Source organism: Elgaria multicarinata, chromosome 1 (assembly GCF_023053635.1).
Source record: "Elgaria multicarinata webbii isolate HBS135686 ecotype San Diego chromosome 1, rElgMul1.1.pri, whole genome shotgun sequence".
Taxonomy (NCBI): domain Eukaryota; kingdom Metazoa; phylum Chordata; class Lepidosauria; order Squamata; family Anguidae; genus Elgaria; species Elgaria multicarinata.
This window is the reverse complement of record NC_086171.1, coordinates 115,823,810-115,945,705: the sequence shown is the minus strand read 5'-3', so window position 1 is coordinate 115,945,705 and position 121,896 is coordinate 115,823,810. Positions and strand designations below refer to the sequence as shown.

At 41.9% G+C, this 121,896-nt stretch overlaps 1 protein-coding gene across 2 annotated transcripts; it reads right to left on the bottom strand.

The window, feature by feature from the left end:
* Nucleotides 1-281: 281 nt before the first annotated feature.
* On the bottom strand, nucleotides 282-113,263 carry PTPRC (protein tyrosine phosphatase receptor type C). Of its 2 annotated transcripts, XM_063135206.1 has the most exons (32): nucleotides 113,194-113,263; nucleotides 112,989-113,110; nucleotides 54,682-54,723; nucleotides 51,019-51,210; nucleotides 49,394-49,522; nucleotides 47,120-47,200; nucleotides 45,353-45,376; nucleotides 42,885-43,118; nucleotides 38,593-38,706; nucleotides 38,147-38,299; nucleotides 35,813-35,965; nucleotides 33,508-33,669; nucleotides 30,948-31,147; nucleotides 26,892-26,952; nucleotides 26,658-26,766; nucleotides 25,397-25,431; nucleotides 21,470-21,579; nucleotides 18,526-18,616; nucleotides 18,306-18,382; nucleotides 18,136-18,172; nucleotides 17,613-17,710; nucleotides 15,437-15,562; nucleotides 14,791-14,948; nucleotides 13,865-14,000; nucleotides 12,172-12,321; nucleotides 11,810-11,900; nucleotides 10,111-10,247; nucleotides 8,467-8,601; nucleotides 7,951-8,073; nucleotides 6,097-6,272; nucleotides 3,391-3,526; nucleotides 282-2,169 (listed from the first exon to the last, which is right to left on the bottom strand). In XM_063135206.1, exons 2-32 carry the CDS (start codon nucleotides 113,053-113,055, stop codon nucleotides 1,891-1,893), a joined length of 3,816 nt encoding a protein of 1,271 aa, XP_062991276.1. In that variant the 5' UTR covers nucleotides 113,056-113,110; nucleotides 113,194-113,263; the 3' UTR covers nucleotides 282-1,890. The 2 variants fall into 2 exon arrangements, with proteins under 2 accessions (XP_062991276.1, XP_062991285.1); XM_063135215.1 differs by lacking the exons at nucleotides 49,394-49,522; nucleotides 51,019-51,210.
* Between the last annotated feature and the right edge of the window lie 8,633 nt (nucleotides 113,264-121,896).

Below are 121,896 nucleotides of genomic sequence, written 5' to 3'. Positions count from 1 at the left end.
TTCAAAGTGCTTTAAAGTGCTTTAAAAGCAGTAGTGTAGATCCCTCCCTGGACACCTCCAACAGTTTTGTTTTTAAAATACCATTGAGTATTTCTTTCACCCAGTGCAACAGCCCAAAATAAATGGCACATCCTACATTGCATCTGCCTATCATGTCTAGACTGGCCCTGACATATTTTGTGTTATAAAAAGTATCCATTTATGCTAGCTGATAAAAAAAGAGGGGGACCTATTTTCAGCTGACCTCACACTTCTTATGTAAGGAAGAATGTTTGTTTGTTTTTAAGCTGATACATTGTTTTATTTCAAAGTAGAAGTAATCAGAAATATAATATATATAAAACTGTTTTTCATATAAAATGACTGAAACCTGCAGCAAACCTTCAGAAAGAATAGCATATACAAGAATCAAAAGACGAGAGGGAGACATCTTGTAAAAATAATAACACCATGCAAGCCAGAGTATTAAAAAAAGGGGGGGGAAGCCCAGCTGTGCTAACGTGTAGAATCCAAATGTTAACTTAACAATGTTTCTCCAGCATTTCGCAAAACATTCAATGTTCATAATTTATCAAGCTTTTTGGAGATTCAGAGCTGAACAGTCAGGTGAATTTCTGGGGAAACAGTGGCATCCTGAGGCCAGTTTTAGAACTGCAAGCCTATAGTTGATGAGCATTTTGCTATTTGTTAATGCCCATTCTGCAGTTTCAGTTCCTTGGTTTATGCCAATCTGGTTCATACAATGGATCTGTCATATGGATCTGTCATCTGCATCTTTGCTTAATAAACTTTTGCCCATAATACTATGGTCTTTTGTCAGAATGGCCATAGGATAATAGACCATGATATTATCCTATGTTCCACGTGGGCTTCAATATACTGATGACACTCTGTAATTTATTCAGTTCAATATCAAGGCATGCCTCATTATCTGCAACAGGCATTGTGCTTTTTGTGCTCCATATATTCATTTTGCTTCTTTGTTTAACAGAACTTTCTGTCCTATCAGGAACTCATTTTAAACCTGTGCTTAGATTAAAACTGTGACATGGTATAAAGTTACTTGAGAAATACGTCTTCCCAAGCTGTCCCGGACATGCAGAACTCATTATACTGAGCGGTGGAGTGGTTAATTTTGAAGTGCAGCCTTTCTTCATGACAGTCCCATATCCATTCTGGGGGAAAAGGACCCCAAAATCAGGCTGCTTTGTTGCTTCAGATCAACAAACCAGTTCTAGCAGTTTTCGTCTCCACCAGGCACAGGGCTTTTGGAAAGCTTATGGTCTTAAGTGCCCATTGAAAAATACTTTGCATTATGAAGGGAACACTATACAGTTGCTGAGAAAATTCATTTTTCCCCCCAGCTAGAATTACAATTAAATTCATAGGAAAGAGGAAAACCTGAGGGGGTAGCAGTTGATGTCAGTGTCCCTGCTAATGAAAAAAGTGTCGGTGCTGCAGCCCTGATTCCACTACATCACTGGTTGTGTTATACTTTCGATACTTATCTGGGTATTTACACTAATATCTGAATATAATTGGTGACAGGTATATCTGATCTCTGCACTGGCTATTTTCTTTCTTATTAACAGAAATGCAAAATAGTAGATTGCCTTCCCTCCTTTGCTGCTATGTAAAAGCCCATTAAAAAAATATTAAAGTGTACAACTTGTACCATACAATTAAAAATTGCAAACCTACACACACAAACAAACAAACACACAAAATTCACAGTGCCTTGGGAGAAAACAATAGTTTCAAGATTTTACAAAAAACTTTTCTCTAACGCAGTAAGAAGTTGGGATTATGGAGGAAATATCCAATTCTCCTTTTGGTTTAAATTTGCTGCACATGTACAGAGACCATTAACTGGAAGGGTTCAAAAAGATTCTAGACTGTTTCAGTTAAAACTGGATTTGTGGGTCCATTAGAAGAACTTTCTGCTTGCCTAGTGCCATCCTTGGCTTTGGAATCGTCAGACATTTCCAGATCATTCCCAATTTCTTGAACTGGAAGGAAGAGATCAATTGTAACTGAGTTAGCTTCCTCTTCTTTCTTTACATCCTTCTGAATATCAACTTTGTGTTCTGGGCATTGGGTCTTTTGCAGTTGTCCATTCTGGGCAGGATACATGCTAGCAATAGCATCATACAGAAACTGATAATCTTCCTAAATAGGATTAAAACAAAACAAAATAAACAAACAAAAAGGAGTTAGTGTATACATCGAAGTGTCATATGCTCTCTTTCCTTCCCTAAGTGGTTTTACTGAGGGGGAGGAAGATGAGGCACACAGAAGAAAGGCAAGACGTAGAGTCTGGGCTTACTAACCCACCACCATCCATCATTCTTAAAACAGTCATTTTCAAACTGGGTTAGAGGGAACACAAGGTTACTCAGAAGCTTATTATGGGTCCCTCAAAGACAAGATCAGTAATGCAAGCAAGCCACTCTGAAAGACAGCTCGACCATTACTACTCATCTTCCTCCTGAAGGGCACGGCAATAGCACAGTGTGGGTGTGTTCAAGAAGCAGGCAACAGTGAGGAGCTTGGCATATTCACAACACAACAGGCCCAGAAAGTGCTCACTACATGCTTAGGTATGTGCCCTGCAACACATCTGAGAATCCTCTGTGGTGGGAAGGGGTTCTTCGGCCAAAGAGACGAAGACAACCATCGGAGCCAAACAACCATTGGAGCAAAATTAACTGCCAGTCAAACACCGGAGCCTCATAGGTACAGAACTCAATGGAAATACTAAGGTCAGAGCTACACCTTGTGTCAAATCATTACGAACCCATCATGGTAACGCTATATCCCTCTTGCGCCTTTATACCCTTTAAGACACATAATGAGACTTGTTGAGTATTTTGGATAATGTGGAATAAAAAGCAGGATATAACACTACATAAGGCATATAAGGAATGTGTCCTGTACCCCAACAGTTCTCAGTGCACTTCAATATCGCTAACAAGCAGTAGTGTAGATCTAGCCTAAGTTACCATTTAGCAAATAGGTTTTATTTTCCAGTTATAGAAAACATAACTACAACTTATCCCAGCCATTGACCTTGTTCAGACATAATGTTGAATGACTGCTCTTTTTAGCATACAGTTGGGGGGGGGGGGAATCTATATAGGAGCATTTGAAGGGGAAGGAGTATAATACCCTTATGTTACTGCTTTCCTGTTGTTTTATTGTAACTATATTATTTGATACTTTAATTGCTTGATTATTGCATTTTATTGTATTACGTTGTTTCTGCTAGCCACCTTAGATCCTGTGATAGAAAATAAGGGTAGCAGTGCAATCCTGTGCATGTTTACTCAGAAGTAAGCCCTATTAAGAAGAAGAATCCCATACAAGTAACTTGTATTACAAATTACTTACAAAAGAGGAAATCATTCCTGGCCTGGCTCTGCGAAGAGATTTCACGAGTTGGAAAACATCTATGATGCCTTCAGTCTCAGCACTTTCCAAGAGGTTCATCAAGGCACAAAATACTCCTGTTTGCTGGGACCCATCACTACAAAATGACATGCCAGGAAATCGACAGTGTTAATTCATAGCAGAAACAGAACAAAATGTGCAGCAATGCCTCGGAACAGGATGGTTGGATGTTGTATAGGTTCAGCATTCTATACTGCAGGAGTAGTGGGTACACAGCACATTCCCAAGGCTTGCCCCATTGCACCTCACGAGAAGCCAGAGTGCAATGTCAGTAGAGTAACTCAGATGGGCCTAGCATGGGTTGACATGGGGCACCTACCTTTGTGTACAGCCTGGACTGGATCACAAAACAGCCTGGACAGGATCAAAGGGTACATACTATATTGACACTTATTTAAATCATGTAAAATTATGTAATTTATGTATGCAACAGTACCACTCTGCCCTGATTAAGCCTCTGAGACGGTTGTCATGTGGATGTTCATTGATCATCTTGAAAATTTGCTTGAATAATTATGCAAGTATTCAAGATGATACATGAAAATCCAATATCAACTGTCTCAGAGGCTTAATCAGGGCAGAAGGCCAGGCAGAGTTGTGCAGTGGCATTTTCTCACTGACTGGATCTCCAGCCTAACGTAGTACAGCACATTCAGCTACTGGATACACCTTGTAGGCAAAGAAAAATCCGAGACGTTACCAAGTCCCTAACCAAAAACTTTCGAGTAAGCTTAGCAGTAATGTGATCAGAGAACAGCTCCCCTCATCAATTAGCAACTGGCTGAAAAATAGGAAACAGAGGTCTGGAGTAAACAGACTCTTCTTACAATAAAAGAAAGTAAGTATTGGGGTCGCCCAAGAAACTATGCTGGAACTGGCATTTTTTTATTTGTTCATAAATGACTTGGAGTCAAGAGTGACTAGTGAGCTAAATAACTTACATGGGAGAAAGGCACTAATAATACCCAAAAATAGAAGACAAAATGTTCCCAAGTGTCATAAAAATGAGCCCAATGCATTTCAGAAAGAAGTTACCTTCCTCAGGGGCCACTCATATCTCTTAAAAAGCATTGCTAACTCTTCCTCTGTATCAAACTGCTCTGAAAGACTTCTTAATATATTCAAGTGGCCCCTGAGGAAGGAAATCTCTTTCTGAAATATGCCAGGCTCATTAAAGCTTTTTTCTGGCACTCGAGAATATTTTCTTTTCTGTTTTTTGAGTAGAGAACTACTGCTGGTCGAGGACACCAGATTATTCAGGATGGTGAAAATCCAAGAAGACTGTGAAGTGCTCTAAAAGGTTCTCTCCAACCTGGCAAATGAGGGTCAGTGTAAGAAACCATACAATGATGCACTTCATAGAAAAACAACCTAACTTCAGGACCCATTGTTGCATATATGAGCTGGTGGTGAATAATTAGGAAAGAGATCTTGGGGTTGTGGCAGATAGCTCAGTGAAAACATCAAATCAGTGCATGACAGTGATGAATATAGTAAACTCCATGCTAAGGGTTATGTGGAAATGGATAGAATACATGACAGCCAATGTCATAAAGCCTTTATATATAACAACGATGTAGAGTACTGCACACAGTTCTACAGGTGAAAAAAGAGCAGAAAAGGACAGCCAAATGATAAGAAGTTGGAGCACCTTCCTTACTATGAAAGGCTAATGTTTTCATTTGAGAAAAAAAGATGGGGGCAGCATGGAGTGGAGAAATGGATAGAGAGAACCTTCCTCCCCATGCCCCATAATACTAGATTACTCAGGGTAGTAAATGAAATTGATTAGCAAAAGAGTCAGGTCAGACAAAAGAAAGAACTTCTTCACAGGGCACATAATTGTGTTGTAAGATGTAGTGACATCCACCAACTTAGATGGCTTTGAAGAGGGATTAGACAAATGAAGGGGCGATAGGTCTATCAATAGCTATTAATCATGATGGTGGAATCTCCATTTTCAGAGGTATTAAACACCAGTTGCTTGGGGGACAATGGTGAGGGAAGGCTATAGCCTTCAAACCTTCCTATTTGACTTCCCAGGGGCCTTGGTGTTGACATTGTGGAGAAACAGGACACTGGACTAGATCAGATTTCCCCAAGCTAGTGCCTTTCATCACTTTTGGACCAGAACTCTCATCTGCTCTAGCCAACTTAGCTAGTCCAAAACTTCCAGAGGGCACCAGGTGGGGGAAGACTGGTCTATATCAAGGGTAGGCAGAAGATAGATCATGAGATGTTTTGGATTTCAACTTCCATAAGCCCCTGCCAGTATGGCCAATGGTCAGGAATGTTGAGAGTTGAAGTCCAAAACAATTAGAGATCTACTTTCTGCCTACCTCTGGGCTAGAGGGACCCTTGATCTGAGTGAGAAAAGACCAGTATTCTCAGGTGTTCTTCACAGCAGTCTCTGAACAGGATCTGTTTATCTGACCAGGGATAATTTCATTAGCAGACTTAAAGTCCCATAATCATTCTTACCACACCATGGATGCACGTTTAGGGGGTGGGCAGATGTAACAAAAACAAGATATGAAAACTGAAAATGTGACAAAGCCCAAAGCCAAAAGAACATGTGACCCCCCAAAAAATCAAACCACAACTAGCCTCAAAACTTGTTACAATATCTCCAAAGTCTGGACTTACCGGCAGTGAATGACAATTGAAACATTCTTGCTGGACATATCAGCTGTAACATCTGGTGATGGAAGCTTCTGTTTGAGATTCTGGATCATGGTGATTATTTCTTTGGGGCTTTCTGGGAGAGAAAAGCCTCTCCATTTATGGTACTGATACTGAAAGACCTTTCGGGTTTCTTTCCTCTGCAACAAACAGATATGTAGAGAGGCTCTTCAAAAGATGACCAAGCAGCCCAGAGAAAATAAAGATCATATAACTGAGAACCATTTAGAGCAGTGGTTCTCAACCTTCCTAATGCCGCAACCCTTTAATACAGTTCCTCATGTTGTGGTGACCCCCAACCATAAAATTATTTTCATTCTTCTCTACACAATCCATTGTCATGGGATGATTTGCTAATGAAAATAATACATAACAATAGCTTTAATAATACAAAAGATGATACATGACATAGTTCAGTCAATACAGTTTCCTAAGACCATCGGAAATATGTGTTTTCCGATGGTCTTAGGTGACCCCTGTGAAAGGGTCATTTGACCCCCAAAGGGGTCCCGACCCATAGGTTGAGAACCGCAGATTTAGAGAATGAAATTAATTGCACCTACACAAAACAAAGTATATATCTGGGAATCTGTTATGAAGAAGTTGAGCTAATCCATTACTCATCCTCTAAGAAGACAGACAAGCAAAAGACCTAAACGATGATCCTCATCAGACGAGGGAAATCGTATTTCCCTACCATTCCTTTGCTTCCTGTTTCTGTCCCTCAATGGGGATGAACAACTTCCTCTTTCTTCACACAGGGAAGAAAGAAGACACAAGCAATGGCCATGTGGCCCATTCAGTGGGTGTTTTTATTACACTGCTTCTTCTGAACACAGCAGGAAATGGCGGCAGGAATTGTTATAGTAAAAAAAAAAGGATTTTCCATACCTTATTGTTTTATGGAAAAAGAACAGAAGGAGCGGGAGACACTCATCAAAAGGACCCATGAACATCTGTGAAATGCTCATCTGATGACACTCCATGTCTCATTAAAAGCTTCCAAAGTTTAGCTAAAACTAATTCCTGGAAACTGCTTCTAAAAGGATAGCTTTTCCTTAAGTAGCCGCACACTCTACTTTACCACGTAAAAACATAAGCTGCCATTTTTTAAAATTTTAAAGTAGTTATTGAGGTGACCGGAGGCAACAGTGGCAACAAAATAAACACCCTCAGTTTTCAAAAGTTGGGTCAGAACAGTGGCGCCATTGCTATTTTTTAAATTCAGATTATTATATTTAGAAGGAGATAGATGGAGAGGCGAGGAAAAGGAGGAGAAAGGGAAGAGAGAAAACAGTGATAGAAAAGCAGAAAGATAGACATAAGCAACATAGTTAAGAGTGGTCCTATCTTGCAGAGAGGAACATGGTGAGTAAAGCCTCTTTCTTACGACTTTCAAATCTCTTTAGCAAAACTATTCTTTGCCCTCTAGCCCAGGTGGGACATGTCCTTTGTGCATCCCCCATGGGTTCCGGATATGAAAATTACCCTTGTGGTGTAACAGCTCTATGTCACAAGAAAAATGCCTAGCAGTGTAGTGCGCAAGAATACGGTTCTGTTTTCTCATTTACAAATCTAAAATAAAGCTCAGATTTGTCTAACATATTATGAAATCATAGCAACCAATAAACACACATAAGAAATCAAAGACCTCTGTTTAGGTTGTAATCCTATACTCACCTAAGAGTAAGTCCCATTGAATTCAATGGGGATTGTTTCAGAGTAGAAATGTATAGGAATTCAATGTCAGTCTCAGCTTTGGAAAATGCAACAAAAATGCAGGGGAGGGGGGCGTGTTGGAGTCAAGTCTTATTTTACCTTCATGTGAGTTAGATCAAAGGCACGGATGGTGTAACTGGAACAACTGTTGACATCTATCAGTTCAACTGTGAGGCCATCATATGTCTTTTGTCCTTCTCCCCAGTACTGTGCACAGAATTCCTAGAAGTGAAGAAAAGCTAAATCAGCATTTCCCAAATGCAATATGGGTAAATTTGAGCTATAAGATGCAAGTAGAAAGGTTCAGGCAAAGAAAAGGCCAGCTGGCCTGGAGCTAGCTCTTCAAGCGTGTCAACTCAGTATCCCATTGCTGTTTTGGTCAGGTAAGACAAGGAAAAGCCTTTGAGCCTTTGAGACTGATTGTTGTTGTTGTTGTTGTTGTTGTTGTTGTTGTTTGAATGCCTTAGTTAGGGATGTTGGAGTTACCCGGTTTGGGGGTGGAGCTCAGTGGGGGGGGGTTTTGGAAATCAGAATTTCAATTTGGGCCATCTGAATTGCAGGATTTCTCTGTAGGAAACACTTGGTCATCTTAAAGATGTATGGAAATTGACTCACTTGAGTGTCATCTTTCAACTCAGTCAGCATAACAATAACTTTTACTTTTCTCTGATAAACCATATTCCAGAAGTCACTGATGGTTTCTGGGAGTGGCCCTTGTGTTGCTATCATTGTATTTTGAAGCCAATAACCCTGTAAAAAAACAAGTTTGTGGTTGAGTCAGAGGAGAGACACAGGTCATTAAACAGATATGAATTTCATAGCAAGTTAAAGGAGGAGGAAGAACTGTCTGGATTTTCCTCTGAGTAATAAAGACCAAATTCAAGACAATGGCTTGGCATAATTCATCTATTGTTCAGTTGGGAGTGATCAGAGGAAAACAGAGAAGGTAAATCGATATAGGCTTACTTGGCTCTTAAGAGATGAAATCCAAGAAAGCAAAAATCTCATCAAGAAATGTGGGTTGACCTATCAATACCATTGCTTTAAGGAGGATTCCTGCATTAAGCAGGGGGTTGGATTCAATAGTCTTATAGGCCCCTTCCAACTCTACTATTCTATGATTGTAACAAAATGGGTAGGCCTTGGGTCTACACAAGGAGTGTTGAGCCCCTTTTATTCCATGGACTGAATTCCATTTTGAAAAAGCTCTCAGAGGCTGCATTCCAAGGGAAGACAGGGCCAACATACCAAAACCCCAGCATATTTTAGCTTAAAACTCTTACTGACAGTAACTAAGCCTCAGAAGAGGCATTTCAACCATTCAGAATGGGTGAAAAGTGCACAGATGCCAGAAAACCACCAAATGATTGTTGGGTTGGGGGAAGTGCCTGGGCCTGGGAGGGTGGGCTGTTTGGGACCCCAGGAGGGCAGGATTTGACCCCCAGGTCTGAGGTTTTGCACTCCTGGTCTGCACAATACTTTTTAGTGCACTGGACATATTTGTTGCATTGTCCATATCAAATTCATACAAACACAGTTAAGCACTTTTAATTACCACTGGTTTCAATGGAAAGTTAAGCATGCACATAAAACTCACTCTTTCTCTCTCTCTCTGAATCAATTTGACCTAATAGTGTTTAACTGGTTGGATCCAGCACCCCTCGTATGTGAAATAGATCCATTTCAGCAGATGCAGCATGTCATGGAAGGTGAAATCCCCTCTCCTGCACAACTATTAAAGATGCAGGAGTCCTGTCCTCTTTTAAGAATGTAAGAAGAGCCATGCTGGATCAGATCAAAAGCCTTTCTAGTCCAGTATTGTATTCCCACAATGGCCAACCAGCCCACAAACAGTACATGAGTACGGTTGTACCTTCCCACTCATGTTCCCTAGCAACTGGTATAGAGAGGTATAGTGCCTCTGATCCTGCAGGTGGCATAGAGCCATCATCATGAGCGGTAGCCACTGATAGCCTCCATGGATTTGTCTAAACCCCGTTTAAAGTCACCCAAATTGGCAGCAATCTTTTGACTCCAGCCACACTAGTTTGGTCTGATGCAGCAGGTTTCTTACATAACTGTAAGGGGACAGAATAGAACCCAAGTTTTCACCTTCCTGATAGTTAATATAATAAGCTCAATTTAGGGTTCTACGGCATATAAAACAATCCTGCATTAAATGGTTTTGAATGTGACCTAAACACATAAATGTGACTTAAGCACCCATGAAAGGTAGATAAGTTATCCAAACACACATACAGTTATGAAAGAAGCATTGATATATTTGTTAGGTTCCATGTCGCAGTCACTTTCTTCATCTGAAGAGTCATTGGGATCATGTTCACTCTCTCTGCTCCCCTCCTCTTCATGTTTGAATAACACTCTGTTATATTCATCTGCACAGCAAGGAAGTCAGAACAGTTAGATACTTTCACAGGGGTTGACCCACCCCCCCAAATCATCACTATATCACAACTTTGCAAAAAGTGCCACTATTCCTAGTATGGTCAAGAGCAGCATCTGTTCATGAAGCCATTACACAAATCAATTTTAAGAATGAAAGTAGGACCTGCATCAAAATGTTGCAGAAGGAAATGCTCCTGTTCACTGTTCTAGTCAAGTCAACCATGATATTCCATTCCATTTCTCCCCCAATCCAGTTTTCTATCCCCACCCCCTCTTCCCCAAAATTTATTCAGTATTCCTTTGCCATTAAATGCTAAGTCTTCACAGGCTGTTTTGGAGGGTCCCTTCTTAGGGTTTTCTTCTAAAGATTTTTTTTTAATTCCGCAAACCTAGGCTAGATCTACACTAGTGCTTTACAGAAGTATTGAAGTGCACTGATAACTGTTGGGACACATGACACATTCCATATCTCACTTTCATAGTGTTATTCCTGGCTTTTTATTCCATTTTATCCCACATACCGCAACAATTGTCACTGTGTGTCCTGCAAGGTATAAATACCATGATGGGCACATAAAGATTTGACACAAGGTGTAGATGTGGGCCTTGGTATTTTTCTTAAGCCTGCTGATAGCTTCCTTTTGAGCATGGGTTGTGCTATTTTGGCTATCTAAGCATCAGCACTCACAGCCTGCGTACTGGAACTAAAGGGCCTGGTTTTCTATTCAAGCATGAACTAAATTACTTCGGTTTGTCCATTCTGCTTGTATTTCCCAAGATGCTCCTCCCTTAACAGTCTCTTCTCTAGTGCCAGTGCCCTCTTAAAAACTCTGCTGTCCCTTATGCCTGACTTTTCTTCCCAGAATATCTACAGGTTGAGACTTCTCTCTCTTTCCCTTCATTCAAGTCCCCCCTTTCCCCCTCCCCTTTTAAAATCCTTAGTCTTCATCCCACCCACAATGAAGGCTATGCCACTGCATTTGCACACAATTCAACCTTGCTCCCTCTGACTCTCCCTACAGTCAAATTCTGATCTCAGTCTCTTTCACCTTCTGTGCCAGGTTCCCAATAAAAATCATTCCGCAAAGCTACTATTTGTTCAGATCTGGGGTGGGGGAGGACACCATTCCAATCAAGGTAAAATTGCAGATTCAGGGGCAATTTTCACTGGGAATGTGGTACAAAAAGAAAAGGTTAAATACACACATCCCTCTATGTGCTACACTCGTGATCCAGATTTTGGGGTGTGGGGTTGTGACTTTTATTCGTACAATTTTGAAGACAATAGCAGTGCATTCAGTCATCATATCTAGCTTGGCCCTAATAAATGAAAACATCATGTTAATGTGAGAGAGACAAAACGGATCGACTTTGTTGATGAAGGTTTGAAAATTACATAGGCCTGGCTTTGATATAGCAGCAGAAGATGCTGTAGGAGTACTTTGTAAAAAAAATCTAAGTAGGATTTGAAGTGTATTTTTCTCTTCAGTTCATACTTTTTTTTAAAAAAAAAGGCACTTGCTGCTTGGAAGTTAACTTCTGAAATACTCACATGGAATAACTGTTGAACTCCGGTTTTTACTTTTATTTTCATCTTTCTTGCCCGTTCTCTGTGACTGCCAGTTCTTATATGCAGGCAGCCTCTAACAAAAGAGACGTTAGGAATTACAGAACACACTCCAAATAAAAGTACTTTATTAAGAGATAGTGAAATAGAAATACAAAATCATCGCACAGTATTATGCTCCATTTACTTTTACTCTGCTATCAGCCTCATGTCTTGCCAATTCACTCTTAGGAAGAATGCAAAAGTGAAAGAAAATTGCTGAGAGCATATACCCAGCTTTAAACTAAATAATGAAAAGTAATGATCTTTTCCAATAAGCCTGGAGAGCCAAGAGAGATGCAATTTACCTGGAACTCAGCTTCCAACAGAGATGGATCACTGGGAGGATCTCTTTTCTTCAGGTGATTAAGGTAGTTGTGCAGTTCTGAGATAGTGACCTCTGTTTCACCAAACTGCATGTATTCAACCAAAGCTTGATGGATCAAGATATACTGTGCCTAAGATCGGGTAGATTGCAAAAAGCAAACATAGTTAAAAGAAATACATGTAACATTCCATAAATATAAAATTGTACAGAGTTAAATTGTTCTGACAGAAAGCTTGCTCTCTAACAGACCAAGGTAGGGCTTACTTCTAATCAAACATACAACTTTTTCAGAGTTATCAGACAATAAGTCCCCTTGAATTCAGTGGGGTTTATTTATGAGTAAACACACAAAGAATTATGCAATGCATCAAGTAAAACCTCATTTGAACCTCTTCAAATATAACCAAGGTAGGAAACATTCCACATATTATGCAGAGGTAAACTGAAACACCTGAGTGTTGTTGTTGTTGTTTATTACATTTCTATACCACCCATAGCCGAATGCCACAGGAAGTACAGTTCAGAGTTTAGGACCAACACAGGAGAAAGCCCTTTCCCATGTGCCTGACAAATGGGCTTCTACAAGCGAAGTTGTCTTCACAAGGCCCTCTCCTGTTGATCTTAATAACTGATCTTCACACCGAGACAGGCAGCCAACGGTTACAGTCACCTACCACCTGAATGAATGGACCACTCACAGTACACATCAGTGGCTGTTGATAATGTATGAATTATCCACACACCAGTAAAAATTGGAGTGCTACTCTAAAACACAACACAGGGAGCAGTCAGATGCTCCTGCTGCAATGAATGAGGAGACCCCTTCGGCTGTACTAGGGTGACCAGCTGTCAGGATTTTCCCGGATTTGTCCTGGTTTTTGTTCTTTCCATAGTGTCAGGGGGGATTTTCTATAATTTTCAATAATGTCCTGGAATGACACATCTTCCCCTTTAAGGCTGCCATTAGCATGGCAGGAGGGAATGACATGCTTTCTTGAGGCACATCATTCCCCCACCCCGAGCTCCAATTGAGGTCTTAAAGGGGAAAGTGGGTCATTCGTGGACATTATAGAAAAGGCCCCAATTGGAGTGGACGGTGGTGGTGCAGAATGAAATCCTTTCCCCTCCTCCACTCCAATCGGGTTCTTTAAGGTGGCGGGGGAATAACGTACTTTTTGCAGGACTCAGAAAGCTGCTTCCCCCCGCCACACACTAGGTGTCCTCTTTTTTGGTTTCCCAAATATGGTCACCCTAGGCTGTACTTGTTCACTTGGCTCAATCAAGACACACACACAATACATGGGATGGGAGACAACCTAGAAGTGCCAGCTCCTGTCCCAGTGACTAGCTGTTCCTCTGCAGGAAATAATACTTCTAACCTTACCAACTGAATTACCTGATTCGCTTACCTTCCTGGTTATGCAATCCCCCTACCTGATGGAGCATTGGCAAGGCTCTAGCAAATGTATCTGAAGAAAAGTGGATCCTCTGCATTGACATCTACCGTAATGCATTCCAAGGTATTAATAATCTGACAGTAATTTATTTTTGATCAATATTTTATTTTTATATATATTGTATGATTTTATTGTACGCCACCCTGAGATCCTAGTGATATAGGGCGGGATACAAATGTCTTAAATAAATTAATAAATAAAGCTCTGGAAACATACCTCCACTTGCACCATGAGGCATCGCTGACGCCGTAACTTCACAATGTAGCCATAGACATCTACTCTTCCTTCACTGTCCAGTCCCTCTAGCATTGCATCAATTCCAATATAGGTTCCAGTACGCCCGACACCAGCACTGACAAGGGAGCAAGGAAGAGAAGAAGAAAATATCAGTCAAGTTGCTGATGATTAAGAGATGCAACTTGAGTGGAACACCTTGACATTAACTTTTAAGCCTGTTCAAGGAACACAAGCGGACACTTAAGTCTGACTCTCCTTTCAGGGGCATATTCCTTCATAATATTCCTAATGTTTGTGCACCCTTGGCACATTTGAAAAAAAAACCCACTAGCCTCTTTGTGGATGTGTGCATTAATTTAGGCTGCAATACGCCCACAAAAAAATTGCATAAATTATAACATCCTCTGGTTTAGGTTTCTTTGTAGATTCGCACCTGGTCTACCCAGGCAAGAGAATGAGATGAGAATGAGGTGACAGAAACTATTACAGCACTTCGAAGGAATCACATTTTGGAATGCTCCCTAATATTAGAAAGCTTGCTGCATATAAACTAGCACAGAAAGGAGAATGTTTTAACATACTGTTATAGAGTTAAGGGGTTGGTCTGAATTCTTTCCTAGACCCTGCACCTGTCATTTATAATGCTAAATAGTGATGCACTAAATTAAAACGATTATATATTGCAGATATGCCCTCCCCTAATCCAGATGAGGACCCCAAAAAGGGAGGAAGAGTGAACAACCCCATCCTAAGGTCCCAATCTTGATCAGTACCCCATAGTTTACGCTAGAGTAATTTTAAAAAGATGTAGCTGTGTGCTATATCATTGAAATAATACATGCTTTGGCCCTAAGGCTCGCTTAGCAGAAATTATAAGAAAAGCTTGGTTTACGTTTACATCTTACCTGCAGTGGACCACGATGGGGCCACTAAAGAAATTGCTTAAAGCGTTGACTCTGCGGCGTAACTTGAGAAGCAGATGGGCATCATCAGGTACTCCATGGTCTGGCCAGCTTGTGAACTGAATGTGGGTCACATCTCTTCCCGTTGTCTTTTCCCTTCTCTGGATAAAGAGGTTATGTATAAATATTATTGTTGCCATTTCAATATGAAAGACGAAAAGCCAAGAAATTATGAAAAGGCCACATACGTAGCAAGAGGGGATCAATGTTGTCTGGGTTGATAGTGTTGGCCAGAAAGAAGAATGCCAAAGGCTCTCCACACCTGCCCACCCTAACCACTAGAATTATGATGACACTCCATTAGAAGACGCGCTCAATGTAATCTTTATACTACACCACCCACCTTGTTCCTCCACAGCAAATATCTACTTAGTGGAAGAGCAGGCATAGCGCAATGGCTAAAGGAGTGAGATGTGAGCCAAGAAACCTCTGGTTTCCCTCTCATCTCAGCCATGAAGTCACTAGGTGGCCCTAGGCAAGCCAACCCTTCTGCAATATGGCGATAATACTAATTACATATCTTACACTCTTGAAAAGCTTACTGAGCTGATGTGTACAAACCTCTCCAAGCATTATTATTCTTACTTACATTTGTGATGTGCAATTTCTGAATGATGTAGTCAGGACACACTTTGCATTCATTTATCTTTACAACAATGTCTCCGTAAGACGCGGTCTCCTCTTCCATAGATGGCCAGTATTTGGCACATTTGATCTGTAGGAATACAAGGATCATTGACTGAGAAGAGCCTCTGTAGTAATATAACCTTCACATTCTTTATTACTTTTTGTTGAAATATTCATTCATTCATTCATTCTTTTGGTTATTTATTACAGTTCTATACCATGCAAAGCCAAAGTTCTCTGGATGCTCACAAACACTTCAATTATATTTTCGGGGGAAAACAAATAGCTGGGTACAATTTCAGATTGAAATTATGCTTGTTTGAATGAATAGGACAGAACTGGTGTTATTTTCCTTTCACTGTGAGAACAATTTGTTATAAAGTGACTAAAGATGTGCTCACACATCCGCGTGCGCACGCACACACACACAAACACACACACACGTTGTGTTTGTTTCATTTAAGAGAACTGCAGGATGCAGCCATGCCTGCTCCTGTCTCTCAGTAATCTCTTGCCCACTCTTTTCTTCTGCCTGCTGTGAGGCAATACAAGAATTATTTTTGCCCCTGCAGGTGGGAGGGTGAACAATGAAGTCAAACAAGGGAGATGCTTTGAAGGCATAGGTCAGTTCAAGCGTAATGCAAAGTTTATGACACAATCCTATGCATATTTGGACAGAAAACATCCTTCAGCTCCCAGAATTCCCCAGCAAGCATAGCTGGCTGGCTGGCCAGCAGCTGAGAGCATTATGTGGCTAATCTAAACATGAAAACGACAAGGTGACAATGTTAGAGGGCTCCACCCCAAACATACAGCCACAGCTCCTTCTTTGAACAAGCGTCCAACTGATGAAGACGCCACGAAACGGGAATTGTACCGGACACCTGTTTTATTTAGACGCCTAGAATTATTTAGATGCCTAGAATTGTGAATGTGTGTGGGGATACAATTCTGTACTTCTACTACAAAAGTATTTTTCCCATACGCTGTTTGGTAACATGTTATGGAGACTTTAGTGCTGACACATTGTACTCTATTATTGTAATTGTTTTTTTTTTATTTTCTATATGATGGGGGCTTCTGCACCGTTGGATTTTTTTGGAGGGGTTTAAGGCAGTGTATCAGCAAGAAGAAAGTGTTTTGTATACTTATTTACGAACTGTATATGTAAGAATACTGTATATATCATCCACATTTGTAATATATTGCACCTATCTTATATTTCACGTGTGAGTCTTTGTGGTTGAGTGCTCAGCACCCCAATTGTGTTTTGGCTGGCAATGCTGGCAGTTGTAGGACTTCTTTCTGTCTGAACATGCATAGGGTTGCACCCTTAGTAATAAGGACCATAGAACCTAGGGAATAAAGGAGTGAAGCTTATGTAGAAATGGAGCATAAGGCAGAGGCCAGGGCAGGGGCTTCTTCTAGAGAGCTCCAATATGAAAGTATCACCTCTTTCATTTCACATATTAATGCTCCTGCCTCCACGGTCATGTCTACACCTAAGGGTGTAGTGGGAGGGACGGGGGAGGATTGCGGATTTACCTGCTACTGCGATCCACCTCCAGCTTATATATGGCCACACAACATCCCAGAAGAGAACAGGGCCGTCGTGGGCGCCTCTTCTTTTGAAGAGGAGCCGCACAAAAAAGTAAGTAAAAAACCACATACCTCCCCCACCAAACTCCACACCCAACCCCCTGCCATCCCAGGGATGGTGAAATTTCTGCCACCCCACCCCCATGGGCACAGAGCCACCCCACGCAGCACCATGCCTGTTTGAGGACCCGGGAGGCTGTGCCACACCAGCCACCATCCTCATGGTTGTCCTGGGACTGCAGAAAAACCAGGAAATCCTCAGTTTCAATTATCCCGGAGAAAGTCTGTGGTCATCCCCGGTTGACCCTGGGATACCTTGCCCATCATTTGCTAACCATTTGCTGCAAAAGGGTTAGCGGCCTAACCATGGTTTAGTATGTTGTCTGAACAGGCCCAAAGCCTTTGTACCTCACCTTAAGTACTTCATGACAAAGATGTTTCCCCATAAGTAAATATATGAATTAATAAATGAACTATACAAAGTTACCAATACACATTTTATATTTGATGCAACAATGTAGCGAGTACGTTTCTCTCACCCTGTTTCCTTCCTCGCAGCGAGTCACCATGACAACAATTGTTGCCTTTTGCTCCCAGATCATTCTCCAGAAATCATCAGTTGTCTCATCCTTGGGACCTGGCAGAAAGATTACTTTAATCACTTGAAACATTTTAATGTGATGATTTGAATGGACATGGGTCATCCAAAGATAAGCACTTTTAACTGCCATCAATTTCTTAACTTTTCCCGTAGAAATTAAAAGTGATGAATTTAGCTTAGATCAGGTCTTTATTGTTTAATACAGTAATTTGGATGAAGCAGAAGAATATATAAACAGAAGACGATCCTGTGTTCTTGTTGTACATAAGAAATATATTGCCAAATGCATCTGTATTATTCTACCAGTTTGATATCATCATTAATTTGTTCCCTCCATATAGTCAAAACCATACAAGGTGCAGACAAAATATATTTATTTTATTTTCCTGTAAGATTTAAGGTAGAAAAGAAAAGAAACGAACTGAATAGGTATTAAACAAAGGAGAAAAGGTAATACAAACCTTGGGCAGCGATGTATTTTCTTGGTTCTTTGAAACCCTATAATAGAAAGTCATATAATATTATCCCACAATTAAATGTTCAGGAATATTTGCATATCCATAGGAATTACAAGATTATGAAGAATGTTTTCATATTGGTATTAGGAAAGCTGCTACTGAAATTCACTCACGTCAATATGACTTGCATTGATGTAGTCTGAACCAGGGTCACCGGGTATCGCAGAAAGCTCCACACGGTTGTAGTCATCTTTTCATACAGGGTATCAGAAGCAGAATGGCAGGACGAAAGATATTGCATTGAATCTTTAGTTTTGTATAATTTCATGGAGTGGGGAAGGTGGCATTAAGGATTGACATAAAAAAAATCCTCAATTCACAATATATACTTACATGGGAGGATGTCAACGTAACGGTTTTTGTTCTGGTTGTAAGATTTGCGGGCATCTTTTATAGTGAATTTACTGAAAACTCTGGGAATGCTCTGCAAAAGACAACATCCTCCTGAGCAAAAAGTATTACGGCAAAGAATTTAAATCCTAGGCAGTGGTGTACGCGATATTTAGCTCTTTCATTATTATTAATTTTCATGATAATAATTTCAGCAGCTATCCTGAATCCCATTTTGTACATTTAAGGCCATAGGCCTATTCAAACTTGTTTCAGAGTAAAACCAAAAGACTTCAGTGGCTCTTACTTCTAAATAAGCATGCACGGGATTGGACTGTAAATTCCACAGGAATGATTATGATCAATGATCATATTCAAGTCCCAGACTCTATTGCTGAGAAGTTTAATCTGCATGCATGGCACTACAAAGCAAATGGTCCCAGCCTCAAGGGACTTTCAGGCCTTAGTTAGACCTACCTGTTAGCCCACGATGGAGGAGAGAAGATCTTGCTTTGTTTTTAATGTGAGATCCCTCCTCTGTTTACACGTGATGCATGAGGACCTCAGGAGGAGAGGCGTCACGTCCGCCATTTTTAAATTATCATTAAAGGGCCAGCAGCGCATGAACACTCGTGCGCATAAGGTAAGTGGTTTTTTTTAATTTAAATTACTTTCCCCGCTCCCCCCACCCTACCCCTGATGAGCGCAGCACTCCTGAGGAGCGCTGCACCCCTTGCGCGGCTCCCGGCTCCTCATGAGGAATCGCGCGGAGCCGGGTCAACCCACAGCACCCAGCCACACGTTCTGTGGTCTCGGGCTCAGCTCGGGACCACGGAAAAAACAGGGCCAAAGGGGAGGGCGAGGTCCTGGGGCAAGGGAGGAAGATAAGGTTATCAACAGCTTCTACTCATGATAGCTATAAACTACCTCCAGTATCATAGGCAGTGTGTACACCAGTTGCTGGGGATTACAAGCGGAACGGTCATGTTCTGCTTGTGGCATTTGGTTGGCCCCTGTGTGAACAGAATGCTTGGTTTGATCCCACATGGCTCTTCTCATGTTCTTAACGGAACTTATGTAGACCAGTACTAAGTTGCCTATTGATTTCAGTACAGGCTCCATCACAGGTGGGAAACACACGCTCCCTACCATCACTTCTCTGCTCCTGGATTCGTTGCTCAGTTACTTCCTGTTTCAAAACAGGAAGTAAACAATTAGCACGAGGCCCATTCAGTCAGGCACACAGCAGGAGAGAGCAGCAACTTCCGGTTTTAAAAATATTTCGGACTTTCTGTGGTGGTTTTTCTTGTGGCACAAGGACGGCCAGAAGGGGCGGAAGGCATGTGGGAGGCAGACGATGTCATGTGAGGGACCTGCAAAAAATCCGTGAGTGCCCAGTAATGAGCATGCAATAAAACACTTGTCAGATGGAGCCCATAGTCTATTCTAAGCATAACTAAAAGTGCTTTCAGACAGGGGGAAATTGCGTTTCCTTACTGTTGCTCTGCTTCCTGCTTCTCTTCTGCATTTGAAACAAGCTGAATTACACAGGAAGACAGTGCCCTCTAGAAAGCATTTAATAGTGCAACTTTGACTGCACACAGCAGGAAATCCTGACATATTTCAGAAGAACTGGGTTTTTCTATGTTTATTTTTAAACGGATTAACTGGGAAAAGGTGTGGGAGATGTGCAGGAGGCTCATGACATCATCAAAATGACCTGCAAACTTTAAAGAAGTTTAAAGAAGCCCTAAGTCTGAACCAATTCATTGTGAGGGGCATTTTTACTTTTCTTCCAGTGTGTCATTGTAACCCAGGAATGATTACTGTCTGAATGGGTCTTTGACCTCTCTCAACTGACATGTTAATTTAGCTAATATCATCATCATCTCATGCCTTCCTCCCTGCCTCCACTTACAGGCCCAGGAAATCTTTGCAACTAGCAAAAGGCTAAGAAGAAAATCCGTGTCAGGATACAATGAGCAATCTGTTTTCTATGGGCTCATCTACACCAAGCAGGATATTTAGGGTGACTATATTTGGGAAACCAAAAAAGAGGACACCTAGTGTGTGTGTGGGGAAGCAGCTTTCTGAGTCCTGCAGAAAGTACGTTATTCCCCCGCCACCTTAAAGAACCCGATTGGAGTGGAGGAGGGGAAAGGATTTCATTCTGCACCACCACCGTCCACTCCAATTGGGGCCTTTTCTATAATGTCCACGAAAGACCCACTTTCCCCTTTAAGACCTCAATTGGAGCTCGGGGTGGGGGAATGATGTGCCTCAAGAAAGCATGTCATTCCCTCCTGCCATGCTAATGGCAGCCTTAAAGGGGAAGGTGTGTCATTCCAGGACATTATTGAAAATTATAGAAAATCCCCCCTGACACTATGGAAAGAACAAAAATCCAGGACAAATCCGGGGAAATCCTGACAGTTGGTCACCCTAGGATATTCCACTATGAAAGCAGTATGTAAAAGGCAGGAGCCACATTACTGCTTTATAGTGGTATTGAAGTGCACTGACCACTGTTGTGTTCCACTGACACATGCCATATACCACTTCCATACCGCTATATCCTGCTTGGTGTGGCTCCTGCTTTTTATATACCACCTTCATAGTGCAATATCCTGCTTGGTGTAGATGAGCCCTATGTACTAACAAAGCACAAGTATATGATCCTTTATAACAGGGCATCTTAAAATTCTCCTACTGATTTTATATCTTTCAATTAACGGAGAACATCACTCTCCTAATAAAACACTTACCCTTATGGCCAGGTTCCTGTGCTCCTTGCCTGGAATCTCTCTGCCCTCTCCCATTTCCCTGAAATATGAGTCCTCACAGGGCTGGGTTGAGAGCTTCTTTCTCCACATCCCAAAGGAAAACCAGCCACCAATACTCATATTTCTCTAACATACACTTCGCTTTTTTTGACTAGGGCACGAACCTGAAATTCATCCAGGAAAAGTCTTCCTTCATCTGCTATCTTTCTTTTATAGGTTTCCAACAGCAGCTCTGCAGGAATTGGTTCTATACTCCTCAGCTGCTTTTCATCATCTTTAATACAAGAAGGGGAAGAATCAGTGTAGATATATGTGTTGCCTTGAATATGCATAACATCAATGTAATACACATTTAAAAGCATGCTTAAGCGTGTATGGCATAGTTATATAACACATTGGCACTAAGCTTCACTGTCCTGTGTGTTAGAACACCTAGGGCCAAGTGAACTCACCTGGGCCCATTTCGTCGGACTCTCGCCCTGCCACTTGTGGTGCTCGCCACCACTCCCAGCACCCCCTCTGAAGCACACAATGGAGACTCTGGGAATTGCGCATTTCCCCAGTTGTGTAAATGGAAGTCATGAAGGCCCCATTTACGCAAGAGTAAAGGCATGAATGCTCCATTTGTACGTTTATTCTTGTGTAAACAGGGCCTTTATGCCTTCCATTTATACAGTGGGGGGAAATGATGTAATTTCCGGAGCCTCCATTGTTGCGCACGATGGAGGATCTGGACGAAGGAGGATGGCTGTCAGGTGCGCATCAGGCTGCACAGGCACTCAACCCTCGGATCTGTGAATATACTGTGGGCACCTGACTGGGGGATGAATGCAGGGGAGTCCATCAGACTCCCAGACCCAGTCGGGCGCCTGCAACATCCCTATGGGTCATTCCTAAATTTGTATAAATGGTGCAATGTTAATCTAAAGTAGAAAAGCACCAGGAAGAGAGTGCTTAATTCTTCCCCTGCCTGCTGTTTTTTGTTTTGTTTTGTTTTTGCTTTTACTCACAACTCCCATCTTTGCAACCACTTTCCTCCCACGTGGGGTTCTGAGAGCAGAATTCAGACTGGCTGGTTTAGAATTGCTCACTTCATGCTGACTTGAACACCACTATTGATGCAGTGTCTGTTGAGGTGTCCAGTGTATCATCTTATCCTGTTTTGTGGGATCAATTTCAGTTTTTGGAGCCTGAGGATGTGGACAAGACACTTGCATCTGTCTGATCCACCACATACTCTCTCGACCCTTGTCCAACATGGCTTATTCGAGCTAGCCTCGAGGGGGGGAGGGGGGCTGACTGGATGGATCAAAGGAGTAGTGAACACATCATTGCATGATGGTGTAATCCCTACTGATCTAAAGGAAGCAGTGGTACAACCATTCCTGGAGGAAAACCTCCCTTGACCAAAAGATTTATGCTATCGTCCTGTCGCAAACACCTTGTTCCTGTGAAAGGTGCTCAAGACAGTGGTGGCATCTCAGCTGCAGGCACTCTTGAATGAAACTGATTGTCTGGATCCATTCCAGTCTGGGTTCAGGACTGGTTTTGGGATGAAATCAGCCTTGGTTGCCCTGATGGATGGCCTTCTTCGAGAGAGGGCTTGGGGAGTGCGACCCTGTTACTTCTTCTTGTTCCCTCAGAGGATTTTGATACTGTTGACAACAGTATCCTCATGGACACTGTCCTACAGTGGCTCAGCTCATACTTGTGGGGTCGGTTGCAGAGAATAGCATTGGGCAACTGTACCTCAGCCCCATGGTAGTTGAACTGTGAGGTGCCCTAGGGCACCATCCTGTCTCCAATGTTATTTAATACACATATGAAGCAAAGGGACAAGGTGTGACCAGTATGCTGATGATGCCCTGCTTTATTTCTGTGTGACATTTGAATTGGGAGAGGCCATGCATGTTCTGAACTGGTGCCTGGATGCAGGTATGGCTTGGATGAGGGGCAATAAACTGAAGCTGAATCCTGATAAGAAAGAGAGCCTATGGGTTGGCATTTCCCAGGTCCAGGAATTGGGGTGTTTGTTCTGGATGGGGTTGCCTCCCACTGAAGAAGCAGGTCTGTAGCAGGTGCTCCTGGATCCAACTTTGTCACTGGAGGCTCAGGTGGCTTTGGTGGCTCAGAACACCCATTACCAACTTCAGCTGGTACACCAACTATACCCTTTCCTAGATAAGGATAGCCTAACCACAGTGATCCATGTACTGGAAACCTCACTATTAGACTATGTGGGGCAGCCCTCATGCATTGTTTAGAAGCTGCAACTAGTGCAGAATGCAGCAGCTAAGGTGCTCACTGGGACACCTAGCTATGCTAACATAATAAGAATGTGTTAAAAGAAACTGCACCATTAGCTACTGAGTCAAAGCCCTAAATGAATTGGGATGAGGATACCTAGCAGACCATCTTCCCTTATATACCAAGGTGACCTCTAAGATCAGAAGAGAAGGCCTTGCTGGTCATTCCAAAATGAACAGAATGTGCCATGGAGTATCCAGATGGCGGGTGCCTCTGTAGTAGCACCCACAATCTGGAAAACTCTCCCTCATGCAGTTCGGGAGGCAGAAAATGTTACATAATATTGTATTTTAATATTGTAAACTACTGAGATATTCAGTGGTTTACAAATGCCACAATTAAATAAATAAATAGTGAAAGGGGTCGTGCATAAAAACTGGCAGGCAGAAGAAATTATTCAGCACCCACTTCCTGCCCATTATGTCACCATTTTTTCTCCCTAACCTCCTGTTCTAACACATGCATTGTGCACCCACCACATCTGGTTAGCTTCTCAAGTCCAAAATGAATGAGCAAGTATATGGGCACATCTGGCCAAGGCTGCACACAGGCTAGATCAAGGATTAAAAGGTAAGAAAAAATGCAGGGACAGGGGAGCTTCCTATGGCCAAACTAGCAGTGACATTAATTTGGGGAAATGCTGCAGCTCATTGGTGGAGCCCAGGCTTTTCGTATAAAAGATCCCAGGCTGCAAAAAGCTTCAAAAAGCCCTGGACACCTGCGGTAGGGATGGATGAGAATTTTGTTTCAGTTTGCAAATCACTCAAAAATGGCCTGCTGGCAATCCTGAACGTAAATATGAATGGGAGCATATTTTCTCTGAAAATGTCTGCAGATTCCTAAACTTGCATTTGTATTTGCAAAATCTGTATTTGAAAAATGTCCAACTTACTAAAAATTGCACAACTTTTTTTTTTAAAAAACCATGCTTTAGTCCGTGGGGAAAATTTGTGCAAATCTGAAAATCTATAGAAATTTGGGGTGGGGTGGGGTTGCACAACTTTCACATTGGACAGCGGTTCGTTTTGCACAATTTCCCCTTTTGTGCAAAGTGAATGGTGATTGCAAACGTATGTGCAAATTGAGAAGAGTTGAGCAGTGAGCTCATGTTTGGAGAATCTTGGTGACCTCAAACATTGCCTATTTGCCCATCCCTAAGCTGCTGTTCTTCAGTGTAGACCATTTTGGTTTGATTCGTTGTAAGGCAATGTCCTATGTTCCTAAGCATGAATGCTAATTAATGTGCATGATGCTTGTAATAGATACAGCAGCCATGTGAGAGGAAAGAGCAGCACTGGATCACCAGGACTTCCCCCCACCCTGCTATTTACATTGCAAAAATGTGCAGGTTTTTATAAATGTAAATGCCCTTATACCAGCGATGGGCAACCCCTAGACATTTTGGCCTACAACAAACATTAGGTTTAGCCAGCAAAGCAAATGATGATGGATTATGTGAGTTCTAGACCAAAACATCTGGAGGGCCACATGTTGCCCACCCGTGCTTTATACTCACAATGGCAAAAAGGAAGATGATAGGGTCAATGGTGGTATAAGCTACTCTGAAACCCTGCGGTGGCTCTAGAAAGCTCATCAGGTCCAGAGAATTCCCTGGCATTGCAATACCTATATGGGTCCCTGGGGAAAGTTTCTACCCTACACAATTCCAATTCCAAAAATGTTGGTTCAATGCTAGATATCACTGTATTGCCTTTACAATAAGCTGGACAAAAGCATCCCCTTGATGGCTGCACTTGCCAAAAGTACAGCAAGATAATATTTACCTCTTGGAACAAGCATTACAGCTTCATCTGCATTACTGTAAGAAACACAAACAGTTATGAATGCTAAGAAACATTCTGGGTCCTCAAAGCCTCCAGCAACCAAATTTTAGGCTACTGCACTTGCGTCCGAAATCATAGATACTAATAGTAGGCTCAGGTGCTGAGTTATGACAGCCCTGTAAAAGGGGCTATTGAGAAACACAAGACAAGTATCAGCATGCTCTGGGGAACCCCAAGGTTTGCAGATATAGAAATACAAATATTTAGGGGGCGGGGACTAAGAGGGACTCTTCCCCACCCCCAGCAAAAAACAACAACAATCCAACGAGAACAGCACATAGTGTCTATGTGTGGGGAAAACTGGAAAATGGTGGGTGAAGAAATGGAGTATCTTGAAAAAGGGCATATTTCAACTTTTTGCTGCAAGTCCTCCTTATGAATTCCTAATAAACTCCTGGCTGCTTTTCTGCAATTTGGTCCTACGTGATTCCAGAAATGAGACTGGTAGTGCACAGAACAGTGTAGCTCTTTCTCATGTCAACATCACTTATATCCCAGGGAGGGTACTGCTGAACTATCTCATTCTTCCTGCCCGTATGGTTTCCCTGGACATGTCTAGATGGGGTGATATCCTGGGGATTGCCCCGGGATCATCCCTGTACGTCCACATGGCACACAGGGGATCCCAGGAGTAGGGAGGGATGATCACTCCCTTTCCCCGGGCTATCGCCCCACCCTTCTATCCTGACTTTTCCCGTGGTCCCAGGATGATCCCAAGCCCGTGGGACGTGTGGATAGGCGTCATGGTTTGTCCTGGCTCTTCGCGAGTAAACAGGAGGAGACAGGAACTGGGCACGGAGCTCTGCAAGTGCTCTGTGCCCATCCGGGGGGAGGGGGGGCTTTTTTTTTTTAAAGACTTACCTCTGAGCTGGAGTGCTGGTGTGCTCTAGCTCCTGTTTCTTTTTTAAAAATGGTGGGCGCCATTTCCTCCTGGGATGTCGCGCACCATGTGTAGATGAGGGGGACGATCTCGTGATCATCATATCATGAGATCATCCCCCTCCACCCCCCTCGTCTAGCCATGTCCCTGTCTAGATGGTGCTGGAATGATGTGGGGACAGTGCCATGGAAAAAGAAGTGCTATGGCATCTCATCATAGGTGGATTCAAATGAATCACATCTCAGCCTGCATCTGAATGAAAACATTGCAGCCTTCTCATCTTATCATACTTACTAGAGAGAGAAAAAGAAATAATTTCACCTTGATTTATCTCTGTTGAGGGTGTAGATTTTATACAGAACAATGAATAAAGCCAAAGATGTCACAGTAATGAGGAATGCCAAAAATCCAATCAGGGCTTTAGAATTATCTGTTAAAAAAAAAAAAAGGAGAGAGAGAGAAAGTTGGGAAGTTCATAAGAATTATCAAAATTATGTTACTACGTTGTGTCTAACAGATAAATTAAACTAAACAGGAAATTAAACTTGAACTTACATCTGGTGTCCACTGTTACCCATTTTACATCTGAAGAATAATTTCCATTGAAAAAAACAATCTAAGGAATAGAAGGAACAAGAAAATTCAAGTTTTTTTTCTTACTCGAAACAAGTACATCACAAAAGACAAACCATTTCATAACTTTCCGAAACGTATATTGCATCAAATCCAAAGAAGTAAATTTTATTATGAGGTCTTGAAGTTCATTTCTTGTTTTATGAAAGCTTCAGTAAGGGGAGACTAGGGGGAGATATTAAAAAGAGCTATTCAAGCTAAGCATCGAAAATATTTTTTGGGGAAAGCTTAGTAAGAATTTGTAGTCTTCTGATTATACTTTGCTAATCTCTTATAAAGGAACATATGGTGAAACGAGGCTGAAGATCTGAGAAGATGGACATTCAGATGGTGGAAATGGTGGAACTACAACTTTTACTTTTGAACCACGTTCTGGGTTCTGGCATGTTGTGAACAAGAAGAAGGCCCATTAAGCATGAAATTCCGGTGACCTAAAACATGGACTCACAAATGGCATAGTGGTTTTCCTCTGTTTTTCTGGAACCAAGGAGAGACCAAAACGAAAGCTGACAATATATCCTTGAGGATGGTATGTGGGAAAAACCATGGCAAGACACCCAGTGCCATAAAACATTTAAGTATGAACAATGCCATATAGCACAACCTTTTGGAGCCCAAGGGGCCCATCATGTGTGTGTGCGTGCCAGGAGTGTGCACATATGCATACAATACACATAATCATGCACAAACTCACACACACCTGCAAACACACATACAAGTCTTATGTTAGAAGAAACCCCTTTCTCATCTCCAATTGCTCACCAGAAATCTAAGATAAGGGAATCTGCACTAGGAAGGGAAACCTGAGACAGGGCACCACCATTTTTTCAGCAGCTGCAGTTGCAGGGGGGTCGGGTGGGTTGCCAAAAATAGCTTCATGAGATGAATGAGGTTCTACAGGACACAGCTCTCTCTCTCTCTCTCTCTCTCTCTCTCTCTCTCTCTCTCTCTCTCTCTCTCTCTCTCTCTCTCTCTCTTGTACCCCTGCAATATAGTGTGGTTACTCCTTTCAGCTATGTGCCATGAAGGCTAGTGATGCTTCCCAATGATAACACAGCACCAGGAAGGTCCCCCAATTAAATTAAAAATGAGAGCTTAACTCTGAACTGTCCTTCCCTACTTATACAAATCTAAAGAACTAATTAGGATGATGCTTAGCAAAGGAGCAAGAAGAGTCAAGACAAGATCTTAAAATGCTTTAGGTTAAATGAGGATTTAACTTTGCATCTTCCTGTTTCTCTCTGTCGTTTAGGGTGGGTGGTGCTGTCTCTCCTCACACACAACTGGGCTGAATTTTAACATTTTCCACGTAAGAGTTTCCTTTGGGAGGCACAGATGGGTGATTTGATTTCAAAATACCTCTTACTTATGAACCTTTGAATGTTAACATTTATTTGTGTGTGTTTCTGATAATGATCATCAATATTATTTTTCTTCTTTGTTTTAATAGCAAGGGCAGGTTTTTCCTTCTGCTTCTATGGCCTTGTTCTTTTATACAGTTTTTGCTTTAAGAACCTAAGAATGTAAGAAGTGCCATGCTGGATCAGACCGAGGATTCATCTAGTCCAGTGGCCAACCAGTTGTCAGCCAGGGACCAACAAAGCAGGACATGGTGCAACAGCACCCTCCCACCCATGTTCCCCAGAAACTGGTGTATATAGGCTTAGGGCCTCAGATACTGGAAGTAGCACAAAGCCATCAGGGTTAGCAGCCATTCATAGCCTGTTTTCTCAGAGCCCTGCCAGAAATCAAAGGTTTTGAAACAGATGTTTGATTCACATTCTATTTTTGAATTCCAGGGGACCAACATTGATCATAACATTTGTTTCATTGATACACTGTTACACTAGAGTCCCCAACATAGTGCCACAGATACCTTCAGTGATGACTGCACAGCTCTTCACTCCCTGCCATCATCATCATCATCATCATCATCATCATCATCATCATCATCATCATCGTCATTATTATTTTAAAAAAATTAGGGCATCTTCTTATCCCTCCTGTTCCTCAACTTGCTGCTGATTAGCTGATCAGTGGGCAGAAAGAGAAAGCAAAGCGAAGGAGTAGATGGGAGAGAAAGTGTGAGACTAGAAGAGGGGAGGGTGAAACAGTGAGTTAAAGAAGTGGAGGGGGAAACTGACGAGGCTGGAGATTGGAAGTGGAGAGAAACATCAAGGTAAAGGAGTGAGTGGGAGAGAAAAAGCAGGTCTAGCAAGGGAGAGAAAGAAGGCTAGGGATGGGAAAGGGAGAGAAATAGCAAGGAAAGTGGTTGGGGGAGAAATAACAAGGCAAGAGGGTGGGAGTGGAGAGAGAGAAAGGTCTGTGTGGAGGGAAGAAGATTGGGCAGGCCAGAAAGCAACTCTCCTCCCTCCCAGGGCATAGCTAGACGGGGCTTTATCCCAAGGGTGATCCACGGGATCATCCCTGTGCATCCACATGATGCACAGGGGATCCTGGGATCAGGGAAGGATGATCCCTCCTTTGCCCCGGGATCTCGACCTCTACTTTGGCCCCGGTTTTTCCGCTGTCCCGGGCTGAACCCGAGACTGTGGAACGTGTGGCCGGGTGCCACGGGTTGACCCAGCTCCATGCAATTCCTCACGAGGAGCCGGGAGCGCTGCGCTCATTGGGGTAGAGTGGGGGGGAGTGGGGCAAGTAATTTAAATTTTTAAAAAACCACTTACCTTATGCACATGAGTGTTCATGCGCTGCTGGCCCTTTAAGATTTTTTTTAAAATGGCGAGCGCAACGCCTCTCCTTCTGAGGTCGTCGCACGATACATGTAATCAGAGGAGGGATCTCGCATTAAACACAACGCGAGATTTTCCCTCCTCTGTCATGGGCTGACAGGTAGGTCTAGCTAAGGTCCCAGTTCCTAGCTCCACCATTTGTCTCCCCGCCCCCTGCCACTACTCTTGACTAGCCAGGCCCCCACAGCAGCCATGATGTGAGTAACCACAACCTCTGTGGGAGTCTTTTCTGGTTCATAAAAATAGAGATCTGCTGGGGTCCTCAGGGACTGGGCTCCTTCCCCGCTTGCTCTGGCTTTGTTGTCTAGTGATTTACTGATTTTACTCCGTCCTTGCGGGCAATGAGGGTGAGGTTGGAGTAGTAAAAAGTCCATTCAACCAACTAAGCACAGGAGGAAGAGAAGTGCCCCGCCTTCCCCTTTCATCAGCAAGACTCCATTCAAAGCACACACACCCAACAAAGGAAACAGTGAGCGGACAGCACTACATGGAGGCGTAAGGGTGCGTTAAATCCGCTTGGGGAAAATAATCCAGACTTTTCCCGCACCAAAGTAATACACAAAATGGAGGAAAAGAGACAAGATGGGTGCTCCAATACTAGATACCAGATGTGGTGAGAGGGCGTTAAACCACTGGTGTGATGGAGCTCTAAGACAGGGTAAACAAATAGGTGCTTTTCAGGTGTTTTCGACTACAGCTTCCGTTAAGACCCAGCCAGCTTGGCCAATTGTCTGGGATTATGGGAGTTGTAGTCTGAAACATCTGGAAGTCACCAGGTTGCTTAGCCCTGATCTAAACACTCCTCAACCTAGTACTCATTCAGAGACCTTTTCCTTCTGTAAGGCAAGGAATCATAACCCATTTCTTTTGACAAAGATTCTAACCAAACTGGTTTGGCTTTTCGCAGGCCTTATTTATATGACTAAACCTTTCTGAACCTCAAAGCATATTAAACCTTAAAGCTTTCTTCCTTATTCATTTACAAGTCTTAAAAGGCACTATAAAACACACACGTGTGTACCCACACGTGCACACACACACACACAGGAGCAACTTCTAATTTAACTATGTGCTATTTTAACCTTTAACACCAATTTATTTGGCCCGTTGTTTTATTTATTTTTATTAATATAAGGAATTCGCTTTTTCTTCAAAAGGAAGTCAACAGGGCTAACAATAAGAACAGGCAGCATCTCTATGTCAAAATTAGAATGACACAACTTACCGTAAAATTGTAAGTTTTCAAGTGATAAAGGTCTGTCACATTAAAGAGACATTTGCTTCCATTCTTACTGCCACCGTCCCATTCCAATGTAAAGATTTCCCTGGGCCCATTAATTTCTTCTGGTTTTGTGCAGGTAATGTCTACAGCATTGTTTGCTTGTTCTGACAAGTGTCCTTTGATGTTTCTCACAGGTTTCGGTTCTGTTAAAGATTAAGATGGCATATATCAACAGAAAATAAAAGCTTGCATTATAGCTCTTTGGAATCTGAACACCTTGAATTTTACTTCAAATTTTGTTTATTTATTTATTTATTACATTTCTGTACCTTCCAATAGCTGGAGCTCTCTGGCCGGTTAACAACAATTATGTCCTACATCTACTTACATGAATGACAGATTCTAAGGGGTTTATGGAACTTTATGGAAGCTGTGGAGCTATTTTTAGCAGAGGCCTCACATCTCCTCCTTGCCACTCCCCTAGTTATGTCGTATATTTTGTATTGGTGATCATGATATAATTGCACTCACAGCTTCCTCACCTCCATATGAGGCAGCCAATGAAGTGAAGAGATGCCAGTGAAACTCACAGCATGGTCTCATCGTGTCACACCTTGGATGTTGTTTGTTTATTTATTTGCAGGGCTGGCATCAGCCCTGCCAGGGCCCCAGCACACTGGCAGGGCTGATGCGTACCCAGGGATCCCTCCCTTAATATTGTTTTCTGGACCAACACTCCAAGCAGCACCAGGCAGCTGGATCTAGCCATCTTATTAATTTCCCACATTGCACCAATTTAGCCTCACTTTGGGGAATTGTGTACAACTAAAAGGGTAGCCAGAGCGAGCTGACCACTGCAGTTTGGAGAACTGCCAACAGGGCCTGCTGACAGACAAGAGGGATTCCCAGAGGACACTTTGCCTATGGGCCTCTGAGATTTAAAGTTGTCCTTTGTAACTTGTTTTAAATCTTTACATCCTGCCTGTGTGGTGTAGTGGCTAAAATGTCGGACTGGGAGTCAGGAGATCTGAGTTCTAGTCCCCACTCGCCCAGTCACAAACTCTCAGCCCAACCCACCTAACAGGGTTGTTGTTGTGAGGATAAAATGGAAAGGAGGAGGATTATGTATGCTGCCTTGGGCCATAGCTAGACCTAAGGTTTATCCCTGGATCGTCCAGGGGTCAAACCTGTTCATCTAGGTGACACACAGGGGATCCAGTGCTCAGGCAGGAGTGAACCCTGGATGATCCCAGGATAAACCTTAGGTCTAGCTGTGGCCCTGGGTTCCTTGGAGGAAAAAAGGCAGTATATAAATGCAATAATAATAATAATAATAATAATAATAATAATAATAATAATAATTTCAATACAATGTATTTCAGTAAAACAATTGAAGATATACAATATAAAAGGCTAAAACCAACAGAAGACCCAGTAGCATAACACATTAGAACAGGGGTGCAGAATCATAGGGTCCCAATCCAGCCACACTTTCTATAGGGCCATGCCAGTTCCCTAGGCTCCGCCCTTTTCTCCATAACAACCAATCATTTGATGGCTTCCAGGCTTTTGTGCACATCAGGGGTGGGGAGGGGAGCAGGGGTGGGGCTTCTTCTTTTTTTTAACTTTTAATTTTTGCTGGAGCATGAGTGCGCTCCAGCTATTCTCGCCTGTAAAAAAAATGACGGCCACGACAGGAGCGATGCCCGGGACGTCGCACTGCCCATATGGACTGAGGGGGAGGATCTCACAATCAGCATATTGTGAAATCCTCCCCCTCGTCTCCCCTAGTGTAGACATGTCTCATGTTGAAGCGGCTTCTAGCTGCTGAGTGTGCACATGAAAGGTGCCTGAGTGCCTTCAAAAATGGAAGAAAAGCCTAATATTCTACGCTGAAATTGCCTCCATTCACTGCTGACAGTGATGCCATCAAGATAGATCAACTCTAATGGAAAATAGTTGTAGCTGTTTTAAATGTTGTATGTTTAAATGTTAATAATGATGATGTTAATGATGACAGTGATGGTAATAAAAATACTACCTTGCCCTATTCTCCCAATTGCACACGCAGGTAAAATTCCTGTCTGGCCCTGTCAGCTGGTGTCTAGACTCTGTCCATAGAAAGATGAAGATCTCTTTCGAGGAATGGGTGGGGAAGTTGGTGACAGCAGTGCCAAAGCAGCTGCAGCTTGGGCCCTAAACTGATAACCCAGAGCCTCACTCCCCACATAGCCAGCCCACACTCTGATTGCCTCCATGTGGCCAGCCTGAGTTGGCCTCCCCCAGAAACCCTGGACCATCACAGCTCACCACCACACTGCTGCCTGCCCCCCTCCTGCATGCCCAGAGAGCTCCGGCTATTGGGCGGTATAGAAATGTAATAAATAAATAAATAAATAAATAAATGCCCAACAAAGAGAAGGCTCCCAGGTAAGCCAGGAGCCATTGAGCATATATTGCACATAGCAGAGGAATGAATGTGGAATGTATGTAGCAAGTTTTTAAACAGGGGAGAAAGCTGTTAGCTGTGAAATTAGCATAATATTAAAATGATATCACTTACTTGCTGGTTGAGTGACATTAGTGCTGTTATGTTTGTCCCAGTCACGTGTTTTGCTGTTCTCTATCTCTGTGTATGCCCATACACTCATGTAATACATTGTGTAAGGCTTCAAGTCCTGCCATTGATGGCTGGTATTTTTAAAAACATCCTCAGGTTCAAGAACTGGAATGGAAAGGATTAAGTTAAAATCAATGATATATGTAAAAACTGTCAATCAACATTCCATAACATCTGCACTGTATTATTGTTAGCTGCCGTGAGCATTGTTTTTAAGGAAAAGTAGGATATGCATTAATTAAATTAGTCATAAATAATATATGAGTGCCACACCAAAAAGCAGAACAGAGATGTGATAGGGAGATGAAGTCACAGGACTATACAAATACGAACTGGTTCACTTTTCAGTAGTTCTGGTTGAGTTCTACGAGTCAAAGCAGAAAGGCTTCAATCCAGGACACAGGTCTATTCCACACCGGGGCCCTTCAACACTATAAAGGCATCACTTTTCTACAAACAGCTTGAAATATAATTAAAAATTTGGCTCCACATAGCAGTTAATATAGTGTTATATCCCATAACAATCCCATGATGGTCAGCGTCATGGGCAAGATCCAAAATGTGTTTACTGAGAAGTAGGGTGGTCATTTACATGCCATCAAAAACTCCAGATATGTACCCTCAAGAAAGATGCATAAGGACACAATTTTCATAGCTAATACATATAGCTGCAAATTTAGTAATTATTAGAATTTAAATTTCACAAAAGGCAAGACAATTTTCCACTTAAGGAACCCGAAAACAAGTTCTTCAGATAATTTGACCCCACCCTAATCACCCCAAATGTTCCTCTTCAATTAATTTACCCTGAATTAATTCCCCACTCCAAATCAATTCTTCTCTTTCAATTAATTACCCACCATTCATTATTACTTTCCCCCAATAATGTGCAAGCATCATTTCACCTAATAATGTGCAAACATACTTGCCCCCAATAACCTGGGCCAAACTAGGATGGTGATTACTGAATTATGGTGGTACTTTGAAGGGACAGAGTTAGATCCATCCCAATAATCTGGAGATGAAAAGGTATGACTGAAGTACTAGAACCCCCCGCCCCTCCACCGTTGCAGCTACCAGCCATGAAATGTCTTGCCATCTCTCCATTTGGGTTTATAGTCTAGAGTTTTACTTTCAATTAAAGGAATCTCTCTTCCTTGCCCTCCACAAACAGCCCTACTTTTCCCTTCTTTTTACAAAGCAAAAGGTTAACAAGAGTTGAGGTCTGAGGAACACATGAGTTCCCACCTGCCTCAGTTAGCATGGAGATCTGAAAAGGGGTTGAATGTATGTTAGGCTCAATGCATTTGCAAAGCTCCCCGCATTTAGGAACTCTGCATTATCAGCCTGGCACACAGGGCTGTTGGGGTAGAACTACGGGCGTGCCTTCCACAGTTTCAGTCATTTCCTGTCTCCTGCTGGTGAAGCCTTTAATTACCTTATTTCTTCGATTCTAAGGCCACACAGCTAGACCTAAGGTTTATCCTGGGTTCATCCAGGGTTCACCCCTGCCTGAGTACTGGATCCCCTGTGTGTCACCTAGATGAACAGGTCTGACCCCTGGATGATCCAGGGATAAACCTTAGGTCTAGCTATGGCCTTAGACACATTTTTCCCCCATCTCTAAAAATGGGGTGTGTCTTAGAATCGCGGGTGTGTCTTAGAGTGTTTTTTTCTGTTGGTGGTACTGAAATTAGTGTGCATCTTACAATCGATGGCGTCTTACAATCGAAGAAATACGGTATTCTCTTCATCTTTGCAACCAGGCCACCTGCTCATTCTTATCTTTACGCTTGCTGCAATTGCCTAGGCAATGACTGCATCTCGATGAATGAGTCCTCAAGGTACGTGGAGGAACGTGTGGAAAGCGGCACACTTTCAGATCATGCGGAGATCATGTGGAGTCAAGCTTAATAGGTGGAGATGGGCGATCTCCCCTTGGTTCTCCTTAGAAATGACCCAGGTTGTTGGCCCCCAAATCAGTAAATTGCTCAGTTTGTTGCTGACCCAATCTGAGCATCTCATTAAAGCAATGGAGACTGTAGCTTCCTATCCTCTTGGGATAAGAGGGTGCCTGATAGACGGCCTTTTCCTTGGGGCAGCTCTTCAAAGCAACGTCATGGCTAAAAGGAAAGACTAAAGATGGTGGCTGAATGCCAAGCTTAGGAAAATGATCTCTGGGATGGAATTTCATCCTGGACACTTCAAAAAAAAAAAAAAAAAGACCCTCTTTTAAAAATGCACATACCTTTGTCACAGGGCGAGTTTACATCATTTTTACTACATATTAGGACCTTGTAGCCATCAATACTGCCATTGATGTCATTTACTGGCTCATTCCAACTGATTAATATACTAGTTGCTTGTGTTTTCGATACAACATTGACAGGTTTGCCCGGGTCTGGTAATAGGAGATTAGCAGAAAATACACTTTTTAAAAAACACGGAATATCCCAGTGATAAATCAACAATTAATAAATTGCAAGAAACAAAACAAATGACAATGTTTTTTTTTAATGTTTTTTTAAAGTCTAAGACTTCAAAGCAGATGACTTATGTGAAATCCTCACATGATAGAGAGGTTAAAGAGAATTAAGAGAGGATGATGTGGCACTTTACAACAGTAACTTAAGTCCAAAACAAGGGCGAAACAGGCACCGTGGAGGAATTTCCTCCCAGTAGAACTAGCAGTTTTGAAGGAACCATTTTCGTCAGGGTTAAACTCCTTTTCCCTGCTGTGATCCTGATAATTACCAGCCCCCAATTCCAGTGCCGGTGGATTGCATTTTATAAAACTTACATGTTAAGGGCAAAGATGCATTTAACATTCCATTTAGTTTAGGTCAAATGACAAGCGTTTTATTGCACACTTGCTACTGCCTACTTATGGATGTTCGCAAGTTCTTTAGACAACGATGTCTGCCTCCTGTGTGCCTCTCACTCTTTCTGCTCATTTTTGCATCACATAATACACCCCTTTTAATCTGATTTTAAAAAAACAAAACCCAGAATGTGCCGCGATCAACTGCTATGTGCAGGAAAAGCGTCATGATAAAACAGCCCTTGAATGGGCCACATGGCCTTCATTTACTTTCTCTTTCCTCTCAGGGAAGAAAGGGGAAGTTATGAAAGGCAAAAGCAGGGGCAGAGAAACAATGGTAAGGAAACGCGATCCCACCCCCCGTGTAATTTTTATGAAAGATTTTCTTTTTGCAAGCAAATATCACGTGAAATAACTTATAAACCAGATAGTAACAAGAAGAAATATTTATTCCTGTGTCCTTAATTCCAGTGTCCCTGATGCAACAAGTTTAAAGAAGAGCCCATTACAAAGCTTTTATAGGACAGAATTGAAGATTTTCACAAGGGCAGAGCTTTTACTAATATTTTACATGGTGGGCTGGAAATTACATGTGCATTAGGACCAAATGTGCTAATTACAAAAGGCACACCCACGAACAACATCCTGAAGTGTCCTGATAATGCAAGAAACATGAGGGCTTGGATCCATGCTTATGGTAGATCCACTGAAATCCACTAATTTGTTCCATTGCATGGTGTAGAGAGAGTAGATAGTGAGATATTTTTCTCCCTCTCTTTCTCCCTAGAAATTAATCGGGTCATCCCATGAAACTGATTGAAAGGAGATTCAGGACAGATAAAAGAAAGGCCTTCTTCTCAAAGTGTATAGTTAAACTATGGAATTTGCTACCACAAGATTTAATGAAGGCCACCAATTTGGATGGCTTTAAAGGGGATTCGACAAATTCATGGAGGCTACTAATCTTGATGGCTACATGTTACTTCCAGGATCAGAGGCAGTATGTTTATGTACACCTGGGGAGCACAGGTGGGTGGGTACGGTTGCACTCATGTCCTGCTTGTGTGTTTCACATTGACAGATGGTTGGACACTGTGTGATGGACCCTTAGTCTGATCCAGCATGGCTCTTCTTATGTCCCTACATACTTATGTCCTTCATGGATGTACTCTATGCTCCCAAACGTAGGTATTCATACTTTAACAAGATTACTCCTCAGTATATAGATTTTCCTTGAGAATAAAAATGCAATAACATGACACTCAGTTTGCTAACCCTGCCCCCAAAATCCAGTGCTGACCTCTGGAGGCCCAAGGCCCTGCTGCTACTCTTCCTCCCCGTTGCTGGGTCTGTTCACTTGTCCTCTGAGTGAATGAGGAGGGAAGAAAAGGAACAGCAGACTCTGCTTGACTCCCTGCTAGGCTGCCCTGTAGATTGGGCCCATAGGAAGAGGGTCAACTAGTGGGTAGTGGTCAGGAAGAGGTGGGCCCATGCAGGGAAGGTGCCCACTGAGAACGTTTTGCCTAAAGACTTCCAAAATCTGGAGCAGGCATGGTGCCTAGATTATAATTTGTTACTGTAACTTTTACATGGACTGTAATTGCATGAATAAAAGCATATCAGTGTAACATGTACAATCCTACTAGTATCCTTATAGACATGTGGGTGCACACATACTCTTTTATTATGGAAGTTTGGTTTCTGGGATGAAGACAATACAATAAGGACAAAATTTTAAGAAAACCATGTTGTTATACTCACTTCCATAATCTGTTTTATACGGGATGGTCCTCATGACTACATAATTGTTAAAAAATATTTTTGATATGCAAATGTAGTTCGTATTGGGTGATAATTGAGACAATGTTTCCTCTTTTGAACTTCCTGGAGTGCAGCGTTCAAGGGACTTCTTACCTATAAGAAATTGCAAGGTGTTATGTATGCAAGAGGATGCTGGTATCTACAGGCTGAGATTAAAAAGGGGAGGAAAGGGAAATCAATTGTAGTACGTACAAAGAATAGGCAGCTAGAGTTCATAAATTTCCATATTAGCAAAGCCTTTTAAAATATGTTTTTCTCTGACCTCAGTACATTTATCTCATTACATTCATGCAACAATATTTTTTTTTAAAAAAGTTGCCAGATACACAGTGGTTAATTCTCCATCAAATTAAGACAAAAATGCAAACAGTTTCTAAAAATCCTACCATCAGGATAACAGCAGTAGGAATAGTTTAAATCACATCCAAAATTTTCAGGGATGTCCCAGGATAGAGTCACAGTGGTTGCCTTTTTGTCACCTGTGCTTACATTCCTTCCAACTGAAAAACAAAAAAGGACTCAAAATGGTATTCATTTGAGGATTAATTTTTCACATTTTGAAAGAATTCAGGATAATATTCTATATTTATTTGTACATTTCATAAGGGGATACATTATTTTACATCAGATAATATCCAACACAGTTTACAGTGTTCATCTGCTCATTTTGTATGAGCACCTTAGCATAAATTAACAGATTTAATAGAAAGAGGAATAAGAGTATTATTTATTTCATTTCATTTCTATATTGCCCCATACCTGAAGCTCTCTGGGTTGCTCACAGCAATTGGTAAAAAAAAAAGATTATACAACATTATAATAAAAACATAACATTAAAAAAACAACATAGAAATTTTTAAAACAACTGAAAACACTATCAGTAAACTATTTTTTTTACCTAGGGGTGACCACATTACACCAGTTTTAAAATCTCTTCACTGGCTGCCAATTAGTTTCCGGGCGAAGTATAAAGTGTTGGTTATTACCTTTAAAGCCCTAAATGGTTTGGGTCCAGACTACCTGCGGGATCGCCTTCTCCTGTATAATCTGCCCCGCACACTCAGGTCCTCTGGGAAGAATCTACTTCAGTCAACCAAAACTAGGCTGACAGGTATTACCTGTCAGGAGGTTCGCTTGGCACCGACATTATATTCTTTTAGACACCAGGTGAAGACCTTTTTATTCTCCCAGTATTTTAACAGTCTATAAATTAATTTTAACTTTGCTGTTTTAAGTTTGTATTTTAATTTGTATTGTTGCATTGCTGCTGTTTTTATCTTGGTTGTGCTTTTATATTGTATTTTACATTATGGTTTTATACTGTTGTTTTATACTTTGAATTGTCTTAATTTTGTAAACCGCCCAGAGAGCTTCAGCTATTGGGTGGTATAGAAATGCAATAAATAAATAAATAAATAAATAAAACCCAGAGGACCTTCTCTTCTGCTGCTCGCAGACTGTGGAATGGCCTGCTGGAGGAGACTCATCAACTTGACACTTCTAGCATTTTAAAAAGCAATAAAGACTGATCTATTCCAGCAGGCCTATCCAGTGGAATTTTAGAATGTTTTTAGGATGTTTTAAGGATGTTTTAATCATGTATACTATGTTTTTTAATCAGTTTTTATGTGTTTTATATTCACTGTTGTTCCCTGCCTCGATCCAAGTGGAGAGGCGGGTAAGAAATAAATTATTATTATTATTATTATTATTATTATTATTATTATTATTAAGACCTGATCAAATAACACATATATATCATTAAATGCCTGGGAGAAGAGGGCGCTTTTAATTTGGCACCGAAAAGATGACAGTGTCGGCGCCAGGCAGGCCTCAGATGGGAGCTCATTCCATGGTGAAGTATTGCTTAGCTTTAAACGGCTGGTATCATGAAAAATCTAGTGAATTTGCAGTCATCTAAATTCACGCCAAGAACACATGCAGCCACAGTTCAGCCACAGTTATGCCTTTTAAGTCCCACTAATTTCAAAGGAAGAGAATGAAGGACTTCTTTATATTTCCCTCTGCAATCAATGGGACTTCACAGTGTGTTTAGCCTTCACGCATTAATGACCTGAAGAAGGCCCATATGTAGAAAGGGGCAGCAGGGCCATACAGCTCGCTCTGCCCCCAAGCTAGCCTAGCTTCCTTGCTCTGTCCCCACTCACCCACCCACCATGTCACAATGCTTGCAGAAGGGGATGCTGTGCTAGTGCTGAGATTCCGAGTGGTGAGCTGTGATGAGCTATTGGCTGTTGGGGCAGCTGGAAGCTGGATATAATGGTATTTGCTTCCAGCTATCTGAATTCTAGGAGGCGACGGCTATCAATGGCTACCAGCCCTGATGGTTGTGTGCTATCTCCAGTATTAGAGGCAGTATGCTTATGAACACCAGTTGCTGGGGAACATGGGTGGGAGGGTGCTGTTGCACTCAGGTCCTACTTGTGAGTTTCCCATAGGCAGCTGTTTGGCCACTGTGTGAACAGAATGCTGGACTAGATGGACCCTTGGTCTGATCCAGCATGGCTGTCATTATACTTTTACGGATATCTGAGAAGGAAAAGTTGAGGCACTTAGACCTCTAAGTGCATTAGCCTCCACAAGAGCTGGAATCCCAATTGCTTTCATGTGAAGGCTTCCCACTTCTGACATGCAGCTCAATGTATGGATGTCGAGAGCAGGGCAGGCACTGTACTGTATGTTCTAAAGGCCTAATAGTTGCTTCTCCACCAATTCAGGAACAGTTAACAGTAAAGAAACCTCCCTGTAAACCTTGTCCTGGAATGATAGACATCCCTTTTCCCTGCAGGGTTCTTTAGCTTTGAACATAAATTTCAGTGGTACAGCATAGAGCGCCCCAAATGATGACCCAGGTGATGGGGCAGTGACAAACAAAACCACTGTCATCACCTGGGCCAGCTTCAGCACTTGGGCCAGCATCAAGGCATCCTGTAGTCATAAATGGTGCTATGATTTAAGAGAGTTTAAAATGCAAAGCTGCACGTCCTCGGAGTATTTCTTTTTCATTTATTATCAGGAACAGCAAACAGTTTTATTTTGTTTGTTTGTTTTGCTCTAACAGAGCTGGAATGTAGAAATAGTTGGAAATCATGGAATGGTTGTGGGAAGGGGCAAGAGAAGAGAAATGCTAATGGTGTGCTGAAGTTAATGTACTTGATTCTCTAAACAGGGGTCTGTAAGGGTAGGTTTAGACAGGAAAAACTCCGACAACTCCCAGCATCCTTTCAGCCAGCCATGTTAGATGGGGCATAGTGAGAATTGTAGGATTTTTGTTGGTCTAAACATGCACAGGATTGCACCCTACAACAGTTAGATCCAGAGTCTAAAATTATCTAGCTGCAGCATTGAACACAATAGCTGCATTCGGACATCACTTTAAGCCATGATGGGTTAATAAGCTACTTAGGGTGGTGTATTTGGAAAATAAGCTACTATTATCCCCCACATGTTCAGATGAATAAGCTACTGTACATAGCTTATAAAACTACTGTGCATAATCTGAGTCAACCTCCACCCCCTAGCCCCCTGCTGCAGTCCTCTTGCACAAGCGGTAACACTGTTTCACCCATCAACAGTGTCACACCACCTAGTTTTAACCTTTCTCAATAAGAAGCGAGAGGTGTGGGATAAATTACAGGGCCTTAATTCAGCTCTTCCAGCATCACCCTAACAAGATGGTGGTCATTGTAAACCGCTGGAACTTTTCAGGATCAAGACAAAACTTCATACGCAGTCTCTCCTAGTCAGGAGACACCCGATGCACCATCAAAACCCTGTGCGCTTTACACACAAAGGAGCCAAAACCCTAGGTGCACCAAAAAAGAAGTGAAGCAATAAACCCTTGGAAGTTTTGCAGGATCAGGACCAAACTTCATACACAGCCTTCCCTGGCAGGATGCACAAAAGGAAAAATGACAACCCTGTGTGGCTGCTGCCACCCGCCCAAGATGGTGTTTGACACTTGTGGAGGTTGCAGAGAACACTGCTGGGTGAAGGGTTAGGGCGGGATCAGTTTGTGAGCGCAATCAATGGCTAGGTAGATCATGGAAACAGAGAGCTGCTGTCTGGAATAGTGTGGCAGCAGTGGTTTTGACTGGTCTGGCCAAGCAACTCTGTCGATGACCAAAACAACCCACTGTGACTGCCACACAACAAATAAACCATGATGGGTTAAATAACCACTCTGCAGACCATGGATTATCAGAGTGGGTTATTTTGGCCAAATAAGCTATCTTGGGGGGAAACAAAAAACCTCACGACAGATGACACGATAACCCACAATGGGTTAAATAAGCTATTGTGGCTTATTTAACCCATCATGGGTTAACATGATGTCTGATTTTACGTGAACAGGATTGTGACAGTATTACCTGCCCATTTTATTGCAATAAATAACATAGAGAGGTCTCCAGAGTCTTCTCTGTACTTCATCTGAGTTACTATGCAAATAATGGTTGTTGAAAACTTGAAAGAACTATATATTCATTTACACCTCCCAAATTGTAATGACTCCCCACTCCCTCTCTCCCCTTCTGACACAACATTGTATTATGTTCACCCAATAGTACAGCATTGGAATTAAGACTGCTGGTGAATTTGGGCTGAAAAAACAATAATCCAGATTTTGCTTAAATAAGTGATAAGAATCTGTGCTTACCAGGGGGGACCTGAAATGACAGCTTAATGGTATCACTGCATCCATGAAAATGTGCTTCTATATTGTATACTTCACATTCGTAAAGTTGGGCAAGAATATTTTCATCCGACCTCCAGTTACAAATCTTGTCATTGCAGGTAATGTTTGGCAGATCTGATGTTCCCGAAATAGAAATTTTTGCATTGACGAAGTGGTCAACATATTGAAAATCAGCCACTAAAATACTAATTTTGCCTAAGAGATGAAAGAAGAAATAAATGTTGAAACACTTATTGCTTTGAAACCTTTTTAAATAAATAACTTTGAACGTGTGTAACAATTTTGAAGCAAGTAGTACAGGATGCATTACAAATGAGCCTACCTTTGTTCCACTGATTGACATAGGATGCTTCCAGATGAGGCTTTTATTGTGCAATTGCCCTGCCTCATTCATGGAATTTTACAGGAGTTCAGACAATGTTGTCTTTAACTTGCAAATTCCCCAGGTTTTCCCAGTGCTTCTACTGCCATTAAGGAGCGAAAGATGGAAAAATTGCAAAATGCGTTTTGATGGGGAGTGCTAGGAGCTAGCAGGTTGAAAGCATTCAAAGGCCGTAGCTAGACCTAAGGTTTATCCCAGGATCATCCCAGGTTCGTCCCTGCCTGAGCGCTGGATGCTCTGTGTGGCACTTAGATGAACAGGTTTGACCCCAGGACAATCCTAGGATAAACCTTAGGTCTAGCTACGGCCATAGATAAACAGAGTATTGCTGTTTCATTTGTATATTCTGTACAGCACCAAGTACATTGTTGGTGCTATATTAATAATAATAATAATAATAATAATAATAATAATAATAATAATGAGTTCCCCCATTTCAATCAACATTGCTAATATTCCAGTTATTTAACTAGGCTTGCTCAGCTTGTAACCCACCAAGTCCAACAGAGGCCCCATTCAGAAGACACCTTAAACCATGGCTTTAACCACAGTAAATAAGGCTTGTTGACTTATTCACCATGTTTAAAGCCATGGTTTAAGGTGTCTTCTGAACAGGGCCAGAGCTTACTAGCTATGTGTGCTGGACCTTAAGGAGCTCACTAGACCTGTGTGTTTTTTCTGCCTGACTGGGAATGCAGGATATAGGGGCTTTTCAAATTCTTGTCTGGCCACAGTAATACCTGCTGATCTGAATGCAGCTCAGGGAATCAAAACTTGGGCAGATCTTCTAGGGCGACCCAACACTTGGGCAGAATGATGCAGCTGCCTCAGGTAGCAGATATTGAAGGGTGGCGAGTAGGAGAGGCCAGAGCTGAGCATGCCATGCAGTCTGCCCTGTACCACCTAAGCTAGAATGCTGCTAATCAGTGAGGTGGAACACTTTCCCACTGTTGAAATAAGTTTCAACTGCCAGCCCTTTCATGGAATGGGGAGATGTGCCATCTTGTCCTTTGTATCAGGAAGGAAAATGTCTTGGAGTGCTCCTGACGATTTCCATAAAAAAACATGTGAAGGAGAACCATTGTTCCCAACGGGGAGATTTTCCTTCAACTCCTTACCCAAACTTTCTCCATACCCAAACTAATTATTTATCTGTTTATTCCATCAAACACACATTGATTTTAATGCGGTAGTGTTTTCATATGTGAATTTACTTTTGATTCCCTGTTACATTTTTTTAAAGTGAATGTCTGGTTGTTGTTAAACAAAAGAGAAAGTGAGGTAAAGGCATTTCTAAAGTGAATGAGCATTCTGGCGAATGTAGTTTATACATTCAGATTACAAACTAGCTGAGGCAAGAAGCACTTTAGCTTCATGTGTAAAAACAACTTTAAACGAACAATCCTAGCTAATGGGGAAGATGGGTTACTCTAGTCCCATGGTCCACAGCTGGCTACCAAGGTCGATTGTGTTCTGATACAAAGTTCCAGAGACATTTTCTACTGCAAAGAGCCAATGAAAGGTAGTTGCAATTAAGTTCTGAAGGTGACTTTGAATTGTTTTAGTGGCAAAAGTGAAAATATATCACCCTGAGTAGGAGTGTTGAGAAATTCCCGTCCACTCTGCCCTGTTTTGTTATTCCTTTTGTTTTCATTTTCTAACCCTCACCCCTTTTGTTATTCATTTGTTTTATTTTTTTATTCATTTAAATTTCTTTCATTTCATTATCCGTTGGCGGGTGGGCGGTGTTCAAACTTTTTGGGACATCATTTTATTTTCACAGACATTGTTCAGGGAGGGTGTAGAAAAAGCAGCTACAAGGGGAAAAAAAGTATTAAGACTGCCTCAGGTTAAGACCTGAAACTCATAACATGTCTTTTATGGTATATCCAAAGCCATATGTAGTACTTTGTAGACTTTAGATTATTTTAGATTATTAGTTGTGTCTGCAGAGGAGTAACAGGGGAAACAGCCTTAAATAAAGTTAGTAGAGATTCTTTCTCATTTGAAAAGCTGTATTCCATTTTAAGGAAAAGCAAACACTTACTGCAGTCCTTGGAAGTAGTGAGTACTGTAAGAAAGAAGACAAAAGTATGAGAAGAGGATTTGTTACACATGTCTTGAAGAGAAGAATAAATGTTAGCTATATTTTAACACTGTATAGTGATACACTTAAAGGTAGCCTAAAATACATTAAAATAAAATAATAAATAAGAGAAAGAGAAAGCTCCATCACTACCTTCGCTCCTCCCCCTATGTTTTTCTTCCTCAAGTTACTTCCTCTTTCAAAAGAGGAAGTACAGAACGAGCATGAGGCCCACTGAGTCTGCTGTTCTAATGGTGCTGCTTCTCCTGCACACAGCAGGAGAGAGCAGCAACTCCAAGTTTAAAAAAACATCGGACTTACAGAAGCGTTTTTTTGTCATGCAAGGAAGGCCAGTAGGGGTGGAAGGGGCGCGGGAGGCAGACAACACCATGTGAGGGACCTGAGCAAACTCTGCGAGTGCCCAGTAATGAGTGTGCCATAAAACGCTCATCGGACGGAGCAGAGAGATTGAGACTGTCCTCTTTAAAGTTAGCATGTTTTTTTTTCTTGGCATTAACATGAAAACATGGTTAACGAGTTCGATCCCAGCGGAAGCTGGTTTCAGGCAGCTGGCTCAGGTCAACCCAGCCTTCCATCCTCCCGAGGTCAGTAAAATGAGTACCCAGTTAGCTGGGGGAAAGGTAATAATGGCCGGGGAAGGCAACAGCAAACCACCCCGCTATAAGGCCTGCCAAGAAAACGTCAGTGAAAGCTGGCGTCCCTCCAAGAGTCAGTAATGACTCAGTGCTTGCACAAGAGGTTCCTTTCCTTTTTTCCTATAAACCCTTACCTAGCAGTTGAGATGTGACCCACAAAAATTGCAGGACTGGTATGATCCTTACCCAGGGCCAATGAATGCTAGCAGGCAGCAACAAACTAAGATCCAGAAAATGGTATGCCTGCGCATGTAACTTTTGCGGTGGTTCTTCTGCAGCTAGCCTCAGCAGCTGCAAGAATTCCTAGCCAGATGGGGCACCACTAGTTTCTAGCACTGAGCCAGAAAAGCTCCAATCAGCTGCAAGGTTCTCTGAAACATTTGTACAGCTACTAGGCCATGTGGTAACTGGGATTCTATGAACATTTGGGGTTTGCTGGGACTCTGGTGCACTCATATTGGGCAGGCATCATGTCAGTGCACCCTGTTACTCATTACCCGTAGCCACAAAATTACAGTCATATTGATGTTTATATCTGTTTCAGGAGAAATATTTCCTGAGCAAGTCTTACTGAAATAAAATGAGATCTTAACAGAAGAGCACTTGAACTCTCGCATTAAGCTGCAAAATAATATTGTCGGAACTTTATATTCATGGAAGCTCCACCTTTTGACCCAGAAGCACTTCTCAGTGGTTCCCTTCTCATTTGAAATATGGTGGGTGGTTACTGGGAAGAGGGACTTTTCAGTGGTAATATCCCAACTTTAAAACCTTCTCTCTAGAATGGGTTGCCTGGTGTCCACTCTGATGTCTTTTTGGAGCCAGGCAAAGTCATCTCCATTTTTAAAATTCTTTTTAACCCTTGTTGATCTGCTTTATCCTGGTTTATAGAAATTTTATTCTGTTTTTATAGATTGGAGAATATACCAATTGATATTCATTTCCCATTCCCAAGTCCCATTCATTCCGATAGGAAAAAGTTCATGGTGAAAGGCATTTGGATTGCACTGAAAGCTATGCATGCTTGGCTAAGATGATGCTTAAATGTATGCAGGTTTGTCACCGATTGTACCAGGGGTGATGTCTGTGGGAGCTTGAGAGGTGATTGCTGGAGTGACGGTGGGTGATGAAATGCTGGCATGTGTGGAAGAATCTGTCGGGGAATAAACAGAATGTTAGCATTCCATTCCATGATAACTGTTAACATATACCCAGAAATGGCAACAATCTTTAAGCCTATCTTAAAGTAGAGAACATGTAATACATGTAAAACTTCTTTTCAAAACAAAACAAGAATTCCTAGGCTGCAATTCTTTTGCATAGGATTGCATTGCTAATGGGAATTCCAGGTACAATCCTATGCTGTGTTTGGATATCATTACAAACCATCATGATGGGAATAGTGAGCTTAGGGCAGTTTTGGGCTTACACTCTTGTCCTCCCTTCTCTGGCGCAATCACGAAGAAGAGTTCAGACATGTTTGCTTCTATTTCTGATTAACTGCAGCTGGTTGTGTCACCCCACAACAAAAACAAAACTATGGTTAGTAGTCTAGTGTATTTGAAACAAACCAACATCAAACCAGATTTACTGAAGATGGCTTGTTTCAACTCATCATAGCATGTCATCTGAACCTTAAATTGAGCCCCAGTTTAGGGTTCAGATGACATGCTAAACTGTGGTTAATTGAAACAAAAGCAAAAGCTTCTGATCTCCTCACTGACATGCTGGAAGAGGGAAAGAGAAAAAGTGAGTGCAAGCCTGGAGGGAAAGTTAGGCTCATTCCCACCCAACAAAGTCCAATAACATCCAAATGCAGCCAATGGGTCCTCTTTCCGAGAAGACGTGCATAGGATTGCTCTGTAAATTACTTATTACAAATGGGTAGAAAAGATATACACAAAAACATTTTACTGAAATAATTAGAAAAGTTGCTTGCTTGTTCTTTTGCATAGCATCTTCAGTTTCTAAAGGTGGTTAGTAACATCCTTTTGTGAACTCGGCAAGGAAGTAGGGGAGATTTGGGAGTTCTTCCTATATTTATAGGGAGTCTGTTGATTTGCTTAACAGGATACATATATATTTTTTAATTGTAAACCATTTGAAGCCAAATAAATCTTGCACCTGTTTTACACAAAACCTTAACATTAATGCAAATATTTTAAATAGTAATGGCCAAAATGGCCATTGCCTCTTGTGTGAGCTAGGATAAAACAGTAATTCTTACTAGGTGGCCCCAGATCAGCAAATATGTATTATCAAACCAAATCATATTAAATGTTGATTTCAGCAGCATTGGTCCTTAGTAATACACCCATTTCATTGCTACAAAACCTATATTTGGTTCACAGTATCCATGAAAACTACATTCCTAAAGCTGAATCTCTCCAGGAACACTCTTGCAGAAGCACCACTGGATCCTATACACACTTACCTGGGAGTAAGTCCCATTAAAGTCAATTGGTTTACATCTCAGTAGACTTGCATAGGATTACATTGTTAGCTATTTTATTTAAAGTATTTATATCCTGCCATACTATATACACAAAACAGGGGCTGCGAAAGAACTTTCCTACGAGTAATGCCTTTGCTTATTAAAAAGCAAATAAAGATTGACATTTTCAGCATTTGAATATTTAAAATCAACTATCTGGACACATGACTAATTTTACATGTGTAATTCATGAATTTGTCATGCATGTGGGGTTCCCAATGTTTTTACTGGTCCTGCTCATGCACCTTCAACACCAGCTTGAGGAAGAATAGGTGGGGATTTTCCTGGCATATGAAAGCTGCTGTGAAAGTCACAGAATTCTAGCCAGTAAAAATGTTGATATCATACATATAAGTAACTTTTTTCCATTCTGGATTCTAGTTTTCAGTAAATGGCTTTATTTGGAAAGCAAGCGACTTGTAAAGCCTATCCATATAATTATCAAAGAATAGGAATAACTAATGAGATTATCCTATGCCTGTAAAAGTTGGCCCTGTATATTTAAGTTTGATAGTAAAGGCCATGTCTTGGATACATTGAGGCCATGGCTAGACCAGGCCAATATCCCGGGATCGTCCCGGGGTCATCCCTGTACATCCAAATGACATACAGGGGATAACGGGAGCAGGCAGGGATGACCTCTCCATTTGCCTGGGATAAGCCTTAGGTCTAGCTAAGGCCTGAGTTAGCCACTACCTTAACATCTTGAAAGCAAAAGGAAGAAAAACAGCCTGCAATTAAAGTTTGCACATCTGCATTCTGATAAAACTTCACCATCTTACAGAATGAATATGCATGCCAAGCAGTTACACATTGTTGATGCTCTGGGACACTGAAAAGAACACAGCAAACCTGATGGTGCATGCGTGATGGAGGAGGGTGAGAGTGAAGGAAGGGCAGCAGTGCTGCTGAATGCTTGAATGCTTGTAGAGTTTGATTCCATGTGAGCGGTGTGGGATCTGTTGCTTGGTGGAATAGTCGCTGTAGCAACAAAAGTGCAAATCACCTTATTACTATTGTTACGATGAAATGGCCACACATTAAAAGGTCAACAGTTTGGTCAAGAGGTCAGTTTGGTCAAAAGGTCAAGAGGAAGGAAGACGGAACAGAATTCCTGATCGCTTGCAAAGCCTTCTGAAATTCTTTCAATGGCAGGACTGCAGCATGTCAATAAATGTAGAAAAACTAAGATTTGGTTGTGAAGTGAAAGAATTTCATGGGTGCGTTCACTCAACTCACATTAACTCACTTTCAGGATTTTGGAAATCATCCTTTCGGATTCAGGGGTTACCTACTCTTTGTTATCATGGTCTCATAACCTCCTTTTACAGGGCTCAGTAGAATCTCAGGACTAGATAAACTGCTTCCATGCTTCTATTTAACTGCAGTTGTAGTCTTGAGTTGGAATCATGCACTATATAGGCATACATGCAGCCTGCTCATTCTTTCCTTCCAGGCTACTACCATACACAACCACCACAGTATCTAGAATTACCAACTGACCAGAAAGAAAGAAATAGCCCAGGCTGCTCTGGAGCAAAAATGAGCAACTCTAACAGCATCACAGGATTAATTCATGTGCTATAGCTAAATAACGTCAGTTACTGCTAGGAGTGGTAATGGCATTGGCTATCCATGTGATTAAGATTGAGGATAACGACACAAACAAAAAACTCAGCCACCCATAAAAATATGCACATACACAACAATGGGTTATCCTAGCATCATTATAATTGGCTCAGCGCACATGAGTGTCCCTTCATATACATAGCTAGTCAGAGAAATGCCGTGATAGGTTCAGGTTCCCAGAGTGAACAGCTCCACAGGAATGAGTCAAGTGAGCCAGTTAGTCAGTTTTGCTAATACATGGATGCTCATTGTCCTCAGCAACAATCTATGTAGTTTATTACTTCCCAGGCCTCACAAAATGGCTTCCTCCTTATTTCCTGCTTTATTTACACACAGGGCTTGTTTGCGCGTAAAGACAACTTGGAGAATGGGTTGCTGTAAAGGTCATAGGATGCTGTTATTGCAAACCCTGCACTATGATTTAACTATGGGTTGTTAACCACAGAGAGCCCAAGATGAGAACCCATGGCTTGTTGTTGAGTTGTTGAGTTATTCCTGGTTAACAACCCATAGTTAAACCATGCTGCAGGGTTCACATGTAACAACAATCCATGATTTGACAGCAACCCATACTCATCATTACATGTGAACCAGGTCAGAGATTCATGCACACACACACCCCCAACTTAGCTGCTTAGACTGCAAAGTGGGACACCACCCGCTGTCCACTGCGTTCCATTGTGGCAACATCATGTAACTAGTGTCACCTGATTAATGCTTCCAGGCACCCAGCACTTATTTAAACTGTGAAACAAAACGAAGTATTTCCCCACCTACACCCACCCCTGAGGGAATGCAATATTGTTGAGGCAGTATAACATGTGTCAGAAAAACTTTTCAAGGCAAACCTGTCATGGCGCTGGAAGCGGTAGAAGCAATACTGGTTTTGTTAACTGATATTTCAGTAGAATTAGAGGGCTGGTAAGTAGCTCCTTTTGTTGTAGAGTCAGGCTTTACTTCAGAGATGCTTGCAGGTGAGAGTGAAGTGGAGTGTGTAGGTATGAGAAAAGGGCCAGACGGTGGAGAGAGACTTGTTTTTCCTGTGGTGGTGCGGCAGGAATAACAACAAATCAGCCATGTTATAAAGCAGAGCCTTAAATAGAGTGATATGAAATACCAGCAGTCTGTTCAACCAGGAAAATTCCACTGAATGTTATGGTTTCAGTGCCCTGTCATGCTACCTTTACCAAGAATAATTAAACTACATGTGACATTCAAATTTCATAAATTAAATCCAATGCCAAGTGTGCAATGCATCCCCCAATCCTCTGCAGCATCTTACGGGGGCATGGACGAACTGAAGAGGATAAGTAAATCCATTCTGCCAGCAGTTTTCCTTCCACTTGTGGATGGCCAGCCATTGGATCCAACCCCATGACCAGACCGTCTGATGTCTCTTTATTTTAGGGGGGGGGGAAACAGCTGATAAGGAGGAGAGCAATTTGGATCAGAACTGTAGTGTGCAGTAAAGGGTTTTTGCCATTTGCCCCTGCATCATGGCCCCAATCCAAATTGCATCTCCTAAGTTACTATTAGCCATGAAGAGGACAATGTCCAGTCTTAAAGCTCTTCAGCACATATGACTCCCCCTCTAACAGCTAATAACAGCTTGGAGTGAGGAATTGTTTAACTCACTCACACAGACTAGAACAGTGGGGAATTAACTTTCCTAATCAAATGTATATTATCTGAAGCAGAATGGCTTAATTTTGTTTAGTACTTATACACTGCAGTCCTAGACATGTCTACTCAAAAGTAAGTTCCATTGAGTTTAATGGGAATTAATCCCAGATAAAGTATCTGTAGGATTGCAGCCTTAATATGTACCTTTTCCTATGTACCTGAGAATAAGCCCATTGAATTCAATGGGATGTACTTCTGAGTAGACATGTATAGGATTGTGCTTTTCATTCTCCAGCTTTGTTTGATGAAACTTCCTGAAAGCTGAACAGTATTTTTTTTGCAAATAAACTCAGATCAGCTTCATGTGTAAGCATGAAAGGGGGGGAAATCCACTCTATAATCAAGATATTTGTGAATACAAAAGAGTGACAAAAGCAGTTAAGACACAACTAATCCTAGTAAAGACTTAAATATGGGGCCCAGGACAGAGAGGCAATTGAAGGATAAGGGGGGCGGGGGAGAGAGAGGATACAATTTTATTTGTTTTCAGTATTTCTATACCAGCTAATAACCAAGGTCCTCTGGGCAGTTCCCAAATTACAAAATCAAAGCCATTAAAAGGTACGAACCTGTAAACATAGGCAGAATCTACACTACTGCTTTAAAGGCATGTATAACAGTAGTGACGTCAACTGTTGGGGCCCAGGACACAACCCATATACAGTTTTTAAATCAGCAGCATGATAACACTAAAATGCTTTTTTTTTTTTAAACATACCCAGGAAAACTGTACAAAATATGACATTGGAATGCTCAGAGGTTAGCAAACAGTGGAGCAATAAAGAGAGGCCATAATAGTAAAGTGAAAGTAAGTATCAGTGGTTATATTCGTGACGAATCCATTTTGAGGCAGTTTACAGCATCTTCACTACAGTCGTCAACTGGCTCATTCTTTATAAATCCATGCGTAATTTTCATTTATCTAAGGTCCTCCTCCGGGTGCCTACTCCGAGAGAGGCTCGGAGTGTGGCAACGAGGGATAGGGCCTTTTCAGTGGTGGCCCCCAGACTGTGGAATGATCTCCCTGATGAGGCTCGCCTGGCACCAACGCTATCTTTCCAGCGCCAGGTTAAGACTTTCCTCTTTGCCCAGGCATATGGTGGCAGATCTCATGATAGCAGATCTAATTACCCACATGTTTAGTTTTTAATCGGTTTTTAATGCTTTATGTGTGTATGTTCTGTGTTTTAGAGTTTTAAATTTTGTATACTTGTTTTTACCTCAATTTTAGAATTTCTGTAAACCGCCCAGAGAGCCCTGGCTATGGGAGCGGTGTATAAGTGTAATAAATAAATAAATAAATTATAATTTTCATTTCATTCTATTTAAAATGCAAATGAAACACATCCTCATGTAATGTAGATTCGGCGTATCTTCCTCACAACTAGGGAGGCTAATCCAGTCCCTCTCCTTTTCTTTCTCTTTCCCAACCACACTGTACAGGGAAACATTCTGCTCTGCTACATGAAGTTGGCTTACTTGAGTGAAAATCGGACAGCTTTGGTGGGGGAGTTTAACCCCTCCATGGGTTGTGGATGGAATTTCGGGAAGGAAATGGGAGGGGAGCTTAAATCCCATCCTCCAATTGCAATGGTCCCAATCCAAATTGGGTCCATATGCGCTTACACTCAAGTAAGCCAGTCACACATACCTCTGTTACGTGTGATTAGCAGAACATTTTTGGCCTGTTGTGTTCAGAATCTGTGTGAGTGAGAGACTAAAAGCTCTGGTGCTTGCAGAATCAATTGTTTATTGTAATCCAATGATAAACCAATAAATCTTCTTAGTATAAAACTTGCCACAAAGGTTATAAAGTGCTCAACGTTTCGGGTTCACAAACCCTTCGTCAGGAGCTATAAAACATTAAAATGATATATGCATGAAGTTTTATCACATTAAAATACATTGAAACAATTCAAAATATCAAATTCAAAGGAACAACACTCGTGATTCAGTGTTTTGGTTTCATCGTTACTCTACGAACCACCTTACCCACATTGCAATGTACTTAGGCGTCTACCTTAAAGACTCTCTTTAGTTTATAGCAATTAGTTTGGAAGGGAGTACTGGGCTATTATGATAAGAACAGATGGGCACAATCTAATTGCTATAAACTAAAGAGAGTCTTCAAAGTAGATGCCTAAGTACATTGATAAAACTTCATGCATACATCATTTTAATATTTTATAGCACCTGACGAAGGGTTTGTGAACCCGAAACATTGAGCACTTTATAATCTTTGTGGCAAGTTTTATACTAAGAAGATTTATTGGTTTATCTTTGGATTACAATAAACAATTGATTTTGCAAGCACCAGAGCTTTTAGTCTCTCACTCACACAGATTTATTTTATTTATTTATTTATTTAATTACATTTATATACCGCCCCACAGCCGAAGCTCTCTGGGCGGTTTACAACATTTAAAAATAGTAAACATTAAAAGTATACAATTTAAAACCACACACACACACTCATAAAAACAGTATAAAAACAACAGTATCCATTTTAAAAACAACAATTGTGGGGTCCATTAAAAACAAACTTAACGTTGTTAAATGCTGTTAAAATGCTGTTAAAAAATGCCTGGGAGAAGAGAAAGATCCTGGTGGTGCTGTTTTTCCCTTGTTTTTCTCAACTGTTGTGTTCAGAATACAGGATACTCCTGCTGCCAAGAGGTTGTCCTCCTGCAATGCCAATACAACACCAACACCGGTCCTGAACACAGAGAACTGCAGCTTGTGTGAAGGCTGCAGATGAACACTGTTTTAGAACTGGACCATGCCCCAGTACAGCAAATATTTCACAAAAATGAAAAGTATTCTCTTACCAGATGGAGGAATTGCAGAAGTAGATCCATTTGTTTTTTGGCCTAGAATGAAAAAAAGGGTGGTGGTGGATAAGAACATTTATACTCTGATATAAAATTTTCCAGATTTTCTCCCAGAAGAGGGTTTCGTTCCCTTAACTACATTTGAGAAAGGCAGAGAAAGACCTGATAAGAATATTTAAAATATTTGTTTTATATTTTAATGGATCCTTCAATGTGGATATCCATTATTATTTTAATATTTTAATGGATCCTTCAGCATGGTGGCTGGCAACATACTATAAGCAGCAATGAAAGAAGACACCCCCACCCCCAAAAAAAGGACAATGGAAGGTTCAGAACAATTTTTAAATTCTAGAGCATCATCAGTTGGGGGGGAATCACATTTACCCACTGTCGCCTTCCCCCTTCTGTCCCATAATACTTCCTCTTTTTTACATGGGAAAAAAAAGAGGAAGTACACAATGACCATGTGGCCCATTCAATGGGTATTTTTATCCCGCTGCTTCTCCTGTACACAGCAGGAAACAGCGGCACATTTTGCTAGAGCCGAAAAAGTCATTTTCCCGGTTTTTTTGTTGAGTTATGGCTTTAAAAGCTGATTAGTTATGGCACAGACTGGGATTCTGGCACATAACCTTTTGTGTTAAGTCTCTGTCTGGGCCTTCCAGAGACTAGCAGAGGTTGCAGCGGTTCTCAGCCAAGAGACAGCAAAGACGTGAATTAAGACAAAGATTCATGTAGGTTAAAATAAACCTTTTACAGGCAAATAAATATATAATTTAGTTATGGCAGTACAGATACAAATACTTACAAATGGTCAGTCAATACAGCTCACATCAAGTTGGGTAAGGGACATGGAAGTATAATGAACATGAAAACACTTTTACTTTTATAGACAACCTGTACAATGATGCAACTCCTTGTAACCCTTAATTGAAGACAATCAGTTAGCCAATTATTCAATTATGACACTCAATGTCCAGGTGTAGAGTTGACCTTTAAGTTTCTGCTGAGTCTTCCGTTCTTCCAGATCCTCAGCAATTAACAAAGCAATGGAAAACATAACCAAGATCCATTCCAGGATCCAACACTTTTTTCCCGATGGGAAAATAAGCAGAAGGGGCAGGAGACAAGCAGGACCCATGAAAAATCATAAGTGGTCAGCAATGAGTGAGCAATAAAACACCCATCTGATGATGCTCATAAAGTGGAGTCCAGCCTGAACATTATTAACAGTGCATTCCTATACCAGATTTACCTCATTGAGAAGACATGCATAGTAACGAACTCTACCTGGAGGTTTCTAGAGAACAGATAACCAGGCTAGGCTATCTCTACCCAGAAGGTGTTGCACTGGCACACTTTCCTAAGCTGGTGGAAGGTTGCTGGTGACAAAGTTTGATCTAGGAACACATCTCCAAAGTCTGCACCTGCTCCATTACAGGGATTGCAATTCCATGTAGAAGAAGTTGAGCACCACTATCCCAGACAGACAAATCATCTACGTGCTGCATCCCCACCTGGTCTGGGTTGAACTTCAGTTTATTGGCCCTCATCCAGGCACTGATTCAGCATTCTACTGCCCCACTTAAAGCAGATGAGAAAGAGAAAGAGAGCTAGGTGTCACCTGTATATTGATGGCACCTAACTCCAAATATCTGGATAATGTCATTCGGTGATTTCACATAGGTGTTAAACAATGTGGGAGACAATATGGAACTTTGTGGGAAACCATAGCATAAATGCCACAGCAAATCGCCCAATACCACTTTCTGGAATCAGCTATCCAACTATGATTGTGCCACCATAGTATGCTTTCCCTCATTCCTAACCTAGACAGCCAGTTCTGAAGGATATTGTAGCTGACGATATCACGGTCAATGACAGACTAGGAATATGCTTCATAGTCTGCAGCAGACTCCTAGGCCTTTGCTAGACGGGGCAAAATCCCGGAGCAATCCCTGGGATCATCCCTGTGCATCCTTGTGCATTCAAACCTTTGAGCACGGTTTTTCCACTCAATGTGTGACCTGGCATCACGGTTTGTTCCGGTTCCTCACAGTTACTAATGAGGAGCCAGGACCTGCACACGAGGCGCAGAGCTCCTCAGGAGCACTGTGGCCATTGGGGGTGGGGTGGGGTGAGCAAGGAAAATACTTTTTTTTAAAAATTGCCTTTTGCATACGAGCACTCGTGTGCAACTTCCCCTTTAAGAAAAAACAAACAAAACGGCAGGTGCGACGCCTCTTCCTCTGAGGTCGTTGCACACCACATGTAAACAGCGGGGGGATCTTGCAATAAAAACATTGTGAGATCTTCACCCCTCCATCGTGCAATAACAGGTAGGTCTAGTTAAGGCCCTAGTCTAGTTAAATAATGTGCTACAGTCAGAACAGCAGTAGATAGTTGATTTGTTACTTCTCCCTGTCTTTTCATAAACCAAAAGCACACTAGAAAGATTTCCGCTCTTTTCTTCTGTTGCCCTCCCTCAACTTGCCAGAGCAAAGCATTATGGGGCAGCCTTTAAAAAGCTTTTAAAAAGAGAATACATGAGCAAAAAATCTATAAAGTAGCAGTATAGCGTAGAGTGAAGATCGTTACTGCTGGAACATAACAACACCTTAAACTAGCAATGGAAAATATGATATGTTAAACACCTACAGCAGCTTTTCATGTCTCTCAAATTTAATGAACCCTCTGACAGCTGTGTGGAAATGAACATACAACGATGCCAAAAATATGACTCAATCCCCAAACTATTAAGGCCATATTGAACAGTTTTCATCACATGGCTACAAAAGATCAGCAATATGTGAGACAAAAGATCAGCAATATGCGAGACAATCGCCAAGATGATCAAGTGTTTGATTAATGCTCCATTGTCACAAACAAAGTTATCCGGGTGACTGAGAATTGCAGACATCTAAAGGCTACTCTAAAAGGGCCCAACAGCAACCAATAGTTCAGCCCTAAAACAAAAAAACAAACACCAAATATCAATGCTCTTCTACTACTATCTTCCTCCATTTATTAATATACACCTCATATTGTTTATCATGATACTAGCTGTACCCTGCCACGCGTTGCTGTGGCTCAGTCTGGTTAAATTGAAAAGAAAGCAAAGACAAAGCGGATGTTTCAAATATGTTTAATTTCACAATGCTTGTGGATATACAATATTTTTAGTTGTTCCATTGTCTGTGTAGATATAGAGATTGTCTGGTTTGCCGACTCTAGAACACGCAACATATAATTGTCCATGTGAGAAGCAATCTGTGTCTAGATCTAAACCGCACAATTCTAAAGATTGGCCCTGAGCTTTGTTGATGGTGATTGCAAACGCCAATCGAATTGGGAATTGCAATCTCTTAAATTGAAATGGCATATCTGTTGGAATCATAGGAATGCGAGGAATGAGGACATCTTCACCTTTGAAAGGTCCTGTCAAGATTGATCTCCGACTATAACAATTGCCACTTCGTCTATAGTTGGAGCATTGAATCTTCGCACATTTATTTATTTATTTATTTATTACATTTTTATACCGCCCAATAGCCAAAGCTCTCTGGGCGGTTCACAAAAATTAAAACCACAGTAAAACACCAACAGTTTAAAACACAATTATGAAATACAGTATAAAAAGCGCAACCAGGATAAAACCACACAGCAAAGTTGATATAAGATTAAAATACAGTTAAAACAGTAAAATTTAAATTTAAGTTAAAATTAAGTGTTAAAATACTGAGTGAATAAAAAGGTCTTCAGCTGGCGACGAAAGCAGTACAGTGTAGGCGCCAGGCGGACCTCTCTGGGGAGCACATGTTCTCCAGCAGGCATTTTGTCAGCATGAATAACAATCTTGTGTGTATCAGATGGCATCATGTCAATTGCTGTTTTGAACAAATGTGCTAAATTGTTTTTTTCGTGAAGTAGCTGTTGCAGTTTTGAAACGACGGACCTTTTTATGCCGGTATAAATTCCGCAGCGTGCATTCAATTCATCATTGCCATAAATGGAGCTGTGATGATTTCTGCTCCGAATGACGTCATTTGGAAGCATGAGTTGTATTTCCTGATGTTAGATAGGAAATGCTTTGATTCTGCAGTATATCCGGCAAGCAAAGTTTGTAATGGCTCTGGTGGTTCTCCAAGTTGAGGCAGTTTAATTTTTCCAGCAGCGCAACACATTCCTTTTGTTTCTCCATTAAATTTAAGAGCCTTGCAATAAGGACACACTTCAGTCATAGTGCCGATGAGAACATGCCGCCTCAAACTATAATCATCAGCTCGGTTGTACCGGAATGCAAGGCGATTGTAATCGTGTGATTGTTTACCACGGAGTCGTGTTTGACGCTGATGTGCTGTTTGTCGTTGACGTCTTTCAGCCCCTCTCAGCCTGTCGCATTCATTCTGTTGAGAACAAAGCAGATCTGAAGCTGTAGAATGCGATTGCTGTGCTCGCAACCGTGCATCCTCAAGTCTGGCTGAACGTTGCTTGGCTGGTTCCTTGGCACGTATTTGAGGCATTCTTTTTCTTTTTTTCTCGTTTGCTGATGCCCGTTCTTCCTCAGTCTGATTTGCAATTTCTCGTCGCAGTGCTTCCGCTCTGTGAGTACGACGACCTAAGTGTGATCTTCTGTGAGGCATTATTTGGATGAAGTAAAGCAAATTGTTTGGTTTTTAAAAAAGGATGTTTTTACGGTGAGGAGGTTAGCGGAAACTCCTGGCAGTTACCTTTCTTCAGAACGTGTAACTGTCACAGGTGTGACATCTATATTCACTCAGCCAATTGTGAGAGAACATGCAAATAAGAGAGAAGGCAGAGGCAGTGGATTGGCCTACTGGTTGGCGATGTCACAATGATCAGCAGGACTGGTTTTTAGGAGGCCTATTTCTTCGATTTTAAGACAAACCTTTGTCCCCATATAGAACATAGTTACATAACAACGCTCGCATATTCGAATGCAACGTTGTGTCAAAATTTCAAAGCAATCGGTGAAGAACTTTCGGAAATATAACGTCTGTTTCGAACGGACATTTACATTTTTATTTATATAGATTGACACATTATCATATGCTCAGTCTTTCTTTCATCCAATTACTTAATGATGTCTCACACAGTGTAATGTGTAGTACTTTTTTTTTAAAAAAAAAAAAATTAAGGTAGAGCTGCTAATTTAACTAGTTAATTCTCCGTGTAAACCGCCCAGAGAGCTTCGACTATTGGGCGGTATACAGTAGAAATGCAATAAATAAATAAACCAAAGAGAGCTGCATGCCTCATTTATAGATCCAATGTTTGATAGCTGGAATGGAAGCAGCAGACGATCCTGGTCCTTTGGAAATTCAAAAAGTTTGATCTTTGGTCTAAGGAATGAATTTGTTAACCTCTCTCCTATATGAAAACTATATTGAGGGACTGATGTAAAAAGAAGTTATCTTTATCAAATAGTAAGGACAGTGATGCCTGCCAAAGACAACCACTGAAAAATTGACCAGGTGAGGGGTTCCAAAGGTATGAAATTGCAGAAAGTGGAATATGCGCTTCTCTTTCACTGACACCTACTCTGAATATCACTACACCAAATGCATGGACTAATGTGCTGGTTTGCGTCCACAGGACTCATTCAGACACACACATGCAGCAAGTTTAAATAGCTCACAAAGAACCAACTGAGACATTAACGTCTGTGTCTCTTTCAAATCCCAGGCTTTAGTTATGAGCACATCTCCAATGTAATGCTCATTGCCCGGTTTAAAAAAGGATGCACAATTCAACTGATTTCTCCAGTCCTTATTAAGGGCCAAAACAGAGATCACTTTAGATGTGTGCCTAACCGTGATGGGGTGTGTTTTTCATTTTGACTCTAGAGCCCATGATCCAGATTGGAATCCTAGTGGGGGGTAGGGAGGGCCCTGTGCCTATTCTAGAGTAAAAATCAAAAGAAACATAGCTGCTAGATGGCATTTAAGGCACAATCCTACACATAGACAGGGAAAAAAATCCTACATGATTGGCTGGGGAATGTTGGGAATTGTAGGACTTTTGTCTGTCTAAACAGGCATAGGGTTGTGCCCATAAAGGAAAATCTGTTTTGGCCATCAGACTCTCACACTACTCACATGTAGCAATTTAGTGACAGAGCAAATGGCTGAGCTGGCCCTTACTTGTCCACCAGTACATATTCTACTGGTGCCTTGAGAAATTTATTTTTCCCTAAATTCTTCCTTCTCTGTACAGACTGATTACCCAGGCAAACAAACAATATGCTGATATTTAATCCTTTTTCTCCATTCCTGCGTTCTATATTAGGAGTTCACTTCCCTCTCCTCAACTTTCATGGTTTTTTACATTCTACAATCCACTATCTCATGTTACGTGGGGAAAAGATGTAACTGCTTTCAGTTTGCTATCACGCCAAGCAGCAAATACAGCTGATACATGTTTGTCTGCCTTGCTGTAACTGTTTTTTGTTTCAAAATTACCTTATTATTTGCGTCAATGAAATTTAGCCTTTTGTTGTTGTTGTTGTTGTTTATCTCAATAACTGTCTCTAAATTATGGGGGGAAACCCAGCTGCTGACCATGTTTTTTTCCGCATGCTTTTCTGCATTCAATATGGCTCCTTTAGACACAACCACATGATTAGTAATTGAAACTTTTCTCTCTGGCTGATTGTCAGGGGTGTGAGCTCCACACTGGAAAGATCTCATAACCATGAACATCTGTGGAGCATTCGATCCTCCATAGTGGAGACTAGCTGCTTTTAAATCCATAGAATAATTTCAGAGTAGAGAAATGCCCAATTGGAGCTTCTAACGTCTCTGAAATTATTAGACTGTTTAGTGTGTATAGCCTCGTGTGGCGCAGAGCGGTAAAGCAGCAGTTTCTGCAGCTGAAACTCTCCCCATGCCCTGAGTTCGATCCCAGCGGAAGCTGGTTTCAGGCAGCCGGCTCGGGTCGACTCAGCCTTTCATCCTCCTGAGGTCGGTAAAATGAGTACCCAGTTAGCTGGGGGAAAGGTAATAACGGCCAGGGAAGGCAACGGCAAACCACCCCACTATAACACCTGCCAAGAAAGCATCAGCAAAAGCTGGTGTCCCTCCATGAGTCAGTAAGGACTCAGTGCTTGCACGAGAGGTTCCTTTCCTTTCCTTCGTGTGTGTGGTGTGTCGAATTGAAAACCTCCCAATAAGGAACATGTGGTGATGGGGTGGGCTAGTTTTGATAATTGGTATTGACATCTGTGGCTAACCAATTAGGAATTGCCACAGTGCTGCCCAAGACCATTTTCTCCTCCAATCGCAGTGTTTTGGGGAGGGAATGCCAGTCATTTTTCTCATGGTGTCCTTGATTCCGTGCTCATTGGAGTTCTTGGTTCGGCAGCATTTCTTTCAGTCAGAGGGAGAGAAAAGAGAGGGGGGTATGTTTACACCATCTCTTTTTCCCAGGGTCATACCTGGATAGTCCCTGTGTGCCCAAATGATGCACAGGGGATCCCGTGGGCAACCTGGGATGACCAGGGACTTTCCCCAGGATATCCAGGAATGGGAAAAACCCAATTTTTATGCAATCCTGGGACCATCCCAAGGGGCGTGGGCCATGTGACCACTGCTCCCAGGTTGTCCCTTCCTCTCTGGGAGTAGCGGGGCTCTTAAAACAGGCACAGAGCTGCATGGGGGCAGTCCATGCCCATCGGGGTGGGGAGCAGGTTCAGTTTTGTTTTGTTTTTAAACTCACTTTTTGGTGGAGCACAATTGTACTCCATCTCCCCCGCGATGTCCCCCTTTCCATCCGGAACATCGTGCGGTCATCAAGACGCTGGGGGAGGATCGCGGAAGCAGGTAAGGCCGCAATCCTCCCCCCTCCCTTTTTCCCTCTACACCCTTAGGTGCAGACATGGCCTGAGTGTGTACAAGATGCTGTTTGTTTAGTGTTTGTTGCAACGTGAGATGTTGAATTTATTTAGGAGACGGGGGAACCTGTTTTTCGTTTGGCTGCCTTTATTGTTTCATTCGTTTGAACTGTTCCATTCCAAGTGTGCGTGCGTCCAAAGATCTTAAGAAATCCTTTAAAAAAAAGGCTTTTCTTTGAATTGTTCCTTCAAATATTCTTTTAAGTCCATTCAAGGCAGGTGTGTGTGTGTGTGTGTGTGTGTGTGTGTGTTCTTTAACTTAAAATCAATTTCAACTGAAATCTTTCAAGCCAGCCCACTGTCTGTGTGACAGTTGTTTGATTTACTTCCCCCAATACAAAATCGTATGTTTGTGTGTTTTAGGGTTGTGCAATGCACACAAGCAGTACGCAATCACTAAAGCACACTTTGATAACATTCCATGATGCGTGGGAATCACTGATTGCTGCAACTGGTTCTGGCTGTGGGGGGAGAGGGGGAGTGCAGGGCTGGTTTGGTGCGCATTTCTGCTCGTACTCATAGAAGTCATCCACGGTGTGAAAGTGTGGCATCTTGAATGAGTAAGCTTCTACACCTGAGTTAGGTAGTGTCATGTGTAACCCTACTGCCCCTGTTTTGGGAGAAGATGTTTCAGGTAATCAATCAGACCCAGATTCAGAACTAGAAGATGCAGCGCCAGACACCAACCAGCTTGTACCAGTGGAGGAGGAAGCTCTCACGGGCAATTCCCCAGCCGGGAGTCAGCCCTCTCCAAAGCTTACCTCCTCAAAGCCAAATCCTACACACTCAGTAGAAAGTTAGTTTTCTTTTGAGGGTGAGCATCCCGACAACCTAGCTGATGCTAGGGTCCACCAGAAGCTGAAACGCACGGCACGAAAGAAAGGCATGAGAAGGTCCGAGAGATTATGCCAGAACCTGCCACTGCACCAGGCACTCTGAAGCTATGGACATTTGAGAAGTAGCTTCTTATTCTTCTTGAACAGACAATTGTCTTGCTTAGTTTGCATAGTTTTGCCCAGAGGGACGCTTCCAAGAGGCGAGACTCTATTCAGGTAGAAGAGACATTTATTGCTTAATAAAAGCTTTGTGGATTACTTAGCAAGCCTCATCACTGCCTCCCATCGAAAGTAAGAGCATTCTGGGAAACACGACAGGCAGGCTGTTTATTTCAGCTATACTATTACTCCTACTGGCTGGCTGGGCTTCCAGTGCAGAGGTGGGCTCCTCCTCGTCCTCCTTCTCCTTGCTGCGTAGCCCTCTATGGGGAAGCTGTTGTTGCCTTAACTAGACTTGCTCCAATGTGCCCAACTGACAGTGTGTGTGTGAGGAGGGGGGGCTCCTCCTCATCCTAAAAACCTCCTGTCCTCTCTGAGGATGGGCAAGCTGTGTGCTGCTGTTGTGGCATTTATTAATTTATATTTACTTATTTATTATTAGGGGTGTGCACGGACCCCCCGCTCCGCTTCACTTGCAGATCCGCCATTTTCCGGATCGGGCCGCTCCGCCCCGCCCCCGCTCCACCCACTTCCGCTCCGCTCCGCCCGGAGCTCCGGATCCAGATCCGGAGCTCCGTTTCCCCCCCCATAGGCTTGCATTGAAAGCTAAAAAATTATACAACTTTTTTTCTGTTCAAGTTAGAAACCTCATGTTTGGCACCATGACACCTCATGGGGATATACACACGCACGCCAAGTTTCAAAGCAATCCCATCATCCCCTGATTTTTGGCGAATTTTTGAAAATCGGGCACCCCACACACAACATCCCTGCGAGGTGTGTTAAAAAACACGGGGAAAAGCCCGTTCAGATGAAGAAAGAGAAGTTTCCCAGAATCCCAAGTTACCTGTTTTGCCTATGCCCTCCTCCAACTTTGGGATCATCATGACCGGGAGCTGACTCTGCCCCTCAGCCCTTTGAAAAAGGTATTTTTCCCGCTGATTTTTTAAAAACTTCTAGCCCGCGACCCGTACGATGCAGAAAGTTGAGAGTGGTCTCAAAATGACCCACATCCACGACTCTCTGTGCACAAGAATTTTCAGAATGATAGCTTAAACACCCCCCCCCCAGTTATCCCCGATTCTTTCCCTCAATGCAATCCTATGGGCGAAAAGCCGAAAACGCAGTTTGAGTCGCGCGGTTGACCCGATTTTCACAAAAATATAGCCCGCGACCCAGACAACGCAGAGAGGTGAGAGTGGTCTCAAAATGACCCCCATCCACGACTCTCTGTGCACAAGAATTTTCAGAATGATAGCTTAAACCCCCCCCCAGTTATCCCCGATTCTTTCCCTCAATGCAATCCTATGGGCGAAAAGCCGAAAACGCAGTTTGAGCCGCGCGGTTGACCCGATTTTCACAAAAATATAGCCCGCGACCCAGACAACGCAGAGAGGTGAGAGTGGTCTCAAAATGACCCCCATCCACGACTCTCTGTGCACAAGAATTTTCAGAATGATAGCTTAAACCCCCCCCCCAGTTATCCCCGATTCTTTCCCTCAATGCAATCCTATGGGCGAAAAGCCGAAAACGCAGTTTGAGCCGCGCGGTTGACCCGATTTTCACAAAAATATAGCCCGCGACCCGTACGATGCAGAAAGTTGAGAGTGGTCTCAAAATGACCCCCATCCACGACTCTCTGTGCACAAGAATTTTCAGAATGATAGCTTAACCCCCCCCCAGTTATCCCCGATTCTTTCCCTCAATGCAATCCTATGGGCGAAAAGCCGAAAACGCAGTTTGAGCCGCGCGGTTGACCCGATTTTCACAAAAATATAGCCCGTGACCCGTACGATGCAGAGAGGTGAGAGTGGTCTCAAAATGACCCCCATCCACGACTCTCTGTGCACAAGAATTTTCAGAATGATAGCTTCAAAAACAACGTAGTTATGCGCGATTATTTGCCGCAATGCAATCCTATGGCAAAATGTTTTCAAGATGGCGACCGGAGCGCTCCGCCTGAACTCGGAGCTCCGAAAAATGGCCGCTTCTCTTCGCCTTGCTTCTAGGGGGTCCGCGGTCCACTCCTACTCCGCCTCTGGGTAAGGCGGAGCAGGCCAATCCGCTACTGCTTCTACGCTCCTAATCGGAGCGGAGCACATCCCTATTTATTATTGCCCTATGCATTTATCCCGCTGCTTTATTTCCCTCTCCCTTGCCATACAGATCAAGCACGAGTGGTGCCTGAGAGGACATTTGAGATAGGACTTTTAAAATTCCCTATAAATCACTGCATGCAGGGATCTGATCCAAACTTGGTATGCCTAAAGCCCTCTTTAAAAGCTGTCATGATGCCAATTTTCAGGTGTTTATCTTCAAAACCGAGGGAGCTGTGAGCATTTCTGTTAATTCCCACTGACAAGAATTTACTGGTTACCCAAAAATGGAGCGGTTTTTCATCAAACTATCTGGCAGAGCAGAGAGAGGGACCCACTCTGGAAGTCAGGGTAGAGAATCATCTCTACAGAGCTCCGCCCTGAAATTCAAGGTGGAGAATACCCACTCTACACACCTCTACAGAATGTTCCTTAAAACTCAATGAAACACCATCATCTAGTGGCAAAATTAATGATTATTTTAGATATCGGATTATCTCAGGGGTGGTGGTGTTGTAGCAAGATTTCCGGTAGAAGGGGCGAGAGACATCCTGGAGGTTGATGGTGTTATGTGATGGCTCCACAAATTTCTGTGAGTGGCCAATCATGAGCAATCAATAAATCACTCATGTAAAGAAGCTCAATATCTCTTCTTCTACTACTACTACGACTACGACAATGAGGATGGCTAGTGCTACTACTTTTCTCTGTGCTTTGGTGATGCAATGTGTCTGTCTTTCTTTCTTTCTTTCTTTCTTTCTTTCTTTCTTTCTTTCTTTCTTTAATTTATCAGCTTTACCACAGCCAAAAGTGCCAACTTGCACCTGTTCATTAAACCAGTTACTTCGAACCGGTTCAGTTCTGGCTCAAATTCAAGGCTACTGGCATATTTCAGATTAGAGATCACTTCTAATTTACTAAGGGGAAAGTAAACTTCCTTGAACCAGTTTTCAGATTCTTTTCAACTTTGTAACCCCCAAGTTTCCTACAGGCAGACTGATATGAATCCAGGAAGGTGTCCATCTTTGAATCTTAACTAACATCATAATAGTTCAGTGGTGCTGAACCTCCAGTCTAGGTACCTAATCTGGCTCATGGAGGTGCCACATCTGGCCCATGGAAGCTTGTGCCACTTCTGGGGGGGGCACCTCTTAGCACTGCAGGTCTACCCCCTCAGTAAAGCCCACTCCTACTGGGGGCTAGAGAGGAGGTGGAAAGAACAATCTCCTTTGTTATCTCTAACTGTATGTCAGTGATAAGAGTGGGGATTCCTCTTCAGTGGGGATTCCACCTTTGCTGTGTGTGGACTTCCTGGGTCAGGACAGAGCAGCAAATGGGACTCAGGCAGCTTTGATTCACCTGAGATCCCTGAACAATAGGTACTAACAATATCCACAGCTCTTATGGACAGATTTAAACAAAGGCTAAATACCTGGTCCTACGTATCAGAATTCTGCCTCAAAATGCAGAGGAAATGGGAGTAAGCTATTTAAGAGTTCAAAATAAAACATATACTTTCAGCCACAGTTCCCACTTCTTCATTTCACATTTAGATTTAAAGGGAGGAAAATGATTAGTAAGTCAAATGTGGTGCTTTCGGTGGGATGAATGATATACATGCAAACACGTAAAATGGGATAGATTAAGCATGGGATAGAAAGAGCATTTTTAATTTATTTATTTATTTATTTATTTATTACCAGTGCCTGTAAACCATTTGGCAGCTTTTAGTGTTGAATAGTGAACAGTTAATAAAAGACAAACACATTTACTTTGTTCTGCCTTTTCATATTCTTGCAATTTTTTGAAGGCACTATTACAGTATTATCTTACCTATATCTCCTATCTGCTCTTTCCATTCTCTATAATGTAACACATAGAGGTTTAGCAAGAAATCAATAGATGGCACCATAACACCAAAAGCTGAAACAAACCATGTGAGTGCAGTAGATATGGTAGCAGTGAGTCACCCACTCAACTGAATAGAGTTTAAAAGTGCAAAAGGTTTTAAATATAGGGCAGCTGATCACTTATCTATCGATTTTTTCTTTACATACTCCATGGGAGCTCCAGGAAGCTTACATTATTATCCTCGAAATTACTTCCATTGCTAAGGGGACAGTCACCATCTTTGTAATCCAGTGCCACTCATACTATATCGTCTTATGATATATATATATATATTTATCTTGGTTCTTCAGCAGTGGCCTGTTTAGATTTTTAAAACCACTTACCTGAGGTCTTGGGTTTCTCCCTAGGGACTGTCATGCCTAAAGAAGGATGGGTACCGTCAACAGGCACTTAATAAATGTTCTTTGAGATAGCTCTGGGTGTGTTTTGCACACATACATAGCCTAGCTGATTCCAAATTGAAGGCCAGAAAGTAATTTTCATGCTGTTGAAACAAGTAGCATTTGATTTTGATCTTTCAGGTGTCTATAAGTTCAATCTTGAGTGAAGGGGAAGGGACTTGGTTCAAATGTACCTGCAAGTACACGGTTGCAATACAATAGGAGGCAGTGGTTGACAATGGCCTTAGCTAGACCTACCTTTTATTCCACGACAGAGGAGGGAAGATCCTGCGATATGATTATCACGAGATCCCTCCTCTATTTACATGTGAGGCGCGACGACCTCAGAAGGACAGGCATCGCACCCACCATTTTTTTTAAAGTAGCAGGAGCGCACGAGCGCTTGCATGTTGAAAGGTAAGTGTTTTTTAAAAAAATAATTAAATTTCCCCACGTCCCCCACCCTACCCCTGATGGGTGCAGCGCTCCTGAGGAGTGCTGTGCCCCTGCACGGCTCACGGCTCCGCGGCAACAGGCCACATGTTCCGCGGTCTTGGGCTCAGCCCGAGATTGCGAGGAAACCAGGCCCAAAGTGTAGGGCTCTATCCTGGGGCAAGGGAGGGATGATCTCTCCCTGATCCCGGGATCCCCTGTGCATCTTGTGGATGCACAGGGATGATCCCGGGGTTCGCCCCAGGATAAAGCCCCATCTAGCTAAGGCCATAGACACAAAATATAGAATCTTATGCTATGCATGTGTACTCATGACAATATAGAAAAATCTTCTATAAACCAACTGTTTATGCATTACAAACATGCATTGGTAGGTGGTTGAGTGCCTTAGCACCCTTATTGTTTTGTTTCCTGCATGTACATGTACATGAACAAGCACAAACACAAAATACCTGTTCACTGGTTCTTTTTCATTTCCTCCCCTGATGACTGCCTATCTGGACAGCACATGTTGCTGAAGTTGTTTGAGCTGCAAGTGCTCTATTAATAATTGCAACCAGCTCCACTGTAAAATATGCAGCACAATACATTGGCCCCGTTCAGACAACACGCTAAACCAGTGGTTCTTAACCTTTTTTGAGTCACGGACTCCTTTGAAAATCTGGTGAAAGCTATGGACCCCCTCCCTAGAAAAATCCACATAAGCACATAAACACAACTTTGCATGCAATGAATATACTTTATTTTATTGAAAATTGATTGCCTCATACAGTGTATGACATACACAAAGTATGAATACATTTATTTGACTTTCATGGAGCCACTGAAGCCCATCAATGGACCCCAGGTTAAAAAACCCTGCGCTAAACCTTGCTGCTTAACCACAAAACGGTTAACGGAATGCATTGACCTTAATGCATTCCATTAACCATTTTGTGGTTAAGCAGCATGATTTAGCATGTTGTCTGAACAGAGCCCATGTGAGTTTATCTGGAAGCAGTAGTAAAGCTAGGACTAGAATATATGCTAGCATATATTTTAGGGTGACCATATTAAAAGTAGGACAGGGCTCCTGTATCTTTAACAGTTGTATTGAAAAAGGAAGTTCAGTAGGTGTCATTTGTATATATGGAGAACCTGGTGAAATTTCCTCTTCATCACAACAGTTAAAGCTGCAGGTGCCCTGCCCTCTTTTGAATTTGGTCACTCTAGTGTAGCTCCTGCAGCTTTAACTGTTGTGATGAAGAGGGAATTTCAGCAGGTTCCCCATATATACAAATGACATCTGCTGAAATTCCTTTTTCTATGCAACTGTTAAAGATACAGGAGCCCTGTCCTACTTTTCATATGGTCACCCTAATGAGGCATGCTGTCCTCAAAAGCAGATAGCTCTATGATTAAAATGACAAAATGGACGAGTTTAATATTTGGTTTTTTGAGATTAATGAAGCTGCTTAAAGTTACTAGTGGGTTTAATCGTACACAAAAGCACACACAAAAGGTCTTGTGGCACCTTAAAGTCTACCAAATGTATTCTGGCATAAGCTTCTGTGATCAAATAAATTTGTTAGTCTTTAAGGTGCCACAAGACCCTTAGTTGATTTTGCTACAACAAACTAAAACAGCTACACCTCCAGAAAAAGTTAAAACAACTGTAGCAAAGTCTTCAGGAATAAAGGAAGAAGAGGAGGAGGTGTTTCTTTAAACATGTTTGAATATTTTGTTTCAGTAAGTTACAGATGTAAGCAATGAAACCTATTAAAATAAATAAACATGTTATTTAGGGCACAATCATATGTACGGTGTGCTATTTGGTCAGCATGATTTTAAAATGTTTTCTACCAATGTGTGCCGGCCCCATGTATGTGCAGTGTTTGCATGGTGCCCAAGTGGTGGCCACACGCAATGCGCAGGTGGGCAGGCTAAGAACCTTTGAAACATTACATAAGCCTTTTGTGCACTGGAAATCGGTAGAAGGGGCTTTTGATGGTCATGGTAAATAGATCCAGGAAATCTTTCAGAATTAAATAACAAGAATACATGCAACGTTCAAAATATTAGTGTTTGCCATGAACACGATGGTGATCAATCTTGAAAACTGAATATCTCTGGAGTTACATCCAGACTTTAAACATCTGTTCTACTGCATCAGCCTGTGACACCATTCTAAAAGCACCACAATGTCTCAGCCTGCACAACGGTAGGCCTTAAGCGAGGCCTGGCCAACTTGCAACTCCCAAAGCCATACACAGCCCCGTCAGCCATGTTTGTGGCTTGTCAGGTGCTTGACAACCTTGTTTCTGCAGGTCTGTGGAAGCAGCAAAAACAGTTTTAGCTTGCCATACATGACTGGCAGCCTGTACGTAGCTCCGAGGTTCACAAGTTGCACAGACCTGGCATAAGCAATTATTTGTTAACACAGCAAGCCTTTGAACTAGGCCATCAACCTAACATTGTTATGTAGGGAACTGAAAGTAAATGTCAGTTGCAACTGGTTGTGCATTGTGAGAACTGTGTGAAAACTCAGTTATCTGATCTTTAGTTAACTAGAGCAGGTAGATCTATCAAGCAATTAGTGTAGCTGCAGCTAATGACTCCTTAGACACACATTTGTAGTTTCGCTTTGCCTACTTCTGTTTTTTCTTTTTCAGAAGCCTACATATCTAAAACAAAAAAGGAAGAGGGTGTGCTGCACATTGTGGTTTAAAGCGTAAGTTCTTCTGAGTGGCGAAACTCGGTTGCCATAGCATCAGCATGCTCAGGGCCTCGGCCCACTCTGAGTGCTAAACCACAACTTCTCCAGCGCAGTTGTGAAGCTTCCTGATTCAAATTCTTTGTGATAAATGTGCATTTGTAGTTAAGCTTTGTTGTTGCTTTGTTGTACCAGAGAAGAGTAATGCCTGCCCTGCTGGTCTCAAGAATATAAGGGCCAACCTAGGCGTTTTGAATCAGCTTTTACTTGCACAGTTGCTCATGTGCGGAGGTGGGGGATACTTTAGCATCTGAGGATGGTATTTATGTAAGCCTGCAGTGACTCCTTAAGGGGAAATTATTTCTGTTTCTAATGTACGATGTTCATGGTGGGAAGTAGCTGCTGAACCGTTCTTATATGCGGAATCAGTGTTACACAAAGTTCTTATAGCTGAAGCAGACTTTTCTTTTCTTTTTTTATGAATTGAACTTAGGTCACCTGGAAAGGTTTACTCCTGGAGTGTGCAAGAATAAGTATGACCTGCCTTCAGAGGGAATCTGCCCATTTCAGTCTATTTCTACATGACATAGGGCTTATCTACACCAAGCAGGATATTCCACTATGAAAGCGGTATATAAAAGGCAGGAGCCACACTACTGCTTTATAGTGGTATTGAAGTGCACTGACAATGGTTGGGGCCCATGACACATCTACACCAAGCAGGATATAACACTGTGAAAATGGTGTGAAAGCAGTATATGGTATGTGTCATGGGCCCCAACAGTTGTCAGTGCACTTCAATACCTCTATAAAGCAGTAGTGTGGCTCCTGCCTTTTAGATACCACTTTCATAGTGGAATATCCTGCTTGGTGTAGATGAGCCCTCAGTCTTCTGGGTACAGCTCATGATTTGAAGGAAGCCAACCCAGAGGAGTGACTCCTGAAGACAGGCAATGAACAGCCCGCCTACCCACCCCTTAGGGAAGGGGATTATACTGTGTTATATGTTGTGGGTAATTGAACAATCCAGACACATCTGAAGCAGACATGGCAGAATTTCCAGCTGCCAGGATGGCTGATTTGAAAGTGCGAGGGACAGAGCAGTAAGGTAGACTCTTCTCTGAATATTTTAGGCTCCCAGCACTTCTCATGCTCCTTGTACACCTGCAGTCCTTTCACTGCATGCTGGGGTTACTGGGCTAAGCCCAGTATTATTATAAATAATAATAATAATAATAATAATAATAATAATAATAAGCCCTACAAATACTGTGTTGTTAGGCAACCTAATTGTTAAGTGATAAAGCAGCCAGGCACAATGACCCCAGGAGTGTTTGAATGCTGCTCCTTTGCGCAATATTCAACGCGCTCCCATTGGTGGTTGCACAAGATAATTTTCTGCATCTGAGGGCTAATTCTTACATTTCCTTTGTAGCAGAGCTACTGATGCCATGGCCAGGTCTCCACACTACACCACTAATGCAAAAAACAGGAGGCCACATGGCAGATAGGCAAGTTAAGTGGTTGCTTTCCATGCCCACTCCATTGGACCCCTGGGAAATGCAGAGATCTCTTGGGAAGTGAATCATGGAAGGAAGGAGAGAAGGGAGGGAGGAGAAAAGGAGGGAAGACACTGCCACTCATGCAGGAAGGAAAGAAGAGAGCAGGCCTGGAGGACAGCAGGGATTTTAATGCAAGTGCCTACCTAATTGACACTTTCCAAACCAACACATGAACCAAAATGCAGTTATCCCTCACTCTTCTGACTTCTTCCAGTTTTGTGATGCAGTTCTCCAATCAAATAAATGTGTCATGGGGGGGGAGGGAAATGCATACAAAAATGTATTTATTGGTTAAAATAATGTACAAAATGCATATTAGTGGAAATTGCTTGGGAAAAAAACCCATATACTGGTCATGCAAACTACTCATATACCAGGCATACAATGTGTTGAGATTAAAATATTTGTCAGGGTGCCGTAAAACAAAACACTCTGGGTTCTCCATGTGATAAAGTGATAATAGAGCTCAGGCTGTTCTCATAGTACCCCTGTCAAAGATTTTAATTGAAACACATTGGGCTGAAGTAATTATACTTTGGTGCACCTCAGAAGATATCTGCCCTTTCCTATTGTCTAATTTTCAGATGTCACTGGTGTATTGTCAGAGTCAAACTCACAAAACCAGCAAACATAGAAAGGTAACAGAGGAATTGGACCTAAAGGAAATCCTATTATATCTTTTCTGCCTTCAGGCTGCCCCAGAAATAATAATAATGATAGAATCCTGAAGCTTTGGCTACTCCTGGCCATTTACAGCACCATGTACATTGATGGTGCTATATAAATAAATAAATAATAATAATAATAATAATAATAATAATAATAATAATAATAATAATAATAATATAGAGGCAACTGCAAGTATATACCCATTAAGCCAAGACTTTGGCCAAGATAGAACTGCAGCCAATCAATTTCCTGATGAATGTCAGATGAGCAAAACAGATACAATTGGCATGAATGGGTTATGATTAGAGGGAAGCCCAGAGGCAATGGCAGCTCCATTATTATTGTGTGTGGGACTCTAGACACTGATAGCCAAATTGCTCTTTGTGGATTGTTTAACATTTCTATTCCTTCTTCTGAAAGAAAAATGAAAGGAATTGACTTCTTCATACATCACACAGTGCTAAATCATGAACAGCCCTAATGAGAGAGAAAAAAACTTTTCAGTGCTTCATTTAAGACCCGAACCAATGCATTTGAAGTCAATGGCTGTTGACTTCAAAGAGTTCTGATTCAATTACTTTGAGATTAATTCTTGTAGCTGATGAGAACTAAAACTATAAGATGTGGCCCATCGGGAATATTGCCAACTGGAAATCCAGTGTCTATCCAAATGAATGTAAGGTAATTTTTAGCAACTGCACTCATGTATGAACCTTAGTGTGTGTTATTATAAATTAGCAAAATGCCAATGTCATTTTGATGGGTGGGGTATTGCAAGAGCCTTTGGACAGTCTTGCAGAAGGTCTTTGTATGCTTTGTGCAAAGACATATTTCATCCTTTAGTGGGCTTCCTCTAAGAGTGGCTGAGACATTAGGAATACAGGTTAGGTTTTCCAGAGTACAGCATTTTAATTTTCCCATACTTGACCATCCACTCATACAGGAGAAACAAATTCAATCAAGGGCGATTTCTTCACCAGCCCGAAATCTGGGCTGGTCACAGCCGAGTCCCTGTGCATTCAAATGACACACAGGGACTCCCAGGAGGAAGGAGGGATGAGAACAGGTTTTCCCAGATAAATAATCCCTGGAAAAACCCAATTCTTCCCACGGTCTCGGGATCTTCCTGAGACCGCGGGACATGTGGCCACCCATCCTGGCTTCTTCCCTCCTTCCTGCAAGTAGCAGGGATCAATAGAGGGAAGGAACCGGGCCAGGAGGAATTGGGGATGGGTGGAGCGGGGTCGGGCCTTTTTTTTAAAAAAAACCCAACAACTTACATTTTAGTTGGAGCGCACGTGCACACATCTCCTTTAAAAAAAAATGGAGGGTGCGAAACCCGCCTTCCTCCCGGGATGCTGTGCCCACATGTGGACTAAGGGGAGGGTCTCATGATCAGAATGTTGCAAAATCCTCCCCCTCCCTCCCTCTACACCAGTATGGTGTAGAAAGGGTCAAAGATAAACTTACCCATAACCCTTGGTAATCCAAGACATTGAGAATCATTTCTGCCCCCAATATTTTTGCCCCATCATCATTCCAATTTCGATTTCCATTATTTTCTATTGGCAGATTTCCATTGTATTATACAGGGATTTCTCACATCCTCATCAGTGGAGAGAGAAAAAAGTTGGGATCTATAGCACAACTAGCATCAAGGTGGGGCATCTGCCATGGTGGGGCATCTGCCACCGGCCCAAACCCCAGCAAGGGCCCACTGTCAAGAACCCCCTGGAGTTGGTCAGTGCTCGTCCCATTCCCCATTGCAACCGGCTTGTTCACTCACTTCTCACTCTGGCCCATGCAATGGTGCTGGTGGGGTGGAGCAGTAGATGCCACTGATCACTTGTTCACAGGCTCTTTGCCTATCAGGCAATCAGTATTGCCCAGACCATAAAAGAATTGGGTTAAAAACAAGTAACTCACCAGTGCCATTCAACATAAAAAAAACAGCATGTTCCCTTTTTGCTTTGATACTAGACTTTGACAAGTAATTGATCAAAGCTTTTTGCTTTAAATTTTGACAAATGGAGAAATAGGACTGAGATGGTAGGGTATACATCAGTATTATATATAGAGGACATTTATATATCGTCCAACTTGGTCAAGCTAGATGATATATAAATGTCTGTCCTACATCAGTGGTTTTCAGCTGATCCAGACCAGTGACCCACCTCAGACTCCCAACCTGCAAGATGGGACCCACTTTCACAATTTTTTTCCATGCCCAACATGGCAGCAACAACTTTGCCCCAACCCATCTGGACTGATCTTGTGGCTATTTTTGGGTCGCAGTGCAGTGAAATTTCCTTGATGTGAAATGCACTAATTAAAACTGTAATAAATAATGTTTATATTTTAAAACCATGTTAATATTAAAGGGGGATCTCTCACTCTCGCTCTCCAACACACACATACACATTTTGAAACAAATTATGAGCAAAGTCTTTTACCACCCATTAATTAGTATTTGGTAGGGCCCCTTGGGATCTAATAAAATGCTTTGAATGCAAGTTTGGTTCTGTGGGCTGCCAATGAGCCATTCCTGATTTAAAGGGTAGTTGGGATCTCTTTAATTTTTCATTGTGTGGATCTACACTTCTGCTTATATCGATTTTTTGAGCCTTTGTAACGTTGTAACTTGTATCACTACCTTGTATACCGTTGCTCAGTAGTGTTACTTATTTTTTCTTGTAACGTTGTTGCGGAGTACACTGTTCGTTGCCCCATTGTCTGCGTTGTTTCTTCTTCTCGTTTCTGTGATCCTTGCAATTCCCAGACTGTCCTTTCTCTGCGCCTCCCACTTCCTTGTTTTTGTATTTTCCGCGCCTCTCTAGCTAACATTCCTTTATGCGCATGCTCTTAATTTCAAATCTTTGTGGCGGGAGTTCTTCAGAGAGAGTGGTTTGTGGATTGTCGGAGTTGTCTGTCTCTTGAGGAAAGTGTAGGGATGCCTGGTGAATGGAATGTGTTAAATCTTTCTCATTTTTTAAACATTATTTCTGTGGCAACCTACCTCGGGTGAAAACTTTTTTTAAAAAAAATATATTAAAGGATGTGCATATGAGCATAGCCAATTTCTAATTTAATTTATTTTAAAAAATGTAAATTAAGGATGTGCATATGCTTATTAATGTTTTAAAAATGTGAAATTAAACATTTAAATAATGTTTAAAAAATGAGAAAGATTTAACACATTCCGTTCCCCAGTTCTAACAACGGTTACTGAGGGCGCGTAGAGGAAGTTACATCAGACAGGAAGCCTGGTGAGGGATCATGTGACATTAGTTTCGCAATGCGACACAGAAGACATCGTAACAAGGGAGCACATTGAAAGAAGTCTAACGACGCAGAAATGTAACAACGAAAGGTAAAACGGTACAAAACCTTTCTGTATAACGTTATAAGGAACACATCACGTGATCACTGACGTCATCCAGAGCTATCTATAATGTTACAGCTACAGTAATGTAGATTCGGCCATTGTCTGTGTAGTGCAAAAGTTTAAAAGGGGGGGGGGAGAGATAAAGGAAAAATGGAGACCTTGAGTCAGAACGAGCAAATCAGAATGTCACAGTTCTGCAACAGCAATGCATAGTGTTGTATTTTACAATGTGAGTCCTCTGCCTGTTGTAATCCTGGGAGGGACCTGAAAAGACCATAACTACTATAGAGTTCTCTAAATCACAATAAAGATACCATTATAGCAAGCGTTGCACAACAACTTTGTTTTCCAACAAACTATCACTTGGGATTCCACCATTTCTTGCTCTGAGCTTAATGGAACTTTCAGCAGCTCTTGCCATCTCTGCATATGAGTCCCAGCAATGGTGTCACCAAGAAACGGCACTTTCTAAACCACACTGTTAGTCTTATACTTCTAGAATGACCCAAATTTCTTAAGGAAGTACCTAACCATTGCTGGCTGAGAGAAATCTAGCACCTGCTCCTTCAAAGATATAAACACATACAGATATAAATAAAATACAAATGGGCACAGAGAGGGAGAGATCATTTCACTCTCCTGAAGACAACCTAAACCTACAGCAACTAGACAGAGCAAAATTTACTGGTTCTGATCTTGAAATCTGTTATTTTGCATTCCCTAACTCTGTGGGTGGGCTCCAGTTAACTCATCCTAATGACAAAATGGCTTCTGTCAGCAGAATGGGGAAATGGATTTCCCCTTTCCCCTACAGCCCATCATGGACCTTCAAAGTTTATTCCAGAGAGTTGGGGAACACTCCAGAGCACATTTTGGGAAAGTGAGGGGGTGCAGTGGGAAGGAAAGGAGTAGAAAGCCTTGTCAGATGCTATGTTGGATGCTGCCCTATATATTTTAAACTGGGCTTCAAATACTTGTCTGGTAAAACAGCTTAAACAGCAATTGCATTTCCTTTTGTGAGGGATTCAAATGAGCTATACAATTCCCTGTCTCTTCCCTGCAAGCATGGCACTATCTTCAGGAAATGGGGAGAGGCAGAAGTGACACTGTTTCCCACACATGTACACCATGGCCACACAGTGGGCAGGTTCGGATATCACATTAAGGCATGATGTTTATAAGCTACTCACAGTAGCTTATCAGCTACTGTATCCCCCACACAATCGGACATATAAGCTACTGTGCATAGCTTATTTCCCCCACTCTTGCATCTCCTCCCTCTGCAGTCCTCCTCCTCAGCCAGGATGCTATCTCAGCTTCCTTGGTGTTGGAAATCAAATCCTGTTGTCCCCTGTGCCGCTGCTATGTCATCTGCATCTCTTCACCTGGCCTGTTCTGCCTCCTATCTCTGCCAGTTCGTAGAGACTCTGAGCTTTGCAGGAGTGAGGCAAACTTCATACACAGCATCCCCTAGTAGGGATACAACCAATACACAATAAAAACCCTGCATGATTACAAAGATGTGTGAGTGAAAATAGTTTTGCTCCCCAAAAAAGGGTGGCTGCTCTACAGCTGTGGAGATTTGCAGGAGCAGGACAAAATTTCATATGCAGCATGCTGTGGAAAGGATGTCCCCAAAGCACAATGCAAAGCCTGTGTGGCTGCTGGCACCCATCTGAGAAATTCTTTGACCGCTCTTGCCAAACGACTTTGTAGGTGATCTTTAAACCTGTCTAAAAGCCACTGTGGAGCACCAGAAGACACACTAAGCCATGATGGTTGAAATAAACCTCACTGCAGACCGCGGCTTATCACGGTGGCTTATTTTGGCTGAATAAGCCCCTGTGGCTGGGGAAAACTGATTGCAGATCACATAATAATCCATGGTGGTTTATAAACTACAGTGAGCCGCTCATAAACCACCATGGGTTATCATGACATGTGAACCCAGTCAGCACCCACCATGATCTCTCAGAAGAATTTTTTTTTCACTTATATGGGGAGAGAAAAGGCAAATGCTTAAGAACACAATTGAGGAAGGAACAAACTGTGCACTTTGCCTCTGTGTGGTCCCTGTGTGAGAAGGAGACACCCATCTTAACAGTATTTCACATTTCCCCCTGTTATTATTGGTGTTGTTGTTATTTTATTCTGATCAATAGTTTTCCTAAGGGATAAAAAAAATATAAGTATACAAAATAGAAAGTTACACAGAAAATGTTTCAGCAGATACAAAATCAAATGATGCTGAATTTAAATAGAAATAAAGACAGTATTTACAAGAGTGAAAATAATGAATAAGAACGGTCATACCTTATCCCAAAGCTTAATATTCCAAAAATTAAGAAACATAATACAGTTCTCCATTCATATGGACATGTCAATATTTTATCTACTTCATTTGGCACAGGTTACAGCATATTTTGCATTATCTTAACAAATTCAATGGAAGTCACTGAGAACTGAGCCAGCCCCTACCACTGTAGCATTTGATTCTCATAGCTATACCCTGGGTCCTGTTTCTTGGATGATTTCACATCTCGGACATAATGTTACTTGCCCTGGATCCATTTGGCTTTTGTGTCTTGAGGTTATGACTAAAGTGGACTAATTAAGGATTCTGTTTCCTCCAACGTTCCATTACATTTTAGATTCATCATTTTAGAAAAGAATTATAGACTGTGATCCTATACAAGTCTACTCAGAAGTAAGCCCCATTAAGTTTAATGGGACACTGCCTCACATAAGTGAATTTAGGATTGCAGCCTTACTGCACAAACTTATGCATGTCTACTCAAAAGTAAATTCCAATGAATTCAAAAGAGCTTTATCTCAAGTCTACATGGGATTGCAATCTCAATCTCTAAATTTTATCTTGTGGGATCAAACATTCTTATTTTTTCTTAATTTAAGAAAGACTTTTCTTTATTTGATTTTGATAACATCTGAGAACCTTTGGCCTTTCGCCATGCTTATAACAAAGTCCTTACATTCAGGCACGGGGTGTGTGTGGGGTGGGGGCGGGTGTTCCCATATTTACTAGGGCCTTAACTAGACCTAAGGTTTGTCCCAGGCAAATGGAGGGGTTGTCCCTGCCTGCTCCTGGGATCCCCTGTGTGTCATTTGGGTACACAGGGATGATCCCGGATAATCCCAGGATGTAGGCCTGGTCTAGCCATAGCCTAAGAGTCAAGAGATTTCAGTTTGATGTCTAAAGCTGAAATCCTAAACAGAATTACCTCAGAGCAAATCCCATAGGACTCAATGAGACTTGCTTCTGTGTAGACAAAGATAGTGCTTCACTGTAAGAATTTAAAATATTTTTTCAGCTCTTGTAGGACTTGGCGCCTAAACATTTGATGCAAACTCCTAAAATATTTATACTAGTGCCTAGGAATTTTGATTTATTTATTTTTTAATTTTGGAATACTAATCAAGAAGACAAGAGGCTTCCACCTACAGTTTCTTTATTTTTCAGTCTGATTATCATATTGCAATAATAGAATTCAATATATTGAGTGGGCAATAAAAGTTGACACCTAAACAGTTGCTTTAAAAAGTGTATAATGAATTCTATTTCCCTACTCACAGACCTATAATCTAAAGTTATGTTGCTTAATATTTTGTAGGTTTTTGTATTATAATCATCATTATCATCTTAATTTTACAAAACTGGGTATGATCCAGCAAAAGCAAAGCATTTCTACTTACCATTCATTTTAATGGGAAATGTAAGTATCTTTCTCATTAAAACCAAAGGGATGCAAAAGTGCTTCACTTTTGCTCAGTGGTGCATATACACACAATGTCTACAGTTACGAAATATAAAAATGAAATTATTTTTTAAAATTCGTGATAGCTTTCCTACTTATTCAATCGTATCTGAACATCAATAACACAATGAAGAGGAAGAGGAAGCTCTCTTTGAGCTCTCTTTCTTAAGAATCTCAGCCAAAGATGTGTATTTTAGTCATTTTTATATCATGGCCCAAATTAAACTTTTCAGCACTGAAAGAAGACTGCTAGCAAAGGGAAAATAAATAAATAAATAAATAAATAAATAAATAAATAAATAGTAAACCCAGAATCCGTAAAAGAGAGTGAGGCTTTGAGAGGCTGCTGTAGACTTTTTAAAAGCCTATACTTTAGGTCCCAGATAAGGCCTTCAGGCTATCACTGAGAGAACATGTGATTACATGCTCCAGTTACCCTCTAACTCCTTTTCCGTTCTCAGAGACAGCAGTGAGGTACATGAGCTAGGGAATTCAACAGACCTGTAAACATCTTTCCTGACCTTGACAACAAGATATTTCTGAGGTGTACAGTGGCATTTCAGTTATTACTAGCGAGACAGAGAGCAAGAGAGAGCAAACTATTACAAGGAAGAGGACATCAGTGCTATTTGTTTTATCAACAAAACAAACCTTGGTTTGCAGCCACAAAGATAAATGCTTGCCAGTAGCATGCGTGTAATACACCACCAGTACGCTTGCCAAAAATAAACCTCAAGAAAATGCTGCCGTAAAACAGCAGAATACAGTATTACAGAAGTTGTCTAAAACTCCCAAACAGGTAAATGTCTGAACAAAAATGGCAGTAGCCCTTTTGCAAATTATGGTCTTAATTGGCTTGCCAAGTTTATCTTCATTAAGGTTTGGTGGAACAGCTTAGCTGTCATGAAGCACATCTTTCTTGTCTTCATTGCCAGCGACAATGTTTTAGAACATTCAATTAAGAAATGTGTTCTCTGTACTTAGTGTCAGGCCTGCACACAACCGGTGACCCATAGTGTACACTGGTACACTCAGAAAATGATAAACCTCTTGCTTTTCCTGTCTGCCTGGAGCTGTAAAAAAAATCGGAGAGTAGGAGTGGCAAATGTTGGTACAGATGTGCATTTCTCCAAATGCATGTATTTTTGTATGGAATGTTGTCTTATACACATATTTTTGGATGGGGAGCTGTATATAAAAATATTGTTAATAAATAAAAAAAATTGCTGTTTTTATGCTTTTAAATTTTTGTATATTTGTTTTTAATGTTCATTGTTTTTAACTTTTGTAAACCGCCCAGAGAGCTTCAGCTATGGAGCGGTATATAAAGGTAATAAATAAATAAAACATGTCTGATGTGCTGTGTTTGACTTCATGAGCTTACAAGTTGTACAGGCCTGCTTAAAATGCAAATGTAAACTAGAGTGGGGGGGAGCAACGATGAGAAGAAAATATAACTGTATTAGTGAAATGGATATGCTACATATGGGGCATATTTTGGAGTCAAAAGTCGAGATGGATGAATGTCAATTTGGTTTCTTATTTTTCCAATCTTAAATTTGGTTCGTCCTGAATTTTGAGGATTTAAAAAAAAAAGTTCGCATGAAAATTGGTACAAATGTTTGTATGCATTTCTCCAAACGCATGTGTTTTTGTATGGAATTTTGTCTTATATTTTTGGATGGGGAGCTGTATAAAAATATTGTTAATAAATAAAATTTATTTATTTATTTATTTATTTATTACATTTTTATACCGCCCAATAGCCGAAGCTCTCTGGGCGGTTCACAAAAATTAAAACCACAATAAAACACCCAACAGGTTAAAACACAATTATGAAATACAGTATAAAAAGCGCAACCAGGATAAAACCACACAGCAAACAGTACAATGTAGGCGCCAGGCGGACCTCTCTGGGGAGCTCATTCCACAACCGGGGTGCCACAGCAGAGAAAGCCCTCCTCCTAGTAGCCACCTGCCTCACTTCCTTTGGCAGGGGCTCATGGAGAAGGGCCCCTGTAGATGATCTTAAGGTCCGGGTAGGTACATATGTACCGGGTAGGTACAAATAAATAACTTTACAAGCAATTTACCTACTGTAAAGCATTTTCAATGTTATTTTCACAAATATACACATTGTTATCTGCATTTTCCGCTAATAATGCATTTGGGAATTGGAGAGTTCCATTGCAACCTTTAAAGATGCACGAATTTTGCACGTTTCGGTTCAGGGATTGGTTTGAAAGTGCAAAAACAGTTAGATTTGCATTAAAATGTAAAATGAATAAATTTCTCCTTCATCCCTTGTGAAAAAGGAGGTCTCTGCCAAAAATAGGATTGGAACACCCAGCAGAATGTGCCTGTCACTGAAACGAATATAGTGCTGCTGCCAGACAGACATGCTTGGAAGTGCATTCTGTTGCATTTAGCCTGGATAAGAGAAGATGGAGGGGAGATATGATAGCACTCTTCAAAGACTTTAAAGGTTGTCACACAGAGGAGGGCCAGGATCTTTTCTCGATCATCCCAGAGTGCAGGACACGGAATAATGGGCTCAAGTTACAGGAAGCCAGATTCCGGCTAGACATCAGGAAAAACTTCCTGACTGTTAGAGCAGTATGACAATGGAACCAGTTACCTAGGGAGGTTGTGGGCTCTCCCACACTAGAGGCATTCAAGAGGCAGCTGGACAACCATCTGTCAGGGATGCTTTAAGGTGGATTCCTGCATTGAGCAGGGGGTTGGACTCGATGGCCCTATAGGCCCTTTCCAACTCTACTATTCTATTATTCTATGATTCTAATAGGCAGCAGCACATGAACTCAGACAACTGGGTCTTCTGCTGCTTACTTCCCTTCATCCTGGGGCTTAAAATGAGGCATGTATTGAACTCAAACGATCGACAGGTGGCATTCCTTGTCCAAACCCACTCTCTACCAGACAATCCTTTATGGCAGGGGAGAGCAACCTCCTGCCCACAGCCCTAATCCAGTCAACAGAAGTTGCTGGTTTGGCCTGCAAGCCTTCCTGGTTTCCTTGATTTACAAGCTCTGCCCACTGAAGTAATCCTCGCTGTTATTGCCAATCTGTGTCTGGGAATAACAGCAGGGGATGCAGGTGAATGGGGACTTACCCACACAGTGCCTTCCCACTGGGGAACCCCCACATGGGCAAAGCATCTCAAACTGAGCAGGCAAAGCAACTCAGTTCTAGCAGGCGATTCATCCCAGTTCCCTTACCCCTCTGTGAAAGTTGTAGGGGCCACTATTTATAATAATACTATTGTTATTTTTGTTATGATGACTTCATTTCAAACGGTACTTTTAAAGGAAAAGTTAGTCACTTTCTTGTTCTAAGTAGCTTACAATCTAAAATCTGCTATGAGTGGAGGGGTTAAAATGCACAACACAGTTGGCCCTTCATTTCAATAGTCTACCAACGAAGGAAAGAAAGTTAATAATCTTTATTCCAAATTCCCCATTCCAAGAAATGTAACTAACTGGTAGTTTCAAAAACATGTGGCAACCACTTGAATGCCCTTGCTTGCCATGACCAGACGGTTGGCTGAACCCTCCACCACATGGTTAAACTCTGGCCGGATCTACACTACTGCTTTAAAGTGCTTTATAACAGTTTTATAGCGCTTTAAAGCAGTTAAAGCGCTTTATAACTGTTATAAAGCGCTTTAAAGCAGTAGTGTAGATCCGGCCTCTGTCTCTGTCTTATTGCCATTTTCGTTCCCTCTGTTTTCAAGAAGCTATGAAGGAATGGCAACTGAATGGTCAGAAAGTACAGATAATTTGATGGGGTTAAAAGTGTCACGTGATAGGTTCTGTGGCAGTGGGGTTAAGGGCCAAAATGTGAAATAGGAGCAAGAGTGCTTGGCTGGGATATGGGAAACATAGGTTAAAAGCCTCCTCCATCATGAAGCTCACAAAGTGACAATGGCCAAGGGACAAACTACATGTTTGATGTGTACTTGTGGACTCTTGACTAAGTGTACACCGTCCCGATTCAAACCGGGATTACCATGCACTGGGAGGAGTGGATTAAACCTAAATTTGGGGGTTTATACATTTTTGTAAAATAAACCACAACAAAAAACACACTCTCGCAGAAAGGTTCTGCAATCATTTAGGCAGCAGATGATAACAGGCAACTTCTTAAATCTTCATAAGAATAGGTCTGTTGAGTAATGAAAATAATGTTTTGATGGAGAGAGAGAGAGAGATTATTTAAAAAGTGGTAAGGAGCACAAAGTGAGGAATATTTCAACCAAATACAACACAGAAGAAATGAATGTTGTTGCACACTTCTCTACCACACTAGCAGTCTCTGTGTGTGCAAGGCTCTCAGCCCTTACATTGGTTTTATTTCCTGAAACAAACTGGTGGCTTGAACAACGAAGTGTTGCCGGATGTGGCTATGTTAATTTTATCTCCAATTTGCAGAGCCTGCCCAGTTGTAATGCAGCCGGCAGCTGTGTGTCAGCTTGCACTCCTTAGTGGGTCACCTCCTCATTCCCATGCTGTGCCCCTTGTGAACCTAGAAATGAATAAAAATCCTCCTCACTGATAAGTGAATTATAGCCATTTATCAGCACGTCGAGGTGTAATGAGGAGTGTTGCTTCCCATTTTCCATGTGGGAAGTATGTCAAGTTATGAAAGAATGTGAAACCTGTATGTAGATCATACCTCATGGTTGGTGTTCGCTAGAGGTGTCAAAAATCCTTCATCCTGAGGGACGAATTCAATTTGAGAGAAGCTCTTGGGAGCTACATTCCAGCAGAGAGCTGGGACAAAGGCAAAAGCGACCAGACCAAAATGCACAGAATGATGGGATATTTTAGCTTAAAGTTCTTAGTGCCAGTAACTAAGCCTTAGGAAAGGCATTTCTTGGGGAGGGGGAACCTGCACAAAACCCAGAAAACCACCAAATGGTTAGAATGGTTAGAAGGAAGGGTGAGGCCAAAGGAATCGGAACGGCCATCTGGGGAATCCTAGAGAGCCAGGCTGGGACCCAAGAGGGCCTGACTTAGCCCGTGGGCCTGAGGTTCGATACCCCTGATGTATACACACTAGAAAGTAATGGCAAGTCTAAGCAGTGAGATACACTTGTATGGTTTTTGCTAACATGACTAATGTTCTTATGGTAATCTTCAGATTATAAAACAACAAGAAGGAGGAAGGGAGACAGGAGCAGGCTCAGGAACATCGGGGCCTACTCAAGCTGGACTCCCCCACACCATCTTTCCAAGAGATGAGAGGCAAAGCAGGGCTATTCCATCAGTCCTGTGGAAAATCTACTCATTTTTCCCCCTTTTCCCTCCCCATCACCTTTTCTTTGCGTGTTGTATCTTTTTGGATTGTACGCCTGCAGGCAGGGACTGTCTTATTTTACAGATTGAGAGATTATTTTATGGACTGTGAGTTTCATAGGCTTTCCTTAGCAATAAAAAAGTATTTTTTAAAAAAATAAATAAATAAAGGGATTTTTTTAAAAAAACAAAAACCTATTCCACCAAATATAAGATAAAAGGAAATGGAAATCATCAGGATTTAATTAGGTAAGTCCTCATATGATCACAAGGGGTGGACAAAAAAAATCGCCAAGGTTTTTTTAAGGAACACTGGCAGAGGAAGTTTTTTCTTTTTTTTCTACTTTAAACTGCCCTCCTTCTCTCAATCTTTCAACCATCTTCTTGATATTTTCAGGTTTTGTAAAACCAACATTTCTTTCTGGCACATGTAAATTTCAGGAAGATTGGTGAAACATTTTTTATTTTGTGTATGTTAGAATGACCAACACACACACACCCATTGCCCCTTTATCATGGTAGAATGCTTTTTTCCCTGTCAAACCTTAACTAAGGACGCACAGCTGTGTGTTCTTAAATTAATAATAAATAAACTATAGCTTTTAAAAAGTGGGAAGGAAGATTAAGCATAAAATGTAGTAATAGTGGTTTACTTCAATTATTTTCAAATCCACTGGGCAATGGAACACTCCAGGCATGACAAAGAAACTTTTTTAGACCCAATAATTAAGATAAGTTAAGAATATAAGAGCTGTGCTTGATGAGACAAAAGGCCTATAGTCCAGAATTCTGTTTTAACAGTGGCCAACTAGATGCCTATGGGAATCTACAAACGATGCATCAGTGTAATAGCATCCTCCAACTTGTGTTCACTGGCAACTTGTATTCAGAGGCATACTCTAATATATAGCCATCATGACTAGTAGTCATTAATAGTATTATCCATGTGAATTTGTCAAATCTCCTTTAAAGCCATTCATGTTGCATGTCCATCACTATATCTTGAGGTAGTAAACTCCATAGTTTATCAATGCACTGCATGAAGAAGTATTATCTTTTATCTGTCCTGAATCTCCCACCATTTAAACACAAACGTTTGCGGCTGCTATTGAACCTCAGCTGCTCCTACATGTACCTGGTCAATTTTAAATACCATCTGGGATTTAGCAGCATTGCACTCAGCTGCTGCTTCACTCCCAAGGCTGCTACTTATGCAGGAATCACAAATTCATAATAGTTTGGACCTTGGTCACAGAAACAACAAGGTAGGGTGACCATATGAAAAGGAGGACAGGGTTCCTGTATCTTTAAAGTTGCATAGAAAAGGGAATTGCAGTAGGTGTCATTTGTATATGTGGAGAACCTGGTGAAATTCCCTCTTCATCACACCAGTTAAAGCTACAGGAGCTATACTAGAGTGACCAGATTTAAAAGCGGGCAGGGCACCTGCAGCTTTAACTGTTGCGATGAAGAGGAAATTTCACCAGGTTCTCCATATATACAAATGACACCTACTGCAATTCCCTTTTCTATGCAACTGTTAAAGATACAGGAGCCCTGTCCTCCTTTTCATATGGTCACCCTACAACAAGGGGATTAATGATGTAAGTGGTACCCAGAATCAATTGCTGCTGGCTCCAGGCTTTTGCGTGCCCTTGGGCAAGACTCCCACGATGGAACCCCTCCCTTAGAAACTCTGCCGTCTCATCGCCACTGTCACTAGCAGCTCTTTCTCCTCATCCTCTTTCTCATCACTGCTACTACTTGCTTGCTTGACAGGCAGAAAGACAGTGAGCTTGTCGACAGTGGCATCTGCTGCTGCTCCTTCCAGTACCAACATTATCTGGGCCAGAGTGAGAGGTAAGTGAACAAGCAAGTTGCAATGGCGAAGAGGAGGAGCAACTCCAGGAGGAACTTCTTAGCGGGACCCTGCTTGGGTGGTACCCAACCATGCCTACCCTTGCCCAGGATTTGGCAAAAGACAGAAGTGTTGCCAAATCATATTCATTTGAACTATCAAATTCAACATTTCTAAGTGGAATGTTGCCCAGAAAATCCAATACAACCATATTTATAATCAAAAGGGGGAAATTCTCTAATAATAATGTAAAAGAAAACTAAATGTTAACAGTTAGGAAGATTTACAACATGGACTACACCAGCTTTTTCCAATCTGGTGTCCTCTAGATGTGATGGGCTACAACTCCCACCATTCCCAGCCAGGATGGGAATTGTAGTTGTAGTTACCTCAAGCAGGGTGTATGAAATATTTTACAATAATTTTGCAAACAGCTTCAGGGCATTACATAGGTCTACTTCTGACAAATCACAGATGAGGTAGAAAGCTTGTGTCCCTAGAGTACCATTTCAGGTTAGAGTTGGGGCTCACCAAATAAAAATGGGGTGGGGGCATTGCCTGAAGACTGAAAAGTAGCATTTCAAGGAAAACAGTTCTACATTCTCATTTTGCTTGACATGAAAATAAACTATGTGTATTAATATATTTGATCCCCCATACCACAAAACATTCCATTATGTAAGCCTCCACTTTCAATCTGAATTGGTCCTGGTGTGACACAGCGAGACCCAGATAGCAATCAGGCAGTTCCTGCTTTGAATCTTGCATCTGCTAGGTGCTCTTTGGGCCACCAATTTTCCCTCAGCATCAGACCCTGAGCTTTAATATGGGGATACTGATAACGGGGTTGTTGTAATGATTGTAATACGCTACTACAAGTGAAGCCTTGTTGTCTCTTATACTTGGTTGATGTCAAACTACTTGCTCAAGTGTAAGACTAGGGCCTTCTCACAAACTAAAATAAATTTGTGCTGAATCATCTCACTTACTTGGGGACAAACACATACCTGTTTGCTTTTAATTTTAAATGTATTAAGTCTATATAGGTTGTTTTGATTACTATACCCCAACCTAAGATCTACTGATATAGGGCGGGTAAGTGGCATTTTTATAAATTCAATTCAGTATGAAGGGATGGATCCAGGATCTGCCTTCCCTTAACAGAAGGGTTGCACTGACAGAAAGTGCTTCTGCCCACTTTTCAGGGAGCCAAACATACCTAACCCCATTCAACAGACTCTTCTGACCTTCTGAGTAGCATCATCAGGGGGCTGGAGGAGCTGCTGTGGGGAAGAGGGAGTGGGGAAGTCCATTTCCACCACCACACTTGCATGACCCTAAATCTGGATCTAATCATACTCCAAATCAAGACATTCTTTACTAAAATACACCTTTTTCATGAAAACAGCTGTTGCTGGTCAAAAGATGAGACTTCCAAATACTTGCTATATTAAAGCACGTCATTCATGATCTGGATGTTCGCTTACACTTAGAATAAGCAGCAGTGCTGTCACTTTAAATTGGAAATAAAATAAAAACAATCACTGCTACTCAGAGATTCCAGAAAGTTTCCAGATGTGCTACCTACAGTCTTCCTGTATGACTAGTATAGATACAGGATTGTTCTACCTACACTTTCTTGAAACAAATCATGAGCCTGTTTATCAGACATTATCATGATGGCCATCAAGCGACCAAAAAATAAATAAATCCCCATAACCATTCAGATTCAGGGGAAAAACACAACCAAACTTACCAAACCAGAGGAAGAAAGTGCTTTAATAGTGAGATGTGACTATCTATCCCCATATTTACATTAAAATATGTCTAAGGATAGTATCCTACACTGCCCCTGCGCTAGCAGCATGGAATGCTAGCACAACAGGAACTAGTAGTTCCTGAAAGAACTGGAAACGAGCAGCAATGCTCATTTCAAGAACGACGCAGTTTAGTGGAGATCAGAGGCGGGAGTCCCACTGACCATGGCCACAGCTAGACCTAAGGTTTATCCTGGGATCATCCAGGGTTTGCCCCTGCCTGAGCACTGGATCCCCTGTGTGGAACCTAGGTGAACAGGTTTGACCCCTGGACGATCCAGGGATAAACTTGAGGTTTAGCTATGGCCCAACTGTTCTGGAAATGAGCATTTCTGCTCATTTTCATGCTTATTTCATGAATTGCTAGTTCCTGTTCCTCTAGCAGTCCATTCTGCTAATGCAACAGAAATAGTAGGGGTTCAGTGACAGTATATGATACTGCCGCCAAGTGTTTATTTATATAATTAACTGATATGCCACTTAGTATATCAAAAGATATCTTTGCGGTTTACAGAAACAGTTTAAAGTTGCAAAACCCCATTAGTTGAAATGTTTCAAATATTTAAAACCAAAGCGAAAAGCACAATAATTAGTAAGCAGGGCCTGCACCAAGGCTAGGCATGGTTGGGCCCTTGTCAAGGGCCCACACCCCTCTGACAGGAGCGCCCGGGAGCTGCTCCACCTCTTCACTGTTGCAACCTGTTTTGCACCTGCCTCTCATTCTGGACCAGGCAACAACAGTGGTGAGAAGGAACAGAAGTAGAAACCACTGCCTACTCGCTCACTGACTCTCTGCCTGTCAAACAAGCAAGTAGTAGCAATGAGGAGGAAGAGGACGAGGACCAAGATCAGCTGGTGACAATGGCGGTGAAAAGGCCGACTCACTAAAGGAGGTGGCCCACTTGCCCAAGGGCCCTCAAAAACCTGGAACAGGCAGTGTTAATAAGAGCTGGGTGGGTGGGGAGATGGGATTTAGATACAACTTCAAATGCGGTCACATAAAATATTGAAGGAGCTTTGAAATTCTGACTCCAGTGCCAAGGAGGAGTTTGTATGCCTGCCAGCCATGTAAAATGTCAGTGGTTTTGCATATGTGTGAAGCTCTCATAAAGCATGAGAGAGCATCGCAGTGGCTGTGGGTGGGGGTGGTTTCATTTCCAGTAAAGTTTACTTTAAATTATACCACAAGGGTAACGTTATACCTATAAAAACCTCTGTAGATCAGGGCTACTGATATTCCAGATTCTGGAAATCACCTCCTTTACATACAAGTCTTGGGGATAGATAGGGTGGACCATATGGAAAGGAGGACAGGGCTCCTGTATCTTTAACAGTTGTATTGAAAAGGGAATTTCAGCAGGCGTTGTTTGTATGCATGCAGCAACTGGTGAAATTCCCTCTTCATCCCACAGTTAAGGCTGCAGGAGCCCTGCCCCCTTTTGTATCTGGTCACTCTGAGGGCAGGGCTCCTGCAGCTTTAACTGTGGGGATGAAGAGGGAATTTCACCAGGTGCTGTATTCTAGGGGTGGGTGGGGCCAAAGGCAAAAGGGGTGGGACCAAAAAGACCAGCATGTTTTTGTTAGCTCTAAGTTCTTACGGTCATTAACTAAGCCTTAGTACAGTCATTCAACCTTTTTAGAATGGGGGTGGGGAGGGAGAGTGGGGAATGCATAAAAGTCAGGAAGCTACCAAACAATCAGTGGTCAAGGACAGGGGATGGGGTCAGGGAAGGGGGGCATGGCGATCTGGGGAGGGACGGATTTAGCTAGCTTTAGATTGATTGATTGATTGATTGATTGATGGAACTTTTAGACTGCTCAGTAACCAAAGTTCTTTGCAATATGTATTTTAACAAGGGTGACTATATGAAAAAGAGGACAGGGCTCCTGTATCTTTAACAGTTGTATTGAAAAGGCAATTTCAGCAGGTGCCATTTGTATATATGGGGAACCTGGTGAAATTTCCTCTTCATCACAACAGTTAAAGCTGCAGATGCCCTGCCCTCTTTTAAATCTGGTCACTCTAGTATAGCTCCTGCAGCTTTAACTGTTGTGTTAAAGAGGGAATTTCACCAGGTTCTCCATATATACAAATGACACCTGCTGAACTTGCCTTTTCAATACAACTGTTAAAGATACAGGAGCCCTGTCCTCCTTTTCATATGGTCACCCTATGTAGTTTGGCCCTAAGACTGCAACAGAGCTTCCCTTAGGAAAATAATATCTCCATGTGGTGGTATCTGTCATTGTTATGTGGTAATCACAGAAGTTTCAGACTGAAATAACAGGTCTGGGAAGTGCTGGAGTAAAAACAAAGTAACAAACAAAAATGAGTCCCTGCAGAGAAGCAAATCGTGATACCCTGAACTACTCTGATCTCTGTCATTTCATTTCATTTTCGTTTCACGCATTACATTTCTATAACTGAAGGTCTCTGGGCGGTTCCCCAAAATTAAAAGCCATTAAAATATGTTATACAAAGTACCAATGGAAAGGCATTTATATAAAACCATATAAAGAGGTATCACATAGCATACGAACTGAGACAGTCAAACATAGACACACATCCTTATGAACTGCATGTTTCCGTCAAAAACATATTCTTAATATTCTTAACATATAGCTTAATCATGTCATAGACTGAATCAAGTGAACCTGCATATTTGAATTGTTCCTCATTTGGTGGGGGGGAATCTTGCACACACAAAAATAGTATGCAAAGGATAAATAACTACAGGATACCAGTTGTAGTGGAACTCATGTGCTCATGTTCTGCTTGTGGGCATCCCATATTATGCTCATGTCCTGCTCGTGGGCATCCCATATGTATTTGGTTGCCACCATGGGAACAGATTGTTGATCTGGTAGATAGGTCTTTAGTCTGATACAGTATGGCTCTTCTTCTGTTCTGTATATGCATACAGGATGCTTGCTATATGGAAGAGCGTTCAGCCAGCATAATCCCTCTCTTCCTCCCTCTCACAGGAGTCCAATCCAGGAAAAGATAAACATCATGATTATCCTCCATATGTAGATCAGCTCTGAAACTCCATATTTAATAGTATTTCCATAGTGGCATCTCCATTTTTGGTCAAATAATTTATTTTTCGCCATTTCATATTTAATAGGAAACAGGCCAATATTTAATCACTTGGCAATGGTTCCATCTCAAATGCCTAGTAACTAACCATACAGATTCTTTCAGCTTTTTTCTTGCCAGATCCATGTGACAGAATTATATCCCTATAAATCACAGTTATGTGCTGCTTACTGTCCATTATGTATGATTATCTTATGATTTTATTAACAGATACCATTATGAGTAACCACATAGACAGCTTTCCAAAAATCCATCATTCTTAGCTTTTCTCTATCACTGTAACTGGCTATTAGATCTTACTCAAGTTGGTAGAGTGGGTTCTAACAGCTAGCTAGCTAGCTTGAAGGAACAGACTCATCCAGCTGAACTGGTGCCATTATACTTTCAGCTTCTGCAATATTTTCAGAGATGCTGATTGAAAAACAGTCCTGAGTTAAAACAGTAATATAGGGATAAAGCCTGGAGTAAGTGACAAATCTATCACTCTGTCAAACTTGCTTGTAGTCTTACTCAAAGTCCACAGAAACATTTTAAAATAAAACGAACAAAAACAGATTGAGCTGCAATTATTTTGCAACCATTAAGCAGATAAAGCATTGCACTTTAATGGTAGGTTTATAGTACAGCTTCTGTGAGGCAAGGGGAAGTTGTCAGTTTGACTGGCATTACATCCTTACGCAGGGACATGCTGGAGGCAGGGAAGAGGCCTTGAGACATAAGGGCCGGTTCTACACCTGCCTTTTTCCTGGATTCATCCCTGTGCATGCAAATGACACACAGGGGATCCCAGGAGCAGGCAGGGACAATCCCTCCATTTTCCTGGGATAATCTTTAGGTGTAGAAAGGGCCAAGAAAGCTAAGGAGGATTGAGAAATGGGGGAGAAGTGGGTGGAGAATTAAGCTTGAGGAAAAGGAATTGAATCAACAAGGAACCAAGGCAAGAACACAGCTGGAACCCTTGGAATAATTATAGGAATGTAGTAGTGGGCCCCATTGAGGCATGCAAAGCCCTTAGTTAGTCTGGTTGGATAAGGAGCTCAACATAGAAAGTTTGGGGCACAATGTAGAAGGCAGGTATTTTTGCTGGCCTGCCAAAATTTCCAAAGCAAAGATTTGGTACAAAATGTCATCCATAGATGACTATGTAAAGCTGTGGCAGATCATCCTCTTCCATGGAACTCTTAATTTCTTTTTAAGTTGGTGACATCTCTTAATATAATAGGCCAGTGTAATGTAAAGCAAGAGGAGCAAATTAGTTTAACAGCACACCATGCACAAATGTGAGTAGCAGCACCGTTTCATAATCCTTGGTGCAATTCATTTCTTCAAGAATTGAAAGTAATACTGTCGGCCATGAATGAGTCATCCTTTCACATTTTCAACTCTTAAAATGAGGAGTTTTGCAGGGGGTAAAGGCACAAAAGACATGTGGGCTACTCAGCTGGCACATGAGTTACCATGCAATTATTTTCTATTGTATAGTAGCTTCAGCACTCTCTGAGAATGTCCTAATTCAGACATTTGCAGGGGGAAGCATTTTACTGCAGCTGAGGCTGGAACAGACCCTTTCCACCTTCACTTTGGAACACACACTTCTCATGGAACACCGGTGTGTAAGCTGCACTGCTTCAGATTTCCAATAGGGGCTCACATGATTGAATGCTTCTTCCATAAAACAAAGGTGTTACTGCATTTAAAAAAGTAGATGCCAGGGAAAAGGTCCCCAGTAAGCTGAATGGCAAGGTCGGGTGATAGTGGAGGTCAGGGATACCGAGAGAGAGATAATGAGGCACGGACTAGATTCTAATAAAATGAGCATTATTTTCACAACAATGTGATAGTTCTAGATATAGTCATAGATAGAATGAACCCAATGAAATCAATTGGTTTCTAATCAAGTCTGTTCTTCTCCAGCCTGGGGCCCTCTAGATGTGTTGGTTAATGGCCATGCTAGCTGGGAGTGATGGAAGATGTCATCTAACACGTCTGGAGGGACCCAGGTTGGGGAAGGCTGGTCAAGACTAACTTAGAATTCATTGGTTTTGAATGAGTTTACTCAAAGTTTGACTAAATTTGGATCCAACCCATTTAGCAAGTCAAAATGGATGGTGATAATAACCAAGGGCATGTCTTGTTGTTGTTTATTCGTTCAGTCGCTTCCGACTCTTCGTGACTTGGAAGCAACTGAACGAATAAACAACAACAAGACATGCCCTTGGATATTATCACCATCCATTTTGATGTCTACACCAGTCAATATCCTGGAGATTGTCCTGGGATCATCCCTGTGTGTCCACATGACGCACAGGGAATCCCAGGAGCAGGGAGGGATGATCCCTCCATTTCCCCAGGATATTGGCAGGCCCTTTTAGCCTGATTTTTCCTGCGGTCCTGGGACAATCCCAAGGACTGCGGGTGGTGTGGGCAGCCAACCCAGCTACTTCCTTCTTCCCCATGAGTAGCAGGGGTCATCAGAGGGAAGGAGCCAGGGTGGGGGGAATCCAGGGTCATTAGGGGTGGGTGGGGAGTGAGGTCAGGGCTTTTTAAAAAACTTACTTTTTTGCTGGAGTGCAGGTGCGCTCCAGCTCCTGTCTTTTAGGCGAGGGGGGGGAATGGCAGGTGTGACATCCTGCATCATCCCTGGATGTTGTGTACTGCATGTGAACCCAGGGGGAGGATCTCACGATCAGCATATTGCATTGATGGTGCTATATAAATAAATAATAATAATAAGATCCTCCCCCTTCCCTCCCCTGGTGTAGACATGCCCCAACACAGGAGTCAAACCGTGACCCAAGCCATCCAGCTAAGCAGGCTGTACACTGAGGTTCTAAGGTTATTACCATAAATGAATTTTATGCTCAGTCCCACAGGGTCACACCTTTGTGCTCTGTTCTTTCTTCATTAGGCTCATTATTTGTTTATTTATTTGAAGCATTTTTAGCCCACTCTTCAGATTAAACATGATTCCACAGTGGCTTACAGAGGTTAATAATCTTGAAGACAGTACCTGTCCTCATGCTTACAATTTAAAATACATAACACACAAGGAAAAGAGATGTGGAGAGGGAAAAGCAAGCTCAGGCACTATATCTTAATTATAAAGTTATTATAATAACCAGCTGGAATGGAAACAGTTCAAGGAGAAGCACCTAAAATTGATGGTCTATCAGCAAAGCTGATGAACTCACGTGAAGCATCAGGAAAGATTAGTCAGATATGGGACAAATAAATGTTAAGTCGATAGAAAGAATTATAGCTGTAGATTGCACCTTTGTATCCCATAAATGACTAAATGCAACGAATGCAGATAGAGACATTTGGAGCTTTCTAGTGGAGATTTCCAATTGTGATAGGTGGATGAAAATTAAGGATCCCGGATAAGACTTAATTCCATCACTAAGCAATAAATAAATAAATAAATAAATATCTGAGAGCAAGGTAGATTTGATGACTGCTTAGCTAGCAAGGGGGGGGAGGAAACGCCTCATCAATGTGTTTCTGCTCTTCCGGAATTCTAAAAATAGAGCTGGAGACAATGGATGGGGAGACAATGGCCACTGGCAATCCGTCAGCATAGTGCTGAGCACAAATAGAACACTCTGGCTAGCTTAGCTGTAGATCCACTAATAATATTTGTTTGACAATTATCTAACTGGTATTTTAAATCTTCAAAATTCCCCTCCTTCATTGATTTAGATTTAGTTCCCACATGTGACTCTGCCCATTCCAAACCCTTTCTTCAATGGGAAGTAGACTTCAATAATGGGAGTATCATAAATATTTGCAAGTCTAGAAGAAGACTATTGAAATAGTCTCCTAGGTCTCCCAATAGTTATGATATTCCACTCCACTTAGCAAATTTTACTTCCCACTGAAGAGATGGGGGGGATATATATGGAAACAATAATGAGGCTAGCATGACCCTGAAATCGTTAGAACTTTAAAAGGATGCCCATTGCTTTCTCTTACAGCCATCAGATGATCAATGAAGACTGGTTCCTTGGGGCAGAGTTTTGGAGCTTGCTCTATATATGAAGTTGCCTTGTAAGGAGTCAAACCATTGGTCCGTCTATCTCAGTATTGCAACAGAATGGCAGTGGACCTACAGGGCCATGAACAGAGGCCATTCCAAGCACCTGCTGTCCAAGATCCTTTAGGAAGGAAGGAAAGGAACCTCTTGTGCAAGCACTGAGTCATTACTGACTCTTAGAGGGACACCAGCTTTCACTGACATTTTCTTGGCAGGCCTTATAGCAGGGTGGTTTGCCGTTGCCTTCCCCGCCCGTTATTACCTTTCCCCCAGCTAACTGGGTACTCATTTTACTGACCTCAGGAGAATGGAAGGCTGAGTTGACCCGAGCCGGCTGCCTGAAACCAGCTTCCGCTGGGATTGAACTCAGGCCATGGGGAGAGTTTCAGCTGCAGAAACTGCTGCTTTACTGCTCTGCGCCACAAATGTTCCTTTAACTGAACATTAAATCCTGGACCTTACATATGTAAAGAGTGTACTCTGCCACTAACCAGACCTCTTCCCTTGAGTATGGATTAGTAACAAGTTTTCCAGTGGAGTCAGGCATCTGGAGCCTGGAACATAACAGGCCCTGTCCTCTAACTGTACTTCTCCAAGCAAGGTAGCACCAAATGGTATTCTGCTCAAGTGTATAACCATTATATGACAAATGTCAAGGAAAGTCATAGCATTTTTTAAGGTGCTCTGCTCATGTCAATTGAAGCGGGAGTGTATCTGTGGAATTCTAATTTAAATAATTCACATCTCTCATACAATCCTTGTACATCCGGGATGGTAAACTGTGGCACTCGAGATGTTGTCGGACTCCAACTCCAATCAGCCCCAGCCAGCACAGCCAATGATTAGGGATGATGGGAGCTACAGTCCAAGAACATCTGGAGGACGTGGTTTCCCCATACCTGCGGCACATGGTAGTGGTCAGGAGGGAACATATAGAGGCTATTTGCTTGGGTAAACAAGCCCCTAGAATATTTGTCATAAAATCTTATTTGCTGGCATGCTTAATTTCTGCTGCTGCTCAAGCAGGTATGCCATTAATTACATTTGCATTGGTTGCGTCTACAAGAAGGTCAATAGCAAAGTTCCTGCCTAGCATGACTGTATATACTGTACTAGCATAAGGGGGCAGTTATTGAACCACTACCAAAACATTTTGAAGTCAACAATTAATCATGGGAAGAAAACAAATGGAGCGTCAATATTTGTAGTTCTTTTCTTTGTTTATTTAAGGATAAAGATCTCCCAACTCCTGTAGCACTGGCTGCATGGATGTAAATGAATTTCCTAAATTCTAATACGAGGTTCCAGTGGATTTGGTATTTCCTGTGTTACACACAAAAGTGATGCCTGGGCCATTTTTCATTACTCAATAAAACTGCCATCTCTCCTACCTTGAAATTGTATGTTGTACACACTTCATGAAAATTCATGAAGTTATAACCATTCCTCATTAGACTGTGTGACTCGTTTACCTGAATGTCCAGGACAGTTTATTCCTACAGTATCACAAAACATTTCATCTTTTCTATTACCAAACCTGAACATTTTCACTAAAAAGGATCCTATCTATGCACCCTCACATCCCAACCTGCCTCATCCCTTATCATTAAGCTCTCATGGCGGAGTAACATTATGAGTTCAAATAATTAGTATTTGTTGTATTTATGACCTGTACAAAATATTCTACCTACCTGATGTGTTATTTTCCTCTGATGAAAATGTTTACTCAATTACTGCTGACATTTCAGCCAACCAGAATATAGTTTTCATTATGAGATCCTATGTCCAACTTGCTGGCCACAAGCCAATAGAGAGTTATGCACACTTGATTTCTTGGATTTTCTGTAGTTTATTATTTTATTCAGATAATTTATACTCCACCCATCTATTGAAATTCACAGGCATAGAATCTTAAGGGGTTGCATCCAACTAGTGACACTTGCTGATGGATTTCTCCTCCCCCTAGAGACCCCTGCTCCCACCCCAAATCTGCTCTGGAGCAGATTTGTGGAGACACAAGGGATTGCATGTGAGAGAAGGGAAATTTCCATTGTGTGTGCTCACGGAACATTTGTTTTAACACAAAAACGTAATTAAAACAATACAACATAAATTAGGGATATATGCTCTACTGAAACTGCATTAACTGCATAAACCACCCAGAGAGCTTCAGCTGTGGGGCAGTATATAAATGTAATAAATCATCATCATCATTAACATAATTCAGCCTAGCTGTACAAAAACCTGCCAAAACAAAAAAAAATGTCATCAGCAAATGACAAAAGCTCAAGAGAAAGGGAGCCAAAGAAGTCTTCTGAGGCAGGGAGTTCCACAGTCTGGGTGCAACCACAGAAAAAGCCCAACTAACTTTGCTTCCACCTTGGGATGTCAGAGAAATTGGCAATGGATTCAAATAAGTTCTGTTTTAAGAACATAAGAAGAGCCGTGCTGGATCAGACCAAAGGTCCATCTAGTCTAGCAGTCTGTTCACACAGTGGCCAGCCAACTGTTGACCAGGAACCCAGAAGCAAGAATGAGTGTAACGGCACCATCCCATCCCATCCATGTTCCCCAGGCAACAGGAGTACATAAGATTACTGCATCTGCTACTGGAAGTAGCATGTAGCCATCAGGATTAGCAACCATTGAAAGCCTTCTCCTCCAGGAATTTATCTAACCCCTTTTAAAGCCACCCAAATTGGTGGCGATCACAACATCTTGTGGTAGTAAATTCCATTGGTAAACTATTAATCTGGCTTGTAAATCCTACAGCAAATCAGATTTTCCCAAGTCACACAGATTCTGCGGATGTGCAGTTGAGGGTTGTTGTTTTTTTACTCTTAAAGAGGAATTGCAGAAGTGCACTTTGGCACAAATGTGCATTGGTGCTAATGCGGAATTGTGCAGCTTTACGAAATCCTCATACAAAAAAATCCAATTTCTTCAATGTGTTGACAATGGAACAAAAGACGCCTGACAATCTGTGAAACACAGGCAGAACAGATTTAATAAAATCTATATATTAGGGATGTGCTCTGCTTCTAATCGGACCGGAGAAGCAGTAGCGGAGCGGGGGGCTTCGCCTGCCCTTAAGGCGGAGGCGAAGAGGATTGGGGGGCCGGCGGAGCGTGGCGAATAGGATCGAGGTGAAGGCGGATCCTTCGCCTCGATCCGGAGCTCCGCCGGAAAGGTAAGTGGGGTTTACCGGGCCCTGTCGCTGTCGCCCATGCGGCGACAGCAGCAGGGCCTGGTAACGCCCCCCGCCCTCCTCTCCCTTACCTGCCTCCATCCACGGTCCGTCAGCGTCTCCAATTGAGCCCGTGGTTCCAGCAGGAAGTCTGGGCCGCACTTGCGGCCCAGACTTCCTGGTGGAACCGCGTCAATTGAAGACGGAGATGGACCGCGGACGGAGGCAGGTAAGGCCCCCTCCCCCTTGGTCCCTTACCGGGCTCTGCTGCCATCGCCGCATGGGCGGCGATGGCGGCAGGGCCCGGTAACCCCCCCTATGGGGGGGACCGGAGCTCCGATCCAGTTCCGGAGCTCCGAGCGGAGCGGAGTGGGCACAGGCGGAGTGGGGGCGGGGCGGAGCGGGCCGATCCGAAAATGGCGGATCTTAAAGTGAAGCGGAGTGGGGGGGTCCGTGCACACCCCTACTATATATTCCTATTTCCACCGTTATCTGGACTTGGAGAAGAGCCTTCCCTGCCAATCTTAAGGACTGGGAAGACTCGTATGGGAGGACTGTGGCCACGATCCTTGAATACTGCCCCCCAAATGCCTGGCCAATATAACATCTCTTTTTCTTGCCTTCATTTTCCCTCTTGCATTGGAATTCTAGGCTTAAGATATAAAAATATGCACCAAGTGTAGAAGGTTAAGTAATGTTTTCTGCTTCAATTTTTGACTAATCCAAGCAGAGTAGGAAAATACAATGTCCATCAAGTCTGACCTCTTGACAGAAGCAAGAATTATATACCTAAAGTTTGGGTGTATGGTTGCAAGTGAGAAGTACAACTTGTGACTAAGCTGAACACATGCCAACAGTCATATAATGTAGTCCCACTGGGGCAAGGAGACCTCCTGGGTTTTGTTGCCTCTCAGGGACTGCAAAAAACAACACACATGGAGATTGTCAAGCTCCTGGCAAGCCAGAATTCATAGCTGGTTGGACGAATTCAGATTTGTAGGGGTCTGAAAGACTCATGATCACTTTCATCCAAACATCCTTCCATTTAAACATTTGTCACTTAATTCTTTGCTAGCAAATGCAGAATATACAAATTTGTTTAGAATTCAACATTGTTTGGGTTTCAGTCGCCCACCTGCTCCCATGTGTTTCAGCCCACCCAATGAAATTGTCAGAGGCCTCCTCCATGTTCCACCACCATCTAAAGCTAGATTGGTGGGCCTGAGGGGCAGGGGGCAGGTATGAGAGGCAGGGTGCCACTTTTTCAGTGTTGGTGGCCTGTCTGTGGAATTCTCTGACCCCAAAAGGCCTTGCCAAAGACAAACAGATAGTAAAGACTGCATAGATCTGGCAGACTTTTGATTTGGTTTGCTGTTGTGTGTGTGTGTTAATGAGGTGTTTTGTTTTATTGGCTTGTAAACCACTTTTTTTTTTTGATGGGGGCTCCTCTGGGCAAAAACTGGCATATACATTTTAATTTAGAATAAATCCATAAGTTTAATGCAGATGACACATTGCCCTGCCTATGTGCGTGACTAATGAGATGTCATTTGTTTTTAATTCTGACATCGTGAGAAACCTCTTGTGCAATGACTGGTGTTGGGGCAGCAGCCACTTCTCATTGTGCAGTTCTCAAATGGCTGAGAATTTTACAGGAAGTGCATTGAAGGACTCTGAAGCTGGGAAGCCCACAAGGAATGACCTCATCCATGCTAGAGCAGATTTTCACCGAGTTTAAAAATATACAGGTTGCGGAGCTCATGCAGGCTGAACAGGAGTTCTTGGAGTTTAAAATAACTTTGTGCTCTTAAAAACAGCTCTTGCAATATCATAAAGCTCAGGAAAATCTACAAAGGTGTAAGTTTTCTTTGATCTCATAAGAACTCTGCGTAGGAAACACACTGAAAGAAATCCAAATAATCCTGCAATGCTATTCCCTTCTATGAGGTTTGTACAATAACGAAGGAAGAAGAAGTCCATCTTTCCAATCTGCTGCTTTGGTATATTGCGAGGAGGAAAGAAAAATCTGATGGTGCAACCACTAACCCCTGGTTTTTCTCTTCCAAAATCACTCATCCAAAAGGCAACCTATGTTCCACTGTCTACATATCAATGTACCCAATCCATAAAATGTTAATGTTTTATTGACATCATTCAGGTTTGCGATATACATTTGTGGGTGCAAAATTTCATCACAGAATGGGCTCTTTAACTCATGCAAGATCAAACTAAATCAGGAAGACCCCTGAATAGAGGATATCACATCATATTCTTATATTTCTTAGCCCCAGTTTTCCAAGCCATAAACTTAACCTGAAACAGTATTGTTGGTATATATGTTCAACTAAATCTTTATTGACACTAGAAAATTATATTTCCAGCATAATTTTTCCTATTTGTTTTGTGATGTATCTAGTTCATTTAGTGATTCTAGCTGCTACAGCTAATATAGAAAGTGACTTTGATCTATTGCTATTTTTTCCTTGCCTACCCGTCAGTCTGATGTTAATCTCATTTTTCCCCTCATCATTTGTCAAGCAAAGCGTATTTCAAAGGCAATTTTAAAAATTGCTCCACAGAGTCTAGCTTTTTGTGAAAGAGAAAAGAATTCCTACCCCCTGTGTACAATAAAAGATACAGTTGACGCTAATAATTTTCTCTATAGAGTTGTAGGATTGTGAATGAGGAGCAAAAGGATGAGAAGTCTTTGAATTTACAAAATAGACACCGAGCAAGCCTACCAACAGAGGACATGTTGACACAGAGGAAATAATGGCCACCCTAGAACAGTGAAAGGGAAAGTATAAAAAGAAAAGCTAGAAAATAGTTCCTTTTTTCTGTATAACATTAAGTACATTGTGGAGTGCACTGAAACACTCACAGCTAGTTTTAAATTTTTTTGATATCCATGGCCACAAACGGCTTTTATTTCAAAGGATGAATAAAATGCTTGAAAATAGATAAATGGTTTAGCAGTTCTTGAAAGATCAGCAAGTATGAACTGTTTGCAAGGGTCCTATTTTATTGATATATGCAGTTGGAACTCAGCAGAAGGCACCTCACGCTAGAAATTTATTATCCAGCTGTGCTTTACTGTTTGAATCTTGTGACAGCCTTTTCCCTCCAACTTTGAAAAAGAACCTTTGCAGTTAATAAACAAAAAAAATGATTTTTTTAAAAAAAGATATGGAAATATACAAGATACACAGGAAATATGTCTGAATCTCTCCATCACCCCACTGTCCTCCAAAGCTAAAAAATCTGAGAGGCAGCACTGTGTGCCAGCTTTAGGCATTTTTAGAAGCAGTTCCATACATTGCTATTTCAGGGTTCTGCACCAATGCAGAGCCACGTGTGACTTTGGGATTGATAACTGTACAATTTTTAAAAAGGAAAAGAAAAGCCATTGTAGTTAGGAGCTATTTCCCTGTTTTAAAAGGAACAAAGCGGTTGAAAGCCAATACCATTCAACTGCACGTCAGCCCTGAATGCAGTAAATAATCCGGCAGTTCTTACAATCATTATTGGTATTAGAATTAGAATTAGTATCAGTGTGACCTCTGACCTTTTAGACAGAAATTCTCAAGGCAGTGTACAATACAACAGTTTTAAAGCCCTATAATCCTACAAGCATATTGCTGTGGAGATGAGAAGGTTGTATCGTTTATTCTTTGTGATGATGTAGAGTGGTTAAGAAGATTCTAGCTACCTTGGAAGCCAATCATTAGTGCTAACAGACAGCAAGACTCAGTTTTTTTGCTTTCTGGTCCATAGAAGCAATATGAGTCCCACTTGGGCCTACTGCTCACTGAGGCGGTTTTATGGGGAAGGAACAGTAAGTTGTGGAACATAAGAAAACACAAACATAGGAAACTCAACTGCCTTAGACTGAGCCACTGCCAGACCATTGGTCCATCTTGCCCAATGTCAGGACTGAGTGACAATGGCTGTCCAGGGTTTCAGCCAGGAGGTTTTCCAAACCTACCTGGAGATGCCAGGGATTGAAACTAGGATCTTCTGCATGCAAAGTAGGTGTTACAGCTCTTCCCTGATTGCGTACATGTGATTATTTGTACTCACAACTATTTGTGGGCCTCTGGTCTTGTAGTATGTCCTGGTGTCAGCAAAGTTACTCTCCCACCATTCCCTGAGATAAATGGTTTCATTTTAACATAGCTACCCCATTCCCCTGCCCCCCCCCCACACACATACACATATTTCACAGGACCTGAGTATCTATAGCTGCTTCAATAATTCTCAAGTACACAAGCCACTTAACACTGTAAAGGGGAAGGAAATTCTGCTCAACTTCCCGTTCCATGCCTCTACCATGACTGCATTACCCCGTCAAGGTAACCACCGATCTGGTTTGCACAGCTATTCATTCTTGACTCCAAACATAAAAAGGCCAAAAAAATAATAATCTCCTGATCCCTATAGTAACCTTCTGAGGTACCAGATTAAAACTCATTCTACAGCAGTAATCATAAATAAAAACTCATTCTATAGCAGTAATCATACATGGATGCTTCCATATGAGGCTTTAATTGGGCAATGGCCCTGCCATATTCGAGGGATTTTTGGAGGATCCACAAAACATCCATTCATAAGACACTGGTGCTTTCCCACCAATTCTTTTGTCATTTTCCTTCCCACAGAAAATCCACTAAAGAGGGAAGGTCAGGATAGCTGCACAACATCTTTTGATTGGTAGCACTAGGAGAAGTCATCCATCTGGATGCACACAATCTATCCAGCTCAGTTGTTATTGTTGTTGTTTTTAAAAATGCTTGCTCATACCAGCAAATGTCAGTTAATTTAAAACACACACACACACACACACAGGGCAGAATGAGTTCAGATACTGAATGAGAAATTTTGATTTAATTTGATTCACTGTAATTCTGGTGTGTTTGTTGTGTTTTTAGATCTTTCTTTGCTAGTGGTTTTTACTCTGATTTTACTCTGATTTAATTTAGGTTGACCATAGGAAAAGGAGAACAGGGCTCCTGTACCTTTAACAGTTGCATAGAAAAAGGAATTTCAGCAGCTGTTATTTGTATATATGGAAAACTTGGAGAAATTCCCTCTTCATCACAATGGTTAAAGCTGCAGGAGCTACACTAGAGTGACCAAATTCAAAAGAGGGCAGGGCACCTGCAGCTTTAACTGTTGTGATGAAGAGGAAATTTCACCAGGTTCTCCATATATACAAATGACACCTGCTGAAATTCCCTTTTCAATGCAACTGTTAAAGATACAGGAGCCCTGTCCTCCTTTTCATATGGTCACCCTATTTAACTTTTGAAAGTTTTACACTGTTTTATTATGTTGTATTTTAGGGTTTTAATTTTGTGAACTACCCAGGGAGCTTTGGCTACTGGGTAGTACTGGGCCAATTCAAAGTTCTGGTTTTGAGCTTTAAAGTCCTAAACTGTCTGCTTGCACTAAGAACACCTTGAAAGCTCTTCACGTGTGGCCAATGGTGCGAGTAATTTGGTGGGCACAAGAGAGAAGCTCTTTTCATTGGTGGTATCATGTTTAAGGGACTCTTCATGCAGCCCCATCAAGTGTAGGCCTTCAATTGGGCATTAAATATTTTTGTTGTTGTTGAAAAGTACATGATGCTATTGTAGATTGATCAGGCTCTCATAATTTTATCTGCTTATATGATATTGCGTTAAGTTGGAAACTGCTATGTATTGTTAGTGCTTGTCTGCTATTTTATGTTGCCTATTATGCTGTGTTTTGGATATTTACAGGGATTTGTTTTTATGAGATATTGTGATTTTATATTTATATGATGAAAGCCGCCTTGTGACAGCTTGGCCCTCAAAGGCAATTTATAAATAATTAAGGGCACATTCCCATGCATGTTCAAACAGGGGAAAAGTCCTACAATTGGGGAAGGCCATAGCTAGACCTAAGTTTTATCCCTGGAACATAGAATCATAGAATCGCAGAGTTGGAAGGGGGCTACAAGGCCATCGAGTCCAACCCCCTGCTCAATGCAGGAATCCACCCTAAAGCATCCCTTACAGATGCTTGTCCAGCTGCCTCTTGAAGGCCTCTAGTGTGGGAGAGCCCACAACCTCCCTAGGTAACTGATTCCATTGTCGTACTGCTCTAACAGTCAGGAAGTTTTCCTGATGTCCAGCTGGAATCTGGCTTTCTTTAACTTGACCCCGTTATTCTGTGTCCTGCACTCTGGGAGGATCGAGAAGAGATCCTGGCCCTCCTCTGTGTGACAACCTTTTAAGTATTTGAAGAGTGCTATCATGTCTCCCCTCAATCTTCTCTTCTCCAGGCTAAACATGCCCAGTTCTTTCAGTCTCTCTTCACAGGGCTTTGTTTCCAGACCCCTGATCATCCTGGTTGCCCTCCTCTGAACACGCTCCAGCTTGTCTACGTCCTTTTGAATTTTGGAGACCAGAACTGGATGCAATACTCTAGATGAGGCCGAATAGAGAGGAACCAGTACCTCACGTGATTTAGAAGCTATACTTCTATTAATGCAGCCCAAAATAGCATTTGCCTTTCTTGCAGCCATATCGCACTGTTGGCTCATATTCAGCTTGCAATCTACAACAATTCCAAGATCCTTCTCGTTTGTAGTATTGCTGAGCCAAGTATCCCCCATCTTGTAACTGTGCATTTGGTTTCTATTTCCTAGATGTAGAACTTTGCGTTTATCCCTATTAAATTTCATTCTGTTGTTTTCAGCCCAGCACTCCAGCCTATCAAGGTCACTTTGAAGTTTGTTTCTGTCTTCCAGGGTATTAGCTATCCCACCCAATTTTGTGTCATCTGCAAATCGTCCAGGGGTCAAACCTGTTCATCTTGGTGACACACAGGGGATCCAGCGCTCAGGCAGGGGCGAACCCTGGATGATCCCTGGATAAACCTTAGGTCTAGCTGTGGCTGAAGGCTGCATTACAAGATTACCTCCCCAACCCCATCACCTCAAGCGCCCTAAGCACAGAGCATTCTGAGGAGATGGACGAAAGGAAGTGAGGTTGGAATGCAAGAGTATTTATTTATTTATTTATTTATTTATTTTATTACATTTTTATACCACCCAATAGCTGAAGCTCTCTGGGTGGTTCACAAAAATTAAAACCATGAAGAGCATAAAAACAACCAACAAATTTAAAACACAAATACAAAATACAATATAAAAAGCACAACCAGAATAAAACCACATCGCAAAAATTAATATAGGTTAAAATATGAGATTAAAACAGCAAAGTTTAAATTTAAGTTAAATTAGGTGTTAAAATACTGAGAAAATAAAAAGGTCTTCAGCTGGCGACGGAAAGAAAACAATGTAGGTGCCAAGCGAACCTCTCTATAGGCCGCAAACTGAAGCATACTGATCCTTTGTGCCTTCCATCTCACTAAATGTGAAGCACGGCATAGAATCAGAAGTTAGGTACTGGTTTATATAACTATATAAGCTAAATAAGAGGCCAAAGCCTAGTCGTAGAGTACCTGTTTCGCAGGCAGAAGAACCCAGGGTCAACCTGTGTCATTTCCAGGTAGTGCTAGGAAAAACTCTTACTTGAAATCCTGGAAAGCCATGGCTGCCAGTAAGTGTTGACAATACTGGACTAGGTTAGGAATGTTAGGCGCTGAGAAATCCAGTTCTTTTTTGGGTTGACAAGAGTTCCACAGCATGTACAACTCACTTTGGGTCTCTGAGACAAGTTGCAGGCTGTTCCCTGAACTCCAAGAGCTTTTTTACACTTTTTTTAAAGGTTCTGCAATTTGCACAGGGTTTTGTGCAAATTATGGCCGAGTGTGTGCAAATTTGACTGTAATATGCGTAATTTGTGCAAATTCGGCCGTAGTTTGCACAAATTGCTCAGAAATTTGTGCAAATTGCAGAACCTGCCCCCCCCCAAATGCACAAAATTCACAGAAAATCCATAAACTGGCCCAACTCACTGCAGATTTGAGTCAGGCACCAGAGAGGGAACCAAAATGATATCCTGGGGGCAGAAGAAGCCTAGGAAAACTCATCAGACTCTACTCCCAAATTGATTTCTCCAATATCCCTAGGTTAGCTGGACCAATGTTCTGACTCAGCTTCCTGTAGTCCTATATGCTTTAGCTGAATAATTAAGGCTGCAATCCTATGTAGCCTTAACAGGGAGTAAATCCCATGGAAATTTGTGGTGGTTATATCTGAGTAAAGATGTACAGGATTGTGCTGCACCAATAATTTTAAAGTAGGCATCTCTTACATGCAACTAACTGCCTAGAATAAGGTGCAAGTAGTTCTCAAAAATAAAACAGAATCACGATCACAGAAAAGCAGGTTGGCCAGCTTAAGAATAAATGCACTAAGTATAATACTCCCTTCAAAATATGGTAACCAAGGGAAGAAAAGCACCTTCTTATCTACTTCACAGTTGTAAAATAATGAAATGCTCTTTCATATTGGAACATTTCCTAAATCTTGGTACCTCTTAGGATTTCTATAGCAACAATTAGTTAGGATAGCACATGCCCTAGGCATCTACCTCATGCAGACAAAGGAGATGAAAACCTGTCTTTTGAAGAAAACTATTGTCAAACATCCTCCCTTCCAACCCCTTTCCATGCCTTCTCTGTTAGACATGGCATATAGTAACAATAGAGGTGAGCTACAGAGACAGACACTGGCCTACTCTAAAGAAAAGGGAACAGCAGTCAACTGGAGAAAGTCAGTTATTAAAATGAAAAACAGGCCCGAAAAAGAAAAGACAAGACAAGACAAGGCATAATTCTGTTCTTTCAGCTTTATGTTTTCATATCCCATGCAAGAGTTACCTACCACGTGCCCTTTACGGCCATTTTGACAAGAATATGAATTCATCATATATGTAAAACATTCTAAATTAGCAAACATCCTAATTCTACACTTCCATTTGTATGAATACCCAAATATAGAGTATTACAAAGGTGATGAAGCAATAAAAACATCTTCAGAATTTGGACTTTGTATGGCATTTTGGGTTTAACAAGGAAAATGAAGGTGTTCTTTTTAATGCATGTCAGACTGCTGCTATATTTGATTTAGACATATCAACATTTTAAAATCAAGAAATCTAAAGATACTGATGTAAGATTCAGAAAGTTAACCATTATTACTATATGAATTTTGTTGATAAATGGTGTTAGTTTGTATAGTAAGCACCAAGGACAGAAGGATGAGTACCATGCCCCACCCTCGGCCACCCACCCTTCTTTCGGTTTTTAATGTGCTTGTGAAGTCACAAAGCAATCTAAATTCATCCATGTTTAGCAATAGCTGCAAAATGAGACCTCATAGTGCTTCTGCATTTTTCTCCCATTCATCTTGTGAGACCCTGTGATGGCATTCTCTAACATTTGGTGTGTCTTGCCCTGGTAGACATTGCAGAGTGCCTGTGGGGCATTGTTTCTTAAATGGGCAGTGGACTACTGCTGTCAGATTTGATATTGCCAGTGGATAGGAAAGCATAAAGGACTAGGTATGTCTTACTGGCAATGGTTCCATAAACTATGGAGCTTCAAGATTTCCAAAAGGTGGGAGGTTTACAATAGGGGTGTGCACGGACCCCCCGCTCCGCCCCACGGGCCGATCTGAAAATTTCAGGTCGGCCCGCTCCGTGCCGCTCCGCCCATACTCCGCTCCTCTTCGCCGCGGAGCTCCGGCTCCGAATCGGAGCTCCGCAGCGGAGGGGAGTGGCACCAGGTAAGGCCGGGAAAGGAGGGCGAGAGGTTTACCGGGCCCTGCCACCATCGCCGCCCGTGCAGCGACGGCGGCAGAGCCCGGTAAGGGACCAAGGGGGAGGGAGGGCCTTACTGCCTCCATCCACGGTCCGTCGGTGACTTCAATTGAGCCCGCAGTTCAACCAGGAAGCCCCACGGGCTCAATTGAAGACGCCGACGGACCGCGGACAGAGGCAGGTAAGGGAGAGGAGGGTGGGGGGGTTACCGGGCCCTGCCACTGTCACCACATGGGCGACAGCGGCAGGGCCCAGTAAACTCCACTTACCTTTCCGGCGGAGCTCCGGATCGAGGCGAAGGATCCGCCTTCACCTCGATCCTCTTCGCCACGCTCCGCCGGCCCCCCAATCCTCCTCACCTCCGCCTTAAGGGCAGGCGAAGCCCCCCACTCCACTTCTAATTCGCCGGTCTGATTAGAAGCGAAGCACATCCCTAGTTTACAACTCCACCGGGAATGCTGAAAAGGTACAATGGGTTTGTGGGTCCATTTCAACAGTTTGTGACTGTTGAAAGCCCACTTACTGTACATTCTGGAAACCCAGGGGCCTTTTCTCTCCTGAAAAGCATAGAGAGGCACAATTTCCATGCTCAAACCTTCACTACCCCATGGCTTTCCCCTGTAAGCCTACTGCTCAGGCACCTTACACCCAGCCTGGGTTCCCAGATGCATGGTTGCTTAATCAAGTAAATATTACTTACTTACTATAAACTGCCATGGGATGTCCTTGTACAAATCCTTTAAATAATAAAGTGGGGGAAAGAAACTAAGATTGGGTGAGAATTTCAGTTCAGGTGGTGTTTGATATGAATTTTTGGAAATGGTTAACAAAGTTTTCCTTATTCAAAACAAAAAGAACAGGAGTTTTGGGGAAAAAAATAGAATATGAAATAATCTGAAATTGAAAAATTCATCCATTTAGGCCTATAGCTTTGAGGGCTTAGCTTTTAAAAGTCTGGGTTTGAATTCCTGTGTATTTGACCAAGTTAGTGCTAAACTAGTGTTGTCTTTTTTTCCTGATAGGCTCCTCATCTTTAACTGCTGTATGGTAGGCAGGTACAACATCATCCCCTCCATGATGTGATTAGGTATACGTATTGAATTTAGCCAGTGCAGATGAGAATTTTGTTTTGGTTCCTTTTAGACAAAAAATTACTAAAATTCACCAAGTTCATATTTGGGAAAGGAGAAACGTAAGATTTTTTTAAAAAAATGAATGTTGAAGGAAGCGAAACTGAGGCCATTGCTAGACCAGGGTTTAGCCCGGTGTGAGGCCCGGGCCAGCCCCTGTGTGTCCAGATGACGCACAGGGGATCCTGGGCCCAGGCAGGGCTCAAACCACCCTGGCCCCAGGCTAACTGGCACTGCTTGTGGCCCGGTTTTTCCTGCAGTCTCGGGCTGAGCCCGAGACCGCGGGCGTGTAGCCCATTCTGCCGCTTTTCCCGGCTACCGCATTTACTCACGAGCAGCCAGGAAAAGTGGCGGACAGTGCGCAGCGCTCCACAGGAGCACTGTGGCCATCAAGGCAGGGTGGGGAGATGGGGGGGAAACGGAGCCAGAGAGGATGGGGATCAGACATCGTGGGCGGGCAGGGGGTCAGACATCACAGGGGGGAAATCGGGGGCGGGGAACCTTTTTTTTAAAAAAAACAACAACACACACCTACCTTTCTCATTGGTGTGCTTCTGTGCACATGGCCCCTTTAAAAGATTGAAGAAAATGGCCTTCGCAATGGGGCTTTCCTTTACCCTGTCGACGTGTGGATAGGAGCGACAGCCCACGCTACTTCTAGCGCGGGCTGGCCCCTCCACACACCCAGATTTTAAGGTAGGTCTAGCAAGGCCCTGAGAGGTTTGTCTATCCTAAAAGAAGCTAGTGCTTCACCCATGCAAATCATGTCCTACCCCCATGGCCAACACAATATATTTCTCTGCCTGAGGCAAAGAACAAGTTGGCACATCCCTTGCACACCTTGCAATTGAGTCTTTCTTCAACAGGGCAGATCAATAATGTCTTCCACCACACCTGAAGGCAGCAGGCTAGTTTAGGTGGCACAGGGCAGGGCAAGCCATGGCACAGAGCTCTCTGCTCCAACATCTTGCTGCCAGCTCTGAACATCTGCCACTGAGGTGACTGCCTCACTTTGCCTAATGATAGGGCCATCCCTGCATACCCCCATGGCTATTTAGCAGAGAAGTGACACCCTGGGTTAACAAAGCCATATAGACATATAGTTTGGCTTAGGCTACAGATAAAGTGGTAGAGGGGATACGTAGAAAGTACTGGCAAAGGAGGTAGGACGTGAAGGAAGTGTACGTGGAGGACTCAGTCAGGTACAGAACAAGCAGTGCATGGATTGACAGGGGAATACATTTTCTACATTGGAATTGCATGAGTAAGCAGGAGGTCATGGTTAAATAAAATTAGAAACTTTGCAGCAGATGTGTTAGCAATTACAAAGCTGATGATTCAGTAAGGTCAGTTGAGCTCTGGACAACTATTATTATATCCAATATTACATTCAATTAGCACCACATTTTAAAAAATAAAATATTAGATGCAATAGATTATGAAATTTGAGGAACTAAACACAGGATCTGAGATCAGGGAGTGGCTCAAAAGTTAATGGAGAAGTAATGGGAGGAATCAGCTGTAATATTGTTGCTTATAGAAGATGGTGCTTACTTTTAGAACATTAAAATTGTTGATTATTATTAAAAAGTTAGCTACACAAGAGTTGCAATCGTACGCTTTCTTAATAAGGAAGTAACAATCCTTAACACATTTGGAACTGAACTGCTGGATGCATTTCTTCTTTAAGCATTTCAAAACAAGTTGCAGAGGAGATCCCTGCACACCACTTCCAAAAGAAGTGTTACCTTGAATACGCAGTGAATATTTTCACAAAACACCACCTGAACAGTGCAGGGAAATCTTCCCGCTTGGTTAAGAATCCAAAATTCAGTGTGAAGGAGAATTTGTGGCAAGGAATATGTCAAACCCCAGGGTGCAGTTTCCTGATTGAATTGTCTTCTGGGGGATACCTGTGACTTGCAGAGAATTCTGTGGGCCACCCTAGGGTGCTTCTAATTCATATGGGGGCAAAGGCCAGATCTGAAAGTCCTAATTGTTACTCCCCACCCAAACTGAGAGTATCACCCAGAATGGTAATGGTGAGCAAATTGTTCCTCAGAGAATCTAATGTTCTGTTATTGATATTCTTATTAAGGAAACCTTACTAAGGTTCTGACAGACACCCAGTTTCCTAGGAATGCAGGAGTATGAGGAACAGACTTACAATTTTAGACATAGTCATTAGATATTTTAGAGTCAAGATTATCCTGTGCTCTTCTTGCTACTGTTTTTAAGAAAAATCTTAAGGAATGAAGGAGAAGCTTCTACCTACCTTGACTGAAAACATGCAGGTCCACAAGAGCCAAGCCAAACACCAAGAGTTTAGGCCACAAAAACATGGTTACATCCAGTGATAATGTGTATCCTTATAAAACAGCATGTGTGTGTCTGTCTCTGGAAGGCAAAATAATTGTTATCGCTCTGTGTAAATGTCTTGCCAAGGTCCAAATCAAATGTAGAATATGCTATGCACATACATTGCAATGTGTCCTTATCACCCAAGAAGCAGCTTCCTCTGTCACCCAAAGACTAACCACTTGTAGTCACACTCTGTAGCAAGTGATGTCACAGACCATTTTACTCACTTCTCTAAAAACATTTTTTTTTCTTCTCCTTCAGTTTCCAGGAAGTCACAAAAGTTTTATTTGAAGTTGTTGCCGTGTTGTTCTGAAAAGCAGATGCCATCAGAATTTCTGAAGATTTGAGAAGGGCTTCTCTTTCAAATGCTGAAAGGGTTAAAATACTCGTGGCTTTGGAGAAAACAAAACAGAAACTCCATTCCAATGCAGAAAGAGAATAATGCAAAAAATTTCCGTAATACTGACAAAATTGTGTGTCGACGTGCTTAACTGACAAGGCCACACTAATGCCTCTATAGCAGTTACTGTCTAAAACCAATGTGAACAAACTTCAAGTATGAAAAAGGTTGATTTTTCACTTAATCTGGGTCCTCAGATGTTGTTATACTGCAATTCTCATCATCCTTGACATCTGGCCATTCTGTCTGAGGGATAGGCATTGTAGTCCAAAAACTTCCGGGGACTCAAGATTAGAAATCACTGACAGGGTATGATCTATCTAGTACATGTGCAACACGAAACCACAGAAAGCCCATCCTAGGGCTCAAGAGAATTTCACTCAGGCCTTAGCTAGACCTAAGGTTTATCCCGGGATCATCCTGGGGTCATCCCTGTTCATGTAAATGACACAGGATATCCCGGGAGCAGGCAGAGACAACCCTGGGATGATCCCGGGATAAACCTTAGGTCTAGCTAAGGCCTCATTCTCACTTGGCACTCATGCAAGCACGCACACAAAGCACGGGCCACTATGGGGCTTAGGAAAGCTCTGTATACATCCCATAACTTCATCCAATCCCTTTTCTCACCTGGGTACAAGTTACTCACAGTGCAATCCTATACACGTTTATGCAGGCTTAAGTCCCACTATGTTCAGTAGGGCTTACTTCTATGTAAGTGCGTATAGAATTGTAGGTTTAAGCTTTTAACCTGAGTAACTTTTACCAAGCTGATGGGGAGGGCTGGATGGGTGTACGATAGGTGCAAACAGACCTCTTGGTATTGGTAATGGGCCAGCCTGTTGCATGTGCATGTGCCGATGGAGGGAGAAAGGCTCCTGTTGAACTCTTTGATGGTGATCTCCCTGTATAGGAATGTTGTGCCTGCACTAGGGATTTTGTTCATAATAATTTTGTTTTTCCCCCACCTGGCAATACACCCCACCCTTGCTACACTATCTCTGTTCAGGATAGATGCCCACAAATGTGACACTTGTTCAGAAAAAAATGATGCTGGAATATGGTGTTTTATCAAAATCTAATGAAGACATCCGGGGGGGAAATCCAATTCTGGGCAGGAATAATGAAAATGTATACTGGCAATATTTCAATCATTTAATTTATTTGTTGGTTTAAAAAATTGTGTCCACTGCTTAGCAGGCGCTCGGAGGAGGGGGTGCAATAAAACCATTAAAACTTTGCATAATACCCTAGAAACAAAAGCATACAATCAAATGTATGAGTGGCAATAAAATTAAAGAATAGCAAAAAGATTAAACATTAAAAGCCTGACAGAACAGGGAAGCCTCTACTGCCTATCTAAAGCAGATCAAGAAAGGTGCCATCCTCTACTCAAAACATCCATTACCAACTTTGGTTGGTACAACAACTAGGCCTTTTCCTGGATAGGGATAGCTTAGCCATTGTGTTCCATGCTTTATAGATGCCATTTGACATCTAGAAAGCAGGGCTTCTCAGTAGCGGCATCCACCCTTTGGAACCCCTCCCCCATGCAGTTTGGGAGGCATGAACTTGGGAGGGTTTTAAATGCTACATAAGAAGGTACCTGTTTACACAAGTTTCCCTGGTGTGTAATTGAAATAATGCTGCTGCTCCATTTTGACTGTTTGTTATTGTTGTTTTTTAATTGTTTCTGTTATTTATTTTTGATATGCCTAGCATTGTTTATTTTATTAGTGATTTTAATATTTTAGCATGTAAAACACTTAAGAGATTTTATTTTATCAAGTGGTATACAACTATGATAACTAACTAACTAAATAAATAAAGACCTTGCCATGGCAACCTGAAACATCGGTTGTCCAATCATGAATGAAAACCACACTTTTAATCTACAATAAAGATTCATACCATTCCAAGTCAGAGGGCAGGATCTCTTCTCGATAATCCCAGAGTGCAGGACGCAGAATAATGGGTTCAAGTTACAGGAACATCAGGAAAGACTTCTTGACTGTTAGAGCAGTATGACAATGGAACCAATTACCTAGGGAGGCCGTGGGCTCTCCCACACTAGAGGCCTTCAAGAGGCAGCTGGACAACCATCTGTCAGGTATGCTTTAGGGTGGATTCCTGCACTGAGTGGGGGGTTGGACTCGATGGCCCAATTCTACTATTCTATGATACCAACCCCAAATTGGCAACACACATTTATGGTGCAGGAGGAAGTGAGCTTAATATTACTGTTCACGTTAATTTTAATTATGCTAATATGTTACTTAAATTTTAATACTTTCAATCATAATTATAAATAAACTAATAACTATAAATTAATAAAATATTGTTGTTGAACAAGATACCAGGGCACCTCATGAAGATATCAGCCATCTACAGTAGACTCTTAAGCACTCCAAAAAAAAAAAAAAAGAATGAATGAAATTATATCACTGAAAAAGAGGACAAAAGAGAAGAATGATTTGTGTAATGTTTGCATATACTGATTTATATGTATAGTTGAAAATTTAAAAATAATAACTATAACTTAAATAGAAATACAATGCATCTCACCATAGGGGAGAAGACTGAGCAGGTGATCTGTGTGCCTGCCTGTTCAGCCTGTTGTCCAGATGCTAACTGTTGATGGACAACATCAAGGTCCCGTCTGCTCTCACTTCTCAGGGTTCCTTATCTTTAAATCAGACATGGATTGAACAGTCCTTCAAATAGAGAACATTGTAAAATAGAGGACTGGCCTCTGCCAAATAGAACACCCAGGCACCCTACAGCCACCCAATATGGAGGCTAACCCAAATATTCTTTTGGTTTAGGAAGCAGGTCAATTCCCCCTGGAGTCTTGGGACATCTTGTTTGGAAGCATCAGACTAGACCAGATGTTCAGAGGCGATAGTATTCCAACAGCATGGATCAATATAATGGATGTACATATTGGTCTGGGCCAAAGGTTTTTTGGGGACACAGATCTCAAATGTCAATTCCTTATTCACAGGCAAATTCTTCATGCAAACCAATAGAAGCCATGAAGGCATCATAATTAGGAACATTTCGTACAAAAATGAGTAGGGTTCATGTGGTTAAAGCCAGGGACCCATGGGGCAAAAAAATGTTCCTGAGGGAAAGATCATACGGATGCAACAGGATGGAGCAGTTGGCTTGTCAATGGAGCAAGTGGGAGCAGGTCAGAGGACTGCTACAGGCTTCAGATAACTCCAAAGCTAACAACTTCTTCCCTTAGTGGCCAGAGCTGCTCAGTACCCAGGCCAGCATCAGGGGTCAGGATCATCATTAGGTACCTGCCAGAGCCCAGGCCTCCCCCTGTTGCCCTCTTACCCCTGCCACCTGCACTATCCCCCAGAGGGGAAACACCAGCAAGCAATTGAAGTAGAAGGAACAACAGCTGCCACTTCCTGCTCACTCACCGGTCTTTTCTCTCGGGGTAGTGGAGGGGATTGGGCCCCAAGGCAGAAAGAAAGCAAACTGGTGACTGCAGGGCGGAGGAGAGGGATGACTGAAGGCACTGTTTCAGACAACATCCTTTGACTTTATTAGGACTGTGTACCTTAATAATATTGTTTAATGCTTTAGTCTTAATATATTGTCAGGTAGAATATGCCCAACCCTTCAGTTCAATGAATTAGAATGAGGTGGTGGGATCCTTATCCCATGCCTAACAACTGACTGACGAAGTTGTCTCCTATTGAAAAGGAAACTGAGAAATGCCCCAAATGCAGGTGCTGGAAAGCTGCCTGGTTGCTGAGGCCTGACCTGCTGCCCCTGCATTGCCATTGGAGAGCAGCTCCTTCCCACCTTCAACGGAGGAGCAGCAACCAATCTGGAACTTACACTACATGCAGCATGACTACATCTTTGCTGCCACAGCCTGTTTGCAAAAAGCACCCAACCGTGGGAGAAAATGCAGAGAGAAAGAGAGAGAAGGTTAGAAACAAGTTCTGTGCTGGTGTGGCGGGGGAGGGCTGGAGCACTTCCTTTGAGAAAAAGTTGAGTGTGGGTGTTGCTGAAGAGAAAAAAAAAGCCAGAGTAAACTCTTTCAATTTGCAGGTGCAATGAAAACCTGCACAAAACCCAGTTTGGAGTAGGAGTAGGGTGACCATATGAAAAGGAGGGCAGGGCTCCTGTATCTTTAACAGTTGCATAGAAAAGGGAATTTCAGCAGGTGTCATTTGTATATATGGAGAACCTGATGAAATTCCCTCTTCAACACAACAGTTAAAGCTTCAGGAGCTATTATAGAGGGACCAGATTTAAAAGAGGGCAGGGCACCTGCAGCTTTTTAACTGTTGTGATGAAGAGGGAATTTCACCAGGTTCCCCCATATATTACAAATGACACCTGCTGAAATTTCCTTTTCAATACAACTGTTAAAGATACAGGAGCCTTGTCCTCCTTTTCATATGGTCACCCTAAGTAGGAGGGGCTTCAGCAAAGCAGAGAAACAGGTATATAAAGAAAGAAAGAAATGCTTTCCTCGCTCGGCTTGTCTGCAAATGAAACAAGTCATATTGCTGCAAAGTCATACAACGTTTCTGCTGGAGCAGACACTTTACTCTCAATCTCCAGGGGAGAGAAAGGGAGGCAACAGCAGGAGGAACAGATAACAAGCTAGACATTGAGGCTGGGCTTACTAACAAAGCTTTTCTGCCTAGTCCTGTGCAATGAGTCAGTTATTATTGACATTTAAAAAAAAAATCGTGCATCACCCAAAATTAATTTCCACCCTAGAAACTGTCATGCTCCTCTTCTTTCTCTTCTCTATCAAGCAAAGAACTTGCTTGTTTTGCTTAAGGCTGGAGATAGATCGAGATAACTACTCGATTTTACATTTTCCAAAAGGGCAAAATCAGCCATTTTCTTTTTCCCAGTATCCCTAGGTGTAACTGGAAAACTGCACAGCATCTAGGGAGGCCTAAACCAACAAATTTACATATTTCATGTGTTCAACATATATTTATCACCGTTAAAGGTAAAAACCTTCTCAAGGTTTTTGATGGTGCTATATAAATAAATAAATAAATAATAATAATAATAATAATAATAAAGGTAATTTCCAAAATGAAAAATATAGAACAGTAGCACACACATATACATCCTCTCTCACTTTTTAACTAAAACAGCAGCATTAAAAAGTCTGAAGTCTCTTTCTGCATTTTAAGATTGGAAAAAATGCAGACCATGCCTTTAACCCCACCGGCTTTTCTGCTTCCCTCCCTCTGCTTTTGCTTAACATCCAGCCTCTTGAAGAGTCTTGGAAAACTCAAAACCTTGCTCACTACCTTGTGACATTTTGATTAGAGTTGGGGTGAAACTCCACCTGGGCCCATGAGGGCAGCAGACGCCCCCATGTCCAGCCATCGCGGGCCTGGGTGAATTTTCATAAAGTGCCCCGTTGTCCTTTCATTCCGCTCCTTTTGTACTTTTCTCCTGCTACACTAATGGTGGCCGCTATTAATGCACTGGGGGGAAATACTTAATTTCTCCAAGGCAGGAGAAATTGTGTTTCTGTGCCACCACACCATGCTGATAGGTGCCTTTAAGGCAGCCACCATTAAAGTGGAGGGAGAAAATACACGATTTCCCCACCCTTGAGGAAATCACGTTTTCACTACCACCACCTGTGCCAATCGTGGCCTTAAAGCCCGAGACTGCAGAAAAAGCGGGGGCCCTTTTGGACACACAGGGATGATCCCGGGGATCGCCCCGGGATTTCGCCCCATCTAGCTATGGTTCCCATTCCCAACTCTCAAATGCAAGAGCAAGATGCATTTCTGCCTCTAGGGGGCACTGGCATTGAAGCACAGACTGAAACTGATAGTGATAGCTATAGCTCAGGAGATGAGTCTGATCTGGATGTGATAGGTGTGAAGTTGTGTAATCTGTATTGTTTCCCCTTCCCTTATGTATTTTGCTTTTGAAGAAAATAATAAAAGTATTAAAAGATTTTTAAAAATGAGTCTGATTAAATTTCATGCATATTCATAGAATCTTGGTTCCTCCCCCCCTTTTTTCCCCCTCAATTCTTTTTATGGGAATGGGTGTTTTATGTCTGCTTGACACTGTGGACTAGCGGAGACATAAATAATTTTCTTTGTTACTAATGTTGATGGTTTCCTCTGTTGTTGTTTTTAATTATTTTTTGCCTGCTCCTCATAAACTGGCAAAACCAAAGAGGTTCCTTACAGTTCAGGTGTTCCTAACAGTTCTGGAGCTTCTAGCTCCATTTGTTAGAAGAAGAAGAAGAAGAAGAAGAAGAAGAAGAAGAAGAAGAAGAAGAAGAAGAAGAAGAAGAAGTTCAATTTGTAATAATTGTTTGAATTCACTGTATTTTAATATACCAAATGTAATAATTTTATGACAAACCAACTTGGACTTAATTACATTTTATGTTCCTAAAGTAACAAAGTGACTTTCAATCTGTAAAAAGTGCTAATGTTGCATTATTTCAATTTTTCCAAAAAAAACAACAACAGAAGAAATGTTTTTTCCCCATGGCTTCAAAATTTCTAATACCTACGCTGGTGTGCATAGGACTACTGGGGCAGGGGCAGCACATGTGGCCTTCTGCCACCATCTTTGTGGGGGCTTATCGAATTGCCCCTTTATGCTGAGACTGGTCATCAACAGTTGCAGCTAGCCTTGCCAACTTTTGAAATAAAAAAAAAAGTGGTGGTGCCTGACGGAGAGAGGTTCAAGAGACACATCTTGGAGCAGATATTAGAATGGAGTCTGAATCCAGCAGGTCTTAGTGGATCCAGGTTGAAGGCCCAGCTCAAAAGATTTATGTTCACCTGACGTGAGAAGCTTTGAAAAATGCACACAATCAGGCTGAAGGATGAGAGGCAGTTTGAGTGTCCCTTTCTTTTCTGGGAACAGGTCCAAAAGCAAGAAAAAAATAAAGCAGAACAGTTTTTTTTCTAGGCATTCCTGTCCTGGCTTGAAACATTTATGCTCCTATCTGAGGACCAATCTGTTATTGTTTTAGTATGTCTTAAAAGGATTACTGTGTAAGTGCTAAACTTGACAGTGAAAACCACAGAAGAGAAGGTTAACAACTGTTGAACGAAAAATTTTATTTATTATTATTTTATATTATATTTTTAGATTGCCCAGTAACTGATATGCTCTGGGCAAGGGCAAGTAAATGAAAAACATAAAATACAAAACAATAAGCAATTATACAGAAAAGGCACATAATAAAACCAAGATAAAACTAGTAGCAAGGGATAAAAACAATGCAGCAAATAAAAGCAATCTTATTTTCAAAATGTTATCTGTCCTTGCTACACCTGTACCAAATTGACAAGGACCATTTATGAGTAGTTTCAAGCACTACTTGAAATCTGCTGTTTTGTTTCAGCTATATTTGGGGATGAGGCAAAATTCTTTTGAGTGGAAATAGGGTGACCATATCTTGGAAACCAAAAAGGAGAACAACATGGCTGCCCCCAAGGGAACATGCCCACCAACATGTCGAGCCCCCAAGGAGGCGTTCCCATCCAAACAAGGCCATGGTCACATGTCTGATTTCACAGTACACAAGACAAACCTGTTCTACATAACATCTTAAAGTTACAATCACTGGAATAAAGAACAAATGAGCTGAAATTGGGGGAGCAACTGTTTCATGAAACTGTTTCTCCTTGAATTATTGGATCAATTTCATGAACATTTGGTTTCATAACAATTTCACAACTGTTTCTGATCCCAGAACTGTAGAACATGCTCAGCAGTTTTTAGAATGTGTCTTGTAACCCATAAAGACATGTAGGCAACAACAAATGTGCAGTGCAAACATATGCATGTTTACTTGGAAGTAAGTCCCACTGTGCTCAGTGGAAAATATATGGGGCTTTTTAGCTTAGAAAACTAAGCTAAAAACTAGTAATTGGGGGACATGATAGAGATGAATACAATTATGCATAGGGTGAAGGACTTGGATAGGATAGTATCTGATAATAGTAAACACGGGTTCATCTAACGAAGCTAAATAGTGGGAGATTCAGGTCAGATAAAAGGGAGTACTTCTTCAAACAACACATAGTTAAACTGTGGAATTAAACTGTGTAAGGTATAGTGATGGCCACTAACGGTCAGCTTTAAAAGAGGATTAGAGGATAAGGCTATCAATGACTGGTAGTCACAATGGCTATATATTGCCTCTAGTATTGGAAGTAGTAGGCCTCTGTATACCAGTTGCTGAAGAACACAAGTAGGGATGCTATGGAACTCATATTGTGCCTGTGGGCTCCCCATGGGCCCACTGTGTGAACAGTGGACTAGAATGCTGGACTAAATAGGTCTTTGGTCTGATCCAGCATGGCTCAACTTAGGTTCTTCGTGGTGCAATCCTATGTGTATCTCCTCAGAAGTAATTACTGTTGATATCAATGGG

Bases quoted from the DNA above. Each gene is read 5' to 3' on its own strand.
- PTPRC (XM_063135206.1), bottom strand. From the start codon at position 113,055: ATGTTTTTGTGGCCTAAACTCTTGGTGTTTGGCTTGGCTCTTGTGGAC. The intron at 43,119-45,352 runs GTAAGTGTTTGC...TTCATCTCTTAG, and splicing joins CACTACTTCCAAGGACTGCA to GCAAAATTAGTATTTTAGTG. The intron at 12,322-13,864 runs GTATGTTTCCAG...ACCCGATCTTAG, and splicing joins GCCTCATGGTGCAAGTGGAG to GCACAGTATATCTTGATCCA.